Source organism: Parus major, chromosome 1A (assembly GCF_001522545.3).
Source record: "Parus major isolate Abel chromosome 1A, Parus_major1.1, whole genome shotgun sequence".
Classification (NCBI taxonomy): domain Eukaryota; kingdom Metazoa; phylum Chordata; class Aves; order Passeriformes; family Paridae; genus Parus; species Parus major.
In genome coordinates, this window is record NC_031773.1 from 17,422,024 (window position 1) to 17,566,202 (window position 144,179).

Sequence of the window (144,179 nt, forward strand, 5' to 3'; positions counted from 1 at the left end):
TTTCTGCTGGCTAACATACTCTTCCTCATACATCTATGTTTATTTCAAACTGAGAAACAGAGAGCCATGTAATATTCCAGCTGCAGATGACAGAATATTAGTTGCTGAGTTTTAGCTATGAAGAAGGCTGGTACTGAAGCTAAGCATTTTGGATATGGTATGTGAATAAATATTTCATATTCTAATGCTCAAGATAGTCACTAAGAACTGTCTTACTGGTATTTTCTAATTATGCATTATTTTCAAATAAATGCATTTAGAGTTTTCATTAAAATTATTCATTAAAATGAATTTTAAAAATTCATAAAATGAATTATTATCCTTAGTTATTCTATTATTTAATTGAATTTTTCTCAGTCATTGATATTTCTTAATTAGAGGGGTTATTTATTCCCTTAATAGGTGTTTCAAGAAGTAAAATTTATTTCCCATTTCAGCCAAAATATTTTCTTATTAACTATACCATTGATTCTAATTTCAGTGTCTCAGCATCTGTTTTTTCTGACAATATGTTTAAAAAGCCTTGCAGTATCCAGAAATTTTTAGAAATAAGTATAAAGTTAGATGAGTAAATAAATGTAACAGTGACTGATGATTTTCTCATCTGTAGTTAAATACTGTGGCAATAGACATTGTATAAAAAATCTAGTCATTATTCCCTTGAATAAACAGAAACACCTGTTCCTATAAACAAAGAAAATCCAGCTATTTTTAGTAGTTGCATTTATTTATCCTTTACTACTGGACTGTGCCAGTTCCTAGAATTTGAGTCTCACCACCATATTCTATACTTTTTAAAAGGGTTTCCATTTATTTTCAAGTTTCATATAAACTCTGTCCAGGAATGCTTTTTTGACACTTCACGTGTTCTTTCCAAAGATACAACAAAGCCACAGAAGAGGAATTATAAAAGAAAAAAACCCAAATAAACCAAACAAATTTTTTAAAAGCCCCACAACTCCCAAACCCCCAAAATTCAAAAGTTATTTGGGAGAATATTTATTTCTGAGTTGTACTCACTATGGGTTCTATGCCAACATTCACTATCTTATTTACTAAAGGTTAAGGTGCCATCCAAATGAAAGTTGTAATATGTAACATATTTTGTGTGCCTTAGCTTCGTGATAATTGAATAGATTATTAAAAATGTCACTTTAAAAAGAGGTTTTTTTCTGTAGCCTTTTTCTTTGGCCACTAAAAAGCTGCATAATTTCTCTTTTCTAGACAGAAGAATGTACATGTAAAACATTGCATTTTGGTGAAACAACCTGACATAAAAAGTACCAAAGATCTGTCTGTTTTATGACCAACACTCCATATTTGCAGTTAATCTTTTTTGGTAGGTTTTAATCTCCTCTTTTTTCCTGGTGCTGAAACAGGACCTTCCTCACAGCATCACTCTTGTCTGTGATAGGGAGGCACTTAAGCTATGAAGTAAACCCAAGATGCACAAGGTGGAACAACATGGTCCATGTGCCCACGAAAACACATCATAGTCACAGAAAAATCTAACTTTGAAAGGCAGAAGGGCTGCTGTCTAAACTAGACCAGACTGTGTGGGCATTGTCCAACCAGTTCTTTCAGCTTCACACTGTACATGTTCTGTGCCTCTGTCTTGGTAAACCTCTGCTGTGCTCTTTTCAGTTTATCCATGCCTCTCTTCTACTAATACAATGATTTAAGAAGGTACCAAGTAAGATGCCACACAGAGCATACATAATCCTACCTCTTCCATAAACATATGCATAGCTTTTTGCTTTTCAGTTATCCTTCATGCACTGCTCTCTCAGATGTAAGCAATTCTGGCTGAAAGTAATCATTATATAAAATTACCTTTCACATTTCATATGAGCAGATGTAAGTGTTTACTTTGTGCCCTGCATATTGTTGCCCTTTAGGTGTTACATAATTTGACATTCACACAGACACAAATGTTATGTTTTCACAAACAAGCTTTTGGTGAGAAGGTAGGTCAGGATGACAAAATGTATCCCCCAGTACATGGTAAACAGTTTCAACAACAGCAGTGGATGGTATTCTTGTAGGTGGATTAGTGTTCAAAGTGTCTGTGTACAATGCACTTGGGCAGTTTTGTCTTAAGATTTTGTTATTCCCACTTCCATGACTCCTCAATAAATACTTATTCTGTTGGTTTTGGCTGAGGTAGAGTTAATTATCTTCATAGTAGCCAGTATGGGGATGTATTTCAGATTTGTGCTGATAACGGAAGTTGTAATACAGGGATATTCTTGCTGTTGCTGAACAGAGCTTACAGAGACAAGGCCTTTTCCGCTTCTTATATTGCCCCACCAGTGAATAGTCTGGGGATGTGCAAGAATTTGAGAGGGGACACAGCCAGGACAGCTGACCCCAGCTGACTCAAGGGATATTCCAGACCATATGGCATCATGTTCAGTATATAAAGCTGAGGGAAGAAGAGAGAAGGATGTTCAGAGTGATGGTGCTTGTCTTCCCAAGTAACTGTGATGGAGCCCTGCCCTCCTGGGGATGGCTGAACACCTGCCTGCCCATGGGAAGTGGTGAATGAAGTCCTTGTTCTTCTTTATCTACTAAACTCTCTTTTTCTCAACCCACAAGTTCTCTCAGATTTTACTCTTCTGATTCTCTCCCACATCCCACACAGGGATAGTGACCAAATGGCTGCTTGATACTTCATTTCTGGCTGGAGTTAAAGAATGACATCTATATAGCCAATGCCTTAGTTTCATTTATCAGGCACACGATAGAACCATTTCTCATCTCTGACTTCTCCGGGGCACTCACGGGGTCTGATATAGGTTTTTGCACTGAGCTGAATTATCTCTCTGCTACACATCCCCAAATCAGCTTTTAAACAAATCTTTCTCATACAGCAGTAGATGACAGGTATCCAGGAAGACTTACCAAAGACCCTAAAAATTCAAGTCAAAGGGTGGCAGTAACAATGCGTTTCCACTGCTCTGTGTTCAGGCTCAAACCTCAGCTGCCGGATGAAGGGCAGGGGTTTAATCCGCCGGGCTGTCAGAGGGTGGCAATGTAAGAACACAAAATCAGCCCAGGGCCAATTAGCGGCAGCAGCACGGTGCCGGGAGTGCCGGCTCTCCCGACACCGCCACACTCGTCCCTTTGTTCGGCACCGGCACACGCGGCGTGCCGCCAGCGCCCCGCGCAACCGGGGTGGTCCCAAGGAAACACCGCGCTCCACGTGGGGCTGCCTCCTGTGCAGAAACCCTTCCAGACACACGAACACGCTCCTCTCAGTCACAGTTCAGCCGTGCCTTGAGGCAGTGTGGGTTCCTTCCAGACACGCCTGAGGAAATGGAGCCGGCGGTCCCGGGAGGCGCGGCCGGAGCCGCTCGGCTGCCCCGCTCTGCGTCCTCGGAGCCGTCTCTGTTCGGAGCTGCTTTATGGCTCTGCGGAGAGCTGCGGGGCTTGCAGCTAGGTGTCTATTGTAACAAAACAAGGCAGAAACTCTCCAAGAGTGCCGGTGACTCCTTTTAATGTCACCCTTTCTTCCTTTGCTCATAACTAATCAACTCTCCGCTAACTACCTGTGCAGTCATGAATGGTCCCGATGCTCTCAGCCTCCAGGTGTTTCCCAAGAAATAGCTTTCTCCTGACCCTCCGGGACTTAGGTACCTTCTTTCTTGTTTTCAACAAAATATTCCCGTGGTGTGCAGTGTGACAACTTAGGTGACAAGGACTTAAATAATCTGCTTTGTGCTAATTTGGCTGGGAGGATTAAACTACATTTTACTTTATCATGACAAGGAATGCCTAAGAAAATAAGTGCTTTCTGTTGTCCATTATTACAGGTGTCCAAGATACTAACAGTGTACAGGCTGGACAGTCAAAACTGCCCTTTTCCCCATCAAATCATTTTAATGGGGAAAAAAATAGATTTGCTTTTCAAAGTAAAAATTATTTTCCCTTGTCCTGACTTCTGCTAGTAGAGTTTGCATCAGTAGATGTTGCTGAGGTGCTGGGATGGCTGAGGGGAGCATCAGCAAGGAGCACCTGTAGGGCTGAAATAGGTTTTCTGTCAGACCCCTGTGCCATGGTGCACAGGGAGGATGCTCTTTCACAGACTAAAGCAAGAGAAATGTTCACTTATGCCTTTAGAATACCTATAATTGTGTAAAAATATTTGTTTCAGACTTGTAGCATTATTATTCTTATTCTTCTCCCACTAGGGCCAAAGTTCAGTGCCTAGTGAGATGAGTCATTATTCATTTTAGTTATCCATCTCTTTTGGTGCATAAGAAAAATTGTGTTGACAAAATGCCACAGGACCTTCTTCTGAACCAGTTCTGTCCTTTCTGCACTTGCAGAAGAGCTTGCAAGAGGAATAAGTCTAGTCCCATTTTGACCATAGCACCTTATCTTTTGTCTTTGAATAGTATATGTTGGACAAAGAGGATACAAAGGGAATTTTTCACAAAATCTTTCAATAAATTCATATATTAAAATGTATTCCTTCCTCAGTCATTTTACTGTCGTCATTCCACATGCCACATGTAATTTGTAGGGTGAGATCTCTTGGAACAGTGACTCATCTTTTCCTTATAAAACATCATGCATGCAGAACTGTTTTAATAAAGGAATAATGATGGGATCTGCTCATCTCTTAGAGACTGGGGAAGAGATAACTGATTCTGTGTCAGATGCCAATAAGGTTGCAGTATAGTTCATGTTGTATTTTGGATAAAGCTGGGGACTGATAATGCAAGTACTATAAGGTATGGAGGCCCATGGATGAGGACTCAAAGCAATTGGGTCTTAAAATAGAAATCAAGAGTCAGAACCCCAGAGAAGATGCACCATCAGTGCAAGCAGTTTGCATTATATTCAGCTGAGATTCTCAATATGACTGGCAAGCAGTCATGGCCTAAAACATGGTAGATCTCATGAGATAATGGAATAATTCTATTCCACTCAATAAGGAGACCACATAAAAACAGTTGTCTGTCAAATAAATTAATTTCACTTCTGAATGTGGAAATGAATTTCTTTGCTACTGACAGACAATTCTACATAAATAGTTAACCTTGGATAAAATGCGGTAAGTTTGCAATTCTTATTTCCTGAACCTTCTGCTGATTATTTGAGGCATGGAGTTATAAATTTAATGAGAAGGGTGTGGGAAAGACACAGTCTGGTGCTTCTCAACAATAAAACAGAGTTTGAATACTAACTGTAAGCTGCTTAAACCACAGTCTCTGCCTACTCTTACATATACACTACTACAGTATGGTGCTATTGGCACAGTATGTCAGTCCTTAATGTTTGAAGCAATAAATACAGAGTGCTTTTAAATAATTGATATGAACAGATTCCAGACAAACTAGTTCACACATTTTCATTCTTCAGCAATGTAATCCTTAGCAGATGTTCATAATTAGGGATATAGGTATTTAAAAAATACAGTAAAATACTTATATTCATTCTCAGATCTATCATAATAACATAATTATCTGCTTTAGTTTAGGGTGATCCTGAAAAACTTCACTGTTTCTTTAGCTAATATCAGATACTTATAGCTTAAGCAAAATAGAAAATGACAGAAGACTGGACAAGCTGTTTATATTGACTAAAGAAATAATTAGCAGATTATTCATGGCACTGTAAAGAGTAGGAAGGATAAAGCCAGCCGTTGTAATGTGATCAGCTAATGTTAGTTAAGCGTTGCAGAGACAGAAAGAACTCTGCAAAGGTTAAGCATTATTATTATCACTGTTAATTCAAAGTGATGGAAGGCACAGTGAAACCTCTTACCATGTGCTGTGTAAAGCTTGCAGAACCCAAAATTTAGAACTGAGGGATGGGATAAAGAGCATTACCAGCTGCTGAGATCTTTCTGTTTGTTCCTTGCTGAGGTTTGAGTAGCTGGTCACCTGAAAAGACACCTCATAGGCAGTGACAAAGACACAGAATCCATCACTGCAGGAGAGGCCGATGTGGGTCAAGCTGCATGCCTGCCTGACTCCTCCAGCTTCCCTGTGGGCTGTCAAGTGCCCTACAAACAGCAGCAACCCTGATAGCTGCAGGTTACCACTCACAGCACTCCTTGGTCCTGGTAGGCTTTTGGACATAATCCATACAGGCATAACCATCCTGGAAACATTAATTTTCTTTGGCTGCAGCCTTGTATTTCTGAGCAATTTTGCATTTATGTCATAGATTGTTGCCTTAGGCAAGATTTCTTCTATTTTGCATAAAACAAAGGTGCTTCCATAGCATGTTTGTTCCACCAATCTTCTTTTTTTTTTTTTTTTTTTTTTTTTTTTTTTTTTTATGTAGAACTAGTTGAAAATAAGTATATTTTTAATCCTAAAATAAATTCTGGTGTTCTAAAAGTAATATTGTTCCATCTTGGAAACTGAAAAAGCCAAAGACTCTTGATATACTGAGTACTAATTAATCACTTCACATTATTGATATATTTTTCTGTTCAGATTTAAAAATGTAATTGAGATAAAATTATTTGACACAATGACTATAGGAAGAATGTATAATTTGTTAGAAATTAATTCTGTCAAGTATTTAATCTAGTTTTTCCATGCTAAGTGTCTCTCTTATGAACAGCATGGACAGAGGTCCAGTCTTTCAGAAAAATCAATTAAGAAATTAATGCTGATTAATGAAGACAGTTAGGAATCAGAGATGATCCTAAAAGATGAGTGCAAGTTCAGATGAAAATGCTTCTTGACCAGTTTCTATTCAACTGGTAAACTTCTATATTTTAATGTTTCTGAGATGTATTTTCAAAGAGCCTGAAGGCGCCTGGTCCAGCTGGGATTTGAGACTACATTTGCTCTTCAGACTTATTGCAGCATCTGTGCTAAAGCAGGCATTTATAGTGTTTTGCATTTTCATTAACCAGAGAAATTTGCCATCCCAAAGTATTATGAATCTGACATATTGGGAGGAGAAGCAAAGAGATGAGGTCACAGAGGGAGGAGAAAGCAATAAAAAGAGGACTGTTGGAAATCTGATTTACCATGTGATATTTGGAGCCTGTTCCAGCTATTGGTGAATGTTACCACTGAGACCTTTCAGACCTTTTGGTTCACTGAGAGCTGACATTCAGAATAACAGTATTATAATGGCTCTTAAAATATCTCTGAGAGAAAATCTGAAGTGATTCAGAGGATGATTCACTTATATTGATAGCAAAACACTAGCAGTAGCTAAACATGACAGATGCAATGTGTTCAGGGACAGCCAAGACAAGTTTAAATTGGAGTTTTGAGCATACATTTGTGATTTAGTCATCTAAATAATAGGATAACAGGATACGAGCTGTGAGAAACCAGTCTTAAATAAAGGGCATTGCATTATCTCCACTGTGCATATTCCCAAAGGTACAAGATGTTTGTCCTCTTAAAATTAACTGCTGTCAGTTTTGGGGTGTGATTCAGACTAATATTTAAAAGATTATTCAGATTAATATTTAAAAGATTATCTATGTCATTGTTTTCAGCTAATTTGTTTTATGAGGAAATTAATTTAATTTAACTCAAGCTTCCTCTGTGTTACAGAATTTGGCACATACTTCTGCTGATTCATCACCTGCAATAACGAAATTGAGCTGCAAGAGCACCACAGGTCAAGGAGTCTGTACGAGCACTGCATGTCCTCCCGTTTTGCACTGTTGCTGGTAAAAGCCCATGTAGGTCTTCTGTCATCTTTTGAAGCAATGCACTACAGGATGTGAAGTAATATATCACAAGGAAAGCAGGTCACACCACAGGCACAGTGGGTAGAGTTTTCAGTTTTTCTATGTGGAACAAATGAGGAATTTGTAACATAAAACATGGGGGAAATTGTGAGAAATGGACGATCTCCTTCCCAGCGTGTCATTCTGACACATTCTGTTCTCTTTTTGTCACATCTCTGGGTCGAAGTATCCCCAGTCTGTGTCAACGGACATGCCACTAGCTTGGATTTCAAAGAGCTGCCCAGTGAAAGAATATCCATCCTGGTGGTGAACCATGCCGTCAGTTTTTAGTTATGCCCTGGTGTGCTGAAGTAATGAAACTTACAGAGGAGGAATTGCCTGACAAGGAAGAGAAAGGATTCTGCAAGAAAGATCTAAGATTTGAAGTCATTTGTGAAGCTGTTCATTTACCACCTGAACTTTATTAACTGATATGGCACATCTGAAGAAATTTCCATGTATTTGTGGGTCTAAAGCAAACAACAAGCGCAAAATCTTCCCGTGTGAAAGGCAACTTTTCTAAGTAAGGACAAAAAGACAATAAGAATGCTCCCAGTCAGCCACCACGACAATTCCCATCAGACTCCATGATTTTGAACAGTGGTTGAAGGGGTGGTTGTGGTAGGGGGAAAGCAGGAGAACAGCAGGGTCCTAAGTGACAGTGGGATAATGGGAGGTGGAAGAATTGTCCACCAGCTTTGAAAACTCAACATTGGACCACAAGTAGAGTTTATTGTGATGTTGGGTAATGGTGGAGTGCATTTCCAGTAAAATATCAAAACCACAAAATTCCTGATCACAGGGACCTTGGTGTGTTGGGATGCTTATGTTTCTTGCATATTTAGATAGGCATAACCATTTTAGTAAGTCCATTTATTTCTTAATTAGAAATTATTTAGAAGTGTTCTAGAATACTATGAATCTTGAGAGTCTAGACAAATAAAACAATTAGATGGAATGAGAGAGGCAAGACTGTGTTATTAAAACACAGAATCCAAACTGTTGTTAAGATATGGACAGGCCATTCATTGATCATATGTTGCCTTTTCTTTACAGGAGCATCCATCTATCCCAGGATGCAGATAGGTCTCTGCATTATCTCTGCCACTGAAAGCTTTACAAGGCCACCTTAACAGGGAACAAGAAAAACAATCAGTGGGAGCACATACGTCTGATATAACTTGTATTTTTTATTAATAAGTTACTACTGAAAAAATGAGGTGAAGACCAGTCTGCTGACTGGAAGAGGAACTTACTAATGAACATCTGGCATGGCATGTTAAATAAGCCTGCTTCTTCATTGCAATGTAGAGGGGAGCTTGGGGAGGCACTCAGGACCCTCAGAAGGAAAGACTACATGAATAAAATGATAAATTCTGATGTTCTTAGACTCTGCAGCTAGAGTAAACAGAATATATAGCAATATATAACATTCTTAAAATAAATATCTTGCTAGAAAACCTCCATGCCCAGAGAGCCTACTGTTTGGTAGAGGTGCCATCCCAGGGATCATAGTACAGCAAGATGCAGAGGAGCAAATTCCTGTATTTGGAACTTCTCTTTAAACTGTTTACTCTGCTGGGGAGATACTACCAAAGGGTACAGAAACCTCTGAAGATTGTTTCCACTGCTATTTCCTCTGTGTAGTTATGGCAGGATGATTTTTTTGACAAAAACTTGTCCTTCTTTATTGCTCTGTAAGAGTGGGTTAAGTTGTCCTCCTCACATGAAGCTTTTCCTGAATCCTTTTCTCTTCTGTGGTCTTTATCTCTCTGTTTTGCACTGTGCTCTCAGTAAAAGAACCCCTCTGATACAAAAGACAGCTTCTCTGTTCTTTGGTTTGGGGATTTTCCTACTGTGTGTGTGTGTGCCTCCCCAGAGGAAAACAGGTTTTCCATTGGGCATTCTCTTTAGTTCAAGCACTGTTCATCCACCGCTAATGACATTTTTGTTTCTGCTGTAACATTTTCCAAAAGGGTGGGGAGAGGTGTTGGAAAATCATCTGATGGCTAGCCATGCATTGAAATGTTTAATGACACAGCAATTTCATAACAAGGATTGGGATTATTTACATTACCTAACAAACTCCCCAAAACACCAGGCTACACTCTCATTGCCTAGTCCTGGTTTAAAGAGCAGCTCTTCACTCTGTGTTCACCAAAATGTTCTTTCATTGTGTAAATTTGAAAATTTTAGCTATCTTGTTTCAAACAAATATGCTCAAGTGGCATTTCATTGGGAAATATTGAACCAGTACATCTTGGGTTTGCCATGTTCTTCAGCAGGGGTCTATAGGAGCAGCTTCTGTTAGAAGATTCCAGAAGTTTCCCATTTCTCCAATGAGGCCAATGTCAGCCAGAAACAAGACAGACCCGCTGCTGGCCGAAGCTGAGCTCTTCCACTGGAGAGGAAGAGGTGGAGAAATTGAGAATTAATTTGAGCTCAGGAAGAAGGGAAGCACAGAGGAAGATTTTTAAGATTTATTTCTCATTCTCATTACATTGTTCTGATTTGATTGTTAATAAATTAAGCGAATTTCCCCAAGGCGGGTTTGTTTTGCCCATGATAGTAACTGTGGGATCTCTCCCTGTCCTCATTTTGACTCATGAGCTGCTTTTCTCTTCTCTACCCAGCTGAGGAAGGGAGTGACATAATTGTTTTGGTGGACACCTGGTATCTAGTCAAGGTCAACACACCACACTGTAGCACAAAGAATACCAGCAGAATTGCTTCTACTGGCTAACAGATGGCTTCCACAAGTATGAATGAATTATTCTCTTTCATATGAAGTAAGAAATTTCTTGTACAAATTGATTTCCCACAAATGAGTATCTTGATGCTGATACAGAAGTCTGATGGGCAATCAGATAAATAAGCATTTTTATTTAGTACAGACACGATGTTACAGCATTTGAGTAATAATCTTAATGAACAAGCATGTGTGCTTTTGCAAGAAAATGTGATAAAAAGTCTCAAATGTCATATTAAACTAACTAATTCTAAATTATGTAATTAAATCCTGGGTCTTCATCTTCTTTCATCTTCTGTGAAAAAAATATGAGTGGCCCAGGTTAGGAATATGAGCAAAAATACAGAACTTGTGTTCTCAGGATTTCTTCCCCACCCATATTGAATGAATTCCACACTACTCATCAGCTCTCTTTCCATTTCCTTTATGTGAAGAGTGCCTTTACAGCAGCTGGATCCAGCTCTAATCCTCTGAGGTTCTCTGAGCTGGAACCACTGCTGTGCAGCAGTACACATGCAGTGAGCTGCCAGTGTGGGGTCTGCAGACTCTGAAGCAAAGCATGTGTGGAACTCCTTGTACTGCTTACATACATTATTTGTTTGACTAACCCATAATGTTGAGTAAGTTTAATTTAAATGCAGCAGTTTGGTTTAGGGCCTGTGGGTTTCTTTTCCTCCTTGAATGATTTATTATTGAAATCAGTGGTTTACATTCAGTTTAAAAACATACAGTGGAATAGGTCACAATCTCTTTTCCACATAGCAGTTTTACAGACCTTTTTCACTATATAAGGAAAATAGTCTTAGTGATCATTTCCAGGAGGAAGGTGGATAAATGTTTTACTTCCAGCCCAATCTCAATTTCTTCTTTGCAAAGTATGATATAAAGTAAATAATGAAGGGTAGTAAGTTTTTGCCTGTCTCTGGCAGAACAGTCAATGATTAATGCAAAATAATTTTAAATGTTGCTGAGTGTACTGCAACAGTTGACTCAGTACCTCATAATTTTTGGTTGTTTCTAAAACATAAAAACAAACCAGTTTAAAAAACCCCTCATAAAGTCACTTTTAGCATGCTGATAATGGATTCATGCTCTTTAGAGCAAGAATCTGTTAAAACTCTAAATTAGTTGAAATTCACAAAGCACATCATGATGTACTTTTTCAGCCTAGAAAGCTGATGAACAGGTAAAATAATTATACATTACACAGAGATTTTATAGGAATGAAGATTAAATATGTAGAAGGCAGGAAATCTGAAAAGCCTTGCTGGTAAGGCAATGGACTAAAATGCTCCACATCTAAAATTCTTCATTTTTAAAATAATTTATATTGGTTTGTGCATTTCTGTATTTTTTAATTCCAAAATATCTCCCAAAGGATTCACATTAAAAACCTTTTAAAAGCAATAATAATAATCCAAATATTAAGGTTGAGGCAATACAGGAAAAATAATGCAAAGGTGACAGTTAAGATGTCTCACAGATTCATGCCATCTTCAGATCATTTTCTCCAGCACTTCAGAGAAGTAAAACAGAAGCCCAAATGCAGTGACAAAAAACAAACAACAGTAAGATGGTCTATTTGTACTTGCAGATCTGTTCTGCAATAGGTCATTTCCAGGTTTAACTTTGCTCCAATAAGATGGGAAATAAGAAAAATAAATAGGATTCAGCTTTCTGTGCAGAATTACAGCATTTAGGCACTGGCCTGCATGGGTTCACACCTTCCCTTGAGAGCCCCAGTAATCTGCCTCCTGTGACTTATTCTCATACTCAGGCTTTCAGGAGGAAATATTCCTCCCCTGTCCTCCTGTACTCTGGCCCACAGCTGAGGGTCCCTGCAGTTGTATCAGAGACCATTAGTAGCAAGACACTCATTTTTTGATGGATACAAATAGTTTTTAGAAGTTCATTGTTTCCTCATGGGGACTGAAATATCCCAGAGAACAGATTATGCACTGTTTGTTATAAAGCTTTTAAGGAAAACAGAGGAAGTCTTGAAAGGCTCTAATTGCAAAAATTCAAACAATTTTACTGAAATTCAAGTAGCAAAATCTCTGTGCTTTGCTTTGAAGTTGTACTGGAATTACAGATATATTCTCATCTGTGGTAGACATGAATCTATGTTAAATCTTACTACACTTCTTAATTTTTTAGTGTATTATTTCCCTCGTTTGTATGATGGCAACTTAAGCAAAGAGTTTTCATAGGCTGTGTATCAGTTGGCTCTGTAAATACAATTTGCATTGAGATGCTAAGATGGACTCACACTGCACAATCAGCATCATGGTTAAGAAGGTTACTCTAGTGTGCTTATTGCCTGTGTGAAAACCTGACTGCCAAGGAATTCTGCTGGGAGAAGCCATTACTGTGCTCAGAAAAATGATCAAGACTTGTAAGAGCTCTGAAAGCTGATGAAAACACGGCTTTATAAACAGTTGTCTCTTAAACTGTGGGTGGCAGCAGTGTCCAGGCAGTGGGAATTTTTGGAAGCCTCCCCCCGGGCTTTGACCTCCACTGAGTGTTTCAGGAAGAGGCAGCATTAATTGCTGCCTCAAGACCGTGAGGCTGAGCTCACAATAGGCAAACACATTACTTTGTAAATGAAGGATTAAGTCAGAAAACCTTGCTAATAACCTACTTCAGAAACTCCATAATCACCGTGGTGTGATGGTGAGTAATTTGCAGTGTTTGTAAGCATGGGTTCAGTGGCCCTAATTGACTCCATTTCCTACTCTGGATAGCTGTGCTGATACTTGGAATCGTTCTGTAAGATGATCTTTAAGTACTGCTCCATGTCTCACGGCACATGCAGCATTCCTGACTTCCACTTCTAGCTTTCCTCATTTGGACGATTTATGGGCTAGTGTAGATCAGTCTCGAATGTAAGTGGGAGTCTGTCCTTTGCTGATTCACACTCCCTCCATTGTAAGCAAAGTTATGCCCTCGGACAGTCTCCATTATTCACAGGCTTTGCCTGCCTTGAATTTGAATATGGAGGGAAGAGTGTGGTTTTGCAGGGATTTCTAGCACCAGCCAATACTTTTATATTTTGTCTGCCTGAAAAGCAAGCTGAATATTTTATGAATAAGCAGGTGTACAAAGCACAGCTTCTGGAGCAGAATCAGCATTCCCACTTGTCCTCCTGGTAAATAATTGCAGAACAACTGGGGAAAGTTGAAATGAGATGAAAGTGAAGATGTCCCTGATTCACCCACTCCAATACAACATATGCAAAAACACTTGAAGGTCACCTTTAAAGATTCAAGCTCTGTTTAACTGTGCTTTCACATGCTGGTTTCTAATAATTATTAAAACACATTGACAGTGACATTTTTGCAAGGGCACTATGAAAGGACAAGGCAGTATATAAAACAAGTATTTTATAGTGAAAACCAAATTCCTGCACTTGTAATGAACACTGCATGCAATGAACGATCCACAGAGTACTCTACTCTTTCTAGATATAAAATGCAAATAGATCTTTTAAAAGTGTTTGAGGTTTTCAAACTCATTGAGGGGATTTCCCTCATTAGCTTTGGAAATCTCAACCACTGTGCTTGAAACATGTAGTTTAATCCAAAGTCATGCTTCATAACATTTCTCCTCAGACTCAGTGGAGCTGGCTTTGACACAGGAGGATAAGATGGTTTAGTCATGGTTTTTCATTGAATCAACTCCTCTCTCATACTGGAACTTTGACCTTTTACTTCTAAGACTTGCTGAAATCACCAGACCTTCTCAGAAGAGCACAAGAATGAATAATAGCGTAGAATCAGCTTAACGAACTTGAGTAACAGGAACAGTTTGCAAAACACTGTTACCTAAAAATGAGAAACCTAATGTCAACTGCAAACTAGGTTGTGAAAGTTTCTTTCTTCCTCTGCTGGAAGCAATTAAAGTGAACAGGACAGGGAAAAGGAACAGTCTAAACTGGACTTACTGCTCCTCATGTATGGAGGGTTGGGAGTTTTCAGAAATGTGTCATATGAATCATTCTCTTCTCACGAAGAGTTCAATGTAAAATGCCCATTGACAGCAGTGGGAACAGTGTGAAATTCTACACTACAATTTATTGATATGATCTCCCTGCAAAGAACAGAACAAAGACCCAGCTCCCATGCTAGACAATTCGCAGCCTTAGCACAGAAAATGAAGGGTGAGGGTTGCAAAGGATAATGATGAGGCAGTGCAAAAACTGTAGTAGCAAAATATTAGTGTCCCACTTGTGTTGTATTCACACATTGTGAGGTTTCCAAGTGTTTTGATTTTCATTTCATTTTGCCTGTTTACCCTGGATGGGTACAGTTTTGCATCATTATTTTGAAAAAAATTCTAGTTTCTATATAGTAAAATAATTTGAGTTAATATTTGATTAATGGGGAATTCAGCCGTGAATTAACAATGCATCTCAAATCCCATATTCCCTCCTCTAACCTTATTCTATGGAAGAGTGAATTTTGAAGCATAGTACCTGCACTTCATAATTTATCCAGAAGTCCTTGCTAATGTCTTGCAAAACAGAAGTTGGGAAGCAACAATCAGGCACATGTGAAGATATATGGTAAATGTCTTCCCACTTAGGAGTCAGTCAATGAGCCCAAAACACCTCTTCAAAGGAGATGCTGTAATTCAGAACTTCCTATCATCCTATCCTATCCTATCCTATCCTATCCTATCCTATCCTATCCTATCCTATCCTATCCTATCCTATCCTATCCTATCCTATCCTATCCTATCNCCTATCCTATCCTATCCTATCCTATCCTATCCTATCCTATCCTATCCTATCCTATCCTATCCTAGCCATATGCCACTTTAGGGGAGGCTCTGGGTAGCTCTTGACAGCTCTTTGCAGAACTGTATGTGAACATCTGTTTTAGGCCATTTAGAGCTGATTTAGTTTGGCTCTTCAGCTGTGCTCTTCAGAGGTCAAATGTTTAATTGTGTTCAGAGAGTTAGCTTCATTCATTTTCATGAATGTAAGGTGCCTCACATTAACTTAGAACTGGGCCTGACCATGGGGTTCCAAAACAGCTCTTAACATCTTGGTATAGAAGTGGTAATAAAATCCTTACAAGAAAATGCCTAAGAGCAATTCTATTGCCCCAGCTACAAGCCATAGCAGGCTTAAATTTGTCACAGAGAGACAACTAAAGCCTTGACAAGGGAGACTCTCCAGTAAACAGAGTCTGATGGTTATGGTACTATGTTTCTATTTTTCTATTCTGAAAACAGGACAGTCGTTTTTACCTACATCCAGAAAAATCTGATAAATAACAAGTTAAACTGGAATTTTCTGTCAGTTATGAAGACATGTAGATTAGTCTTAACCCAACTCAAAACTTAAAAATGTATGATGGAAACATGATGTTAATTTTTTTGCTTGCTTTAAGAGATTTGCAATATCTATGGTGATAGAAGGTAAGAGAAGAAAAGACTGTTAATTGATAGTTTTGTCAATAGAATGATTAACAATAACCTGTGAGCCAGATGCAAGCTAACCAGGAGAGAAATTTTGAAAAATATTTCCGCCTTTTTTATTTGTTTTTGAAATGGCAAATGAAGAAAGTAATTTCTCACTATATTTCTCTCTCCCTCAATATATTTTTTTCCTCATTACACTCTTGTTGTGGACAATTCTTGTGAGCAGCCTAAACAAACCTGCAGTTGTCTTTTTTCTTGTGCCTAAATAAAAAGTGTAATGTGTAAATATCTGTATTATTGGGTGCCTCTGGTCTGTGAAGAGTTACATGTGTGGGAGTGCAGTGTTTAAAGGGCTTGCCAACATCTCATCATTCCCAATTAGTCAGAAAAATTGGCATAACTATGGCTCAATTAAATTTATGAACCAAAGAAACTTCCTCATGTCTTTACTTCTGCTCTTTGTGGAAGCAAAATGCCGGTTTAAGGATAGTTACTAAAACAAATTTGTAAAAAGTAGCCTTTTTTATTTTCTATTTTCTATATGCTTCATCACCTTCAAGCTAAGCTCTAATCATAAATATTAAGAGATGTAGTAGAAGAGATGACCAGAAGTCTGCACTCTTGCTACAGTCACCTGATACTGGCCGTAGGGACATGCCCTCCTCATAGAGCAAATGATGTCTGACACAGTGTGCCCAAGAAAGACAACAAGAATATTTAGATCTCATACAACATGTTTGAGGAGTTGGGCAAGAATGCCTTCCTGACCACAGATTTGGCAATCATTTCACTTTGTATATGTGAGTAAAGAATTGCTATATTTACGAGCAACTCTTTTATACCCCAAGGTACTTCTTGTGTCCTGGTAATTTTCTTTTACAATTTTCCCCTTTTTAGTTAATTTTAGTGATTCACTCCATTTGCTTCCATTGGCACAGAATTTGAAGCCTAGTCTTTAAGGTCTTGATATCCTTAAGCACTCAGGCAGTAGCATTTGCAGGTGGGACTTGGGTCTCCTAAGCATAGCCATTTAAAAAGGAGACCTTGCCACAAACTCAGATTATTCTCAGTGAAGAATATCTTAAAAAAAGAAAAAGAAAAAAAGAAAAAGAAAAAAAGAAAAAGGAAAAAAAATTTAAAAAAAATATGACTCCAAAGGGAAACTCACTCCTTTCTAAGATTTTAGGGGAGCTATAGCAACCTCCCCTGCTGAAGATCCTCACTTCTGGCTGTATTGCAGTTACTTATAAGAGCAGATGCTTGATATCCTGATGGCTAATGATGTCTGGATGAGCCCCATCCTCTTTTATATATTCTTAGTGTTGGTGGAGTCAATGTGCCTAATCAGAGTGACCGATGAGCTGTTCTGACTGAGTAGTGAGTTAACATATTTACTCATTTCTCTCTCATGCGACACAGAAATTATTAAACATTCAAATACCAGCCTGTGGAAAACAGTGCCTGATATTCAGAAAAGACAGCAGCTGATGCAAAGATAAAACTGATCTTTGAATGGAGCAAATTCTCTTCCTTGGTACCCTAGTGTAAACCCAGAATAACTACATTAACAGCAGTGTAAACCAGAAAGGACTTTGGATCAATGTGCCGGTACTTTGCTGATATTGTTTACATTGCCAGGAGTGACCATATTTTACTGTTCTTTGTTTATTTGTCATACAATAAAACACTTTTTGCTTCCTAAGTCTTCATTTTTTCCAATGTAGGTAAGGGAATGAAAGGCCTATATTTATTCAGATGGATTTTTAGAAAAATAAATTATGAAGAACAAAGCCATCATGAAGAATACAAAGAATTGGTGTATTTCTCCTCAATGACTTAAAGTATCCTTTCTATAAGAAAGTGGGAGCATTCTATCAATTTATAGGTAATTGCATGTTAAAATTTTGTTTACACTAATAAAACCTACAGTTCTGGCTTTTTGTCACCATCTAGCTTTCATTTCTTGCATGTATTGTTTTTAAAGGGTCCCACTGTGTTCTCAGGAAAGTATGTGTTAAGCTTTTTAGCTTTCAGAAAACCAGAGAATTAAAAGTACCGTCCACATAAGAAAAATTCTTCCACCCTCATCTGAGCAGACTTAAATTATGCTGCTGATGGTATTTACAAAATATCTGTGGCAAGTACAGTGTGTCTGTGCTAAAGTCAATGAAGCATACAATGAACAGGACATAGTCACATGAGGCTTGAATTCATTCCAGTTTGTACTCTGGCTTTTTCTTTTTTTTTTTAACTCAGATGATTGCAGTGACCAACATGTGATTTGGAGCAAGGATCACTGGGGTCAGGCCTGCAGAAGCAAGTGGCAGAATGCCTGAAAGCAGTTCAGAACAGGAGAGTTTGTGTGTGGTAGCTCAGAGGGCATCACAGGAAGATAGATACAATTTTTGAGAGAGTGCCAGCGCAGCACGGTGCAGCAGTTTCATGCTGACATTCTAACAAGGGGTCCCGTTGAGTGGTAAGCACCCCAAGATAAGACCTGAAATCTAGTTACCCTTTGTCACTGAGCAGGGGGGGAACTGTTCTCTTCTCTCAGCTGTTGCAGGAGCATTGTCCTGGGTGTGGGTCTGTCCTGTGCATCTCTCAGGACAGAGCCCAGTTTCAGAACAATCAGTCAATTTGCACAGAATTTCTTCATACTATTTAAATACATTATGTGGGTACACGTGTTTACAAATGCATTATACTAATGTCATAACTATTTAAATAAACTACATAGCTTAAAATAGAGTCACAATGCTGCAACAATTATGGAAAGAGAGGTTGTTAGGATCTCTGCTGTTAGACTCTGTGCATACATTAGACCACAGCTGACTTTAAGCCCTGTTCCCTGTGTATGTGAGTTGCTTTAGGTTTTGTTCGGCACTGCTAATCCACTGCTCTGTCATTTCATGTCTTGCTCAGACCACTGCAGCCTTAACACAGCCTTCTAGGGAAGAGTTGAAGTAGCTGAAGTGTTTATCAGAGAGAAGTCGCTGATCGTGTCTCCAGACACACAGAAACTGCAGAACGGTAATACAGTAATCTAGGAACAGCTTTGGTGTTTGGATGCTCCCAGCTGAATTGGCAATAGAGATGTCTTAAACTACTTCTGTCTTTCTGACTCATCTTGTCCAAACTATTCTGGGTGCTTCCTGAAAACAAATAAAATTTGAAAGCCATTGAAACTATTTCTCTAGCAACCAGAAATCTTCCTTTTCCTTTCTTTTTGGAGGCAAAATCTTCTCTCCCATCAAATGTCAACAGTGAAGAATCCTCACCCACATATATGGTAGAAAGGGCACTCAAGTCTAACATTTAGTATAATTATGTAATAGCTCCCCCACATTAGTCAGACCTCGGATATAGGAAGATTGTTAAATTAAGGAAGATTTAAAATTATATTGCAGCATCCTTGTCATTAAGTTGTCCTTCTGAAAAAGCATACACTGGAGGTATGGAACATATAAACAAACATAATTTAAGCTGGAGTATTTAGGGAAATGGAACTAAAGCACAGGTGTACTGACGCCTTCCCCTTTCCATCAAAAACTTGTAGAAAATAAGTAGTCATAGGCAAAGGCCATGGTAATACAAAGGTAAAGGCAGATCCTTGAGCCCTGCAAAAGTGTTAAGTGCAGTAACACTGCAAGTCAGGTGGCAAGCAGGCAGACTATCTGTCAGATGGGCTGCCTGCTCCTGCTGAGGTGCAGGAGAGAACAGAGCCATGGCGCCTATAAATGATGGTATAAGCAATGAACACTGGCTGTTATTAATTATATGGGACTAAATTTATAGAAACCTAAAATCATTTGTCAAGTAGTTCCAGCAAATAGCAGCCTGCCTTTTTGTGAGGCTGACAGACATGTCTGACAGTACACTCCACAGAGCCACAGAATGGGTAAGGCTGAAAGGGACCACCTTAGTGGGTCATTTTGTCCAACTTCCCTACTCAAGCAGGGGTCACCTCAAAGCACACGGCACAGGATTGTGTCCAGACTGTTCTTGAATATTTCCAGTGAGATAGACTCCACAACCTCTATGGGCAATCTGTTCCAGTGTGCAGTCACTCAAACCGTAAGGAAGTTCTTCCTCATATTTAGGTGGAGAATAACTTACTTAAGTAACATTAATAACTTACTTAAGTAAGTTATTGTTTATAGTGACCCTTATGTGCAGTGCTACTCCATTTAGGCAACTCATGTACTGGGATGATCTTGTGACTAAGAGCTAAGTACTCTGGTTTAGGGGATAGGTCACTTTTGGAAGTCTGGCATCAGACTCTAATATTGTGCTGCAACTTTTCTCTCCCAGAATTCACTTTCAACTCATGCAATGAAAGAGAGATGAACTCTGTGATGTGCATTCAGGTTCCACAGAAATACTAAGGGCTTAGATTCTTCTACTTAAAATAAAAGTTGGAAAAGGAATATTTTGTTCTAATAGAAATTCAATGTCACCTATTTCTGTTGTTATCTAGCTAAGTGCAGCATTCTTCATGAAGAAATGTGAACAATTCTAAGCTTTCATTGAATATTGAGGCAAATAAGGCTTAAAAAAACTAAAATAGAAAAAAATATGATATACTGCATCAGTTCTGCAGTGTGGCATATCAACTCTATGATGCTGTTTCTGGACACCACAGTTAGCAGAAGGGAAGAAATTAATTGACAATATACTACAGTAACTGTGTTTGTACTGCATTCACAGGGTTATTTTCACTCTAGTGTCTAATTTACTAAGAACAGGTTTTTTTAATGAAGAATATAGTGTAACTCATTAGCCATAGTTATTGAGCCAAACATTTCCACCACTTCATGGTCATGAAAAAGTAAAAGGGTGCAGAAACAGGACAACACGACTCTTTGAATGGTGGTGATAAAAATATTTTTGCCACCAAGGTGAAAAAATTATTTTCTAGACTTTATTAAGCAGGAAGTTCTGATAGGAGTTATTCTTGCAACTGTTTATTCCAGAACAGTAAGTAGGTGAAAAATAAATCCACCAGCTTGAGCTCATACATTTTTATAAGATGTTCATTTGTAGCATTTGGCATGTAGAAGGAAAATTTAATTTTAAGGTAACTGAGATTCATACTTTCAGTTGTTGGTTATACTTATGTGTATATTTATCCTAGTTTTGGAGGGGAGTTAGAGACTTCCATATGGAAACCCCATGTTCACTGCATTGTACACATATTTGCCTGGCTTATACTGACAGCTGCTGCTTTGAAAGGCTTGTTTAAGAGGAGTGAAGAAAATAAAGTTGTTCCTGAATTTGTTTATTTGTTTATTATTATTTATTATTTGATCTAATCCTGGCATAGATATTCATACTGTCCTGTTAACATTTTGTACTGTTGTCTTCAATCAGAGTTCAATACTACCATTATGGATAATGATAGCTAGTCCATCACAGGGCATTATTCTTATTTGGACTCGTATGTTTAGATGTCTTTAGAGAAGTCCAAGGGTCTGGAAAATGTTTTGACAGAATGCTAGGCAAAAAAAAAAAAAAAAAAATCTGTCTGTTCATGGTAAAAAGTACCTACAGCTGATTTAACCAGAACTTTTCTCAGGCCTTTAGCAGATACCACTGGAGACCCACAAGTCTAGAGATGATAGTCACAGTGCCTGAGTGCTCCAAGGTAAGTGGAAATAACATTGTTCCAAACCCAGCGTTTACTGTAATGGTGCTCTTAATTTGTCAGATATCTAGCCAGGTGTGAATCAGGTTTTTATTTTGCAACAAAAGGGTCTAGGAATGTCATTTTAGACTGCATTTTGGCAAGTTTAAATTAAGATTTCATTACTCTTTCATCTGACATCTTAGTTGCGATTAAATGTACAACTTACAAAGCTGAGGGCTACATTTAAACTGTGCACCTGAACTCCATTTAATAGGTCTGCAGTTTCGGAGTCCGATTAAACTCATACTGAATGGGCTGCCTAACATACACCAAATCAATCAATGTAGAATTTGAATGTAGAATGTTATAGTTCATTTGGTACAAATATCTCAGACATTGCTATTATAGAGAAAATATACTTTAAAAACAAAACAAAACCCAACCCAAACCAAACCAACAAAAAAATGTATTACCATGGTTCTCAATTACAGTTTCCCTCTGGAGGAATAACATTTACAAGGTGAAGTTTTAGAGAACAGGGAATCACAGTTAAGATCTGGACATTGACGAAGTTGTGCTTTTTTTCTTATAGATAAAACAATGGGTACATGAACTTGTATATATTTTTCTCCATTATACCCACCATTATACCCACTTCAAAGAGAAGGTGTTGCCCCTTCCCAAAAACCTGGAATAACCACAATTGCAGTCAAACTAAGTCATTTCTCCATTTTCCAAGACATGAGCATCCCAGAGGATGTGCTGGATACTCATGACAGAATTTGACATATTTGGAAATTTACAAACTTACAATAAGTAAAATCTTGCAATCACAGGTCATCCTGATTTTTTTTTCCTAAATAAGAGTAATGAAGACATACAGAGAAAATGCTGCAGTTTTCTGATGATCAGGGGAGAATTGTTAAACTGCACAAATCATTGCTTTTGTTGTGTCTACTGATCAACAGCTAAATTCTGATCAAAATGCCTAAATGCCAGCTCTGATGTGTATTATCCTGAAGGCAAAGCTGGGCTGGACAAAGTTTTCCTCCAGGAAGAGAGTTGTCTCATTTGGTTGATTTCAATTAACAACTTCCTTGAAATATTGTTGACCTTTCTGGCATAGTAGTACACTTTCAAGTAAAATGCAGGATGCCAGTCTAATCCACTTAGCTCCAGAACAGTTTAACCAATACCCGTAGGGCACACATCCTGTGACTTGATTTAATCTTATGATCAGGGGAGTGTCACTTGATGTGTTAGGTATTGAAGACTTAAGAGGCCCTTGACCTTTTCTAGAACTGTAAGATTTCCTTGTTTTCAGAACAAAAAAAAGTGATGATGAAAAGTGTTAACTTTTGTATTTTCTTTCATTCCATGAACAGAAAGCAGATGAAGGCTAGCAATGATAGGATTAATAGAAAAAAATCCTATATTTTAAAATTGAGGATTTTAAGGAGTCTCTTTTCAAAATTAACTCAATTATGTTCCAGAAACATACAGTTACTAATCACTGCAGAATTTCATTCAAGTAGCCATAGTGGCAAAGTGAACTGAATATTTCCACAACTAAGATAGAGAGTTGTGGAAATTGACGATAGAAATTGTCACAATTTCTGTTATTCAAAGCAGCTCACTGCTCTCCAGGAGTAATGTTTTCTCTGAGATTACTTCAAATTATGATATTTATAGGGAATGCAATTAGCTTTTATTTCATTTAGGCAAATTAACGGGTGAATTTATTGCAAATTTCCAAGTCTTTTGTTTGACATGTCTGGTAACATAAAAGTAATATGACCTTTGTGATGATTAAGGTCTCACAATCTATGTGATTCTGAAGAATGTTGTGTAAGCATAAATCTGCCTATTGCTCTGCACAAGTCCCTCCACATAAATGAAATGTTTCAGCCATTGTTCAGAGATTGATCCTAAATCTGGAAACTCTTCACACCATTGACTTCCCTCAACATAACACTTGCTCTGCCTTCTGGAAATTTTACAGCTACCGGGGGGAAAAAAAAACCCCAACATTAAAAATTCCTTCGTCGTTTGTTGTGGTTTCTTCTTCTAGAACTCAAAGTAGGTAGCACTGTAGTATGGACTGTTCCTGAAGTCAGTGAGAGTTTGACTTAGAAATGTAGACTTTCTCCATGGCTGGAACACACAGACCTCTGAGTGTCAAAAGCAGAGACTGAGGATTAGGGCTCTTTGCTTCATGTATTTGCAAATATCAGGGTTGTTTGTGTCTGTACAAATCTTTAGTCTGTTTCAGTCTCAATACTTCTTCTGGGTGGTGCATATTTAGCATAAGAAATTCCGTTTATGGGATTGCAACACTAAAGAATGTATTGTCCATTTTCAGTTAATTTCAAGAGTCAGGTAATGTCTCAAAGACCATAATTGCTATTAGAGACTTGAGCAATGTATGACCCATGGCAAAGGCACAGATAATACAAAACTGGAAAAACCCATGCAGAAAGGTTGAGTTACACAACTCTGGTATGGCAAGGCGAGAAATAAAGTCTGAATTACCTGCTTCACTTTAATGGAGATTTTTAATTACAAAGCTGACGTACTCAGATGTCTTAACTGTCAAAACTTTAATTTTGATGAAATCATTTCAAATTTATTTTAAGGGTCAAGATTTTGGTTTTTCCCTCATTTATTTACAGACCGTATTTCCCTGCTGATAAAAACATTGAATGATCTGTCTTTGTTAAGTAATCTTATATATAAAAGTAAGCATTCTTGAGAAAAGCTTCCCATACTGCTGTACATACTGTGAATACACACTGTACTGCTGCTTTTTTGCTTTAAATGTAATCAGGTACATAAGAAATCTTAGACTGTTTCCAGGCTTCATTATAACACTAACTCTGCTTGTAATAGACCTTGTAATGATTTACTCATTCACTCACTCACTCATTCATTCATTCATTCAACCATTCATCTACTGTGACGACAGTAATCATGTGGCTTGGACCACACTTGTTCTACCAGCAGCGTATAATCTACCTCATTAAAGAAAGTTATTCAGATTTCTTGGGCACCTTTTGTGAAGTCTTTGAATTTCTATATTATTTTCAGATTTATATCTGCAATCTGGACTCTCACTGACGTTAGGATGCACTCAGTACTGGAAAAAAAATTAAATTCTAGACTATTATTTTATATATCCTCAAAAGGTCAGTCCTATTTCTCCCAAAGGCCAATTTCAAATTTTACATGGGTTGACCTAGGAAATAATGATCTTTCCTGAATACATAAGAAGGTTTTCTTACATCTGATAGGCCAAGGTATAGATGTACCCTGCACTGATGTTTCTTTGTCTGCTAATACAAGTGTTATACTTTTGATGCTATTTTTGACAGTGTCTAGCTATGTCTGGTTAGCACCATGTAGAGACTTGACATGAGTGAATCTCAGAAAAGCTGCATCAGTATAATTTTATGGCCAGCAGAATTTTTGTGGTGCTACATTTACATGACTTCCAATTTGAGACCCCACTTGTGCGGCACTACCTGGAGTATCTTCTCATGTCGTGGCATAGTGCAATACAAATATAACCCTCTCACTTTTGATAGCTCTTTACTTAGGCTCAGCAGAAACACTTTACTTAAACCATCTTAAAAATAACAAAATTATTAAAAATGTCTTATTCAGAAAGTGGACATTAGGATACAACTCTATGCCAGAATGTAGCTCACTCATGCAATCCCTTGGCAAGTGTGAATGGTGCTCTGTATTTCATTTAGCAATCACCATAATTTCATAAGGTCTTTGCCCTGCTCATTTGCTGACAAATAGAAACATGGGGCATTTGAGGGAACAGAGAGTGGTCATTGTAATCAAAATCTTCAGAGAATTCTTCTCTTAGTTTTCAAGGCTCTGTTGAATGGAGATTTTATAATTACACAATACATATTAGATTAGGAGTGTCAGTTTATTGGATAGGAAAAGGTATGTTCTCCCAAATGTTATCACGCTATACTTAGGACTCTGCTCAGAGATATGGCCTTTCAGTAAGGAGGCATAAACAATTTTTAAAGATAAGCAGACATTTTTCCATTTTTCTCTATTTTCTTGGATTTGAAATAGATGAAAAATATAAGCTGAAAAAACTAATCTGAAAACTTTTCCTAGTAATTTTGGGAAAATTATTGAAGATAAGTCTGTGAAAGCAGAGTGTATAAACCTTTGGGGAATCTTATTAACTCAAACAAGTACATCATGGAATCATGTTTATTTGATCATGAAGATGTAGAATTCCTGTTTTGTTTAAATGCTATCATAGGAAGTTTAACTATGCTATTCAGAAATATTCAAGTTATATATAGGGTTGTAAAGAAATCTTCCCAGTTTGTTGCTGTTTCTGATATGTTTTGTGCAATAACACTTTTTTTTTCCATTCAGATTTGAAGGAACAAGCTATTTTATATGGCAGTTTCTTAGTTGTTTCCTCTCTCCCTACTGAGCGTTTGTTTGCTGCTATTGCAGGATTGCAACAAAATTGGGTTGCAACATCTGGAATTTGACCTTTGTCACACAGCTGCCCATTTACTTTGAGGCATGCATTTAGTACATTTGGGGGGTAGAGAAGGTCAGAGGTTCTTGTCTGGCTTGCTTTTTTTTTTTTTTTTAATTTTGCTATGGTGACTGCATTTGATCTTTATAGTAGGGACTCTCAGACCTTTGCTGGCCAGAGCCCAAAGTTCCTGGTCTAGCACAGAGGGCACCTGCCAGGCTGCTCGTGGAAAGGAAATGACATGCTCCCGCTGCCACCTGTTCCCAAAGGGCTACACTAGCAGCCAGGTTGCTCATTCACCAGGTCACCTTGTTGTAGCGAGGCCAGATCATGCTGGCTGCTGAGTTCATTGGCTTTCCAGCACCCTGGGTGCCTTGGGCAGAGACTGCCTCAGGCTGGCCAAACAATTGACAGTGTCTGTAGGAAGTGTGATGCAATCTGTTAAGAACAGTAGTTTGGAAATGTCAGAAACAGTTTTTTACTGTTTTATATGTAGATGTCAGTAATAAAAAAGGGAAAGAGGTCAGTGATGCCAAGGAGAGTGTCAAGAAGTTGTCCTGAACTACAAATTGATTTCAATAAGCAGAATACAGTTTTTGCTTATACAACAACAGTTTTTAAGACTGAGCTTTATTGTATGAGTTCAAAACAACTTTTTATCATAAGTACATCAAAGTGAAGCTGTCAGCACAGATAGTGGGCAGTCTCTAAGGCATCTGAATGGTGTGCTAGGAATGCCATATGTACATTAGGCTTAATTTGCCAGACCTCCTTTCCATGAAGTTGGGAGCAAGCTCTGGCTCTTGTGCTCATCTCTTGTTATAGCCATATCAGAAAATCAGCTGATGAAGAAGGAATGGGCCCTGATTGGTAGTTTTAACATTAAATCTGTTCTGATAACATAAAGTAAAACAAATTCTCTTTGAGTGGCTTTGAGAAATTTGTCATTCTGGAGTTATGCTTATCTAGAAGTAGATGTATTTAGAGTAGATGTATTTAGATATATAGGGCAGAGTAAATACAATGTATGAGGAAAAAAAGATGGGCTGTGCAGTGGCTCTTCTACTTTGAAATTTGGCTCACATATAGGATCACATGGTGGAAAACTCTGAAGGCCTTGAGGTAAATTTGCTCTTGGTCTCCTCTACACTGAGGAGAGATATCCCAAAGTGTTGCAGTGACACTGCAGCAACATACAGTGCTGGTGGGATGCAGCTGGTGGAGCAGAAGAGCTTCCCCTGTGGTGACAGCTACACTTCACACCTCCTCTAGCCCCGTGTGAGGCCCAGCCATCCAGATCTTCTTGCAATGACAGTAGCTGCTCTTATTTGCAATATACACTTATGGACACTTTTGCTGGTACTATTTGGTCAGAGCTTGTAGCCCTGCAGAAATAGGAGAGCTCCTCAAAACTCTCAGAAAGCAAGCCATTTGACCTTGAGAGTTCCATCCAAATGAAGCATTTTGCACTAAAGCAGAACAAAACAACATTGCTTGCACATTGCTGGCTTTCCCCCTCCACAACATAAACACAGACAGAGTTTTTGACTCAGCAACCATGCTGACAAAGATCCATTATCTGTGCAGCTCTAGAATTTAGACCGAGATCCACAAAGGACTCGGGGTACATCCATGCATGCACTGCAGGCAGACACAAGCAACCTCTGTCCGCACTCTAAGCTCACAAAAAGCCCACATGACCAGAGTTTAGTGAGTCACTGAACCTCAGCTAACGTGCTCTGCCCAGATGAACAAACATATATTCTAACTGCAGGGCAAAATATTTAAAAATGTGTTTACTGCTGTCACATTTTTTTGATATCCAAACAAATGTTTATCAGTACCATTTTGTGCAGCAACCAGAGTCCCCCGGCTCCTGCTATGTTAGGTTGAAAACAAAAATATGAGAAAGACATGGTGCCTACACTTCACAGTTTATCTTCTAGCAAAAGAAAGCCAGCAGGTAGAATGTTATATAGACCATTGATGTGGCTAGAGAAAGGAAATTAAGGAAAACACTCCCTTTTTGGCTTTGGTAATTAAAACTTATATTAATTTTAACATAACCTTAGTGGAATTGGAAGGTAAAATTTAATTTGTACATTTACTTTTGCAACAGTAGAGTAGACTGCAGAAAATGCATCATCAAACTTCTGAAGCAGAGCCAGCCTTTTCCCTTTACACCTTAGTCTCTTGTTACACATTACATTACCTATTGACTGGATATATGGGGGGTTGTGGAAAGCTGCTGTCCTCTGGGTTAAAAGAATGGCTGTTTGTGGGAGAAGATGCCTGAAGCTCCTCATAGAGGGCATTACTGTCCAGTAAGAGTATTATTTGTCAAATTGATGGGTATTCTTATGTGTACAAACTAAATTCTCTTTGCAAATAAGGTGAATAGTGTTTTTGGATGTATAGCTCTCAACAAATAGAAAGGGATGGATGGGCAATTCCAAATTCCCAGTGCTCAATACTTTCTTGAAATGAGATCTTTGAAAAAGTCCCAGGCAATCAAGATAATTTTTAAAAATCCATTCCTGATTGAATATACATTTTATTACATCATTTAGAATAAAGGCTGCATTTAATGATCATATGTTCCAAAATTACTTGGATGTTATAGGAATAAGCTCCTGCATACTTATCACCAACACTTGCTTCTCCAGTGCCCTCTAATCCCAAGTAGATATTTATTTTATTGCTCTCTTTTCTGGGCTCATGGCTTCATGGCAGAACTGCTCCATTTGTCTTCCAGGAAGGTTGATACTTGTTGGCAAGTGACTGTCACTGGGGAAAGTATTCCTGAGTAATGACTCCAGGATGGAGTTTGAGGGAAATCCTTGCTGATAAGTAAATCTGAACAGTCTTCAGTTCTGTACCTATCTTGTTCATTTTCCCTTGATAAAGACTATTACATTCCTTTTAGATGATTCAGTTTTATGCTGTGTGGGTTTTCAGGAACAGAAGATAAAAATGGTTTGAAGCAAAAAGTTTGTTTTGTTTCATGGAGGTGGATGGTGAATAAGCTTATTCTTCTTCATTTTTACACTTTTATTTACTTTGAAATGGAAACTTCACAAAAAGAGTTATCATGCACTGGAACATCTTGTCTGAAGAGGCTGTCTCATCCTTGGGATTTCTTTTAAAAAGAACATAACTGGACATAACTCTGAGAAACTTGTTTAAAGCTTTGAAATTGTTTTGAGAAGGACTGGGAATAGATAGCCTCCAGAGATCTTTCCCAACAAAATGTATTCAGTGATCTTCTGATACTACCATTTGGGCCAGGAACTTCTTGCAAATCTTCAGGTATGTTTACACATTGCTGTGGATATAGAGCAGAGGTCTAAAATGAAAACAAAAGCTGACCTTTGCCGGTAAATCTGTATGTCACGGAGCATCACCTCACAGACGTACTGAATCCAGTCTCACAGCATTATGATCCAGAGCATTATGATCTGCCCTGATCACTCAAGGCTCCTTTAAGAAGTTACTGTACAGGTTATTTAAGGCATGGTGCTCCTCTCTAGGCCTCCAGGAACCAGGGAGAAACCACTGCAGTAAATACAGCCCAGGTTTCTCTTCCTCTGCACCTCTTGTCTGGTGTTGCTAATGCTACCCACTCTGTTCAGTCACTTTGCAGTGTAAGATTTGACTTTAGCATGATTCACTCTGCTCTCAGACTAAGGAAAATCTCCACTTTGAAAGATGAAGCTCTCACAGTAGTTGAGGAGCTTGAGGATAATCACCTGATATCAGTATTAGCTGAGGATACCTGTTAACAGAGTTACAAAGGGCAATCAGAAGGATGGTTTTCTTTTTTAGCTTACTGTGAAAGGCAAAGCATTTAATCAAGAGGTTTTGAGCTAATAGTATTTAGTATCATCATAGTATGAGTAATATAAGATATCATAAAGCTACTGGCCAAAGGGCTTTTGGAGAAATAAAAGCTTAGTCATGACAGTTCTTTGCAATCTCTAAAAAAGGAAACTTCATCCTACAATTCCCCATCTCTCATGTCGCTACATCCTGGATGAGGATGCTGAACCGATCACCCAGTTGTACTCTGCTAAAGACAACAGGAACTAAAGACACTCAGCACTTCACTTGTAGGGCCTTATATTACATCATACATTGCATTACTTCACTGCCAGGAAGAACATAATTTAAACTGTTTTCAAAGACTATGTATTTACAACTGGCAAACAAAGATACATGAACGATTTGAATAGACTGGTTAATTTTCTCACAACTAAGAAAAGATCTCATAATACAGATTCATAAAGAACCTTATCTATTTGCAACATGTATTTGCTGCTGGTATTTGGTTATTACTGCTAATATTTTCATATTATTTTACACATAATTTACGAGGGGCTTTTGTTTACTGGATTTTTATAGGAATTGAGCAAAGTTAGCAGGCTGCAACTTGCTGGTTTTAGCTAGGATCACAGACACTAGGGCTCTAGCAGGCGACCAGCACAAGAAACAGAATTTATCCCCCCTAAATTTCACCATCCAGAAGTCAGGTATATCCTCTGTGTTAACCACTAAGGCTTCCTCCAGAGTCTGTGAGAAGAAGGAATCTCAACTAGGCACAATATTTGTCTGCAGGTACCTTATTCTCTCCCCTGACTACAGAGAAAGCATTGATTATCTGAGATCAACATCTAATGATTAATTCAGTAGAAAATCACTTAAGTTTGTATATGCATTATTTGAATGTGCTCAGATGAAAAAAATGCAAAATAAGTTAAAGAAGATTTGAACACTTAAATGGATTTATTTTTTGGTTTATTAAAATATTGAACTTTTTGCATTAATCTGAGGTGAATGTCTACACATTTGTTAATATGCAGTAGAAAATATCACTGCGGTTTCCAGAATTATTGCTATTTTAGGAGACAGTGAGTGCTGAGTGTCCTCAATAACTCTCAAGATAAGTCCTTTAAAGTAGTTATTTAAGACATAAGGTTCATGAGGTTTCTATGGTGATGACTCTTTTTGTGTAGGTGTATCAAAATAAGCATTTGCATCAAAGGAGTGTTCTGGAAAATGGTTGTTACAAATTCTGTGTTTTCAATCCGCAGCTTGTCACGGCATATAATACATTATCCCTGATCTAAATATTGAAGCCAAAAAGAGTAGCAGGATTCCACCACCTACGCAAATCAGATCATACAGAATAAATCCAATCTTATCAAATCCTGCCTTACTACAGAAATTTAATAAGTAGAGCCTTTGCTCTACTTATGCCCTAGATGACAATCCACAGGACAGCTGCTGGCTCTTCTCTACCTTGATCTGAGGTGTTTCCCTCCTGTTTTCCACAGTTTCCTTTCACACGTACCACACAGCACTTGAACTTGCTCAAAACTGATCAGCTTGGTGGGACCAGCACTCCTGTCCAGTGACAATTTCCCTAATTCCTGGTAAATTCTCTAAGTCTTGCCTATCATGGAAAACCTTCTAGTATTGATGGGACTTTGGAACTGAGTCAAATATCTAGTGGTGCCTGACACTCCATGCCTACATATTGGGGTGAGAGCATGGATGTCTCTTGGCATCCCCCACAGCTTGCAGGACCCCAGACTTTCAGTATCCATTTCCCTGATATGAGCCCCAGTTACAAAAATACAGGGAGGACTGCTTGGGCACATGTCCCACTTTGCTGGTCAGCTGTCACAGAGCTGAGGAAGAGTGGGACACCCTAACAGGGCTGCAGTGCCTGGTGGACACTGCAGTGTGGCCACATGCCCTCCAGCCCCAGGCAAGGCTGAGGGTGGAGCTCAGAGAGATGCCTTTGTCTCCATTAGCAGTGAGTTCAGATTCTTCTCTCTCCCTTCCAGAGATCCTCTGTGCTTTTTCTGACTACTTTTTTGTCTCTTTTGCTTTGCTTCTCAAAGATCCTCTGCTCCTTTTCCCACTTTGGAGCTCACATCTCTGCTAAAGCCTAACTTGAAAATTTCCTCTGCTTCTGAATGCCTGCAAGAATCTTTGTTTGGGATGGTGTAACATGGATGGGGGCACACTTGGGATTGAGGCATCTACTGGTTAAGCTCTCAGAGTCCATTCAGAAACTTAAATATTTGAACAACTATCTTCATTAAGGGCAAGGGGTAACACCCCTCTGTTTTCCAGAAAAGAAAATGTTTTCAGTCTGAGCTGTTTTTCTAAGCCCTATTAACCATGGTTCCTAGTGAAGTTAGATAGCCTGCAGACTAAAGTTCAAGAATGTGTATTTGTTGAATCCATGAATATATGAACATACCCTAGGGTATTGATTTGCTGTCATCAGATACTGAAAACCAAAACGCATTTTACTTTAAAAAAACCATGTTTTTAGAAACTTGCTATACCTTTAGACCTCCTCCCTCAGCTAAAAATTAACCACTGTAGTTAACAAATCTTTATCAGCTAGCAGCAAGTTCACTTTGCTGATTCTCCAAATATTCAAATAGGATGACATTTGATCCACAGCAATTTCAGCTCATGTGATTGCAGACATCTACCAGATCAGATAGGTTCAGCTTTCACTGTTCACTGCCACTTGGCTAAGACTTACCCTTGACCCACATTTTTCATGTGCTCAGATGGAAAAGAAATGGGCAGATTATAGTAGAAATACAAATGAGTATTATGTACCTAGGGTTCAATGCATACATAAGACTTTGCAACTCAATAAAAGGTGAAAAATCCACATATTAACACCAGATATGAAGAATTTAAAGCAATAGTCTAAGTATTTCACAGATACGCAGATGCCATAGTAAACGTACTCCAAAAGGCACTAAAGGAAGTAGTCAATGAAATGTTCAATGAGAACATCTTGTACATTTTACTGAAGAATAAATTGAAGGAATTATTAATACTATCACTGGATTCTGTGAAGAATAATTGCAGGAGTCTAATTTTATTAACTTTAAATGGTATGCACAGTATCAAAACTGTATGAAAGTGTATGAAAATAATGCTATACCTGTGCAGAAAAAATTAATAATGAACAGTCAATATATATATTATAATGTATAAGAAGCGCTTGAAATCACTTTGTGTTTTGATAGAAAAGTTTCTTTGGATTTTACAGTAACTATTAAATGAATTTACACAGCAATATATGGAGTCCCTGTTTCTTCCATATACCAAATCAGACCTGTAGAGATTATTGCAATAGCTATAACATGTTTTCCAGTGTGAAATAAATAAGCTTTATGAGTCACAATATTTCATCTCTCTATGTGGGGATTTATGCACATCCTTCCCAGCACCATTAAAAGAGATAAGGCTTATGTATGCAAATCCTAAGATAGCACAGGGAGACAAACTCGATAAATTTTGCAGAACAGCTATTAGCCTGAAATTATAGGGAAAACACAAAAGGCACTCTCCTGTAAAAAATAAAGTATTCTGATCTTGATCTTTATGCTCAGAGTACAACTGAAGAAAAAAAAAGTATAAATTGTAAGATAAAGATGTAAATAGTACACCTATTAAAACAGAGAATGTTTCCTCCTGTACTCTCTGTCAGGGGCAGGCGGTGACAGAGTGCGCTGCGGATATGAACTGAGAACACGTAAATCTGAAGGTGTGCTAAGAGTGGGAACAAAGAGCTATATTCAGATGATGTGTCATAGGTACCTGATGTAGGACTTGGAATTGCTCTGAGATTTAAGGTCAGGAGGGTGACAAGTGATCCAAGCCCAGGCTGGCATATCCCAGTGTCCTGCAGGAGCCATGTGTGGGCACAAGTATAGGAACATTAGGTAGCTCTGTCCCTCCTTATAAACTGCAGGATATGGTTTTGGTCTGTGAAGAGCAAAGTTTTAGAAAAATTGAGAGTTATAGAGATACATGTGTTAAGCACTCACATCCCTGTAGAGCCCTTTCCCTGTAGAGCAGTTCAGGAAGCTCAGGACTCCTACTATCATGTGGGGTTTGGGGCACATGTTGCTTTATTTTACATGTTGCTTTGCCAATTCTGATTTATGGGTGACCAGTTAGCAGAGGTCTTCCATTACCTCTTTTTTCTTCTTTTTCCCCTTCTGGGGTTGAGCAGGTACTGAGATCCTATACCTCATTTTTATTTTTAGACTAGCTTTATGTCCAAAATCTCACCTTGCCTGTGACTCAAACTGTGCATGCTGTATCTTTTTGTGTGTGCCTTAGGTACTTTCCAAAAGATGATGTGACACGTGGAACTGTTACACAAGGCTGGATAGATATTGCATGTGTCTTTCTGGATCACAAGTTAGTAGCTGATGCCAGAAAGCATCTCTGACACCTTCTGCTGTATTAGTCATGGTTTAATGCAATTAATGTAAATAATGTTGATATTTGTACATCATGTAATTACAGTACATTTTTAATCATCCCATCTGGAGAGCTATTGAATATGAAAAAACATATGGTGACGTTGTTTTGTTGATCAACCAAATAATTTTAAAAAATATATAGTGTTTAGAAAACCTGTGGTTTAGGGAGGATCTAGTGGTTTCATTGAAGTTCCTGTTCTGTTATGATGATGAAAACTCGGGAAACACAATAGCCCTACTAGATTTTCTGTCATTACACTGGTAAAATAATCATTCTTACAGTAGGCTACAGGGCCCATCAACAGGTACTAGAGCTCAGTTGTACTGGGAATGGTACAAATAGGTGCTGAAAGTACTTATTCCTGACAACCTACATATATTTCCTGATATGAACACAGCCATGTGGAGTAACTAACAGTTTTGGCAACTCCTCATCCTTCTAGTATATAAAATCAATTAATATTTATTTTAAAAATAATAATAGTACTTTGCAAGAGATCATGAACTTTCCAGTTTTCTTTTAGCAAGAATAATTTCCAAGTTCAGATAATGTCTGCTTCCCTGCTGCTTGTGCTAATGGAGAAAGCTCCTTCTGTCATTTTGAGCTATGAAATTTAATTGCCCAGAGTGGCTGGTACTTATTTTCAACAACTGCTGAACAAACTCTTTAAAATGCTATAATTGCATGGACAAGAATCCTTAATTTAATGTACACCTTGTGGAATTAAAATGTGAGCTTATGTGAGGGAGATAAAGAGCTCTCTGGCCTCCTGAAGCATCTTCTGGGGAGGGGCACACCATTTGCTCTCACTTATATTTATTATAGACAGAAGTAAAGCACACAATTTAAATGAACTTTTTCTCTTTTGCATAGGTAGCAGTGAGAGGCTTTCAGAGCTCCCTTTCATGAGTGACTTTTTCAGTGTACCTGAGAATGTCACATCTCATCTTTGGGAGTCACTGTGTAGTAGTGCTTGTTTGTGTGACAAGCACAGCATGCTTTCTCCCCAAAAATATTTTTATCTCATAATTTTTAGTTCATATACAAACTTTTTCCTCTGAAAGAAAAGACCTTTGGATGAGGGTGGAAATGAGTTGGAGGTAGGTAAATATAGAATTAGAAAGATGGTCTTTACTCTATAATGCTTCAGTTAAGGAAGTTTTACTGAGCTGAAAATCAAATATTTTGGTTTTCAACTCTGCCATTGCCACCTACAAAATATATTTTTGTCCTTCACAACCACTTCTGCTTAAATGAGCTCTCTTATCCTACATGAGGAAAAGATTATCCTATGACCTATGTCATAACTAAGATAACTAAGGCTCTGCTTAAAGCACCCTGTCAAAACAGGGAAGAGATCCATCAGCATTGCTTTGCTTTTCAGTGGTCTGATGAGTGTGCACATTCTGCTGGTTAAGCTCCACTTGAAATTTGGGAAGGTATCTCCTCAAAATATGGTAACTAAGTTGTTTGTGGTCATGTAAATATTTCTTCATAGGCCCTAGACTTTATTAAATTTGTTGGGTTTGAATTTTTAAAAGAATTGACCCAGAATAAAACATCTAGAGCTGTCTAATTATCTGAAGGAATGTAGAAAGCATTTGTGCCAGCATCTGACATCTCTGTTCTTCTAAACAACTGGGTTCTCAAGTGCTTTTACTCACACTGGGAACAAACATATTTCCACTATGATTTGTCATCTCCTCAGAGCATCTTGTAATGTTCAGAGGACATCCCTAGAAAGCTTTTTCCTTAATTAGAAAAGGAAACAGAAATTCAGGGTTACTGAACATGCAAAGCTTGTACCCACTTGTGGTAGAGAACAGATTACAGGATGTTTTTTCAGGTTTAAACTTGGCTCAATTTTCATGCAATTCTTTAATGCAATTTTATAGATTTTGTATGGGTTTCTAACAATTTTTGTTTGATTTTTTTTACTTTAATTTTCTCTACACTTTATTAAGTGCTGGTTACTCATGATTCCCCTAACCTCATCTTTGAAAGGTCAAGGTAAATTTCAGGTGGATATTATTGTAATCGAACGATTAAGGCTGGATAAGAGCTGGAATATAATTGAAACAAAATACTGCATGTGTTATAAAACTTCAAAGATTTTTCAGCTTGAAATTCAAACATGGTTCCAGGTCTTATTTAGAAAATCACCTCTAGCAAAAGTAAGGGCAAAGCCAACCTCTCCTTTTTGCCTGAAGTCTTCCTGGTAAGAAGGAATTTCCTTTCTTTTGTCCTGGAACCAGCAGCTTCATTTGTTTTCTCTGGCAAATCACTCCAAAAGTACAAATATATTGGCAATTTCTGCAGTGTTACAGAAGTCATTCTGCTTTTCTTTATTCCCTGCCTGCAGGATAGCTGAGGGAGCAAGTTGGGGGAGATGAGAGATGCCACACAAGACACCTTGAGTGTCTGGAGTCTGTGGGCAGCAGTGCCCAGGCTGGAGGCATCAGGACCATTAAACTGCCCATAGCCTCATGCCTTACAGAGACCTAGTTTATGCCTGGCAGGATTTCTACCTGCTTTCAGGCAACATATTTTGTAGGAGTTCTGCAGCCGTGAGATGGCAGCAGCTTTCAGTGGTCACTCCTGGCCTAGTTTGTCTTCCAAACACGGGGTAAAAAGAGAGGTTAAAGACTGCACAACTCTTCAGTTCCTACATAAATCCCATTTTGCAATACAACTAAAGCCATAGCACAAAAGATAAGTTTGGCTTATTTACACTGTAAGGTGTGAGACTGAGGTCCCCTCTAGGGGCTCATTCCAAGCTCTGAGTTCTGGGCAGCTGAGTTTATTGTATAACTATGTCATCATCAGCTGAGTTTTGGTATTTTGTTTTCCAGAATTACTTGTGCAATAATAATGAGCCCAGTAGTAATCTTTTCAAAATCCCTTCTCATTGCCTACTATATTGAAGTAGAATGAAAACAGATTGGCAACAGACATCTAGAAAATTAGATATTAACTTTCAAAAGTTCATGCTAGTTTGCCCTGTAATAGCTGGGAAGCAAGAACATTATGTTTCAGCACTGAACTTTTTGTGGAATCAAAATATTCTCTCACTATAGCCTGGTTCACATCTGCTGTGGGCTTTAATGTTGTTAACAATACTTGTGATTGCAGTAATAGACATGTAGTCAGGGAAAAGAAAGGGAAAAACCCTCTTATTTGTATTCAGATCTCTAAGTCTAACAATGCAGTTAATCCTACCGCAATTACTGGAGAAAAAAGAAAGGAACAAATCTGAGAAAAGAAATTAATGTGTAAAAAACCACTCCTCTGCATTTAATTAATATTAAGGATGTGAAATAAGCCCACGTAAGGAAAAAAAAGTGCACAACTGTGACAGAAAATTTGGATCAAAATCAGGATCTTGATAAAGACTGTTATTATAGAAATAATGTAGCTGACCAAAGAGAAAGACAAAGGGAAAAATTGATCCCTTTGACTATAAGGAGTTTTAGGGCAAATCAGATAGCTGAGGCTGTTATTAAAGTGTCTATGGGTTACAGGTTAGAGGTAGCAGTGTTACTGAAAGGGAAGTTGCATAATATCAGAGTTGCTACTCTGCCCCATGCCTGGAAATTCAGATATTTTACTGAGCAATGCTGATGGGGCAGAGGACCTCCAACCTCTTTGTTTTCTTCTTTCCTACAAAACTTACAGAAGAGCATCAACCATTTCCCTTGAAAGGAGGGATAATAAAATAGAAAGTATGCCCAGTCTCCCTGTTTTCAGCAAAGGGATACTTTATCCCATTTTTTTCATGTCACATTTTTCTTTAAGCATTTTGTTAGGCTCCTCATTTCCTTTCATTCACTGCTGCCTGACATGAAACTTCATTGGCCATTTTCTGCTTTTGTCATCTGTGGCTTGAACTCCTCATTTCAGGAACTTAAATATAAAATTTCTTTCCTAGATTCGTTCCCTCCTGTAACTCTTGTCATGAGAAAATCCATCCATCCTGCTTTCTGGATAATAAGTCTCTTATTATTCATGATATCCCTTTTTATCCTGGCTGCTGGTGTCACCAGGCTTCCTGAATAGGTTTCATCTCCCTTAAGTTATTTGCACATTAGAATGCTGAAGCTGAATTGCTGACCAAGGCTTCTTTTGGCAACTGTTCACAGGAATAGGCACTCATCTGACTGATACCATGACTCATCTGACTCATTTTACATCTCTTCATTGGGATGAGATTCATTCTGGAAAGGCCCATATGTCTAACTGAAAATAACAGGAAGTTATACAAGTAGATTAGGTGAACTTGTTGACATTGTAGCTGTGTAAAATGAGGTGAGATTCCTCTTGAGAAGGAAAGGTAGAGAAAATATATAATGTCAATTTATTTGAAACTTCTTATAACTAAATCTAAAGTCAATTTCTCTGAGTTATTAAAGAACACAAAACACTTTACACCGTACCTGATTTTTATTGCAAAAATAAGTGTACTATTATCAGACTACTAAATAATACCAGGAATGATTCAAAAGCATGTTTTTCCTATATTGTTGTTTTGTTTCCTACTGACTATAAAATATATGTTTTTAATCATGACTGAGAAAAATTGTGATTTAGGAGTACATTTATGGTATATTGTTAAAAGACCATGTAGATACAGGAAGTTAATCCATAAATTATGACACTATCTCCAGTGCTGTGAAATAGGATATTTAAATTATGAGCTGTCTGAAAACTACCTTTCAATATTCTTTTTGATATGTACAAGTGTTTTGCAACACATCTTTTTGATTGTTAAGTTACGGTCTTTTTTAATAAGAGTATAAGGTTTTAAATCAGTCACCTGAATCAAATATGTCAAAACATCGGGCTACATCATTGCTCACTACACACCAGGACACAGAATAATGGATTTTACCTGACACATTGATGTTTTACTGTTTCTCAAATCACTGCAGTATAACACTGCTTACTTTATAGTTATGTTGGTGATCTGAGTTTTGGGTGGTTCTGCAAATGCTGGGCTGCACAGTCAATAGACTATAAACACATCTCCCCGCCTTTTCCAATGAACCACTGCCCTGCCACTGGGGGTTCTTTGGTCTTCCTCACCAGTGAGGCCACACTGAGATCCCTCTGCTTTACCCCAGTTCACCTCACTGAAAAGATCATTGTCTGGCTCATCCATTTGACTCAACTCCCTTTTATTTCTCTCAGTGGCTTATGCTTCACTGGTGCATCAAATCAGTGTCTCGCCTTGAGGTCTCCACAGAGTTCATCCCTTTCCTATGTGACCATTCTTTTCTTCTGCTCCATCGTTCTTATCCCTGGTGCTGCACCAGTGATTCCATATCCAGTTTTCTCTTCATTAATTTTCCTGTCTTCTGTTTGCACTGTCTCCCAAGCAAATCGCTTCACCTGGGATTCCTCTCCTGATGTGGCCTTCAGCTTCTATCTTCTGAAAATTGCTTCTCAGGACAAAATTTTGTCAATATGGCTACAAATTCAACCAAAATTCAACCAATTAAAAATTAAAAATTGTATAGAAGTGTAAATAAGGGTATATCTCACTTTTACAATATGGGGAAAAAAACCCAAAATCTGAAATATAGCTCAGATATTTTTGCCTTTCTTCCCCATCATACTATATTTTTTCCTCTGTAATGACAAGTATTTGCAAAATGTATTTATAAAGCCTATCACAACTTGTATGTCACATTAACAAAATGTTAAAGGTAAAAACTGTAAACATTAATGCTGATTATTGCACAATATTTGCTACAGCACTATATAAAGATGTTTTTGAAGGGTGTTGTCTTTATATCTTTCTATCTTGAGTGCTTCTATGAATCTTGTTATCATTGCATCCCTCAGTTATAATTCATAAATTATAGAATATTTGTCTTCCTAATTTCAATTCAGCACAAATGTGTACTATTCTTTCCATTTAAAAGATAGAGAACTAGAGAAGAGAGAAGCCAAGACACGATAAAAAATATTGAAATCCAAAGCAGAGCACAATTAAGAAGTCTAAAAACTTAAATGAACATTCGATAAACTTTATTCACAATAAACCCCATTATAACTATATGAACATTGCAACTCTAAGTAAAAAAAAAAAAAAAAGGATTATTTCTAGATTTATATCTCAGAATTTAATGCACAATATCTGATCAAACATTAGAGCTACCCAAGAGCCACCATGCAACATGGGACACAAAATATTCAAATTTCATATCCTTGTAGGTGGGAAAAAAATACAGTAACAATGATCAACAAACATACCAAAAAAATTCTCATCATACTCTTGTGATGTGTACCACCAAAGAATAACATTGTGTTAAATGGAGAAAAGAAGTTAAAAGGAATATTCTAGCTAAAAGACTAAAATACTAATGGGTTTACACCACTTAGGAGCTGGAAAAATATGCACTACTCATCAAAAACACTTCTAAAAGCACACTGTTCTTCAACTTTTCTTCCCTAAACTAGTGAATGAGCAGCAGAAGACAGGGGATTATAAGAAGAACATAAAAAGCCTTCCCTCAGAAATGGAATAAAGATTTTCCCAAAAAGAAAGAAGAAGAAGAAGAAATAAAAAAGGAGCAGGGGGGGATGGAGAGGAAGAATTTAAAACAATTTAGAAGAAAAGGAGTCTGCTGAAGAAAGGGTTCATTAGTGAATAAGCCTCTGTTAAAGACAGACTAGAAGAAGCCTATACACTGTACATTATTTTTTTTCCCTTGTTTTATGGCCATTATAGGAAAGATTAAGGAACTGCCTGTCCTGCAGATTTTCTCTGTAGGTAAAAATCTGAGCTCGATATCATGGTGAACTGGAAAGGGTTCATGGGACAGATACTTTGCTACTTGACACCAAAATAATCTAAAGTGACAAATGAGCAATCAGCCATCAAAAAGGGCTCTTTCTTGCTCTAGCAGGTCAGTAGGTCAGATATGATTATCAGAAAAACTGGTAGAAATTATGATTACATATAATTGGTAGACAAAAGGGTAATTAAAATGTATTGAACTAGAATCAGAACAACTTTTGTAAAAAAAGAACATACTCTACAAAACTATGACAATTCTCTGAAGAAGCCAAGGATTATTTGGATAATGTTGATTCAAATTTATAAAACTGAATTTTCAGAAATATATAAACAATATTAATGAGGTGGAATTGTTGTAGGGTAAAGGGGTAAACATTCTTCTAAATTACTGGGTGAAAAGACAGGAATCAAAGGGTAGGGAGAACTGTAATTTTTCACAGCAAGGAACCATCAGCACTCTAGGGATTTGGACACAAAAAAGTTGTGGAAAGGTAGTGAGCTGAAAGGTAATTTTATGTGTAATGATACAGAATTAATCAGGATAGTAAAAGTTGCATGTGAGGAGTGATAGACCAGTCTCATGATACTGAGCAATGAAATGACAGATTAAATCAATGTCAATAAATGGAAAGTTGTGCACTGAGAAAAAATAACCTTCACTGTTCATTCACAGTGATGGACTCTCAATTAGCTATTGCTGCTCTTGGAGGCAATGTCAAAGTCTCTGGAAACATCAGGGAAATGTTTAGTTGCTGAGCCTTCAGCAAGAAAAAAGTGACAAAGTAGGAATTATTGGGAAAACAATGAGGATTCAAGAGTCTCAATATTTAAAGCAACCACAGACCTATATCTATCACATACAAAGCTGGCAGATCACTTGGAGAGAATCTCTAGGTAGCAGATCACTTCTCACTTCCCAGCTGTAGCTGCAAAGTCAATGTGGACTGAGGAGCAGACACACAGCTTGCCTGGGCTCATGCTGTCCATTGCTCTGGACAAAATTTTCTGGAGGCTGTTGTCTCTCCAGCCCTCCTTATAACTGCCCAGATATCACCTACCTCTAAGTGCTATTTCTCCAGTAAGAATTTCTTTAGGTTTTTTTTTTTTCATGAGCCCACTTCTCTGATTCTAGTTTTGATTATGGCATTATTATGAGACATAAAAAAAGTCAAAAAAATATATTTTAAATATAGATTAGTTGCATCTTTCACTGGAATCGGATGATTTCATTGATGCTTAATTGTTCTCAAAAAACCCAACTAAACCAGGACAAGAAGCTCCTTCTTTAAAAAAAAAATAGTACAAAGGTTCTAACCTTCAACTATATGTTTCTTTTTCTGGAAAACAAGAACATTGTTAAAATTATGTTGATGCAAGTGATTTGTCGGGAACTGGTCGTATAATGAAGATATACTAGCAATTGAAATGAAATTTAAAAAATATCAGATGTGAAATTATAATCATGACAGAAGTGGGATTATAATCATGAATATTTAGATAATTGTGTAACAATAAACAACTGAATTAATTCTGAAAGCAATCATCTGAGTACATATTGAACTGAAAAAGAACCACTCCCCATAAGAAATTATTAAGAGGTTTTAATTATAACATAAATTAAAATGTGGCACAAAGTGTTTGGGTATGCTTTCAGCAGAGAGGAGACAAACTGAGATAAGAAAAGAATCAGAAGAATTTTGTCTAAGGACAAGAAGGATTATTCTCAGACCCTAATGTTATAGATGTGATTAGGGCTACGTTGTTAAAATAACATAAAGTGTTTCACAAGTCTACATTGTGGTATTGCTGTTACATAAATTATATCCATGGCTCCAGGGAAATCTAAGTGTTTGACCTTGAAACTTAACACAGGTATGCTCCATTGATATAATTAATACCTCTAATGAAGTAAATTCATTTTTAGTTAAACATTGCATCCTCATCCATGCTCAGGAAGGTTTATCTGTTATTCAGTAAAGCCCATGTGATCCCCACATGCACAAGTGTGGCTCTGACACAGAAGTGAGTGTTTTCCTGAGGCTTACTCCAGCTTCAAGGGTCTGGGGCTCAGTCCAAGCTGTGTGCCTTCTCAAAACAGTATGGAAGTGATTTGTCTTGGATATGTACATTGGTAAAAGAAATAAAAATAAGTACCTTCTATTTTTTTTCTATTTTTTATATTTTTTTTGCCATTGTCTTGAATTTGGGATTTACTGTGAATAGTCCGTATTTGAATTATGTTGCTTGGCCAAGTCAGGCTTATAAAGCACATCATACTACTTCTAATTCAACATTGTGTGAGGTGTTTTCAGAACAAAGAATCATTGTTACTTAATTGTTCCTTTTCCTCAAATGTGTGGGAAAAAGCTCATTTCCAGTAGGAAAGGTAGCCTCACAAGGTAACCTCAGTATTGCTATTAACATGTCTGAAAAAATTTTTTTTAAAAAAATCAAGCATCTCTTCACCAAAAGTCTGCATGGATATGTAACTATTCAGCACCCCTGAACAGATACAGTGAAGACTTGACAGGCATTTAGCAGAGACTGCTCAGTTGAGTTTTAAATCTGGTGGTCTAGGAGGATGATGGGTGTGATAGTGTGGTCCAGTTACTGTGACTCATTCCTGGGAATCTAAGTGCTCAGGTAGCTAATCTCAGCTGTGTCCCTTGTGGCAGCTATCACTCCTACACAGGTCACTTAAACTGGTTTAGTTGACAAAAGTATAGATGCCTTAGTGGCAGGACACTATAAATGTTATATACACCCCACAGAAAATTATGACAAGTGCTCACCACTTGTCTTCTGCTTATCTGCTTATCATCTGCTTATAGAGAAAACTATACTCATGAAATGTTTCCTAAAGAATCCTCAAGTGCATGTCCACACCAAGCTCTGTCTGAAACCAGAAACTGTGAGAGCAATATAAGAGATTCCAGAGGAAAGGGACAACAATGACCAGGTCACTGAGTAAAGGACCCTGACATGGAAAGATGATAACTTGTGCTTACTCTAGGGAAAAAATGGTGGGAGGTCGTCATCCTCAAATATGTAAAAATCTGTTGTAAAAAATCTGTTGTAGAAAATCAAGGGATAAATTCAAAAACAAATACTGCCAAGTCTGACACATCTAGGTCAAGAAATTACATTCTTAAGCTGTAGCAATGTTTAGTATATTAAGAACAGTTCACTGGTATAGAAGGCTCTCAGAAAAGGCATGGGATGTCCATCACAGGGGACAGACTAGAAAGAATAGAATAACTATTCAGATAGAGCTTGTTCTGCCTTTGGGTAGAGAGATGAGATGGATGACCTTTAAGGTCCTTTCTGATCTTATTTTCCTTGATCTTATGACCATGGCAGTCCACTCAGACTGGTGCATTTGGGTGCAAGATCTTTCTAATGTTACTGTGATGCAATTCAAAGGTGAAATTTTTCCTTCAATGAATTAATGAACCACTTAGTGGTAGCTTGGGGTTACCCATACCAGAGTCCAATATGGCCTGAAGATCTGCTGTTTTGCTTCAAATAACTGCCTTAGACACCCAAAAGATACACAGTGGGAAGGCTGGGTACAGCTTTTATCCAGAGCACCTTTGTGCTCAGGGGTCAGCTGGGGAGACACCTCTGTTAACTCCTGTCAAACACTGACTGTGGGGAAGTCACACAAAGTGACACTTCTCTGTCCCAGGCGTCTCACATTCTTTCCACAGCTCAGTGCATGTGACCACTTGGTTCCATCTGTGACAGCCAGCAGTGCAGGGGGGTGCAAACAGCTGCCATAGCTCTCCTCAGACTCTCTCTTTTCAGCTCCTTCTCTTTGGGCTTGTGCTGTAGGGGCTGCACACCTATGTGCTGAGTGCTGGTGACACATGACACTCTGCTTGCAGACCACAATCTGCTGTTCTCTATTATAGAAGTCAGCTTTCCAACCTCGTCACTTTTCCTTTGATAAGCAACTAGCATTGCTGTGCTATTTCTGATCTACAGGGAATTCCTAGGAAATACTGCAAATGCTGTGGTGATATTGCCTAGTGTCAGCTGAAGTGTATGAGTGAGTTCAGTTGCCTTGCTGGGGAGAAAAAATTGGGTCATGTTAAATCCAGAAGGTATGTCAGCCATTCTTAATTTGGTATAACTGCAGAAATCCAGTGATGGATGAAACACATGCTACATGCACAGCTAGCGTACAAGAAAAGCTGTGGATTTGGGAGCTTCCTGAGATCCTGAAACCTGAATCTCTGGGGAGTAGAGAGATCTGCAGGGCCCCCACTTCCTCAAATTCCCACCTGTGAGACATAGTGATTGGATTGTAAGTGTCCCGCTGGCCTTTGAACTGCATCCTTGTGAGCACTTCAGCCACAGCTTCTGTGCTCCCAGGGTAGCCTGCAGGGCAGACATCCTTGCCCAAGGACAGTTGGGTGATTTTTAAAGGTACCTTCCAACCCAAAATATTGCATGATTATTTAAATCCCCAACCGTTATAAGAAAGAGCTCAGCGAAGTTTTCTGCTGCAGCAAAGATGACAGGTTTTCTTGAGATCTGACAGCAGAGCTAGTGGTGTCCAACCTTGCTCTGCAGTGTTTGGACTACAATGAGAATTTAGGAGAAAGAAACTTGGTTTATTTTATTTTATTATTGTCTAACTTATCAAAAGAGGAAATGTGGGCAAGAGAGAAATGTAGCATGGGAATTTCAAAGCACTATGTAATGCAGAGCCAGTGCTGCCCTAGAGGACTACTCCTGCAAGGAGAGAGTATTTCTGGTGTTCTTCTGATTAGACAAGGGACCTTGAATCATGAGACACCTTGAATCCCTTAGGAAAGACAAGAAGACCCATGTATGAGTCTCTTAAACCTTTCAACAGAGCTCTAATAGTGTAGTAGTGAAACGACATTCAGATATTACAAGGAATTTCACAAAGCAAATCTTTTGTCTTCTGTCTGTAGTTCATTTAAAACTACTGAGTTGTGATTTATTGAAGGGTTGGCTATTTTTACTTTTTAAAAGACTAAAGTGACTAAAAGTGACACATGAGCTTCTTCCTTCTTCTGGAATTCAATTAACCTGAGTACAGGGCTTTAAGATCACATATTCTCATCCTTGTTCTGAAGTTACTTTTGTTTTCACAGCTCCCTAATGATACTGGCAAATGCCAGTTCAGGTTTTCATGACAGAGTGTACGCTTTTACGTTCTCTGCTCTACAGTTTTTTTACAGATCCTAATACACGTATGCATCAAACACAAGCCTGTGTGAGGCTGTGTAAAAGAGTTAAAAAATCAAATAAAGAATAGAAAATAGCATGAATTGTGAAAAGTGAAAATAGATTAATATGTTCTTAAAATATGATTATCCTCCAAAGTGTACAGACACAAATTTTCAATCATTTTTGATTTCTACTTTCAGTTACTAAATGGGTTTTCTCCAAAATATGCCACTATGCTCCTGGCTGATGCTTTTCTGTGATGCTCAGCTGGCCTACCTTAACGATGATGAGACAGATTGACAGTAATCTTTTGCTGGTATCAACCAGATAGCAAGTCTGCAGAGCAGTGAGCTTTCATATATGATTGCAGTGATTTCCAGAGGAACTCTGTATATTTGAGTCTGGCTTTTATTTCTGAGAAATATGTTGGTCACAATGAAATGTCCTCCCTCTTAGAGGACTTTTTATTTTCTTCAAGGTTTTAGTAAGACATTTATATTATGTTCTCTTAAAAAATTAATATCTTTATAAAATAACTTCTATTTAATATTTTTTAGAAAAGGTATAATATTTTTGATCTCTAATAAAGGTAAGCATTATTTCTGTTTCCTTATTTTTTTTAAGTTAATCTACTTCATATGTTGATCACATGATGTTCACTCCCCTTTTGTTTCCCTGTGTGAGCTTTTTTGTAAGAAACACATTGTTTTGCCTGTAGACAAACAGGCTGGCTAGCCCTGTATCTGTGCAGCAACAGTGCTGAAAAGTACAGATAATAAACACAGGCATTTTGCTTTGTCTTGTATTTAGACAATATAGAGGTCACCACAGACAACACCTGCACAGATTATCAACAAACTCCAAGTCCATGTGATGAGGTTTTGGGTTTGTCTTTGGTCTAATTTTGATTTAAGAGAAAACAAAAGTGCAGGCTAATTCCCCACCTGGTATAAACCCATGCAGCTCCTCTGAATTTGGTTGACACCAGCTGAGAATGTAATCTTGTGTTTGCTGACTGGAAACTAGATCAGATATCTTATCCAGGCTAAGTAGGGTTAAAATGATTGCATCCATTCTGACCTGAACAGCTGAAGGTGTCTCTTTCAGCTACAGAAGATTTTGACTAAATCAAGGATGAAGCAATGTGTGTTCCATTTCATACCTGAGGTGCTGTGGCCTGGCTGCAATTTGTTCATCACTGGATCAGCAGCTGGTCAAAACCTTGGGATGAATTCAATATAATCTAGGAAGCTCTGTTTCTCTTGTTTGAAAGCAAGTTGAACAAATCTCATGTAACTTTTTCATTTGATTAATGGTAAGAAATTTAAATCTGTGCTAACTGAAAACCAGTTTCTGTAGCATAAATACAGAGCCCACCTTAGAAAGACCAAATGTTGCCTGATATGAAGGTTGCCTGTTTACACTCATTGGATCTGAATATTGGAAAATACAAAAACTCCCTAAAGAACTGCAGTATTACAGTTTCATATAAAAGACAAAAAAAAAGAGAATTATTCTGAAATAGGTTTAAAAATTAACCCACCACTCACCACCCCCCCACCATTTTCTATTTGTTTCCATGATATAGTATTTTTTATCAGTCAAGGTTTAATTTAATTGCTATAAGTTGCTCTTACTACCTGTAACAGACTTGGAACTGAGCCTGAATATAGCAGTAATCAGAGGAGTCCCTGAATATCCTCTGTGGCATTAATCTCCAATGCTACTTGCTACTGTTATTAAATCTGGTTGGTGATTAGAAAGAGAATTTTTCCCAAACATCATAATTTTCTTACAGGTATCCAGAAATGAGTTATATATGAGAAGGTTTTTCTGCTGCTTTACAGACACATGTCCTAACCCTTTTTATCTGGACACAATATTCTTTCACAGTGAATATTTCTTTCATTGGAGCATGTGGTATAGAGAGAGGTAAGAGGGAAGTTGATAGATAGGTTAAAGACGTGACCATCCTAATTTCACAGAGGGCAGCCAGAAACTCTCATTAGGCTCCAGACTTTGTACTAAAACATGCAGTGGGTATCCACACTGCAGAAGCTATAATATCTTTAATATTTTAAATGGATTATTGGTACTCATAGGTAACCAATATACAATCTCTTCTGGAGAATCTAGAAATAAAGGGTTTGCCACATATATTGCCAGTATCTGACATATAATGAATGAATCACTTTAATTTCTCACTATTATAATACAATTTTCATCAGCAGAAGAGCTGACATTAGATACTGTTTCATTTTCTGTTATTTTCTTAAAGGCTTATTGCACATCCTTAATAAAGCAAAGGCAGCTTTGAAAGAGTTTCAATGGATACCATGGTACCCATGTGATTTTTACACAAAGTCAAAATCAGGTTTGTTATTTATCCCTTGGAATATAGGAATAACTTGGGAAGTTGATTGTTTATTGGCTTTGCATTTATTGCTGCTCCTTACTTTTAAGAAAAAAAATAAAGTTAAGATTGTAAAGAAGAGGCAACACTTTATATTTTTTAATTTATGTTAGATCAGAATAAGAGCTTCTTTGTTTTTGGCATTGTAAAAAGTGAGACCAAAATGTAAACTTTAATGCTAGAATTAAAAGAAAATTAACTTCTCTGATACCCCTGGTTGCACAAAATCTATATTATTGGTTATTTTATGAGCAAGTACTGCATTTATCATAGCAAATTGAAGTTTGCCAACATATTCTTATTCAGTTTTATAAAGTAACATTTTTGCAAACATTTTTATCCACTGGGCACCCCTGCTTGGGATTATTTGTCCATTAGGTAACACATTGGCTCCTGCCAGCCTACAGGCTTGCCTGGAACCAGTCGTGTTTGTTAACCCTGGGCCTTTGGTTGTTTAAAATCTCCTTAGCTTTGTGTTGTTTGGGAGTTCAGCATGAACTGACCTCCTATTCTAAATCAGCTAAGCAAACAGAAACAAATTTGACACTTCCCTTAAGAAAAAGAATTAACAACAAAGCCAAAAGCCAACTACTAGATATTATACTGTTATGTAATATGCAGCTATTACGTAAATACGAATCTCAACCTTTGATATTTCTGTGAGGTAATACCTTATAGAGCCCACAGTCCTATTCACCACCTTAGAACCATGCTGAGGCACAATGTGTGCAGCATAAACAGAGCTATAAGGACTCACACATATTGCCAGCTGCCAAAAGTTACAGAACCAGAATTAAAAATTTTTTTACACTTTGATAATATATGATATAACCTTATTGTTTAATAGTCACATGCAAAGAAAAATCAATCCAAATTCTCAGTGCATGTTACACCGTACATTACAGAGCATCAGCAACTATGTTGTATAATATTTTATATAAATATCATAAGCTGCAGACCCTCTCAAGATAATTTGCAGTCCATAATAATAATAATGAATGTAGTAGAAAGCACTTCATTTTCTCACCTGGGTAATACATAAGATCTTTGAGAGATTTTTGGACTCTCTCTGTTCCATCCAAATAGCTGTTTACTTTTCTCTCATTCCTTTTATCTGCAAATAGCTTCCCTTTCCTTTCCTGATACCATGCATTGGCCACAACATTCATCTTGCCTCCCTCTGCTACAGTTCCCACTGCCTACATTGCTCATTTCTAATTGTTCTTAATATCAATGCCCTCATTTCTTGCCTTTCCATTGCCTGGAAACAGCCCCCTACTTTTACCACTGTTGATCTAATTACTTTTTCTAGATTGGCATTTAGTGGAAATATTCATGTCTTTAGCAGGATCGATTACCTGCACACCTCAGAGAGCAGTGCCACTGCTTGAGGGGAGAATAATTAGTAGCTTATATAAATAGACAACTTCTGAAGTGATTAAAGTGATATGTAAAAGTGCAACACTAAGTGAATGCTCTAAAGACCTTTGTTTCAAAAGAAGAAAAGAAAAAGGAAAACTAAAAGGAAAAAGAAACCAAACAAACAAATTAAAAAAAAAAAAAACCAAAACCATAGCAAAACAGGCCAAAGCCTCAGCAGAAAGCACTGTATTTAGCAAAAGTGATATTGAAACTCAAGAACTAAGCAGATTTACTATTTGATAGTAACTCTATATTGTTGTTTTTTGTTGTTTTTTTTTTTTCTTTCTTATTTATGCTATTGAATGAGTAGAATGTCCTTTTCATGATGATTTGGAGTGGAACAATTCAGAGGAAATCCCCAAGTGAGACAATGATTCATCAGTGGTGAGTCAGTCAGGATTTGTCCCTTCAAGTCAGCACTAGGCCTGTGCCAGGCAGATGGTTTGTGTGGTAAAAAGCCAAGCTGCAGTCCCAAACTCTTCAATCAATTAAAGAAGCCAAAGCCATTTTTTTAAGAACAATGATTTCACTATTTCACTCCAGTCATGCTTTATCATTGTCATATTTCCATGTTTTTTCACAATCCTCAATTCAATAAAACATAGGTTTTTGTGAAGGACAAAATTATTAAGAGATTTTTAAATATTGTTTTCATCTAAGCTGGATGCAAACATCTGAAAAGCACAGTGATACTTGGTGGCTGAGCTAGATGTCAAGGATTCTCGTTTGGGCTTGGTTGTCACTGTCAGAGGCTTCCATGGATGAAGCAGCATCAATCTAGTATGTTAGAGAGGATCTGCAAACAGAGACTATAACAGCAAAATACATCAGTCCCTGTGACAGGAATTACATTGAGGTGGTGAGGCATTTGCATGGGGAAAATAGGTCACTGCAGCATATCTTGATAAAAAATCTCACAGTTTGTGGAACAATGTCTGCACAGTTTCCAGTGAGTTCAGTAGAAATGGAAGACCTTCTTCCCCCATTAATCTGGATAATCCAATTTGGTATTCAAAACGTGGGGCTTTCTCTGTGAAGAAAATTCATACTTCAGAGAAAATATATCTGTTTATTTCTTGCATGCCAATTCATCACAGATAATTAAAATTATCTTTAATTTTACTCCTTCAAAAGTGCAAGAGACAAAATTTCCCAGCATCTTGTTCCCAAAAGATGAATTAAATTTCTTGGATCTGGTTCTCTGTGATAGGAAAGCAGTCATATATATGGCATGTAATGAATTCATATTTAGACCACTGAATAACTAAACAACATCAGTAACATCTGTCCTCTCTTTCATCTCCTTAAGTTTAGGTGGTTTTTTCATCCTCTAATTGCAAAAATATTTGGAATGCATATGTATATAGCTAAGAAGAAATGTAAGCCAAAGCTTGTAGGTGAATTGTTCAGCTAGGCTCTCCCCTTTGTTAAAACAACAGAAGCTGTATGTGAAGTCCTAGCCAGGACTTGCAAACCTTTATCACACTGCTGAACTATGGGGCTTTCACACACTAGGCTATATTTTCTTTGGTTGTTTCCAGCTCGGACCAAGCTGTAATAAGAGAGCAGGAGATATGAGACACCAGTAAATATCAATGCTAATCTCATTCAGTGAGGCAGGTACTTCTAGCCCTAGCCAGTGCTCATCCAAGCAGTCAGCTAGCCTATACCATCGCTATTTGTGGTGGGAACAGTGAGCTTGCTTGGGGAAGAGATGGCAGGAATAGACAATCCTGTGTGCAGAGAGCTGGGTAAACACTGAGGCTGGGGAACAGTGAGCCATATTTCCAATTTGCTCTGTAGGAAATGTTTTTGTCCGACAATTTGAGGGAAAACAAACCCTTAGCAATATGAAGACAAGTGTCCCTTAGAGGAACAATAAGTTCCTACCAGTTCTGGCAAATTAGGCCAAGAATCACATTAACAGTAATAATTTTGTTCCATAAAATTGTTTTTAAGAATTATTTTTTTCAGGGACATAAGGGTCCAGATTCTGCATCCAAGTGCCCTGCTAAATGTTGATCAGGAGGTTACTTCCAAAGGATATTTAAAGGTCAGTCTCCTATTGGCATGTTGCTCCCAGCTCTGCTTTCTGGATGGTTACGCCTGTGCCACTCTGATTTATTTTGAAGGACATGAAGTGGAGGCCAAGGTGAATGTGCCACAGGAGCCCTGAAGTCACTTGAAGCTGCTCATAACCACTTGTCTAGCTCCATAGGAGCCCTAACATGGGTACAGTTATCCACAGGCTAATTGCAGTCTCCTTGGGGCTGTGAAGTGCTGGCCTAGCCTCTGTCGCACGCACCAGTTTAAATATATTCTGAAGTCCTCTCCTACAACACAGAAGGTTTTTATGGCATTGTCATCTTGTCTTGTTTATCCCTCCATGTGCCTGATGCATCTGTTTGTAAATCAGGGTGTTAAATTTTAAGGATAAAAAGTTTATTTCTATTTTGTGGTCAAAAGAAACTGTGAAGAAATCCTATTCCTTCTACGGATTTAGATAATTGAATAACATATGCTTTTAAATAATTGGAGTAATTTAATTCCTGTTATGAAATCCAGGTCAGGCCTGTGTCACTACAGTTCCCTTTTCATGATTTGTTATAATAGTGCTTTATTTCCTTCTGTGCTATAATGAAGCTTATAAAAATGTAAAGGATTTGCTGAATTGGTTGCAAGCACGATAGATGGAAAAAAAAACAAACCACAAATTCATGGATTGCTGTTTATCTATGTATTTCAATGCTTGATGTTAGTCCATGAGTGCTGAATGTGAAATTATGAAAAAAAAATACTTATATGAGAGTTTAAAGTGAAACAAGTAACAGTTTTTAATTTAAATATTGGAAAGCAGAGAAAAGTTTATTATAAAAAGGAAACTGCAGTCCCAAATCTGATACATTTCCATGTTCCAAACCCTACTATTTCCCCACATAATTTTTGCTGCTGAGTTTGTTGTATATTTTAGTCATGCTGTTACCTACCACTGTATATGACCAGAGCTTGAGAAGCTCTATATACCTGTTTATCTTCTTCAGGGTGTGACTGCAATGGAGTTCAAAGGGATATCCTCACTTCTTGTGAGGATACATAAGTTGATTTAGAATGGTTTAGGTCAAGATAAGTGAGTAGTATAAATGACCTGGATAAATGACACGGTTACTGTTCTGAGCTGCTGTTGGAAAGATACAGTCAGCATCTTATCTGAATAGTGTAATGCAGAGGTAGAGAAATTTTCCTGTTACAGGACTAAATTGATTTCCCAACAACCTTTATATACCATAAAATACTATGCATCTTAAAATCATGAGGCAGCAGATTATATCAAGTGCAATCATAAGTTTTACCAGTTCCCAGCCTGGAAGTGCCCTCCAGCTTTGATGTTTCCTGCTTAAAAATACCTTCTTGCTAAAAGCATTGACTCAATGTATGAATAAATGCTACAGACCAAAATCAACACCTCCTGGAAAGACAAAGGTGAGAAAGAAAAAAAGTAAATACAAAAGTGATATATACAATATTACAGTGATATCAGTATCTGATATATGTATTTATATGATATATGTACATGTTACTGTATATTGTAATGATTTCAACTTGTTAACAAAGTCAGGCACTAAACTCAGGTACTCTGAATTTTATACCTGCTGCCTGTGTGTGCAGGAAAGGAATTTAATGATAGCTGTGAGGAAGTTCTCTAGAGTGTTTTATGAATAGAGTTTGAGATAAGTACCCCAAGGTATAGTTTTAGTTCTTCTGAACTGAAACGGAACATAAGGTATCTAGCTAGTGAACAAACACAGTACAAATGGGGGAAGTTTGTAACTAAAGATCAAGAGTCAAAGGTGTATGTTGGCCTCCCAAAGCTCTGTTGAGTTATCTTGACAAGTGTGCTTGTGTGACTCTGCCAGTCCATGTGCACAAGTCTCCATGAGCACTCTCACAGAGCATTCCAAAATGCACCACGGTGGCTGTGGAATGTGGCTGTTATCCTGGCAGTCTCCACATACTTTCCTGGAACAGATGTGTATCTGCACTGTTTGTCCTCCCTCTTCATTCCCACCACTACTTCAAAGGACGCTGAGCTTCTCAAGTGCCTCTGCTGTGCCCCTGTGTCCTTGTGCAGCTCCCAGAGGGTGCTGTGGCAGTGGGTGCTGCTGCCCTGCACGTGGCCAGATGGGCTTCAGGTGCAAGGGTGGGGTGTCTCCATACAGAAACATGGCCACTGCCAGGTGGGAATGGGTTTCACCATGAGAAGGAGCTAAACTGTCCTGTCAACTCATCACTTATCAGCAGACTTTGTGTTACTACTGTTTCCTCTCCTTTTTTGCTCACTTTCACAGGTGAGCTGCCTTCTTTTTGTGTATTTTAACTTGGTTTTCACAAACATGAGTTATTCAGGGTTTGCATACACAAACTATTCTGCACAAATCTCAGGATGCTCCTTGCTTGACAGGTAGTGTGATACTTCAGGAGGGACAGTGCAAATAAATGTGTTAGCAGAGAGAGAGCACCTCAAGAAAATGAAAATACAAGCTGTTAGGACCACTTGATATGAAATTAAGTTGATCAAAAGAACTGGTTTGACATACTGACTGGACTCTGGTGAAGTGGTGCAATCTCACACAAAACCCAACATTCACCTTCCAGACAGGAATTTGATCATCTCCTTGTAGGTATAGGGGCTAGACATGGCCTTCACTTTCCAAATTTAGAAATTTGGATTTCATAAGAAAAACCTTTTTAAAGAGAGCTAACAGGTTTTTTGTTAAAGTATGTAAATGATGATGAAATTAAATCTTGAAATAAAAAAAAACCAGAAAAAAATATTATATTCTCTGTCTCTTTTAGTCCTTTTTCATCTTTTTCCTGATTGTTTTTTCAAACATAAAAGGTATAAAACCCCACAAAAGCATTAAGCAAAATGGTTTTGATTCATGCTTCGGTCATAAGATCCACATTGAAACATTTTCAAAATTTCATTTTGTGAAATAGTTCAAAAATTGTAGCTTTTTAATATCAATTTTAGTTTTTAGCTTCCAACTGATTTTAAGGAGACCAGTTTCAATTTTAAAATTTATTATTAATTAATTACCTTTTCTCCATTTTTGGTCCAAGGAGTAAATATATGTGGCTGAGGCAATGTGCAGAGAATTTGCTTCGTTACCCAGATTTTGAGTATGAAATGATTTTTCTATTATCCCTGCACTGAATTCGAAGGCAAAACCAGCTAAGGAAATTCTTATAGTTCAACTCTTTATCAACATACTTTACATTAATGTTTTGTGTCATTTGTTGCTGCTTTAGGAGGACCAAACAGGCCTGGACTGTGAGATCCAGACCGTCATCTGTTTTGTTCATGATCTGTCCCAAGCCAACAGCTCTCAAACATTTCCCTAGAGCTCCTTCCCCATCCTGCCTTCCCAGCAAACTCCTGGCATCTGCTCCCATAAGGTGCTATGGGAAGGGACTGACAAGGGTGAATCAGTAGTTGAGGTGAGGAAAAGGAGTATGGCACCTCAAGAAAAAAGTATAAAGCTTTCCCCAGCTTGAATTTATGATGGAGGACAGGGGAAGCCTACAATTCCTAGGACCTCCTAGACATCCCCTACCAAACACATCTCCACCTTTTTTCCCAACAGTTTTGTGCCTATGCACTTCCACCCAAAAATCCCTGAATTTTCTTTGAGGCTTTTTGCAAAGCTCATGGTCTGCTCCTCTGAGCTGAGGTGATGACAAAAGCAATTTTCACAAGTGGCTAACATGTAAGTAAGTGAGCAGGGCAAGAATAGAAATTTTGCAAGATGTGTATTGCTGAAATATAAAACTATTCATAAAGGCATGTTATGTCTTAAAAAAAAACCCAAAAAAACCCCAAAAAAACCCAACAAAAACTCAGGAAGCCACGAAGGCATAAGTGCTGTATCATAGCCTGTATTCAAGGTACACTTGCGAGCTAACACTCACATAAGCACAGAGTGTGTGTATATGCATATATGTGCATATCATCAGGATCTACTTCTCAGTTGTGCCTATCAAAATGGTGTCTGTGGTGGAAGTGAACCATCTGCTTCACAGCACTTCTATTTATAAGATCTGCAGCCTGGCAGTGTAGCACATGCAATGTCACTTCAAGCCCTACTCCCCCAGATGAACTCCAATATGTCACTGGGTCGTCCCATCAGCTCCACGCTGATTCTGTAAACAGAAACCCTATCTCCCTGCAGTCTGAGTCAGCAGCTGTACTGGAGCAGGACCTATCTTTAAGACTTTCAGAATGTGTAATCTGATGTCAAAAGAACCACAGAAGGGTATTTGCCACCTGACTCTGGAATGGACAGCAGCTCTTTAATAGGAGTTTCTGTGTCTGTCTTCATGAGCATAGATTAAACTTCTGTGGCATTTGCTTGACTTTTCCAAGGGTATAAGAAGCTCTTCCACTTTAAACTATTGTTCTGGGACTTCTGTCTCTCAACTTCTTACCTGACTTCATGCCATTTTAGGACTGAAGTGTTATGTGCTTATCAGTTTTGCATATTAGGTATGCATTTGTGCATATAATATTTACCTTTAATTTTGGGATTTTGACCTAAATCTCCCACAAAGATGCCTTTGCTACATAAATGTAGCAACAGAAATCTGTCTGAGAAGTCCAGTTGTACAAAAACCTGACAGAAGAATAAACAGAAGAAGCATTATAAAACAGCATGTTGACATACAGCTGCTTGTATTATGCATGCCATTAGAACTTCTACACACATTTTAGTGCCCTCCTGCCAGCACAGCTTATATGAATTCCCCTCCAGCATTATCATTAAACATATTCAAGAAATAGCCCACAGCTTATGGTAGATAATGGTTCTTGTTGACACTACAGGAGGGCAAAGATGTTTGTGCTAGAAACTGTAATATTTTCCAGAGGTGGGACATGTAATGACTGTACCTGGGTCAACTGACTCTTTTTTCCTGTTGCATTTTGATAGCAAGGATGAATTTCTTGCTTTCTTTGACCTCAATCCCTGATGGAATGGAAATCTATTTAATGAGATCACAAGTTTTCTGTGGCTATGTATTATTGACAACAGTCTATAATCATAAGAAGGTGGAACAAGTTCATCACAGTATTTTTTGTCTTTTATTGTCTTGAAGGGGTTAAAGTCACATCAACTTCTGACTTCTCCAGGAAAAAAACAAAAAACAACCACACAATACTTCGCCACAAGTTATGTTGTGTGGGAGACCAGACGAAATGGAATTAGCAATGTTCTCCACATCAACAGGGCACAGCATGATCTTGTTAGAGAATTATACTGCTTCATAATCCTCAAACAAATAACATTATGGTATAATGGATTGTTTTTTACTTCCTAAGCCGAAGATGGTAGGTTTGTTTTTCCTATTAAGCTTAATTTTCATTTCAGACACAAGATAAATGGTACATTGATGCATTTACTTATCTCTTTCTTGAAGTTTACAGCTGCAAAGAGGAAACTTATTTTTCGGATCTGTTGGTGTCAACAAAACTTACTCTCCTGATCCATAATTTATCTTTTTTTTCCTTTTCTATTGCTTTGAATCTGAGTATTGATGGAAGAAAACGTAATCAAATACACTTGCCATTCTGGACAGCAAACAAGTTGCTAGATACATAATTGTTTTCATCTTGATTTCATAAATGGATGAAAAGTAATCCTAGATCAAAATAATCATGATTAAAAGAAATCCCCATTTCTTGCTTTCCTGTGCTGCAGCTCTTTGGAGCAAGACGGACTGGGAAAGAGGTCCCAATTGAAGTTTAGTGCATTACTCTGCAGAACCTCTCCTTAAAACATAACCCATAATAGCACTATGAGCGTGGCATCAGGTCAATTAAAATTTTATATTTCCGCTTTATTAATCTTCTTGTTTGATGCTTCAGTCTTCAAATGAACATTTCCAAACAGAAAAATAAAATGTATCTCACAAAAAAACATTGGAACTGTGCATTCCAGATTTAAAAGAAAATGAATACTTTTTGAGGCAAAATTGTTTAACAAATGCTGACAAATACTTCTAAATAATGTTGATTTACTTTAGAATTATTTAGGCATAAATTCAAAAGTCTGAAAAACATTATGCCAAGTACTTAAAATTCTTTAAGTTAAAAAACTTTGTGCCCCTGGGTATTAGCCACTCATAACTGCTCTTCTGCATAGGATTGAGAATGGAATCTTCCTGAAAATTAAAATATCTTTAAAACAAATATGTAAAACTTATTCTATTCCTGAATTTTCAGGGTTTATTCCATTTTCTTGTCAGTCCTCAGTTTTCATTTTGCCATGACAATGTTTCCTGTAAAATTTTAAAAAAAAAAAAAAAAAATAAAAAAAAATTGATAATTTTTTTTTGCAGTAGCAAAGATCTTTTGGTCATTTCTCTTTTTTAGCATTGTGCCTTCTTTACAGTAGCTCAGTAAAATGCGATGTCCCCAAACCCTCTTTAGCAGCTGGTTTGGAACAAAGCTCAGTCTCAAAAATTATTAAACATACCAAAAACCCCAGTATGTCCAAAAAATTTGAAGGATGGTCTTGTCTTTCATAGGAGATCCCAATGTGATATTTTTTAATTAATTATAATGTGTGCACATATGTGTATGGCTTTCCAACCAGCTTTCCTGAGAAGTGATGGAGACAATAACTCTGTGTTCAGGAAAGACCATTGTACTTCAAATTGCCCTAAGGTGTTGGTGAATTTAGTCCTTTCTTTTTTGAGTCTTTTGCTGAAGTTTATAAATTTTGCAGGAGATTCAAGTATTCCAGAAGTTTTCCAGAAAGTGCAGATGACCATGAAGACAGAAGAGTTTCTGTCCACCTGCTTATCAACACACACGGTAAAAAATAGGCCAGATTCCAAATTTGACTGTATCCCTCATTTCCTTAAAATAAAAAGGCTCTCCCACAGACTTTCATGTGGATCAGGTAGATGAAGACTGAATACACTGGATAAATTCGCTAGTTTTCAGTCTCAGCTCTGTCCTTGAATAAGCAGCATGTAGAGCCTCCCCCTCACTCTTGTATCTCCAGAGTGTCATTTTTTCATGGATGAGCAGACCTGGCAAGGGTGGAGGGACAACTTCCCCTCATGGAACTGCCATAATCCAGTACCAAGATACCAAGAGGAGGTGGGATCATATATACCTAACAGACACATGCCTCCTGGGAACTCTGTGATGTATTTACACAACCACCCAAAATATTTCCCAAACACTAGAATGGTGTAAGTAGATCAGTAACAAACATCAGAAGGAAGAATATTTTTGCAAAAGAGGTAGGTCAGTGAAGGAGATAGGGAAAAGACAGGTAAAAATAGAGCCAAGCAAAAGCCCCAGATAAAATAAAGTTATATTTTCAGATGACAATTAATTCTCATTATAAGAGACAAAAAAGGGAATCAGTCTGATGGCTCACAGGAGCTGGAAAAATGCATTTATTGTGATGATGTGGATTTCTCTGCTGAAGGGGAAACTCCAGTTAGAAGAGGTAAACTTCACCAACACACGTTGTCTCTTGCCACCAATACACATGTTGCCCTGGGGTTTTGGCTTGCAGGTGGGGGGAACTCCCTCATTATCTTTGTGCCACAAAGATAGTGTGCCATCTGCACACTCTCTTCTTAGGGGCTGCTGGATGTCAGCAATGCACAGAGCAGAATGAAGACAGGTGAAACTAAAGCCAGCGTAAAGCTCCCTTACTGTTCTAATGTTTTTTCCTGCTGTTCCTAGTGACTGCTTCATAGTGTTCTCTGCAAGTTTAGGCCCAGTGAAAGACAGGATTGCACTGACCTTGAATGCTAAGGCAGCTAGTATTTTAGGAGTTGGGTCAAGAAGGTGACCCAGACCCAGTTAAGGACACCAGAGTTCTGGAATGAATGCAGTAGTCAGGGGAGGCACCTCAGAATGACATTCACTCGAAGGTAGAATTTGCTTACAGCTATCAAATAGAGAAAGCTGATCCCTCTCTTGAAACAGAGCTCTTCATTCAGAGATACAGGAAATCATGACTGTCTCTTCCTATCACACCCTTTCTAGACAGCGGGCATGAGGGCTGTTTCAAAGAACTGGGCAGGAATTGCTCTCAAGAAAATGTATACCTTTATAGATGGACACAGTGCTTTTTGCAAGGGACAGTTTCAGGGTGGGAGCACTTAGTCAGGACTGGAAGACATCGACCAGGTCTAGGCCACAAAGCAAAGCAAGGCATGGGACTGCTATCTCTCTCTGCTTGTACAGACTTATCGTGTCCATGTAACAGGCTGCTTGACTCTTCATCACTTTTTGTCCAACAGTGGTATTATTAAAGCCCTTTATGGACTCTTTTCTTATGAAGTTCACTTATTTCTCACTAAAACTGCCTGAATAAATGGGGAAATTGTGATCCAACCCATCAGAGCAATGCCTATATATAGCATGAGACGAAGGATGTGGTCAGATGTGGTCTAATCTGCACAAAAGTTGAGCCAGGCTATGCTAATAGGCAAGCAGTGAGGGTGACTAGCAGTGTCATGCATGAGTATGCTCTGTGTGACATTATGAGCTCATATTAGTATTCTAGGTCTTCCTACATTTCCTTTCTCTCAGGACAATCTCAGTCATGAACAAAAGCAGAAGGAGGATAGCTTCCAACTGTGAAGTGGGAGTGCAGGATATTGTAAGGACGAAGAGTGGAAGGCTGGTCAGATTTAAGCATCTGCCCTGACGAAAGGGTGCCTGGGGTCCCTGTCCATCCCTCTGGGCTTACATATCTTACAGTGAACAGCCCTGGGTAGAATGCAGAACTGCACAACTAGCTCCCTGCCTGCCTGAGGAAAGAATTTGCCTTACATCTGCTGACAGATCTCCAACCGCTTGGCAGACTTTTAGGAAAGATAAATAGAGAGTCTGTCCCCATGTACATATGTATGAGCATGTGCATGTGTTGGAGGGGGCTGTCCCAACACCCACTCTTTCAAAGTGATACTGCTTAAGGATGCATTTTCTGAGGGTCTTAATATGAGTATGTTTGAAGCCCACTCACTAGGTTGACACTCCACCCTCCTTGAAAATGTTAACAAAATAATAACTGCTAGCTATATCCCAGCATTAGAGACCAAGCTGCTCTGGCTGGTGCAGTCTGCACATATGCAGAAAGAACCCTTTAAAAGTCAAACACAAAGTTTAGAAGTCAAACACAGATATTTACAGAAAACAAAAGTCTTCTAGGGTGAGAAGGTGAATGATTTTTAAAATTATTTTTAATTTTGCCCTCATTTTTATCTCTGATAATTTCCATGTCTTTTATTATATGTTTTTCTGGCTTGGCCTGATTCTTGCATGTTGGTGCTGAAACAGGATAACTTTAGGTCTAAAAGCCAGGAAAGAGGAAGATTACTTTCCTCACTGATCTGGTATAGAATCTGGAACTGATTTTTCAATTCTCTGCTCTATTTAATAAACACTTCATCCTTTCTGGAAGTGGTGTGGTTCAGGATTATTTGAAGACTGACCTTTGAATATGGATCCCCTTTTCCTCTGATTAATTCTGTTATGTCAATATTTATATTATACTCAAAAGAATGTCTTTATTTGTGTTTGGGAACTTATCCAAAATTTGATTGTCTGGGAGAAAATGGTCTGTTTTGTGCATGTAAAAGCTGTTTTAGGTCAGGCAGAAAAGAAGTAGGTCAAATTTTATATGCTCACATTTTGATCTAAGGTCTGGGAAAACAAAAATATGAAAGCATCACATGATAATGCTTATGCTTTGAGACTCTTTTTCTACTAGAGTTACTCTGAGGACACTCACACAAATCTGCATACGCAGATACTAGGGCAGTGGCTAATAAACAAGCTCAGTTATGTGAAATGGGGCACATCAAGTTCATTAACAGCTGTATGGTCCAGGTAGCCATTTAGTCTCATTCCCTGTTGTCTTGGAACTGCAGCACAGGTGAGGACAGTAAAAGGCAGAAAAATAAGTTTGTTGTACATTCAGCTGATATTGCATGAAGTTAATATCTGCACACAGAAAAATATTCTCCACTCATTATTATGTTAATCAGTCCTAGGTCAAGCAGTACATTTGCTGTTATTTTTTTTAAATGGTCTAATATAGTTTAAAATAAATTAGCTTAAAGCTTTAATCACAAATTATGTAGCTGAAGACTTTCAAATCCTTTTTACTTAATAAGTTACTGCTTCTGAAATATGATTGTGCATTTCTAGGTAAGTATTTTAAGAGCAATAGCAGTGGCAATAATGTCCTGGACCTTTAAGTGCCAGGTGTCTGTAAACTGGTTCTTCTCTGGGGAGCAAAAAAGAATGCAAAGAGAAGCATTAACTGCCTTGGCTGGCAGCCTAACCTGCAGTGCTTTTGCCTGTACTGTGGGAAAACTTACTGCAGTGTCACAGCCCTGCTACTATCAATTAGTGTCAATATGAACAAAGAACACCAGATATAAGGCCAATGTTCTGGAAATATAACAAGCAAAATGATGTTTTATAGCAAAGCTGAAATTCCACTTTGTATGTGAAAGAGGATCCAGGAAAGGGAAAACAAAAGCAGATTAGTCATACATCTAAATTTAGGGTTTTTTCCATACATGCTACTGTTTCAGATCAGTCATGGAAATTAATGAGTTCAGTGTTATGAGATGAAAAGAATCTCATAGTGACCTGATATGAACTCATGGAAGCCTGATAGGAGGATTTGGCAGGGAATGTAGGGAACCTTTTTATATCATCCAATGGCTCCTTTTAACAGCAACTACTATCATGTTGTCAGTTGAGCAAATAAAATTGGCCCACATCTCAGGCCTCCCCTTCAGTATGTTCTAATATCAGAGAGCTGGCTTGATTTTCTGACTCTGCTTGAAGGCTGCACATGACTCTTCCCAGAGGGAAAGGGGATCTGTTGACCAGGAGAATTGTTGCCTCAGACTTCATATGGACCTCTGTCTCAAAGGAGTGAAGGACAGCATGACAGGCACCGGCTCGCAGTGCAAGCAGCCTAGTCTTTGTGCTCAGTGCAGACAAAGTTTGGAAATAAGAACAGTTAACCTCTGGTTATTCACTTTTCTTTGTAATCTCTGCTCTGTGTCTCTCTGTGCTGTGCAGTTCTGTACTTGTACAGTAAAAGTGAACATAAAGGCCTATAGAAACCGAACCTCGTGGTATACAACTATTCTAATTTACATGTTTGACACTATTAAGTGCACCCCATGGTTGGAGGGACAACACTGATATGGCCTTACTGTCAGTGTGTACTTGCTAAGACCAGAACAGAGATTGCAAATTGGAGAAGTTTGGTTAATAGTCATAATCAATGATTTAGCATCTAAATTAATCAAAATGACTAAACAGCTGGAGCCCAGCTTAAAAACCAACCAAGACCTTTGCTCCACTCTCGCTCTGGTATACACTATATTTATTTATTTACATTTCTTTTGTTCACTTTTTTATGTAAAAATTACCTTGTAATGTGATTTCAGTAGGGTTTGGAAATAAATTTTTGCCCTAAGAACATATTGGTCAGGTGTCCAGTGTGTGTAAATCAGAATCAGCCTGTAATTAATCATAATTTTGTATGCCTGCTTAAAAAATAATAATGTCAAAAGTGTTTTTATTGTTTCCCTGTGCATTGTTCTAGATAATGCACAGTTTAAAGAACACACATGTGCTCTCCTCCTCTTATAAAAGGGGAGTGACTCCTTGCTAGTGGTAGAAATAATGCAATATTGTGCACAGTTGCCTGAGCCAACACTAAACAATCCATCTCAGACACTGGAAACAGTTCAGATTTGTAGAGACTTCTGACTGGGTTACATTAATGGTCCATAAAACTGCTGGGTCCTGAGCAAATTCCTTGGAGTCATCATCAGCATCTCCCCAGGACCACTGCAGGACCATCTCGGCAAACTTTGAGGCCCAGGGACTTCAGTCATTGCTGGGCAGCAAACACAGATCTTTTGAGAACCTAGAGCTTGAAATTAACTCCTAGGTGAAGTGTCTGAAAACAGGGCAGTCCCTGATGGACAGCTGAGCTGCATGATTGTGTAAACCTGAGGATCCTCTCCAGGCCATTGGTTTTGGTACCTCAATCCTGGAAAGCAATAAAAGAAACCTGGGATGACTCAATCAGAATTTCTTATGATTAAAACAGTTGCAATATGATTCCCTATACAATCATCACTCTCTTCAATTTGCTTGAATCTTTGGCAGAAAAGTTGCCAATGTGATTATGCAAGAGAAAGAGAAGTTCAGGAAAGTCACTCTCTAGTAAAACCTAGAGAGTTTTTTTATTTTCTTTTTCTTTTTCTTTTTTTACTTAGTTTACAGAAGTATTCTCCTAATCTGAGTACAGCCATTGGAGCTACCCATGAACCAGCAGCTTTTTCTTTCAGATATTTTGTTGTATAAATAAAATAGTTATAATAAATAGGAAAAGTTTTGGGTTTTTTTATTAAGGTGGCCATACCATCTTGAATAGAAATAAAGTATTTCAAGGAACAAAAAAAAAAGGCACTGACCTACTTAAACTTGGGTCCTCATGATTCTGGTACATAGTAAAACATTTTCATAACTTCATAGTATTTTTCAAGCATTGTTTGGTCTTCAATTCCCAGATATTAGCACTTGTGATGTAGATCAAAATTCTTGCTTACTTGTCTACCTTTGTCTCCAATCTATTTTTTTAAAAGAGGATCTGCACTTTTCAAGGTTTTATCAGTTTTCCTTGATATGGCATTAGGTTTCCCAAAGCAATAAGGCAATGTTCCATTCCAAATTGTCAAACTGTATCCCATGTCATTTAAACTTCTTTCTCATTTATGTTCTCTCCTTCAGAATTTGGAGGTCTGAATATCCTGTTTTAAATAATTCTGTTACCTGTCTCACACATGATACATGCAGCATGACTGGACAAGAAGAAGAAGATGAAGCCTTAGATTCAGCAGGTCAAACAACGCCAGAATGATCCTAGACAGAACTGATGTAATCGCACTAGAGAACACTTCAGAAAATCACTCAATCAGTGTCCCTGCCCAAGAAAGGATAGGTTCTGTCTATGGGACTCCTGACATCTTACTTAATTTATACTGAAAAACCTTCAAAGGAGATTTCATGATCATCCCACACAACTGATTTCAGTGTTTCACTATTTCATTGTTAGGAACCTCTTCTTGATGTCTTAAATTAAGTTCCCTTGCTGAAATGTAAAACCGTTGCATTTGGTTGTAAAAACCTGTGAAATTTGTGGTCTGGACACACAGACTTTAAAGTAACTCACCACAGATTTTAACACCTTTCCTAGAGTTAAACTTATTTACCACTTCCTGTCTTATCTAGATTATTTTACTGTGCTGTGACTTTGTTCTTGTTCTGATAGGGACAACATTTTTTTTTCCCATGTCATTTCTTCAAATAATTAACACTATTTTGAATTCTGGTCCTATCTTTAAAAATGTTTTCAATCCTTTGAAACTTAATCTTTTTTTCTATCATTCAGGATTATTCGTGAAAATATCAAGTGTCAGGGCAAAGATATACATCCCATAAGCTTCACTAAATACATCTGTAATGCTTGAACTTGAGGGAACAATCTGTGATAATTTGTAAATTGAGCCAATTTACTTCCCTCCACACTGAAACAAGAGGAAAAACAGTGATCAGGCTATGAATCAGGTGCAACTCAGCTTCTCATGTTCTCTTGGGGCACTGTGATCAGCTGCTATGCTAGATATGTAATAGTAGTGTCCAGCATAAGTCTTTCCACGGAAGGAACAAAATTTATGCTCTGGAATATTAAGTAGAGCTTTTCATACAGTGGCAAGGAAAATGAAGAAATCAATCATTAGAATATTAAATTAAAGAATGTGAAGGATATCACAAGGCTCCTTGAGTGAGCGTAAGAGGAAGATTTCCATATTAAATTTGGAGCAATTATGACTTCAGTCTGGGTTTGAAGTAAGAATAAATGCTGAATGTTGGGCAGAGATACTTTCACAGAGAACAGAAAAGAGAGCAATGACAGATACAAGGTTCAAGGAATGATCATCCAGTGAAGTGGTTTACCTGCATAAAATTATTTACTTTGTGAATAAAAAATAATTAATAATTAATAAGCAGCTATTTAATCCCTCTGTAACTTGATCCAGACCCACTGACACCACTGAAAAACTTAGATAACTTCATGGGATTTGGAGTAGATCCCTTAGAGTGTGTCATTGAAACATTACAGGATAAATTATTACCTGGTGTAGTTTTATTAAAGTAAATCAAATTTATCCTAGGAGCCTGTTATGTCAAATAAACATTCCATCTTTCCTTTACTAGTCCTTTCATTCATTCATTCATTCATTCATTCATTCATTTGAGATCTTAGTGTGCTGTAATAAGTATGCTTACTGGAAAAAGACAGGAAATGAGCACTGTGAACATTAGCTAACAAGAATTATGGTTTCAAAAATTATTTGCTCCAGCACATATTTTTAAATACTTCTCATAATTATGAAACTTAAAAAAAAAAAAAAAGCCACAAAAATCCCGCATACACCATCGGGGGACACTCCTCATATTCCATTAGATTTGTGGTTCCTATCTGATAAAAACAGCACTGAGCTGGAACAAACAATGCGTCAAGGATGATTATGCAACATGAGATGAAGAAATATTTCTCAACCCAGTGCCAGGAAAGCTACAGGCAATTCTGGAAGTCACATGCTTTCTGGTGGTATTTTTTTGCATTTTTGTTTTTGTGTCTTGTACAAAAAGATAGTGCTATTTCGGAAGTCAAGTTGCAGGAGGAAACAGCAGTAGAGAGGATCTTTTCTGTATTTGTGAATTCCGGTTGAACCACAATGAGCACATTCTTCCTTCTCTCTTTTGTGTGTATGTTTAGAGTTTTGTTCTTTTAGTAGTGAAAGTTTAATGGATAGAAAGGGATCAATGGGGGCATTGTTGAACTGGCCTCTGGTGACCATCAGAAAACGAATGAGGGCCAGCAGATGGACACTGCTCTAGCTAGCCATATCTGCAGTCTATGACAGCTATTTTCAGCTGAATTATTGTATACTGGATTCTATACGGTCATGTTTTGCTCATAGTGTTAGAAAGACTAAATGCCTGTGGGAGATTGAACACTATATTCTAAGAAAATAGCAGATAAATGTCTAGGGAAAGAACAAAACAAAGCAAAGCAAAACAAAACAAACCAGGGATTTTGCACAGTAGCATATAATATGTCTGAAAAGCAGTGATAAAATGATAAACAGAGCTATGAAAAATTTAAATACAAATCAAAACAGATTATTGTGATTTCTGTGTTTCAGCTGTCCCAAGTTAGCAAAAACATGTCTGGGTGAGGTAGACAGGGGCTGAACAAACCCAAAACCTCAGTGGAGATTTTGATCAGGCCACAGATGGGTTGGTTACACAAGGCTGGCAAACTATCACCCTAAGCAGTTTTGTCTAACCCCATAGTCTGGAGACAGTCCCAACTTCATCTGTATAAGCTGTTGCTATAATATGGAGCAAAACTACTAGAATTGCTTTTTAAACTGGAATCCTTTTATACCAGCATGCACACACTAATTTTTGTCTTGATAAATTCAAAATTTTGCATAAGTGTTACTAACTCCAGTCTGTGAAATGCTTAATTCAGTTGCCTCAAAATTCTGTTGTATGCATATTGTCTGAGACTTCAGTGTTTAGGTAGTCAGTGAGGGCTGGATGTGACAGAGGAATAATGACAGACAATCTTCTAAAAAGGACAGCCTGATGCAAGAGTAGCAATACAGAATTACAGAGTCATAAAATCACAGAATGGATCAGGTTGGAAGAGATCACTGTGGGTCATCTGGGCCAACCTCCCTGCTCAAGCAGGATCATCCCAGGGCACAAGGCACAGAGTTGTATCCAGACAGTTCTTGAATGTCTCCAGTGAGAGAGACACCACAGCTTCCCTGGGCAACCTGTTCCATTGCTTGGTCACCCACACAGTAAATAAGTTCTTCCTTCTGTTTACGTGGAACTTTCTGTGCTTCAGTTTCTGCCCATTGCCTCCTGTTCTACTGCCTGGCAGCTCTGAGCAGAGCCTGGTCCTTCTGACACTTCCCTGCAGATGCTGACAGACATTGATAAGGTCACCTCTCAGTCTCTTTTCAAGGCTGGACAGGCCCAGCTTCCTCAGTCTTTCTTCATAAGACAGATTCTCTAGTTCCTTAATCATCTTTCCTGTCCTCCCCTGCACCCTCCCCAGGGGCTCCATGTCTCTCTTGTGCTGAGGAGCTCAGAGCTGGACCCAGCACTGCAGGTGCAGCCTCACTGAAGCAGACTAGAGGGGCAGGGTCCCCTCCCTCAGCCCGCTGGCTGTGCTCTCCACAGTGCAGCCAGCCTTGGCTGCAATGCAACCATTGGCCTTCCTGGCCCCCAGGACTCACTGCTGGCTCATGGGCAGCTTGGTGTCCACCAGGACCACCAGGGCCTTCACATGGCTGCTAGCCAGCAGGTCAGCCCCAGCCTGTGCTGGTGTGTGGGGTTGTTCCCCTCCAGGTGCAGGAGCCTGCATTTGCCTCTCTTGGATTTAGGAAGGCTTTTCTCTGTTCATCTCTCCAAACTGCTGGGGCCCTTCTGAAGGGCTGCACAGCACTCTGGGCAATCAGCCACTCCTCTCAGCTTTGTCCCATCAGTGAACTAAAACACCATACATTCATGCTCTGGTAGCTGAATCCCACCCTAAGCACAGAACTCAAATCACAAAGGAAAGCTGCATTTAGGAATCTAGACATGAGGGATGGCACCTGGATGGCTAAATTTGGTTTGTCAGTCTTGATTTTTCATAGGCAGTAGTAAACAAATCTCAATTATTTACAAGTCCAGTTTAGAAACATTTTAAATGCCTGTATAACTATATTTTAGTATCTTCATTTGGGGGCTAAATCTTACCTAAAGGTTCGTATACTGCTAGTATTCGTCATTTTATATAACATATATTGCACCCTAGCCACCAAAATGACATATTCCTAAAGAAGTGGATAACTATTGTTGAAATCAGGGTTATAGTGAGTAAAAACTTAGGGGCAATACTTTAAACAAGCCTATTATCTATTTGTCTCAGGGGAACTACTTAGTTGCTATGAAATAGACACTAAATATTAGAAATCAGAGAGCTATTTCACATTTGCACCTTCACCCAGATTTATTTGCCAATTAGGTAAACAAGATTAATTAGTTGGAGGATTATGTTTTGTGTTGTGGAAGTGAAAAAAAAATGTTTAATCATGTGAATCACTGGTAGTATCTAACAAAAGCTTACTCATTCCTGTGGGTAAATCAGGTGATCAAGAGAAACAAAGACTGCTAAGGGACAGGCAGAGTCACAGCTTCCTGCCTCTTGAATCAGGAGGCTACTATGGGTACAGCAGGGTTTTGCTTCTTTATTTTCCATAATGTCACTTTCTCTTCTGAGAAAAGGAGAAGCAACCTTCCCTTCCCATATCCCCAGTAGAAAAGAAAAAAAAAAGAAAAGGAAAAAGAGATGTGGTTATGCACATCTTTCCTATTTTCCTTCTTTCTTTTCATTGTTCTATGTTCCATTCTATGGAATGATTTTGATGAAAACAAAAAACAATACTAAAACAATCCTTTTACTCTCTTCTATTGAACTCTAGACCAGATGACGTTCTGATTAATGAGGAAACTGATATGAAGATAAATATATATTTTCTCTTCTCACTTGAAATTTAAATATGCATAACCACAGCCTGGCACCAATCCCACAAACAACCTAAAATATATGATTCAGATATACTATGCATCTCTCTATTTTGAAAATTCTTCAAACAGCTTTTATATGTCATTTTTTTTCTTCCACAGCAGATGATCCAGTAGCTTGGAGAAGGCTGACAGCCATACAGAGTGAATTTCCTAACTTCACAGACATCTTAAAAACATCTGACAATGCCAAGAAAAAGAATAATTTAAAAAAATGACAGAAGGATGCATTAAACAATCTTGATTGATGAATAGATTAAGGTGGTGCTCTTTTATCTAAATCTGAGCGTATTTGTGTTCTGAGGACTTCAAGGCTATAAACACTGTCCCAAAAATCAGATGAAACAGGTCAGATTATTCTCTCAGTTATACTGTTATACAGGAACTCTGTATTGGATTCAGTACGGTTTTGAACCCAAATAGAATCTTCACCACAGAATATTAAAACCCTAGATTAATTGTTCTTAGCCTATTTTGAGTGCCTGTGCATATTAGCAAATATAATATGTACTTAATGTTATTTCTTTTTATATCCATTTCACTTGTACTGTTTGATGCTTGGTATAATAAGTTAATTTCAGCAATGAGAATTGCTCCCTAACAGGAATAAGCATCTAGAAAACCTTCAAAAATTATGTCTGCCTTTCTTGAGCCTTTTGGGGCTTTTGCCAGCAATGAACAAACATTCTGGGAAGAAAAAAGAACAGGGATGGAATATAACTTAAATATGTGCTATATATTTGCTGCTGTTCTGAGCTTTCACATAAAAGGTGATTGAGATCAATCACGTGTTTAAAAGGCACTGTGGTAGAGTTCTGGGAGCCCAGCCACACTGTACTCAGAGCACAGGATTGTGTGTCAAAATCAAATGTGGTAACAGTGTTAACAAGTCAATGACTTTTTTTTCCTCCTGTTTCACCTTATACGCAGATCATCTGAAAGAGTCTAAATACATACTATGGTGTATTACCCCATTTCTTCAGGAAAATCTATTGAGAGGAGCCAGCAGATAATAAACAAAACCATTGTTGCTATGCATGTGCTGACATGGACTGCAGCTGAGTCCTGGTCTAGTGGTTTTTTCATATGCTTGAGGGAAAAATCTTGTTTTCCATTCTCAATAATTCAGGTTAACAGAAGTAAGAAATCGTCATTTCACAGAGAGGAAACAAAGTAACTGCTGAAGAAAATTTTCACTGCAGTCAGTTAAGTCCAGACAACATACATGAAATAAAAGTCCTCACAACAAGTCATCTTCCAATCAGAAAAAAACAATGTGCTTCCACAGAGTACATCCTGCCAAGTGACATTAAGCACGACCTGATATCCGCTTCAAAGATAAATATGTGAATTTGTCGCTTATGTTGTTAATACAGGCAATGAAATCATAGAATCAGAGGATATGCTGCGTGGGAAGCATATCTGGAATATCAGAGCTGGAAGGGACCCACCAGGATCATCTAGTCCAACTCCTGGCCATGTGCAGGAGCCCCAAGAGTCACCCCATGTGCTTTCCCCTGTACTTCCCCTGTAGAAATTGCAGGATATGCCAGGTAGAAGGTATATATGATTTAGTCTACTCCATCTCTTCCTGTGCATTAGCTTTCAATATATCTCAGATGGACAGTATTCTAGACTTGCAACAGATTAATTAATGTAATTCTCCTGTACTGCTTCTATTTAGTGTGCAATATACACCAGTGTTCCCTCTTCTGGACCCAAATATGGTATGTCCTCAAGTTACCCTGACCAAAAGCAGCACACCCAGGATGAACAAAAATCAAATGAAAGTTAATAAACATAATGGTTTAATCACTATAATTTCCTGAATTCTATGGGTGGCCTATATTTTCTCAAAGGTCATTCAGATTTGAGGTTTCAGAGTGAATACTTTTCAGTGCCTTCATACTGGAATTTAGTGGAATTTCCAATCTAGTTTTACATTCCTAGGTGTATGAAGAGAGTTCATCACCTGAAAAACTAGTGGTCTGGAAAGGGTTTTAATCATTATTTGAATACTGTCCTTGCCTTGATCTCACAGCAGGGAAGAACAGCAAAACTTTTCATTGATTTTCCATTGTATGTTTGAAATTGTACTCTAAAGCTTACTTTTATTTGTTCACAATTCTAAATGCATTGGTGAAATTTTTTATATTATCAGTGAGCTGATGTTTCTGACTTTTAGTGAATTTTAAGTTCTAATTGTCATCCTCAAGTGATTAATATTTTATGTGAAAAAATAAAACTCCAGTATGATTTAGATATTTTTTTTAACTTGCCAATGTATCAAAACCAGAGACATTGAAAGCCTTCATTTCTACCTCCTCTATTGATCACCCTGAAACAGTTAAAATGGAATTCAGATTTCTCCCTAAGGAAGTACAAATGCACTAAAAATCTCTTACTCCAGCTAATAGTTTGCTATGCCAGAGTAAAATCAGAAAACAGTGAATTTATTTTCCCTTTCAAGGACATATTCCTGCACACCGTGTGATCTGTGACCTGTAGTAAATAAAGTATGCATAACTGTGAACTAACCTACTGCTTTTGTATGGTGCCTCCCCCCCATTAAACAGATGTATGGTTTCTCTCAGCAATGACTGTCAGGATTGTCTATCAACCAGGGGGTGCTATCCTTTTTCCTTTAGCTTGAAACTTCCCCCTCCCCCAGAACTTATACTCCTATCCTAAGTAAAATACATTTTTGCTGTATTTTCTCTTTACTTTAAATACTTTTTTACTTTAATTTCTGCTTTCTAATTGCACTAAGTCCCAACATTCATTTAATCCTGCTTTACTTTCTATAGATTTTAACGATGATACGTTGCACCCCAAAGCTCCAAAGCATGTAAAAAACTCTATTCTGCATCTTCAGAAGAGAATGGGGGGGGGGGCAGGAAGAGAGAAAACTGCATCTAAAATTTGATGAGCAGAATTTGGGACTAGGAAATAAAAGATTTATCCAGGAACCTTAACAGACTTAAATGTCAGGCACATTTTTCACAAGTACTGCTTGCATGTTTGAAGGCCACTGTGTTCAAATCTTGTTCTTATTTATACAGTACTGGAGTGTATGAACCCTGGATGTATTAGTTCAAGGCCAAAAAAGCTCTCAGTGGTTTATATTTGAATTTGATTTATGTATACAAGAAAAAGTTTATTTCTTCTCTAAAAACATGTGAGTGGTTTCTCAGGGTTTTCCAAGACCAGGGTACTCTAGGCCACTCTGGCAACATCTGTAAACACCTGCACTGCAGATGCTGGCTTCAGTCACATGCACTTGTGCAAAAATAAAACATTTGTTTGGTCCAGAAGAAACTTTAAAAAGTTCTCTAAAATAGTGGAAAATGACTGTGGAATCTGGTGAGTGGATGGAACACATAAGATGATGATTAATATCAGTAGTATTATTATTGAAGATGAACAATAATTAACAAGATGGGATGGATTTAATTCAGTTGAATTGCTTCCTCAACACCTATGAAAAAAAGAGACAACTTATTTTACTACCTTTAGTAGTCCTGTTGAGTGAGACAAGGAGATCTGACACTGGCAGTGCCAGAGCCTAGGTTAAAGGGCTCCCTTTTGTCTCCAAATCCCCTCCCACTTGCTCAGTGGAAGCAGCAATTTGGAGCTTTTCCAGGCTGCTTCTGTTTTCTGGCCTTCCTCACATAAGCAAAGTTATTATTAGCCTCTAAGGAAAGAAGCAGAATATGCCTCACATTGATCCAGGACTCTGAGCCTCCTGTGCAGACTCCTGGGGCTGTGCTCTTCCCTTTGTCCCTCAGGAAAGACAGGGGCACTAGACACCTGTCCCTGAGGCTGCAGGTTGCTAATGGGGCTATGATGAATAGGGTAAAAGTCATCTTAGCATGGAGAAACACTGCACTCCTTCCACAGACCTGCAAGACTGAAGGGAAAAGTAGGCATAAATTGAGTTATTATGGCAGGTGTTGGAAAAATAGGATCTGTGTCCAGAGAAATGGACAAGCCTTAAAAAGGCTTGGCAATGTAAAGGAGAGAGGAGGAATGCCTGCTCCTCTGCACTTTTTCCAGAATTAAGGGGTGAAAGAAAATTAGGGTCAGGAGATGAGCTGAGGAAAGAAAAAGAGTGATTCCTTCAAACTCAGCTCTACAACTGGCATCAGGCCCAAAACCTGTGAGGCTCCTTGTTTTTCTAGGTCTTGCCATCTTGCTGGCAAGTGAAGGGCAGCCAGAGCTGCCACGTGCCACAAAAAACACATGGCACCTGAGCATCTGTCATGCCTCCAGGTAGAAGGTCACTCGCTGTACTCCCACGGAGCACTACTTGTCTCACAGGAACATGCTGCAGGCCGAAAGTCAGGCAATCACAGGCTCCAGACACAGTGGACTCTTGTTAATAATTCCTTGTAGTTCACAACCTTTCTAACCAGCCTGGGCTTCATTTCCCTTAGAAACTCGTCAGGCAGCTATCTGGAGATGTGCAAAAACAGACATAAACTGAATGCATTATTAAACAAATAGGAAATTTGTTTAATAATGTCCACTTAGGAAATGTGGACCTTTCAAGCTTTAAAAGGAACATGTTCAGGCTCACCCTGCACTTCAGGACCTCGTGCAGTCCTGTCTGGTGTGAGGGGTGTGGGGAGCACAGCATACTGGAGCCCCTCCAGCCTCACCCAGAGTTCTGTAGCTGTCAGCTGAGCACAGAAAAAGAGCATATCCAGAGTGGCTTCTCAGAATAAATTGATCCATACAGGTGAAGCAATCCTGGGAAGATAGCCTTAGCCATCAATAAAACTGAAAATCCTAGAAACCAAGAAAATGCTGTGGTAATCTGTGACCCATTAGTTGAGTGAACAAATCCTTTGGGATTTGTCCTAAAGAACACCATGAAACTCTTTCTCTTCTTAAGAGCCTGTAATCTCTTGAGGGTAAAAAAGCCAGGAACAATAAAAACCAAGTTGCTCCCGTTGGGTCAACCTGATTGCTATCTCTGCTCTTTCTGTTTTCAGTGAGGTGTGGTATAGCTGAAACCACAGGGCAATAGAATAGAATGAATATATTAATAGCTAAACCATATTAAGAGTTTAAGTAAGTGATAAGTGTGGAATTTTCCTTAATGGCTTATTTAATAGATTTACAGTAATGTTTTGAATTATGTACTGAACTTTTAGATCTGTCATAAGACTTACTTTGCCTGGAGACATATAACGTGTCAGCCTGCTGCCGTGAGCTGTTTTGCTGTGCATTGCTGGGGATATGTTCACTCTCACGCAAATCAGCACAGACCAAATTGCATTTACAGAACAATTTTGTTTTCAGTAAGCATGAATGAAAGTTTCAGGAAACAAACTCAGATTTCCTAAGATGAGAATAATTTTGCCCTGTGAAATCTTCTCAGTGCCAATGAAAGGCTTAATTTTCCTGTTCCTTAAAAAGAACAAAGATGAATTATGAGATTTGTGGTAAGAGTTGCAATAGTACTAGTGAAGTAGAATCTGTGAAGACATAAGGACAAGGTGTATAGAAAGCTGATATATTTATAAAATACAGACAAGCTCCTTTTCAGAAAAAGGAACATTCTGGAGTTTTTTATGGTGAGATGTATTTGCTGAATGCTAACACAGGAAGTGATAGAATACAGTGACATTTCTCTGAAAGCTTTTGCAGACTAGCAAGAATTACACAGAAGTTGTTATTGTCCCAGTCAACTGTCTGGTGGGAGTTTGACTATGGCAGAGATAGGGAAATGCATGTGTGACAGCTTTTTTGAGCTTTAAATATTTGCTTTGCCCCAGTGTAACTTTTGTATAGTGACCTACATCTTTGGGGCTTCAGTAGAGGTTACAGAAGGGCTTTAGTCAAATAGTAATGCAAGGGTGGCACAGCAACTTCAGCAAGAACAGCTCATTAACCAACTGAAGTCACCCTGCTCCTCTGCGCTGGTAACCAAATAGTCACAGATAGTTTGAAAGCCTCATTGTACAGCTACGTTTAGGGAAACTTGAGTTGTCACAGGGGGTGAAGTGCAAGTGTGTTGAGGCATGATAACTATTCAGCTCTATGAGTGGGTATCATACCTGATAGTGTGCAGCCTTAATTTAGTAGTGACAGACATAGTAATTCACCCCAAAACATTTACTAGGTTGACTGCAAAATTAAAGTATCTAGAGTAAAGAGAAGTCTCAAAAGAAAAAAGCTCACTGAAGGAACTGTGCCCTTCCCTTGTAAACTGTTTCTTCAACAAATGTCAAGCTGTTGCATTAAAACAGAGTTTGTTTCATAAAAAAAAGACCTGCTGGCTAGCTAGGGTAAAAGTAATCTAACCTAACTATAAATGTCTAAAACTTGGTAATTTCAGTCTGAGATGGTCACTTTAGCTTTTCCATATAGCAAGAAGTGAGCAACCAGATGATGCATGTGACCTGTCTTTCCATCACTATCTGAGATGAATTGTCTCTATTTCTTCTCAGTGACTGTAAAAAGTTTAAGGAAAATAGTTCAGGCTTAGATGTTTACATTTTAGATGTGTAAGTTAATGTAGACTAAATCTTATCCTAATATTATTGTGCAATAGGACCTCTAAAAGTTTAAATTATCAACCCATGCACTAGGTAATGATTGGAAAAATACATAATAGTAATTAAGCTTTCTTAGTTACTATTATAATGCAGTAGTAGTTTGTTAATTTTCTCACCCCATTCTTTGACCCTTGGCTTTAGTATGTGGAGGCTTGTTCTGAGCATGAAAGAGGAGCTTGGTTCTCCTGCTTGTTGAATATTTGAGTATAATATTTTCTTTGAACTAAAAGCCCAGGCAGTGGCTACTTTGGAAGCAAATTGCATAAAACATGAGCAAGGGAATATGCATAGCAAATAAAATAATTCAATTTGACACAGGCCACTATGATCTAGAAAATCATTACTAGAGAAATTGTTTCAAAATTTCCCATTAGCAACACTTACCAGTCTGCCTGTCTTGTGGTCTTATTTTACAAATCAAAGTAACACAAAACAGTACAGAGCATTGAACTTCATCAAGCATATTTTTGCCTCTGTTTTTACTGCTATCTTAACATAAAAGCCCAAAATGCATAGTCAGAAATGTAAATAGCATTCTTCAGTTTGACTGATTTTGCTTTTTTGGCAATTATGTTAATATACTGTATGTGAAACGTATTTATAATATGCTTGAACTGTATAACTTTCCACATTTCTGTAGAACATGTGTTACTGTAATTTGTTAATGACACAGTAATTGTGTTTTTCTGAGCTGGATTGTCACAGCCTGTCTGAGCTCTATGGAAAGGGTGGCTAATATTGGCTCCCACTGGGAAAACAAAGGAAAAAAGATAAAAGAAAACCAAATTACAACAATGGAAAATTATGACTATCATTCCAAAATTACTTATAATCCATGAGAACCAATAGAAAGGCAGATGAAAATTTTACATTTTCTATAGGGAATTTTTTGTTCATTTTCTTGTTCCGTTCCTACTCTGTTTAGCACTGTTTTCAACAAAAACTTCTGCAGGGTTTAAACAGGATACTGGAGTTTTCTCTTGGATGTATTAATCTAGAAAGCAATTAAAAGGTAGCTCATTTAATTCTGTAAGAAAACTGCTGAGAAAACTGCAGCCAGCTGAGAAATCTGCAGAGTTCTGCAGTGTGTTCTCACCAGCTCTGTGCTGGACAGAAGATGCAGGCTCTGCTTCATAGAAAAATCTGGGGTTTGGAATTTTCAGGTTAAAACAAAATATTTGGAACATATATTCTCAAAATGTAGTTGTACCAAAACATAGGTCAAAATTTTGTTATTCAAAAATCTCACTGAAAATATCTTCAAAAGCTGTTCAGTCCCATTAATGATTCAGCTTAAATGAAAGAACACAAATTCAAGAAAAATTAATTTTGTCAAAAACTGCCTGACCAACTCTGCCCTGTGTTTACAAAAGCCATGTAAAAATAGCTATAAATGTATTTTTAGAATTGCACATTAGGGGAAATCTATTTACTTGAGAAGTATGGATCTATAAATAATGCTGAATTTCTATCTTCATCTAGAAACAACTGATATTTCTGACAAGTTGTAATTACTATTCAAGGACAAAAGTTACATGTGACTGTTCAGGACAAACCCTTCAATTCCTGCTCAGAACTCAGTAAACTGTCTGTTACTGACTTCTGCTACAGAGCTATCTGTCCTTTGTTGTCTTTTTTCAAATGCCTGACCTTCTGTAAAAAAAAAAACATAATAATCCTAACAAACAAGAAACATACTACAAACAGAATATCTTATAGATCTGCCCATAAAACATCTCTCTGCTACCAGTTTGTGCCTCTGCTCTTTATTTTTAGTGTCCTTGTTCTCCTCTGCTTACCATCATTTGTGATAATTAGGTTGGTAACAATTCCAGAAAAATTCTCCTCTGGACAATATCTTTGCAGTTTTATATATCTGAAGACTGTCTTGGTCACAGAGGAGGTTTGACACACTCACCAGGATTTCAAACTGGCTTTGCAGTGAAATGGAGATTGTCTCTGAGGCAAATTTACAATGAGTAAAATATTTTTAAATTCAGAGATGATTTAGATTCTTTTGTGAAACCCCTATATTCAGAAAAGGGGTTGAAGAGTAAATGAAGAGAGAGACATTTCTCACTCTTACAGTATTAACCAGGCAGCTCTAGTCTATACATAGTGCTCATTAGGTCACTTGAAAAAAACAGAACCATAAATACCTCTAACAACATTGTAAATGTTTCATACTAAGCCATTCTATCACAGTTTAAGGTAGATCAGACAAAAGAAATTATGGAAAACCTTTTTAAATATAAGCAATCAGAATATGAAGGTACAGTGCTAAGGAATTCTCTCTAATGTCTGTGAAGATCATGGAAAAAGAGAATGAGAAGCTCATGTAAGGCTGGAGCTAAATTGGTCCACTCTATGAACATTCCTTTAAGGTTTCAATACCTGTTTCTTAGCCACAATTAAATAAGATTTCAATTTTTTGCAAGAAAGTAAGTAAGCAATAAGTACTTGTGAAAGATGGTGAAAAAGGCTGATTTTAAGAAATTCACTGTGGTGGGTTAAATAGCTTCATCTGAAATTAATTCCAGATTCAGAATAATAGGAGTTGAATAGACTATCTTCTCAGCCAGTGTATGTTTGAATTTAAGCCTAAAGCACCTTTTGCCATGCTATTATCAGACCTTAAAAATGTTAAAATTATAAAATCCTTCAGATGATATTTTCCCTGTTAAACGGTTTCTTGTTCTGAGGTAGCTGGAAACAGGTGTGGTTTTCACCCATTGTCTGTTCAGTCCTCTGTGAAAAACAGACCAGGGTGGTGTTCTATGTGTTACCATCTCCTGAGGAGAAGAGCAGGCCATGAGGAAGGGTCCTTAGGTCTGCTTTCACAAGCAAATCCCAAGGGAAAGGGCCTTGCAGATACACAGCACAACAGCCATTGGGCTGCCGTGGGATTGATGGTGCCTCCAACACAGGACACCTGAGCACAGGAAAGAGGGATCAGTAATTCAGACAATACCAATTTGGAAGTGCTGGCAAGTCTCATTTGTAAGGTATTTTTGATGTTTTGGACCTGACCAACACTTTGGTTTCTGCTAAATTTTCAATATATTTTAATTAGGACTATCATCTACTGCTAGGTGATAACTCAAGAGATATTGAGGGAAGGAGCTCATTGTTTGACCTGGACTTATTAATTCAACTGACAACATAGAAGTAATTTTAAAAAATAATAAATCTACTTTCTCTGACAGACAAGTTCCTACCTCATCACTTTTTTGTGCAGCCTATGCATGAGATTGCAGATGGAAAGTTTTGTGTTCTACCATAGATGTAATTTTCTGAAAGAAAACAAGAGCAACATATGCAAACACAAGGAAGAAAAATCTATATTACAGATAAGTGTACATCATATTTTTCTTTACTTCAGTCTCAGAATCTTTAAAAGCACTTTAGAGTGCTTAATATTTTGTCTCCACCGGCCTGTGTTGAGTTGCTCAAGATTTATGATCAAGTATAGCCTTTTTCAGAATCAATAGTCTGCTGGTCAGAAAGGATTTCCTCGAGCATGTACGGTTGTGTGGCTGGCTAGCTGAAGATTCTGAACACTTTCCTTCCCTGCAGCAAAGGGCCATGGCAGATTTTATCATAAGGTCAATTACTTACAGGTGGATGCAGCTTTCAGGTCTTTTGCACAGTTACTTTGCTCTTCTTTTTCTCTTATCAGGGAGAAACAGAAAATCCAAATGTCTCAGCAATCTTATTCAATGTAGGGGTCAAATTCCTGTTATAAATTGTTGTAACTCAGTTTGCTTCAAGAAAGCAGTGGTGATTTACCTCAGATGAGTATACACAGGTAGCTGTTTTCTGTTTCCTAGCTCTTGCTTGCCAGATACCATGTTGTAACAAAACATTTTATATTATCTTTTGAATTTATTGTGGAGTTTAGTATGCATTGAAATATTTATTGTTTGTCTGTATAGTTATTTGCTTACTGATATTCTTCTGCCAATTGATATTCCTTTGCCAAATAAGATTCAGCCAATGGTCAGAACTGCAGGGATGGGGTGCCAGGAGGTTTTCAGGTACAGAGAGCAAGACAGCAGCAGTGCAACAATGTGAGAGCAATCCTGTCCTCCAAATCCGAATGCTGACCAGAGAGAAGTAGCAATTGGCTTGGAGAACCACAGTTAATGGTCTCTACTGCCTTCATTGGCATGAAACAGTTTTCCAGTGACTTGGTCAGGTAAAGAGCACTTAACACCAGCAGTCTATCAGCAATCTGTGATTTCTGAGATTTTCCAGAGCTGTTGAGCACTTAACTTCTGTTGAAATCATGTTGCATGTTAGTGCTTTTATATTCATTCCTCTCAGTAGATACCTCACTATGTAAAGGACACTATCTCCAAACAGAATCTTTTAGAAATCCAGTAAAGCTTTCCATACATCTCCATAGATATACTAACACAGCTGTACTGAGGGAGTGATGAAATACCTACCAGAAGGAAATAAACCATTAGGACAAACAATAAAAGGGATAAGCAATGCCTAAAGCTAGAGAAAGAGAAAGCAAATTGAAATCCAGACAATAAGAAAAACATATCACTTAATCATTTGATTCAATGAGAATACAATTGGCAAATGAACTTTTTATTGTTTCCTGAGATAGTGTAAGGCATTCTGAGTAGGCCTCCTTCAAAGGTAACAAAATGCATTTCTTGCTTTTTATGGAGCAAAGCACGGCAGTGACTGTCTGCTTTCCCAGACATAGATACTAATGTATCCACAAAAAGCAGCATTTGTCTGGCTCAGCCATTTTCAAAGTCTACAACTAGATGAAAATAGTGCAGTATTGATGTCCAACAAAGGCTTTAACAGGAAATTCACATATAGGGCAGAGATTTAGGATTCTTTGAATAAAATACCCTACTGCAATCAGAAGTGGGTGAGTGTTGGATAGTGTCTTGTTTTCATGAGAAGCAGAAGGAAGAAAGAAATGTGCTCCTTCACCTAGTAACTCTGTCTTATCTTCTCTCATATTTGTCACTTTTTTCACTTAATGACTGGTCTAATTACCACTCTTAACGGATCTTTTCTAAGGCTCGACTTTGTCTCTTTGTTGAAGAGAGTATTGTAGGACCATTTAGATTTGGTAGGCAACATTTTTCTTCTGCCTTCACTGAACAAGGTGAGATGGTGGACTATCTTCCAGTCATTGTTACTTACTACTGAATAAGACTGCAGACTTTCACATATATATTAGGATCTGGCATTGGCTATCTTTCTCTTTAATGTTTTTGCACTTACTAATTTTTCAATACTCAGCTGTTCATGTATGTTCTCCATGATCTGCTTTGTTATGTAAGAAAGTACACTATAATATCAGCCTTAAACAAAATAGATTAAATTTATTTAATTTTTAATCACCTCATGTTTCTTCAGTTGAGTTTGTCTTACACACCCTGAATTCCCACTACAGTCAAAACTGGGGTATAATGAAAGAAAGATTGATCATTGCTAATTATCTCAAATTGGGCTTTGTGCAACAAACCTCTGAATATTACTGAAAATAACTATTCTACTCTGGATTAAATTTTTTCAGTTAATGAATAGTTTCTGGTCTTCTCAGGATTGCTTATTTCTCTAATTTGCAATTCTGTAGAGAGGTCTGTGATGCTGCATCATTTCACAATTCTTGTATTTCTTGTTCATCTGTGCTTTTCTGTGTTGTTTAGTGTGCTAGTAAAACCTTCCTTAGTACCTGCCTTCAGGAAACATCTTTGCATTTAGAAAAGGGAAAACAAAGAGGGGTGGAGAGTCTCCTTTCCAGGCTGGGATGTTTTGGGTTTTTTCCAGTGCTCCCTATTCCCTGTTGTGAAAATCACATTTTCCCCTCACCAGATGGTCTTCTGAATTGTGTGTCATCTGCATCACATTTACAGGTGCAAACTATCATGTACTGAGTTCCCAGGTAGCTGCCAGTTCCATAAAAAAGCTTTAAGAGTTATTAACAAGTTTAATTAACAACACGTGAATCATGTACTCACGTCTTCTAATTATGACCAGTTATCTGAAATCTTTAGCTATGTAACAAACTAACAGCACTCAAGAGAACACACTATGTCAAAACAGTTCTGATTTGAAAAAGAAAAAACCTTTCCAGAGCTATAATTAAATATTGGTGAGATATGTTTCCATCATCGGCTAACAACTAGTGTGCTGTCCATTCAATCAAAAAGGCACCCATTTACATGAAAGACAGTCCTACAGTTTATTTACATGGATGCTGATGTAGTTCAAATATGTGCTGAACTGAACTCTTGTAAACTGTTTCTGCTGAACAAGCACAAGCAACTTAGCTGTAAAACATAGAGATGAAGCGTAGTGATGTTATTTTCCCTAAAGGAAAAACCATTAATGATATCACTACAATATTTTCTGGAATGTCGGACTATAAGTATCTTTTATATCCTATTGTATTCTCTTGTATAAGCTCTTTTTATATTTTTTTTTCCAAAAATCCTTTTACTGGGATTAATAAAATAAATCTGATATTTGTATGTTACAGACTCCAGGAAATCTTTGAATATTACCCAAAGGTATATTACCTCTCCTCCAATAACTTATTTGTACTATGTTAAAAGCAAATAGTAGAACTAAAGGTAATACAGATAATAAATAAATGAAATCCTTGTTGCTCAAGTATCTATTTGGGGAACAGAAATATTCTAGAAAACTTTGAGTGTTGCCTCTGTTGATGTACATGATTAAGTGCCCTCCAAAGGTGCATGAAATTGAGCAGCTGATGATATGAAATCTCCATGCCTTTTTGTGGGAAGCTCTGTGAGGAAGGCTCTGGGAGCCTGGGGATTGAAGCTTTCTCCAGTTTCTCCTGTTGGTTGTCTCTGATGGGAAGAGGGCTCTGCTGGGTTGAGAACGGCTTCCCCCAGCCCTGCTGACCTGGCTGCTCCAGGGAAGGTTAAGCCTGAGCTGTGCAATGGTTTTTCCTGTGTTTTTCCTGAGACTTCTCTTTTGCCCCAATTTCATATGCTTTATCTTTTCTCCAGAGAGACATTCCTTCCTCTTTCTGGGCCTGATCCCAGACGCACCAGGATGACAAGAAATTGTGGAAGAGAGTTGCGCTAATTTTAGTAAGCTTGGGAACACTTTCTGTGCAAATCAGAGACAAAAAGCCACCAAAATACCTGAAGAAAATGATGAAAGAGCTATTGATGAAGTCCTATTCCTCATTGAACTGAACAGGAATATTTAATATTAATGTAATTTACTTCAAACATGTTATGATTTAACTTTTTATATTGTAAAGTGTTTCTAGCAGCCAATGAAATATTTTAGTACACAGGAAGCATTTTGATTACTTCACCATAAGACATTTTCAAATCTTTTGTAGAGTTATATTTTTGTCTTTATTCTCCTTCAAGGAATTCAGTAGAGAAAAAAAATTATTACTGGGATGTATTAGGATCCAAGCATTATATGATGTTTGTTTAATATTTTCCTTTCCTAGTCTTTGGGTTTTACTTTTCCTGGAAGAAATGAATAATTTGATTCCCTGAATAATTGTCATATACTTACTAATAATTCAAAAAGGAAAAATGTATCAGAATAATCTGTTCAATAAGACAGCTTGTGTTACAGTATAAATATAAAAAGAGATTTAAGTAACTAAAAAGTTAAAATCACAACAATGATGACCTGTTCTTTTCTTGTCTCAAATGGCACACTCACACATATTCATATGTACACATATTTATGTATTTTTTTTTTCAAATTTGTACCCAAAATGGCTTTGTTATTTGTAGATCACAAAAATGACTTTTCTGGGTATGAAGATCTTACTGAAGTTAAATAGGCTTGCATAAATTGATTTTACTTCTTGCAGTGGATGTTCCTCTCATGGCCAAACTTCCACACCCAGCAAGCCACATAGTTAAGATTTCCCTTAGCACAGAGTTGTACCTCATCATTTGGTGGGTCAGAGGGTGGAGGTGATTATCCATCAGTCCATTTCACTGTGCTTGGTCAGGTACAGCAACCAGCACAGTTTGCCAGTGCCTGTCACAGCTGATATTCCCAGTCCTGTTGTGCCTGTACTGAAACAAAGCTGCTTTCTACCATCCACACGTGTTCCACCTGAGGTACTCAGAGGGGACATCTCCAAAAAGTCCTGCTGTAGGGACTTCTTCTATCCCCTGGAGCTGAGGAGTTCCTCGTGGTGGTGACAATGCATTGAATTTGTATCTGGTTTATTGGTTGGTGAGAAGACCAAAATGATTCTCTGCCCAGTAGGTTGTGGTGTAGAGGGTTGAGACAAAGGCTGATGTTTTCACAGTAACATCTATGGCTGAGCAGATGGGCTGTTGTGTTTTACACTAGTTGGAGCTGTTTCTGAGTGTGTAGTCTTCATTTCTATGCTTCAAAACACTTCCAGTATTTTATTTGTCCATTTATTGCAACTGGAAGAAAATAAATTATGTGTAAATGTTCAATAAATATTTGGAAGTCTCTTTGTGCCAGACCAATCCAATCCAGCTTGGTGGAATACCTGCCCACCAAGGTTTTTTTATTTGGCAGTGGCAGATCTCACCTGGCTTTGCTGATGATACTGATCCCTCTGAAATAGAATACCTGCCACCATAAACACCAACATTATCTTCTATTTTCTCTCCTCCTCTTGCACTCCATTATGAAAGAGAAATGGGGACCCAGAAACAAAAAGCTGTAACATCTGAATTTGTGATTATCTCTCCTCCTGAGAGAAATGTTTGCTATTATAGTCGCAGAAGCAGTTTAAACATAGGACAGGTTAAGGTGGGAGTTGTAACCCCACCAGAGAAGAATGAGTGAGACCTGTGGAGACCTGGGTATCTGAGAGAACAGATCTGTTAAAGAAACCAGATTTGGTCAGAATATAGAGATTTCCCCAAATTAAATCCTGTCACAGGAAAATTCAGCTTCAGACAGAAAGTGGAGAGGAGGAAGAGGAGGGCAGAGTTCCTTGTCAGACAGGGAAGACCCACTCCAGAATTGTGCTTGTGGCTACCTGTCCAGTCAGCAGGAGAGTGAGAAAACACAGGCTTGAATTTTTATCTCTTGTACCCCAGAGAAATGCCCTTATCATAGACATGCTTCCCATGCTGAAATGCTTTGAAATGTTTTGGTTTCCTAGTGATATGGAAACGGAACATTTTTGTCATGTCAAAATATTTCATAGGTCAGACAGTTCACTCTTAGCTTAGCCCTGTTGTGCCTGTGTTTTATTCAGGCTCTGTCCACAAAAATAATTAATCCAGAAATAATGTTCATAGAAAGAGCCAGCAAGCACTATCAGTAATAAGGCAAAAAAGCTAACTGCTTTGTCAAATGATCACTTTATTATTCTGCTAACAGTGTATATATAAACCTTATCTCTATAACTTAATGTACCATCTTTTGTCTTTAGATATGAAACATTTTGTAAGCAGTAAACTCAAATCCAAGACGTCATTTAAGCACATGTTTAAACTGTTCTTTTGAAAAAGGCCTAACTGAATTTTTGTTTAAGTGCTTTTCCAATTAGGGGTTAACTAATGAAACTGCCTGAATTTCCTGTGAAGGGATATTTTTCAGATAGAAAAATGGAAGCCAGACAAGTTGTCTTGCCAAGGACTGCACAGAGAGTTACAAGATGTGAGCACCTATCACCCCTCTCCAGACAGTGCTGTTTTCCCAAAGATCCATGCAGTCTTATTTCAAGCAATTGTACTGCAGTCGCAGGCTAACTGGTGCACCACGGACTTTGAAGTCAGGAAGTGTGGTAGACTACAAGGATACAAGCTGACAACTTTTGAAACATTCTCTTACCTGTCTTTATGGGTCAGGTCATAGCAGAATAAATGAGAATCTGGGTACTATTTTATTGAAACCTTTTCTTTGTAATTCTCGGACCCTATAAATCACTCAAAAAAAAAAAAAAAATCCACTTTTCTGCAAATCAGACAAAGAGAAAGGGAGAAGCATTTTATTTGACAGAGAAGGTCAAGGATGTTTTCTGCTTTCTTCTACTATTCTGGCAGCCAAGGGAAATCCAGATTCATGAACAAGGAAAATTGCTCTTATTGTCAATTAATCTATTGCTTTAATTCCCTTCAGAGTGATTGCTGTGATCCTCAGGTGTTTTTACCCAGATCCTGGTCTGCCTGTCTTGGTCATTGGTGACAGTCTGACAAATTCCTTATGGACAAGTGCTCACTCATACACATGTTAATGCATTGGCCACACAGCAAAGTATTGTTAGGTTAACCAAAAGCCTCCATATTAACTCTGTGTAAAGGCTAATGCTATAATTCTGTACACACAGCTGGGTCGTGTTGTAGCTGTGTTTGAAGAAAATTATACCTTAAAATATATTCTTAGAAATATTTAATTTCAAGCTTACTTCTGTCTTTGACAACAGCAACCTTTCTGAACAAAGCAGGGAATACTGCAATAAATTTATAGGAACATTTGTCAAAACCTAGCAACACCCCACTACTAATTTGGGATTCAGAACTTTACTAAATGTGTTGGAGAGTAACAGCAGGAGGTGTTCCCAATTTGTGAATGAATTCAGTGCTCGGAGAAGTGAATGAGCCAAGAACAGCCTGGGCAGAGGGAGGTGTGTGGTTCCTCACCTCTTCTCCACATGACAGTTCTTGCTCAAAATTGGACCCATGAATCTTGAAAGTTGGTTCCATAAATGAGCCACTTTCTGAGCAAAAATAACTTACATGAAATTAGAATCTGAAATGGTTACACTCAAAGGAACACTGGTTTTATTCAAGTACATTTGATTAAATAGCGTCCAGCTGAATATCTAGGGTTTGAAAACTCCTGGATCTGCCTTCTTACATGGTTTGAGTAATCTTTTTGATTTTGTCCTTTTCTCATCATCAGAGACAGTAAACTAATCTTTTCCACTCACTGGCACATTTCCTAGTTCTGTTCTCTCCCAGCTGCTCACCAAGCTTCTTATTTCACCCTTGTACTGCTGTAGCTTTTGTGCTCAGCTTTTCCTTACGTTTCCACATGCTTTCTCTCAAGTCCTTCTCTTTCAAAGGACAGTCTCTCTTCTGTTTGTTTTATATTTTACCTTAAATCCACTTTTTAATCCTTCCCTTACTGCAAGTTAGGTTGTTTGATTGCTTGCTTGCTTGCTTTTTTGTTTTTGTTGTTGTCTAGTTTTTTGCTTTTCTTAAAGAGATATACTGAATGGTTACAAATAGTAACATTTTTTAAAAATCACCTTTAATTAAAAATCACCTTTAATTAAAACAATGCCTCTTACCTGGGGTTTACAAGAGAGCTGTTTGAACACAGTCTCCAACAGGGCCAGCTCAGGCCTTCTGCTTTTCATTTTTATCCTGATCTCTCTTTTTTTTCCTGTTTCTTTCTTTCTACTCATTTTCACTTCAGCTCCAAAAGAGATGAAAACTTGTGGATCTAATCCATACACATAAATTTATAAAATAAAGAACAGGAGGGAGTATTTTTCTTGAAATTGTTTTTGCTTATGCAGATATTAGCTGATATTGAACCACAGATAGTAACCACAGAGAGATTACTATCACACATGCTTTCCTTCCTTCCCAGGAGTCCTGTTAATCAAACCCTCCCTGCATTAAATGGTACAGTTCTGTTAAATCAAAAGCAATTCACTGATTTACTACAGCTCAAATATCTCCCGAAAATATTACCCTTCTCAGGTTGTGTTCTTTGCATTCTCTAGTAGGCATATTACATCAGCAAATCCATAAAATGAATTGCCACACAATAAAGCAGCATGGCAGTAGATCTGTTTCTCACCTGTGCATTGAAGTGTGGTTCTTCTGCAGTGGAAATGGAGCCAACATGTTTGTCACTGACACATAGAGAAAAGCTCATGTGCTGACAGAAAAACTCTTTTGATGACAGAGTAATGCAGGGCTGAGAAATCTATCAAGAAAAATACATGGAGAAGTTGTTCTGCTGAGCAGAAATGTAAATAATCCACATGTGTTGTGCTTCTGGATCACCATCTCATCTACTTGCTTGGATTTGTACATAGAATACATTTAAATTCTTATGCAGGTATCCAAAACTATACCTTTAATTTTACCCACCTTCTTAAGTCTGCTTCTCTGACAGTTATAAACATCACAGGTTTTACTTCACTTAGCTTTGGCCTTCTAACAGTTAATCATCTCTTTTAAGCTAATTGATCACATCTCCTCCAAGGCTGATGGGAAGAGATTCATTCCACCCAAACCTCTCCATATATGTTTCCATGGTTTACTACCCAAGCTAGATAAGCTTGCACACTGAAATTATAAATAGCTGGTACTGAGTGAGAACATTCTCACCATTTGTGGCTGAATCTTGTATAGCACAGTTCTTGTGTGGAGCCAAGCATTTTGAGTTGAGAAAGGAAACATCACAAATCAGAGCTAGGATGTTTATGCAATCCACAGATGTCTAACAACACACTTTCATGGGTACAGACATGTTAATATATAGGTATCTGAAAGTCACAGAAATTGCTGCTACATCTATTAAATATTAATAATTTAACATATTATTTATATATGTTATTAATATTAATAATATTTTAGTCTGTCTATTAAATATTTCATTGAGTTGTTTTCATTTTAATGGCCTGACTTCTTAATGTTTCTTCCTTCATTTTCCCAGTGAATGGAGGACAATCTCATCCCAGGCACTCTACAAACCCACTCAAATCCCACCTAAAAACTGAATTTGCTTGTCATTCGATGGGTAGTAGGAAACACACTCTGAGATCAGTGAATTGAAACTGATTGACATTAGTTGACTCTTTATTCTTTTCCTGAATCTAAATCTCTAATTCATTATATTAAAAAGTATTTTCACTTTTTAATGCAATGAATTAGATGGAATTTTTTACTTTGTTTAATTTTATGCGGTATTTTCAATACCCTATAAATATACCAGTCATAGTGAGGGGCATGCTTATATGCAAAAAAAAAGTACTAAGTTGGGTTTAAATACCAAGGGTTTATATGTACATAGGATTTACTTCCATTATAGTCTGAAGTTGGTTTTCAATGCTCAGGTAGAAAAGACACATTTATTCTTGCAGATCTGGCCACACAGATAAAACATTGGGAGTCCCATCTCAGACTTGATTGGCATTTTTAGCGAGTGGTAGATATGTCTAATGGACTTGGGTAATCACAGCAGGAATAACACGGTGTAGAAGCACTGGACTCATGTACAGATTACCTTTGCCTTGCAGTATTAAGAACATTTTCCCATATTTTTGAAAATCTAGAAACCTGAACTGCTGAGTAGCTGTAAATCCAGGGAAGCCCTAGCCAAAATGGTAAGATTAATTTCTATGGAAAGAGGCAAAGTGCCACACATAGGGATGAAAAAGAAATAACTGAATGAATAAGGGAAGAGGTATCAGTTCATAAAGAGAGAATCTGGAGATACAGGTGATTCAATGAGATTTTCAGGCAATGTTGCCCTACTTTTGCAAAAATGTGAAACTTGCTCTATATTAGGTGATCATCAAGTCATATAAAATAATCTTTATATACCAATGAACATTTGTAAAGTCTCAGATAGATTATAGCACATGGATTGGGTTGTAACAGCTCCAAAATAATGGAAAGTAATTGAGGAAAATTTACCAGAAGCCACAATAAATGGTAGAAGATTTAGCACTCTTTTTGCACAGAACACAGAAAATGGAATGTGAAAACACATTTCATTTGCTGCAAGGTGGACATGTGTGTTCCCTGTGGTGTTCATTACAGGAGGAGAAATGGTGGCTTGCATTTCAAAGTATGGAAATACCAAGGAAGGAGCTTTAATGGCAGGGCTCAAGAGACACAGGAATTTTTGGGCAGCAAGATGGAGAGTCTGGGATTTTTCAAACAAGTTCAAAAGACATTTCTTATGAATGACTGTGGAGATAGAACTGGTTGGGTATCAACTTAAGACCGTGGGATGATAGCAAGCCTGTTCATATAAGGTTATGCTTCCAGAATGTTCTAAGTTCTCTCCCCTGTTTGGTTGTTTGCTGCATTATTTTTAATACTCCTAATCTCAGTTTGTGATTGGAGCCCTGCCTTCAGATCCACCCTCAGATTTCCATGTATATGCTGCTGTACCCACCCTTTTTCCACCTTTTGTAGTTGACCCTATACTGTGTGTTGGGTTTCTGCCATCTGTTATTTTGCCATTAAAGCAGTTTTACTTTTTGGGTCACCCAAATGAGCCCATCCTGTTTGTTCTCCACACCACTCCCAGCTGGCCTGGGTCTGGGGTCACAAAGCTGAAATGTGACAAATGACACAGTTCATTTGCTCCTATCTTGAGGATGGCCCTTGTGGCCCATGCAGCCCCCTCCATAGCGGGGCTTCTCTAAATGTGTGCTGAAGGTGCACTCAGTCACCAAAAGCAGCAGGGCCAGCATGTACCTCAAACCCTGCCTGGCTTCAGCTGAAGCAATGCTCATGCAGAGTCAGAGACTAGTGTCAAAATGAATATGGAATCAAGCTAAAAATACCCAAAGTACCCCATTAATCCCCATTAATCTTTGCCCCTCTGCCCCGATACGGGTGGGAGGGCTGGATCTCGGGTCACAGGTTGCTGCCAGACTCTGCCACCACACAGCTCCTCAGTTCTGCCCTCACTGCAGTGTTTCCAGCACAGAACTGCAGTCCCACCAAACCCCTCTTCTACCAAGTCCCTTTTTCCTTCCATATGGACAGATCCGCTGCAGACTGTCCCACACTAGGTGCAGGTAGAAGTGCCAAGGGTGGCAGAGGACAAAGTGGGTGGCATTTGCTGGTAACAAAGAATACAGAAGGCTTCTGAGGAAATATTATACAAAGTAAACTGCTCTTATGGTTTTTTTAGAAGCCATACCTAAAAACCTTAACAGACTCTAGAGCTGGCCTCAATAAATGCTTTTTATTTTAAAGGCTACAGTGGATAATGTGGCATACACCTCTAATTAGAGACCACAGGAAATAAAAAGTAAATTAAAAGGCCTGCTCTTCTGGGATCTCTTTTTTTCTTTTTTTTTTTTGTCATGTGAATGTTTGTGCCCCATTTAACCATTCCAGAGGTATGAATAAAATAATAACATTTGAGTTGGTTGGAATTTATTTTTCACATGTAGAAAAAAATTTAATTTCTACCTCCTTTAAATAAGAGATAATAAAGCACAAAGAATTTGGAAAAATGTACCTTTCCCCAATAAAATAAATGATGTGACAAGTATAATTGCCTACAGAGGAATATAAAATGTCCTTGAATCATTTTGAGTAGCAGCAAACAAAATTTATTCCTCATGACCTAGTACTTTTGTCCAGAAGCAATAGCCATTAAAAGCATTCACAACTTTTAAATGATACAAAATCAGTACAGGTGAGAGATTTTGGGCATGTGGTAGGGCACACACTTCAGGGAAGCTTTCATTACAAACAATAGTTTCATTCATACAAAAATATCAACAGAGATGTCTCTTACTATCTGAGTCTTTGAGTCAAACCTTGTCCTTCCTGAAACTACTATTGATTCTTGTGGAAACAAGATGTGCCTCTATATTTTTTAATACTTAAAAAAGACCTGCTACCATGAATGTCTTTCATGTAACATGAGCAACATGATATGAAAAATTTTTCCCTACTTGCTTTTCATTTGTGTCTTCATACCAGGCTAAGCACAGCCCCGGCTGAGTGTACATGATGCATTTGATGTTAAGGGTGCTGGATGGATAAGGAACGTGACTGACAAGTCCTTAAAAAAGATTTGTCACATGTACTTTAAGCTAAAAAAAGCTTTATGAGAAATACAATTCATCCTCATTGTTAAGCTTGCTAATATTTTTCCAGCAGCAAGTGGAAATAGAGAATTATATAAAACATAGATGATCGCAGAACGAGAACATTTTTATCTAATTAACTTGACTGGATCTGACGTGATTAACTTATGAGCATCAGGGCAGTTTCTATCAGTATTTTGAGGTTATCTCAGATCTTGTTCTGGTATAATGGACTCACTTCTTGAGACACAGGATGGACTTTCTATCTCTGAGTGGAAGAAAATGGTTTCTCATCGGCATGTGACACATAAGTCCTTAGTTCAAGAGGTTCTTAATTTTCCTTCTCTTTCTTTTCTTAGAAAAAAGGAAAATGTTACCATGAAGCAAGTGAACTGAAGGACTGGCTTGACACGCAGCACTTGAAGATAGCTGGTCTGTATTTCTGTATAAAATGTTCTGCCATGCTGCTTCTGCCATGCAGGACCCTTAACATCAACAGTGTGTGCTGTACGACAAAGCAAGCAGGACAGCTGAAGTAACACACAAAAAGGATTCAGCTAAAAAAGCTAAACTGACTTCTATACCCTTCAGTAGAATTCCACTGTGGATAGGAATTAAGAAGGAATAACTTTGGGCAGCTTGGGGCAGTTGCAAATTTCTGCTGTTTGCAAAATGTGCCAGAGAGCAGTTGGCACATTTTTTTCCCCACAGATACCTGCCCAACAGAATTTTTTACTTTGGCCCCCCTGCCAGTATCTTGTCTCCTTAAGGCTTATCTGTATTCAAAAGGGATAGCTGCACAGCTAGAGCTAATGCTATCCCTCCTCCTCCCAGCACAGAAACAGCTCATACAAGAGAAGGAGCTCCCTGCCGGTACTACTCTCAGAATAAGCTGCACAGAAAAAAAACCTGTTTTCTTGTTAAATGGAACCTTTTATGGTTAGGGTTTGAGGGTTTTTTTCATATTTATGTTGGTTAAAACCCTGGTGTCTTTGCTCTTTATAGACTTAGTTGTGCCTACAAAGATGCAAAACTGTCTTGGGAGTGTAATTCAATGGAGTGTAATTCAATGGCTAATTCAGCAATAGCAAGAAAAGTTCTGTGCACCTTTGTCTTCTGCTTAACACCTGGAAATTCTCAGTGAAAGTACTATACTGTATTAACAGAAAAATTATCAAATGGGTTATTCCTTAATTCTATGCAGCCTGCAGCCACAGTTTTTTGTTGGTTTGTTGGTTTTTCTGGTGTTATTCTTGAGTAAAGATTTGAATCACCAAAGGTATACATGAAGCCTCCTTGGCCCTCAGCATTGAAATGGCTTCTTTCACCTATTCTAGCCAGCACAATTACGTTAATTTTGTGCACTATTAAGAACATTTTACATCTGGCTTTGAAAGGTCAGATAGGTTCAGAGCACTAATTTCAGGGGAAGTCAGACACAGAATAACCTTTAAGGATGAGCCTCTGCTGTACGTCCACCAACACCATGAGCTGACATAAAGCTCCTCTGGTGCATGTTGTACTCTGGCAGCTCACAGATCACAGCTGCTTCCCCTCCTGCCCACAAACACTATCATCCCTTTCAGTTACATAAGAATTTGTGCAACTGTATAGTGAACTGGAGCAAGAAAGTCATCAGGGTAAAACTTACTTGCTATGAAAGTGGTTAATTTGAATCTGAATTAACTCCTTTACAGAGGTGACCCTGTGGCCTGCCAGCACTAAGTGTGGCTATGACAGCAGGGGAATAAGGCTCCTGTGAGGTGACTTCTGGCAGAGGTCCTCACCTGTGCCAGCAGTGTAGACATGAGTACATGCCTCTCGTTCTCCTCCACAATGAGGAGAAACCAGTTCTTTCTCACATCTTATTGATGCTGCAAAGACAAAATTGTACAGACTCTGATCTTTAGTTTTAACTGAATCTTCAGTTAAAACCGATCTTCAGTTTTAACAGGTGTTATAACATGTCTTACATAGGTAAGTGAAAGTGGTAACTCAAAGCAAAACATATATCTGAATATCTTCAGAAATACAACAGGAACACATCTGTAGAATTTCAACCCTTTCAGTCACTTAACAACTGGAGAATAATTCAGGCACCATGTGCCTGATCCCGTGCCATGCACAAGCATCTCAGCAGTCTCAGTATAAGCAAAGCCCTTGGATTTGAATAGGAGAACTCATATTTTCCTGCATTCGTTGTATCAGTTTGAATAACTCCACTGATAGAAATCCCAGTTGTAGTGGTTACTTATGAGAATAATTCACAATTATGTTAAAAGAAACTAATATTGATTTTATAAGAAAAAAAAATGTGTCTTCTAGAACATTCTCTTTTCTGAAATACCTGAATCTTTGTGAAGTCTAATGTAAAATACCCTTTGAGCAATTGGACAGTCACTGCTTATAAATATCAATAAGAGGCTTCTGTAGATCCATGCTGTAAAGTGGGTCCTCCAAAACTGATATGGTAAAAAATACTGCTTTCTAATATTTTAAAAGATTTTGGAATGGTTCTCAAGAGATACTGCAAATATGCATTTCTGTTAAACACTTATCAGGCTAATATAGAGTTACCCACAACTTAAATATGTGATTATCAGAAATATCCTATTTCTCATTAGGTGTAGAGGCAGCACAGGTTTAAAATCAACCCGGTGGATCTCTGAATTCTCTGAGGCTATTCCATCAATAATGAGCACCAGCTGTTCCACCCTGCTGGTCAAGATCCCAGAGGGTAGAGCATGTATTGGGCATCTGAAAGAACATTTAACAGCACTTACCAAGATGCTCAGCTTTTCAGAGATAACACAATTATTCTTACAAACTTCTTCATGAAAGCCTTTCACAATTAGACTCTGTCAAGAGACAGTCAAATATTTCTCAATTGTATATACCCAGATAATGCAAATTTTAGTGATTTATTTTACCTGAAGAGCAAGTGTATGTTATTCGTTGTGTTCCTAATAGCACTGAAGGTTATTTGCAGTTTTGGAGAAGGCAGTAACCATTATTTCAGTTCTGATAGGAAATGATAAAGAACTTGGAATATTTCAGTACAGTTGAAATTTTAATCTCAGCACTCTATCATAGCTGAGTCTCCCTTGTTTTGGGGAAAAAGAAAATGGATTTTTCTTCTAAACATGCATAATGTTTCAATGAATGGCTACATCAACTAGGGAAATCCTCTATTCCTCAGCAGTAAGAAAAAGTGTGAAAAATGTTATGAAAGGAAGAAAATTGGGACTACCTTTTATGTAGATTTAAGTTCATGGTCTATCAGGATATTGCTTCTGCACTGAGGTTGGTTTATTGTGAGTCAGATTCAGAGAAGTATCAGGCATTCATTTGCTGTGAAATCAAGCCAACTGAACCCATACCAATGAAATTATTAAAAAGTTTTCTTGTTAAATATATTGTCAGATATCTGTACACTGATGAATTCACTGCATTATAATGCAGATTGCATATTTTATGAACATTCTCAGAATCTACTGAAGTGCTTGTGTGATAAGAGAAAGGATGCTCAAAAATTCTCTTTCCACCTTTTTCTTCTTTAAAATAATGAAGAAATGCGAGTTCATCTGAAGCAATCTTCCATTTCATGTTTTTAGTAAGGCTTCATTACAAGTCAGCCAAAATAGATAGAAAGGCTGCTACTTACCTGAAAAGTTTTGGATAAGTCATTTGTGTAATAGAATTTCACTTCTATGAAGTCCTTGCCCTCATCTGCAGTCTAGAGCTGAATTTTTAGAAACCCTTGAGACAGCTGGATGAAGAAATAATGTTAAATGGTAAAACCCAAAAAATAATAATAAGGAATAGATCCATCATCTTGATCTGAATGAGGCTGAAATAGACTAGACAACAAACAGTTTTCCTTTCTACAGGAAACTATAATTTGAGAAAATCTGGATGGTGAAGAAATAGCTAATGAGTTACTAATCTAATGAGTCATTAATCTCATGATTAATGAATAATATCTAATTTTGTGTCCATGAGGGAACATCTAATAAAAAGTGTTTGGCTGATGATTTAGTGATGGAAGCATATAAACAGATAGATAATTTTGTACCTTCCCATGATCTTCCTGTCAAACACTCTCTTTTAGATTGTTTCTATTAAGCTATCTGCAAACACTGTCAGAAGATCATTTTCTGAAGGAGCTGTAGATAATCCAGAAATCTTCAATGGCTATGCTGTCATCTTTGAGTTACTGCTTTCTTGAAATATTTATTTGCGTGTGTGTCTAGACTGATTTCCACAAGGCTGGTAGTTGTCTTTGGAGGTGAAAACGTGATATTTAAATGATTTATTATTTCTTGAGGATTGACCTATAAAAATATTGGATTTGTTTTCTTATGTTGCTTCTTATGGAATACACTATAAAAATTTGATTCCGTAACATTACTCAATAATCTGAGAAGGAACAGATTCTGGTTTCATGCTACTTTATTATTAGTTCCATGGAAATGAAAAATGTGGATATTGTGAACCTGGAATGGGTCAAGATCTAATCCTATAGTCTTCTCTTGCCATTGCAGGATGTTGAATTCAGAAATTGAAATTATAGGGATTTTTTTGCTTTTTTTTTTTTTTTTTTGGTCAAGTAAGTGTTTCATTATTTCTGTAGCATATAAAATACACCTCCAAACCACAGGGAAAAGAAATATTAAGCTTCATAATAAATATATATTTCAGTTTTTCACTCTCTGCTTCATACCAGCTAATATGTTTTTAATTTATCACTCAAAATTAATTTCAGAATTCAAACCCAACATTGAAGTCAGCAGTCAATGTATTAAACTTATAGCATCATGTAATATCAATCCCTATGTTTGTACTTCTAAAAATCTGTATTACATATTATTGAAGATCTTTAATACACATACATACACGAAAGCTCTGTGCTTACTACTGACATGGACTCTAGGGTTTTAAATGATGTTGCACATTATATGAAACATACTATAACTCATCTTTCCAGAGATCAGTATCTGGTTATGTATTTGTATTTTGATATTGGCTACAATTTTAGGAGGTATTTACTTTAAAAAATGTGTTCCAGTCCAAATATTTTTTTTCAAATGAATTGATTTTCTTTTCTAACAGCTCATATATCCTTACGAACAACTTGAATTTGATACATGTATTTTGTTCCAAATGATAAAATAAAATAGTCATTAGAGTTTCTGTGAGAAAATGACATGTGTATTAGGAGTTGAAAATCCTGTTCATTTGATTAGAGAACACTGATACATCCTCTCCCTCCCCAAAACACGTATTTGTTCATCATGGACGATGAAGCCAATTATACAGGATTTTCTTGCATGCTGACTGAAGCTGGTTTGCATGTTAATGTGGAGAAGAAACAGCATTAAGACTGTCAGTGCTGGACATGCTTCAATGTTGCCTTTTAATTAAAAGTTCAAATTTCTGAGAGAATAGCTGGAAAAGAATGTACCGGAATCTTACACAAGAGCTCGACTTACAAAACACAGCAGTCACATGGGTTTGTTTCCTGTCACACACTGTTAGCATCAATGACACTGCTGCTGCCAAGTTCACTTGATCTATGCATAAAAGAGATGCTTACTTTTCAAGAGTTATTTGCCCAGCAATAATGAAAACATCCCAAATTCCTTCATAGTTAACATGCCCCCGCCCCCAGACATTATTAATATGCGGCCATACCGATCAAGAAAAACAAAGTATTGAATTGCTGACCTCAGGAGTTTTCCTGTGGGGTGGGGGTTACTTTGATTTGGGGTGGTTTAAATTTTCTCGTCAGGAGCAGAGTTTTCTTTTAATGGCTGTTGCATGAAAGCACATTTTCTCTACTTACCAGCTTATCTGTAATGTTTTGCATGGATTTCTAGATTGAAATTCCTCTCTTTAATGAAAATTGAGATAGCTGGCAATTCTCTCAAAGCTAGGTTTATGTCCTGAAAGTGTAGCAGCCCAAGGAAAATAATGCACCAAGTTTGTGATTTAAATCATTCATTCCTAACAGTAACTGAATATCATATTTTCAAAGATAACATGTCAAAGTTTCCCAGAGATATTCATTCCAATGGCTCACATCTGATTATCTGTTGTGCTGAGGTAAACACAGAGTAATTTTCCTTGCACAAAAAAATCAGCTCTGTCATCATACAGCTATAAATTGAAACACAACTGGCCCACCCTTTTTTGATTTTGAAGTGTAATGGCTCAGCTCAGAACAGCAGTAGAAAAATATTTGTATATTTGGTCCATTTTACAGTCAAATACCATTACTTAAATGATAACTGGAATACTTCCTTTAGTAAAGGCAGTATAAACAATACATACATGAATTAATCATCTTTTCTTATGAACTTTACAGTTCAATGCAGAAAATAATTTAGCCAATGAGCAGCTACTTGGTCAGAATAATATACCTAAAGTTGCATTTGATAAATGAAGAAAATCCTTTCAGTGAAAAGGGGATCCACCTTGGTGCAGTCTTGTAATATTTTTCCAAGTTAAACTCTATTTGATTGTTTCAAAAGTAATTTTTTTAAGGAAACAAATGTCAGATCAGAGGAAAAAGCAGTCTAAACCAATGTCCTCTCTCTATGAGTGAAAGAGGATGCCTAATTAAGCAAAATCATATGGATGTGTATATTATTCTCTCCATCTGCTGTTCTAAGTTCTTGTGCTTCTTATGTTCTGTGACAGGGCTTTCCCAGTGGATCTTGAAAACAGAGGAGGCACTTGAGACATCATGTTTCTCTTAGCCATTCAAAATTTTTCTCTGTTTGCTTAATTTTTCTTTTTTTTTTTCCCCAAAACAATTCCATAATTTTTACCTTTTCCCTTTTTCTGAACTTCAGAATGTGTGTACACATTTTCATTGTACTATGAATACATGACATTTCCTGATCACATGAAAAAGAAGCATAAGCCAAAGTCACCTTTGGCCTGCTTACCTTTCTAAGATTTTGATCCTGATTCCTTTTCAAGAACACTTATTCTAGACATCTAGGTCAGCTCAGAGGTGAGATCCTCCTTGTAAAAGAGACTCCAAATGCTAACATTTTCTGTTGCTTCATTTTTGACAGCTATCACAAAATTGCACTAGCTAGCCAAGGAATGAAATAGGAGACAACTAAGTCCTCACAGTTTCTCAGGTGTTGCTTTCAAGCCAGGACACTGCCCTCCATGCATGTGTTTGAACCTTCTCATTGTGAAGCTTGGATGCTGTGGGCTCTCAAGACATCCATTTCAGAGGGAGAGGCAACCCACAACTGCAGCTCAGATCTTGGGTGAACCAAGTCACTTCCAAGGGGCAAAGCTGTCTGTACTGACTAGTCAGAACAGATGCTCCAGCTGTGGACACATCTTGTTCAGGTGTCTGAATCTGGATAAGTCCAGGCAGCATAGCTGAAAGACAAGTAATGTTGAACAGTTTAACCAGTATATGATAATGAATTTTATTGAAATTTTTTTGTGGATTATTTATAGTTTTGGGTTTGTTTTTTTTTTCATTTTCTACACTAGTTTCAGTAGACTATTTAAGTTGAAATACACAGTTTTGAAAAGCAGTTTTCAAAGCTTCATGCCCACAGAACACTGGAACATATTTTACCTGTGCAAATGGGAGAGTCATTACCACACACTTTCCCATGCCCAGACAAACATCAGAGAAAATGATCCCACCTGAGTGATGTGAGTAACCATGTCTACACAACACAGCCAGAATTTCAATGTCCATGAATGATTATAGCATTAAACCTTTCAAAAAAGCTATTACTGGAAAAGTTGAATAATTGATTGTTTTCTCAAAACTGAATTCCCTACATAGATATTTGACACAATTAAGATCCTAAATTTATCAAATAAAGCTTTTGTTGTGAATTAGTCACTCCATGACAGCTACAAGCACAAGAAGATGTAAACACACATCAAGTATTGCTTTGTGAAATTTGTCACAATTGACAGCCTTCTGTTAAGGTCTCTGACAGAATGTAAATGGGGGTCTGTATTATTTGAATAATGTAAAAAAAAGGAATATGTCAAGTCTATTGAATTTATTTTGACTTTATCACTCTAGGGCCTTCAGTTATACTAAAGCAGCCAAGTGTTTGCTGCAAACATTTTGCCAGAGACAATATTTTTCCTTTATTTAGCAAAATCAATTAATAATCTTTAAAAATCTGAAATAATTTTAACTTTCTTCTAATCTGTTTGTTTTTAAAACCCCAAAACAGAGGTAAAAGATACACTTAAACTGTATTCAGAACATAGCAAAGAAAGATTAGCCAAAAGAATTCTCTTTACCCAAAAACAGAGAAACAATTTCCCTTTATTTATTTATCTGTTTATTCATGTTCTCCAAAAAACATGCCAGAGAATTAATAATGTATTTTGTAAATAAGTTATGATCTAAGACATCAGTCTGAGAAACCACATATGCACATGCCTGATCAGGGAAGTACTTAGCCATATGCCCAGCATCAGTAGGACTCAAGCATATTCAATGGGATCCTTTCCAAAATTAGGGCCTGAGGCAGTGAGATATTAAAGGAGAACATTATCACAAAAAGTCATGGAATCATAGAATTATTTAGGTTGTAAAAGACCTCTAAGATCATTGAGTCTGATCATTAACCCTCTGCCAAATCCACCAGTTCCAGATCCAAGTTGCACTGGACTAACTTTTCTTGCAAGGTTGGACTGACTAATAAATGTACAGAGGTAAAAAATAGACTATTTTTTAAAGGAAATATTTTGAGGATTTTGTTTGCAGCACAGGCCCCAGGAAGCCATGGTTGCATGACCAGGTTGTTGATATGCCATGGGAAAAAGGTGAGTGGTGTGGGAAGACTGAAAGCTAGTTCTGGTGCTGAAAGATGAAGATGAAACCACCACCCCCACTGCCATCACTTGGCTGGAGCCTTACACATTCTCCCCAAGATGTGGATGTAGTGAGTGACCTTTCAGAACTTCCACGTTCAGATACTCTTTGCCTTGATTTGTGTTAATTTTGCATGCTCATTCATTCTTTGGTTTTCTGGATTTTTTTTGGTTCTTAGGTTTGATTCTCATTCCTGCACTTACATTCTCCATTTATGTTGATTTAAGGAGTATTACATGCTCATGATACTGTTTTTAGAAGCATCAAGCTTTGTTTTTATTAGACAAATGTTTGGTCGCTCATAATTAAACTTTCAACTTATCAGTCATAAAATTTTGCTTCAAACCTACTCCTTTCTTTAGTGCAATGGCATTTATATGGATCCATCTTTCCTTCCATTTTTTTGTCACCAAGTGTTTTCCTGTGAGAGCTACTTGTTACAATGGTTGACTCTGAAACCCTTTTTTGAAGCTACTAAAGATACTGGCTCCATTACTGATTTGTATTAAAAATAAGCCCAGAAAGAAATAAAATCAAGTGTGGAAAGAAAATTCCAAGATTTTTGAATTTTGAAGTCAAGCTCAGCATCGTCCTTACAGCAGAATGTGTCACGTGGGGAAATAGCATTTAGGATTCTTGGCTCAATTCTTCCCTTCTTCTCTCAGCATATGCCAAAAACTGAAGAAGCACATTAGCAGCCAGACACTCCCTGTCCTCAGGGGTCTCGCTCCTCAAGTATACTTAGTACACTTAGGCACCAAATGCAGACCATTTTTTTGGTCCTCAGAGGAAAATGCTGTGATTTAGGTATTTGACAATGTGGTGCTGACAAGTTTGAAAGTGAAAGAGGAAAGCTGGCGATCTTGATGCTTGATTCTTTTTGAAATCTATCTGTGAACTCCTGTGAACAAGACAAACCTTCCAATTTCTTGAAATTCCCTAATATATTTCCAGTGTGAGATGTTCCTTTGTGAAAGTTTTTTTTAAAAAGCTACTAAGTCTGTCATTTGACCCACATTTGTTTCAACTGTAATGCAGCACAAACAACCTGTACTACTACTTCATACCTCAGGTTACTCATTCCCACTCTTCCATCATGCCCTCATGTTGTCAGTACAACCATTTGCAGGGCTTTGAAGAGAACTTGATTAGATAAGTGATCTGGGTTAATCATAAATCTTTCACATTCACTCATTTACAGAGTTATTTTTCAGCCATATCAGCTCCTGATCCAGATGACCACATGAGCCCTAGTCTGACGTAGATGTGAGGTGGGGGAAGAAAGACATCAGGTGCCTGTCAATGCAGTTGGCACTGTGAATGGCTTAAACAAATTGTGAAAATACATCAAGCCGTCTGCTCTTCTTCTCCATGGCTGTCAAACATGGACCTTTTCTGCCCTCCAAAAGAGTTGTCTTTAATTTGGTCTGCTCTTCATTCTGTCTCATGATGTTGCAGCTGGAGAGGCTGAGATGGACAGCATGTGGGACTGTGTTTGAATGATCAGGCAGGATCCTCTATGTTGGGCAGGCCCCAGGGCCTGAGCTGGGTGAGCTCCTACAAGTGAAGGATATACATAAAGATCTTACACCTATGGCACAATGTGGGGTCTGGTGGTGAGATTAGGATGGAAAAGCAGAGTCAGGGATGTGAAAAAAATAAACGTCAGTTTATTTGATTTTTGAGCTGACCATTCTTTATACAAGAGCATGAAACCAGGTTAAGGCATATAATTCTAGCTGGATTATCTACATTGAAGCTCACTGAAGTTTAGCTCCCCCATTCAAATTTCACATGTTTTGGTTAATTTATCTCACTTGTCTTGAGAGAGCATTAAAACAAATCCCAGGAGGTTCCAGGAGGAACTCTTTGCTTTGGTCTTTTGCACACCATGTGATTTCAGTGCCAGATTTGTATTACCAGTCTTAGTTTATGCACTGGTCTTCTCCCTTTTGGCAGGCCAGTGCCCCATTGCTGTGAACCAGCTGCCCAGACAAATGCACTGAGAAGCAGGAGAGACACCGCGGTGGTGAGGCAGCCCTGGGCCGTGTGCTGGTTGCTGGGGCAGACTCAGAGCAGAGCCTCTGGAAGCCGTGATGTCCTGCTGCAGCCCCAAGACATGGAGGTGACACTCTCTTCTCCAGGAGGTCCCCAAGGGGTCTCCATGGTGACGCCCTTAACTCAAATGTACCCTTCTCTGGCCCCCCATCTCTGGTTTCACAGTGCAAGGCAAAACCACAATAACAAGAATTTTAGTCCTGGATGGAAGCTGGTAGGTGAGGAACTCACACAACAGTTACCCAGGAAAATATATTACATATTTTTGAGGAAAATTGAGCCGTGAGCTCTCAAATTTCTATTGGAAATTCTTGTTAGATATGAAAACCATGGTTTGAATTTACACTAGTTTCATCAAGGATATTCACTCATCATCCACTGACATTTTTTCTCCCAGGATAACATTTACCACACAAGATTTCTTGGGCTTGCTCAACACTTTAAGAAAAATTTTCATTATTTTCAGTTTAATTCAGTTATGTCTAGTTTAATTAATTTAATAAATAATTAATTTCAAGATTTTTGAGCCTTTTTTAAATCATCAGCCCATAAATTTACTTACTACATGGGATTTTCAAAACTTCAAAACTCTTAGGGTTCTAATTAAATCACAAAGCCTGTTTGGACATGATCATCACAAGTGTTAAATTAACTTCTTGAGAGCCATTAATGAGACATGATAATGTCAGGTGTTTTTCAAGTGACAGAAGAAATTCAGCTGCTGTGAGCTTGAGCTTAAAAAAACTAAACTGAAATAATTGCAGTTAAAGGTTCATTTCTTTAACCTTTTGTTCGATAAAAACTCAGAACCAGTTAACAGCTGAGAACATATTTAATCTTGATTGCTTCATTCTAGCATTACTTAATTTAATTCTTTTATCTTTATCCTTAGCTTTGAAATCTTACCAGCTCTTTCCAAGCCACTGTGATTGATAGTCATATTACTCTCATGTGAATTGGTAGTGAAGGTGATGTTTCTCTGCTTTGAAAGCAATGCCACAATGAAATTGAAAACCATACTTTTAAAAAGAGAAAGAGTACTTATGATTTGGGCAAAATTATCAACCTTGGTGCCAATACAAAAATTGAAGTATAAGACTAGCCTCATTTACTCATATCCTACATTTAATTTGCATTTTATATCACCCCTTAAGTGCCAATTTTAATGCTAAATGGGCTGTTACTTTGGAAATAGATTATCTGGTTTGATGGAGTGCCAGAAGGTTTGACATCTAGTTCAGCACAAGAATAGCTGAAGAAAGCCATCTTACATGCAACAATTTTCAAGGACAATGGGAAATATTGCTCTATTCAGGAAACTCTGTATGCTAGACACATGTTATTTGCAGTTTATATGGACTGAAAGTGGTAAAGCACTCCACAAGCATTTACCCAGTGTTTCCATTACTCAGACAGCCTCTATATCAGCTTGTCCTAGCATGTGGATCTTTTAAGTTCTTCCAGCTCAACTGATTCAGAGATCTAGTTTCACTGTGATACATTCACAGCAAGAATAGCAAAGAAACTGGTAGTCCACACCAAAGTTCAGGTTACTAATTTTCTGTCAAGGCTGGCAATAGGACAGCACTGCTGTCTCAGCTGAAGTCAGAGAGCAGTCTGGGTGGCTTCTGTGGAAGTACCTGCAATCAGTTCACTTGGAGCTCCAAGTCCACCTACTGCCTGCCTGGGCACATCCCAGTATGTGCATTTGGGCACCTGCCTTCTGGCTAAGCAGTTCAGAGATGTCTAGGGAAGTCTCCTAACTTTCCTAGGTGAGCCATCAGGCATGTTCAGAATGTGTCTGACACACTGGACCAGGAAGATATAAAAGCTATTATTTTTGTTCAGAAACAATTATTCACCATCCCTGTGGGAGCCAACCAGTTTGATCACCATCCCCATCATCCCAGATACTCTGCATCTTGAAAAGAGTGAGTCTATAGCTCCGAGCAGCAAGTCACTGTGGTGGACACCAGCCATGAGGTGGCTTTCCACCACAGCTCGACTACTTCACAAAGGAAAGGGAAGGATTTGTGCTACCACAGGGAAAACAAAGGAGGGAAATACACCTCTATCTGCCAACACAAAGGGTGATTACCCATAAAGTCGTAAGCTCTCCTTTGCTTCCACAAATGCTTGTAGATTTATTCAGTGATTAACTTTTTAATGTGACATTCCTAGATTAAAGACTACAAAGGAAGTAATACTTCTTTACATAATTTGTATTTCATTAGCATCTAGAGTCCCTAACAAGGTTGATCTCTAATATTCTAGCCAAGATATTAATTTGTTGAGGGACAGCCCCTAACAGTTTACAATTTAATAAAGTCAGGGAAGGATGGAGGTCTTATGATGTATATGTGTTTAGACCATTATGGGCCCTTTTCCATTTGTGTGAATTTCGATTAAATTTGTATAGTTTTGGCTTTCCTATTTTTGTGGTGAACTGAAAGGCTCTGTACACACCAAAACATCCAAAATGTTTCTAATATGTGCCATCATGCAGGTATTATTTCTGAAGGGCATTAGAATGACATTCATGACATACTGAAGCTATTCTTTGTATCAATATAAACAGACTCTAAATGAGGTGCATAAACTGAGCCATTCTGCATTTGAAAGATTTACAGGGCGCTAAGCATGCAAAGTGTCCTAGATCTGCAAAGAGCAGTAAAATATATCCCTTCAAACTGAAAGCACTAACACTTCTGGGAGCTTAAGTTTGATTAATTATATCAATGGATGTAAACATTTGGTTTTCAGATTTTGACCTTAAACAATGCATGAGCCACTGAAGAACCAGCACTCATCACATGTAATTTACAGCCCTGTCTTTTTCTGCTCTGTCTTTTCAATAATGCTCAAAGCTTTGTAAGATTTAGACCTACCCACCTTTTTTCTCTCTTTTTTTTTTTTAATAAGGCTTTGTAACAAGAAGAGTTAACAACTTCTTAACCTTGGGAGAAGGGGTCACAATAGGCAAAGTGTGAACTGAGGCTTGTTCTGCTTTTAGAGGCACAGGGACAGGTTTTCGCATTAATAGACATTCTACCTACACTGTGCAAGCTATGCTGGTTTGAATTCAGTCAAACTACATGAAGCCAAATAAGTGTGCTGCATGTACTGCCCTTGAGATTCACTTGGAATAAAAAAATCTGTATCGACCTGTGCACCTGTCTTCCTCATTCGCTTCCTTTATTCTTTGTGCATACCTCAAACCCTATGGAAAAATCTTTTGAAAAGTGGGCAATCTGTCCCTTTGGTTGTATGTACCTCTCTGGACCCAGGTTCAAGGATCTTTAGAAGAAGGTGAAATTTTACTATCAGTGATGCAAAGACTCCTCATATTATTACGTTGTCTGAAATACTCCCTCTATATATAATTTTTTTTTAAGAAAAGACTAAAGAAACTCACTAGTTCAACTAAAGATCTTTGTGGGTGAACTGGAGGGAAAGTGTCATGTCTCCTCTGTGATGCCCAGAACCCCACAGAGGATACAAAGTGAGGCTGCACCAACACTGAATACAGAAGCATAACTACTGCTTTTCACCAGCAGTTTATGCTGTACTTGATGCACCCCAGGATGGGGTTTGTTTTCTTGGCTGCCAAAGCAAATGTTGCATATTTGCATATGTTTTATTGCATTGTATTTGTATTAAAGCCTTATAGTTCTTCAAGGACCCAAGAAAACTACTATACAGAAGACCGCTAAGTAAAAACTAGATTGTCCCTGAATCATGCTGAAAAAAGGAATATGTGGTAACAGATATCAACACAAGATTTTGCAGATATTAACTGGATGTCACAGTAGGCAATGCCAAGTTTCTTGCTATTTTTCAGAAGTTTTATATATTATTAATTCAAATTTTTTGCCTGACACTGGATGTAGCAGAGCCCAGGATAGGTTAAGATTTTTAGAAATTAAAATATGAAGATGGGGAAGATAGATTTGTGGAGTATTTTCTAGGAGTGATATGTAGAGAAGGATCCTCATGGGAGAGGACAAGGATGCTGGGCCATATCCCTGCCTTTCAGCCCCTGCCCTCCCTCCTTCTGCCTGTGCAGGGGGCTGCCAGGAGCAGGGCTACTGCTCCTGCTTTGCTCATACCTCTGCACCTCCAGGCACTTCTCCATCCACCTCTACCCAGCCTATAGAAATGGTTTTCAAACTATAGGTAAGCAGAAATGTGCCACAGTTGTGAGGGAAAAGGCCATGAGAAGGAAAAAATAATTTAGGATGAGGAGATGAGAACTTCTCCCTTCTTTATAGTTTGCAGACTGCTTTAATTCTTGTCTGTGAGTAGCTCCCACAGAGCAACTAAAATTACAGTGAACTATGACATAATTGAGGAAAAAAACAGGATTTTGTTTGATGATGACCATATACTCCTGTCTGCCAATAAAATTACACACTCACATGTATTTCTGCTTTCACTGTAACCACTCATCCCACTTTTATGCTGTTTTGTTTTTAAAAGTTTAAAGAGTCTGAAATAGGACATTATCTAGTCAGATTTTTATATGTACTTCAACACTGAAGGTACAAAAGGACTGTTTTGACAATTTGCTGAAAATGCTGTTACAGTTTCTAGCTGTGAAGCTGAACTTACATTACCTCAACTGACCGGAGCCGTAGCAGACTCTCAGATGGAATGTATGCATCACTCTTTGCCAACTCAGGGTTATTTAATACGGTATGTCTGGAACCAGCCTTTTTGTTGAAATTGTTTTGGCTAAGAAACTATCCAGATGAGTCTATTGCAAAACTATGTGCTTTGACTGGGATTTTCAAAGTTGGTCTGGAATCGCTCTGCTCAAAACCAGCAGTGTTAGAGATTATTTCTTTTGGAGAATATCTCTGAAACCAAAGGTTTGGTTTGGTTTTGCTCATTTTTATTTTGTTTATATATAGGATCTGTGTAACTCATGTATGCATATATCATTGTATATAAAATAACTTTACCTTTTCCACTGTCTGTGCTAAAAATATTCAATATAACATCAGCAGAGATAGGCTGATAAAGATAAGGAGGTCTATTAATTTAGTCATGTGAATGGAAGATATAATTTTTCAATATACTGTTTAGCCATGAATCATATTACCCAGAAATGGTTAGTTACTGTGTTAATGGGAATAGCTGATGTATTGCAGTAAGTGCTGGCATTTTTCTTCTGTGATGGTTTTCTATTCACACTAATGAGCATTTTTCTTTTAAATTGGTTGCACTGTTTAATTCACTGTGATACCTCTTTGACACTCCAGAAAAAAATTTTTCTCTCAATCATACTAGTGCAAATCTAGGATCGGCTATCTCTTTTCATCAGTGATAGACCTTGATTTGTTCAGTGTTTTAAACAAGATTTTAGGCATATTTCCATCACACAATGATAGCTGAGAAGAATCTGAAGGGCTGGGCTAGCTTTTATTTCTTTATGTTGGTGAAAGAAAGAGACTTTAGTCTTATGTAATTAGCTGTACTATTTCATACCTGAGTGTATAGTTATGTACATCACAGGCTGTAATAAGTAATGAGTCTGAGCTATCCTCAAAGCCAGCAAAGATCGTGAGTAAAATATTAAACCCAAGTCAATAGTCATTGCTGAGAAAGCAGAGCTTGTTAACCTGGGCATGACAGCCCCACTGCTGCTGCTGCTGCTGCTGCTGTTTGAAAGGTGACTGAAAGGCTGCCTACTCTGGCAGGAGGGAGTGGATGAATTTGGCAGAGATGAGCTCAGGTACAGCCTCACCTGCCCCACAGCTGGGACACAGTGAGAGATAGCACCTGTGGAAGGGGCAGAAAAAACGAGTGTGTCAGCTCCTCCCACAGCCACTGGAGTTCACAATCTGCCCTATTAATTTCAGCTGCTTTTCTTGGACGAGATTTGTCTGGATGATTTTTCAAGTCCTGAGAGGTAGATTGAATTCAATTTTTCATCTTACTCATCATTAAGTGTGTAATGGGCAGTTTCAGGCTTGTAATGAAACTAGGTCAAACAGTAGCTGGCTTGTATAAGCTCCAAATGTCTGGTTCACTAGAGTCTGGTGTGTTTTAAATGAGAATAGATGGTATTTTGATGTACCTTAAAAGGCATAAAAGGATAAACGCACATTAGCCATGAATAGATTTTTTCTGATAAAATATGCTGGAAATCAATTACCTCCCAAGTCCAGCATTTCCCTCTTCAGGCCTTTAGGATGTGGTCACAAGCGCAGTTTCAATGTCCAAAATTAAAGTTATATAGTTTAAATCCAGTTATATAGTTTAAATCCTACCAGCTGTCACTGCACTAATTCTAATCAACATCACAGAAAAGATACTTTGAAGTCCAGAATTTAAGTCTAGATGAGAATATAATGCAAAGTAGCATAAAATCTTTATATAGCCCCACACACACTTATGCAGTGTTTCAAGTATTTTTTCCAGCTTGTGATGCAATAGATAACATACTATGCAACTATTTTTAGCAAAGTTAATACAAATAAAGAAACAGCCAAACCAAAACATTTCACTATTCTCATTCTTGACATTTTAAACAGGTGTTTTGGGACCACAGGTAAAGAAAAACATACAAATTATGATTGTAAAACTTGTGAATGCACATCTTTATACAATGTTCATAACAAAGGAAATAGAAATGAAGAAATTTATGCTAGACACTGAAATACCAGTGCAAAGCACAGTCTTGGGGTTCTCATGTCAGCATTCCTGCTGAGCCTGCAGCAAGCCACCTAGCCAGGCTCCATCATTTCTCTTCTCACCTTTTATTTCTTCTGAGCTTATCTGGGGCAAATCTGCTTTTTTGCCCCCCGTGCTTATAAGATTAGCTGATTTAATCAAGAACTAGAAAATAAATTATGATAATGACACCTGGTTGTAATAGATAACAGGCTATAATAGATAACAGCACACTCAGTCAGCAAAGGGTCGAAAACCATGTAGGTATCAAGAGTGGCCATGATATTTACAAGTTCTCAGAGAATACGAATGAAGAAAGTTTTCAGAAAGTGCTGGTTCCCCATCTTCAGAGGCCTAGAGTCCTGTAATGCAGCCCACTCTTTGAATCAAAATTTATGCTATTAAAAATGAAGACACTCTACTTTTCTGGTACTAAATCACCACCCGGATCAGTCTTGCTCCAGTGCCCTAAGTCTCACTTTTCCTTCTGCTCAGCATCACACCTTTGGTATTTCCAGTGATAGGGATTAGTCTTCAGCTCTTCCACAGCCTTGCAGTAAGAACACCTTCTTAAAAACGGGATCTGCAGATTCAAAACTACCACAGGCCAAAGAGTCACAAGTGTGGCTTTCCCATGTTGTAAATGTTAGTCTATTCTGTTAGGCTATTGTGTGCAAGTCAGTGCATGGCCTGAGCGTGTGTAACGGCCCAGGAGTCTCTAAGAAGTTAGGGTAAGTTTAGCTGCCTCGTGTCTTTTATCAGCTTGCACTGGAGTGTAGAAGCTTTATACCCTCAGCCAATGCTGAGTAAATGATATGCCAGTCTTTGGGATCTTTGTGCATTTAAATAGAGGAACAAATTAATTTTAAGTACCTTCAAGGCTTTGACAAGACCTGAACATCAGCATTCTGAGAACTGTGGACATGGTACTGGAGACAGTGTGTGAACAAAACCTCATCAGGGAGGCAAGCAACTGGTCCCTGGGCTTGGCTAGCAGTTGAAATTAATACCTGCACTAGCCATTCTCATTCTTGCCTATTTTGTAATGAAAAAAAAATCAGTGTATTTTTTTTTCTACCCTGACCCCACTTATTATTTGATCTGAGTGAATATTTCACACTATATATATTTCCTGACAAACAGAGCTGATTTTTTAATTCTTGGGCATGAAACCATCTGCCTGTAGCTATGAATAGATTGCAGTTTCCTCATGTTTCTCTTTCTAAAAAATGCAATGATTTTCACCTCCTCCACTTTCATCTCCCCCCTCCCAGCATAATTATCTATATGGAGTGATCCTGACCTGACCTCTGAACTGTTCTCTGGACACAGAAGAAGTCATCAGGGTAGTGTCTTTCAGCCACAGGTATAGAGAGCTCATGTATGTTGCTATTTGCTATTGTTTAATCTTATTTTGTTTGTTCTGATAGATAATATCAAGAAGAACAAGATGTTATGATGAACAATTTCACAGATTTCTAATCTATTCAATATATTAAAACCTGGGGGAAGATACAAAAACAGGTGCAGCATAAAATAAAATTGAAAAAGGTTGGTTAATAGAATAAGCATTTTTCTGAGTAATTTCTAGACCTAAATCTGACATGGAAATTTGAAGTCAAACATGCTTGAAACCTTATAAATATTATTTTGAATTTACATTTTGCTATTCTTCATTGTAGTAACATTCTCTGACAAGCAAGTGCAGCAGTGGCAGGTTGCAGGTTGAATGAACCATAACAATATGCATATATTAAAAACTCACAAGTATTTTTGGAAGAACTTGTGTTTTATTTGGGATGTACTTTGCTATAGTCATTCCAGCCTTTTTTTATGCTTGATTAATCATTGCTAATTTGTGAACTGACTAAGAAAAGGGTTACATCTTACTGCAAGCATGTGAGTCATCCTGGTGGATTCAAGGCATGTCACTCTCTGTCTGCTGTAAAATTATATTTTTCTGTCTTTCTCGAAGCCTGTTGTCTAATTCAGCCCTGCAGCTGGATCAACAAAACAGCACTGAGTGAATCATTTGCTGTCATCCCTGTAAGCAAGGTTCTTGTACTAACTCTGAGTCAAGTCTGGAACTAATGCCAAATTTAAAACATGGCCCCATCTAAGCTGTTTCTTTGCAAGCAAATATAATACCTCTAGTTATCCTAAAGATTTATTTTTATTCTCTGGAAACAAATCTGGGAAAAGAGAAGGGAGAGACTTGCTACTGCACTGGAATCACGTGAGCCTCAAACAGAAAGGCTGATACTAACATATATTACAAGCCTTTATATCCTTAAAGTGCTGGACTCCTCTAAGTATATTGACTGCCTTTGGCTCACTGATCTCAATGGCAGTTTAAAGCATTTGCTGTAGCAGGAGGTAAGAGCCATTTTACAAGGTGGAATGTACCAATATGTGAAAGACTCTGATGTTAACTATAGCATCTTGGGTTTCACATAGAACCTTAATACTTATTTAGTTTACTTTACTTAAGTGTACCAGTCACTGGCTGTCAAGAAATGGATCAAGGTATTCAGAAATGGCTATTTAATTTCTCAGATTTACATTAGACACTTAAGCATGAAATGAATCCTGAGTTTTCAATTACTTCAGCTGGATGCACAACTCTTTTTTTTATCTTTTTTTACCTTTTTTTGTCAAAATTATTGTTCCTTTTTTTACAAAACATCTAAAAAATTAAATAATTTGATAAAAATTTCAGTAATAGTTGCTTTCACTCTAGATGCTTGAAAACATTTCAGTTGTTTTCTGGTTTTCTGCATTTTAATTAGAAGTTATGTTTGTTATAAATTATCACAATTTATAAGATATTTTCTGATTACCTAATCTAGCATTATGGTCAGGAAATTTATCAGAAATTGTATTGACTAGTATTTCTTGGGGATTATTCCAGCACAACATGATCAGGTCTGAAAGGATGAAGATGAGGTAATATACCTGAAGCCCTGTGTACTGCAGCAAAATTAGAGAGAGCAACTTGTCATTTCCTATTTATTAGCTGAGTGTATTCCTGATCTATTCTTGTGACAGTTATCTCATGGCCTGTACCTTTCTTCCTGTATAGGAAAAATGGCATGGGATCCAAATTGTGATGCAGTCTAGACAGATTTACTGCATTACTTATTTTGAACAGCTGAATTGTCTATATTTGCTAATATTAAGGCACAGTTTTGGTGGTTAGGTTGTCTGGTTTCAGAACTCGTTGGGACTTTTTCCCTGTTTCTGCCTATGAGGGCAATATGCTTTCACTTCTCCTGTGTCTGTGACAATTTTAAGTTTTGCTTAGTCCCTTCTTTTTTACTTCTAATTTTTTGTACCCTGATATTAGTATCATGTCAGTAAAGACTTCTTTGTCCTCATTTCAGCATAACATTGGTCCAGTGCAGTGAAAAGTCCATTCCAAAGCACACAGATTCTAAGAAACAGCCATTTGAGTCACTCTGGAATCAGGGTCATAACCCCTTTACCAAATGTAAGTCGCCTTGACTCTGCAGAAAGACTCGCAGTAGCTCATGTCCTCATCCCCTTTATCAGAGTTTGGCAACAGGTTTCTTACACCAAGATCACAGAGTAATGTGGACATATAAGAAACCTCTTGTATTTTATTTTAATTGTATGTACTCAAATCCTTTTTGATATCAAGTCAAGGAGAGCATTTACTGACCTTGCACCTTGACTTAATGAGATCCAATACCATAGCAATTCAGAAGTTAAAAATCCACCAGCTGCTCTAACAGATGTAATTAAGGAGTCAATTGTCAAATACCAGGGTAAAAGTCTGAAGCCAAGACAGACCATTTTGGGAAAAGCAGACTAAGTGGTGGAGTGGAAAAATATTCATAGGAACATGAAAACTTTAAAACAGAGATTCTAAGTAGAGGACACTCCAAACGTACAAGTAGGATTTCTACAGCTGCCTGGTTCAGAGTCTCTAGGTTAAAGACAGAGGAAATTTTTGGACTAAATGTCTGGATGTAAATTCTCTCTATGCTTTCATTTTATTTGAAATCTTTGTGAGAGGAACAGTCAAACGCCTTACAGAGAAGGGACATGAGGTGACAGAAAATTTCTAAGCTGCTTTGTTAGCTGGGAGACTTTGACTCATTTTGTGACCTGAGATATTTGGTTGCCTCTTCATAAAACATTTCAGCACCTATGCTTCCCTGTTTGGAAATTTAATGGCTACTACCTGTCAGCAGAAGAATCCTCCTTTCTTTCTCACCTAAAAGTCTACTGTATATATGGTGACATATAACTGTGTAGGAACTGACATACTTTTTCCAGGAGAATCTAGTAATTTTTCAAACTTAGACAAACATAGCCATTTATGTGTATGTCTTTGTTTTTGTTTTTATTTTTGCTTTTCACAGAAGATTAAAGTAAAATATATATTTGAACTATGAAATGACACTATAGTTCTGCTGTGTTATCAAAGGCACAGATCCATCAAATCAAACTAAATGATCACAGTCCTTATTTCTTAATTATTTATCAGCATAAGGCCTGAAGGACGCTTTGTATAGGAAAACTGTTGCTCATGAGAAATTTTTTGTCTGAGGAAAGCGTTATAATTTTTTAGATTTGCAGACATGTAGTCATGCTTAAGAATTTTCATTAATTTGGGGACATTTATTTATTTGTTAAGAGCAGAATTAACTAAACATGTAACATGTTTAGAATAAACTAAACACATAACTCACCACCCCAGCATTCAGCAAGAATGGTCTTTCCACTTCTTTGACAAGATATCTGTAAATGTTTATTGGTAAAAGAACTGTTCTACATGCGGCTAGAGTGTGAAAAAACTTCAATAAAAATGCTCCCTTAACATTTGATAAGCAAAAAATGTGATAAAACAAAAGAAATAGATTTATCAAAGAGCTTTCCTTTGGCCTTCTGTTGCAGAATTAAAAAGGGTAATTTCAAAGAGATTATGAAATAGATTCCCTCACAATAATAATTTCTATACAAATGACATCTTAAGTGAAATATATTTAGTGGGGTGAAAAAATATTTAAAAATAAATTATAATCAATATTGTGAATACAGTTAGGTCAATGGTGGGAATGGTGGGAACTCTAAAGCATGATCCTTTATCCTAATCTCCTCTTGAGAAGATGTCAATATGGGCATCACATTAAAGAAATTTTAGCAATATAATCTTCAGCAGATGCAAGGAAATACATCCTTACCCAGTTTAATGGAATCATATCTTTATAAGTTTAAGAAGTGATTAAAAGTTTAGGTTACTAGGATAGAATATTGTAACATTTTCAATTTTACAATTTAAATTTGTACAGAAATACAATTTTTAATTGTAATAGAAAATATCTGTGCAGAGTAAGGTGAGATTGCAGTCATTTTACATGTCTAAATAAGAAAATTATTTTTACGCTAAAATCACAAGAAACTATATGGTGTAATAGTTTAAAAAATTCTCTTGTGTTTTAGGGTTTTTTTTATTATTCACTTATATTATTATTATTTTATTCACTTTATGTTTTTATACCCTTGTTTTTAAGCAACCTTGCAATACTTATATAATTCAGCCTAATTTTCTGTTTTATAGAAATATCATGGTCTCTATCTAGATCACATATTTAAACATGGATATCAAATTAAAAACAGAAAATTATATATCCATGTGATGTAGGAAGAAATGTACAGGCTTAGTATAGTACTCCCTGTTAGAATACCAGAATGTCTGGAGGAATTATTAACACATACTTCTAATGGACTTTAATTAGTTCATGTGTAATTTGTACTAAAAAATTCCTTGAAAGAGAAACTTCCTGAATGGGGAACCAAGGGACAACTGAATGAGACAAGAAACAAATGAGATATCCAGAAACAAACTTTTCTATGCCTATGCCTATAAATGGCCAAATGCTGCATTAGTCAGTGAGGGGGAAGAATAAGGAAAAATGGAAAAGAAATTATCTTTTTGTGGCAGCTTTTTTGTCTGCAATTCTGACAATTCAATGACAGATGTAATTCAAATTTGTCTCCTGTTGAGGCTGAAAACAAATACTTCATTTCTGAAAACTATACTCTTTTCTCAGCCTCTTGAGAGATTTTGAAGAGTATATTGAGGAAACTTTGGGAAGGGTGCTCTGGATTCAAGGGCGATGGGAATATTTAAGAGATGTTGATAGGCATCTTTTACCTCATGCAGAGGATGTTAGCTTGTGGAATTGTAGTACAGAATTTAAAATATTTCTTCACATAAAAATGAAGTTTTAAAGCATTCTGAAATACAGTAATAGATAAAAAAATGTCTTTTCTTCCTTTAGCTAGGTCTAGATCAATTAAAAGCTTACATTTTAAGAGGTTCTCTCGTAAGAGATCATATCCTGATTGAAACCTAAGAGGAAAAAGCAAAAACTCAACCTACCAGAAGTCCCAAAATAATTCTCTATCAAAGCAAGAGATTCACCAAAGCCCAATCTGTACATCAGTCTACTTTCAACTCAAAGTTCAAAAGAAATAACTGCTCTGTGGTTAAGCAATGATTGAAGAGGTTAGTAACAGATCAAAGCAAAGGATAGGAGAGAGATGGGTGAGCATCGGGGAGGGAAAATGGAAAGCATTTTTCTTGGTCTGTTCTGAGAAAAAAATGAGAATATGAGGGAAAGAAAAATAAAGTCAAACTTCTAAGGAGAAATACTTTTGCTAGAATGAATGATGAAAATTTCCAGAGAAAAACTTGAAAGATGTTACTGCTGTACTTTAATCTGTCAAAATTATTTCTGCTACTAGTTGCTCATTTGAAGCCTCTTACTTTGTTTCAAGACTCGTTACTCAATTAAAAAGCCCCAAAACTCCAAGCCAGAGTTATTTTTCCTCCTTGGTGCTCTGCTGTGTTGCACTATATTATGAAGAGAATTTTTGTTCCGTTTTTTTTCCTGGGGTTTTCCTCTGGAAATGAAAGCATTTTCTATATTAGTCTTATATAATAGGTCTCTATTTGCACAGCATTCATATAAATTAAGGATATATAGATCACTGCTTTTTGTTAATATTTGAAAATAATTTTGCTCCCAATTTAAAGTCAGAAGGCAAAAATAATACTTGCTGTTTACTACATTAATTTGTCTACAGGTCTATAGCATTATTCACTACTAAAAAGTAAATTTCTGAAAATAGTGAAGTTTAATTTCAGAAAGAAACTAATTCTATATATCCCACGTCTTTGCAAAACAACTTTGGTTTTGGGGTTAAGGTATATATGTTTTTGTACTACAGTAAATACCTCTGCAATATTAGAGTCTTGGTCTAATTCCATCTTTCTGTTTTATATAGTAGACTTTTATTTATATCCTCAGTTCCTTTTGTTGATGGTGTTCCTGACCTACACATGATAATTGTTTGCTGTTTTCTTTGGAAGAAATTCACACCTCTTCTGTGTCTGTCAGTAGGGCTGTTTGTGATTTAACAGTGTTTAAAACGTTGATCTGTCTACTACAGATTGGAATCAAACTTAAAGAAAATTAATTTGACTCTTAAAACATGAGGTATTGTTTATACCTTATTAGCAGACTACAGGGTCTTTATAAAGGCAAATGCTCTGGGTGGAACAGGGAATATGCTACAGATGCATAATTACTGAAGGTTAACCTGTGGCCCCATACTATCCCTAGGAATTTCTCAGGCCCTTTGATAACGGATAAGATACTCATCATTTCTGTAGAAATATTGTACTTGAGTATTTTTAGGGAATGAGGTACTTTTTTCATAGGATCAGGACTCTCATCTAATGAAACTCTGAAATTTTTTGGATCAGTTAAAAAACCCCATGTATCTTCTATTGCATTTTGTACCCAGCCCAATTCCATGGTTATGACAGGTCTTTGGAGATAATTTCTCAGTCAGAGCATATGCCCCCAGGGTTGGCAGCAGTTGAGCAAAGAGTTTTGAAAGTCACAATTTTGGACTTAAGCAGAATTTAAGCACTAATTTGTAGGATTTGGAAGTTTTCACAAGATCAGAAGCTGTGGTGTAGCGCGGAATAAAATCCAGTTATCTCGTGTTGCAGCCCATAAATACTGGACTCTAGATAGGACTGTGAAATAATTTGGCTGCTAAAACACTGGTTTAATGGAAAATAAAAAGAGATGGTGGGCGTACATATTTAAAGATCTAGTTGCCAGGTTTTTCTTTTTATATACTGATAAAATAGATGATATTGTGACAGTGAATATTTTAAGCTATTGAGGTAACTCTGGGGGGGGGGCGGGATTACTCTAGTCTCTGTGACAGACCTATCAATGCCTTTTCATAGCTATTATTTAAAAATGCATTTTGTAATTAAACAGATGAGAGAAAAGAATTCAGAAGAACAACTTCTTAAAGCTAAGTTTGTGGGAAAGAGATGAGAGTAATAGTTTTTTAGAATTCTCTGCTACTTTGTTAAGATGTAAAGCAAGAATTCATTGAGTTTGGGAAGGTGGAAAAAATTGTACTGAATGGATATTTGCAAAAAATTCTGCTCAGCAAAAAGAAAGAGCCGGTGCAGGGGGTGTCTCTGACATAGGTACCCTAAATTCCCACTCAAGTGCATTGTTATTGCAGAATGAGCTAAATTCTCATTGTGCCTTGCTGCTTAGTCATCACATTCATCATGGTTAGAAATGTTATTTGCTGGGAAGGAAGACATGGCTTGGTAAATCACTCTACATATAAATTACGTAAGGGAAAAGACCCTTATGTTGACTTCAGTAAGGAGAAAGATAGGATGTCAGATTTTTAATAACAGGCAATTATTCAGCATGTGTGAAACTCTCTCCTATAATCCTTTTTATTATCTGCAAGGCTGTATAATCAGGAACCTTATCAGTCTCTCTAAAGGGAGAATAATTGCATCTTCAGAAGTCACATAGTGGAGACATTACTATTTTGATTAAAAACAAATGCTCACCTTTCCCCTAGTGAGGGATCTTCACATGTGAAAGTGTTTAACCAACATAAAAACATATTCCACAGTTAAAGCAAATTGGAAGAACTTAAATAATCAGTGGCAGGTTTGAAGTGTGTCTCATACTGACTGATGGAGCCAGACTACATTTGTACTTAGCAAAATGTAGTTTAATGTCAGTGAGGGGAACAGACTATTATACCTATTTTTTCCTATTGCCTCTCTATAGTGGTTGGCCCTGTGATGGTTTGATATTTCTAAAACAAATTCCTCATTTTGATAAGCACAGGAAAATATATTTTAATATTAAGTGGCTGCAGTTCCAGTTTATCTGGAAGACCAAAGGGTTAATAAAATCTCTCCTTTTCAAGCCTAAAGGCCAAGACTTTTCACTGCTTTCATTTGTAAGAAGAGCTTGATTGAATTTACTTCTGTTTCACTTTTAAAACTTCCTGGCTTTTCATTCACAAATCACACATTTGTCTTCTCCCGGAAAAGCATTGCTTTTGTTTTTGTGACCTACATTTGTAGGGCCCCTAATTAGCAGGCAGCACTGGGATCTGCTGTCCCTCAATAGCTCTGTTTTGGGATTCTAAACTAAAAAGAAAACCTGTTGCTGACATTTCAATGAAAGTAACGATCCTACTATAGGTCAGTACCTTTATGTGCACTGTATAAAAAAATGCATCATAACTGAAAAATTTCCCCTGTATTGCATTTATGTCCTAATCTGGTAGCTGCTGGAGTTAATATCAGAAGGATTAAGCATAAATGTGGGGTGTTTTCATTGTCCTTAAAATAAAAATGTACCAGCATTTTGTTTGGCAAAAAATTCTTCCCTGAACTGGTCTTTTCAATTACTTCCTTGTTTTTCTCTGTTTTTGGGTTTTTTCAGGTTTTTTTTTTGGCTTTGTTTTTGTTTTGGTTTTGTTTTGTTTTTAATTCCTTTTTTTTTTTTTCTTTTCGCTTCTGCAGATAAGCTGACCATTATTTTTACTTTTGTGCTCAAATGAACATTCTGGCTTGTGAGAAAGTGGCACAACATCTAATTTAAATAGCATTAGACCACACAAGAACTATGTCTTCTCTCCTTCAATTTGCAAAGTAAATAGGAGATTGCCTGGACCTGGAATGCAGCATTTGACTCTGCTTTTTGTATTAAAAAACTTGTTACATACTGTGGTGGAACTGATATGAATTGCTATATTCAAATACATCAAACATCCAACTCCTCCTATCAGGAGGATCTTGTCACTTGCTAGACAGCATTTACAGACTCCTGCTATGTCTGTCCTCAACAGTGTCACATCCTCAACAGTGAGCTGGTCACCCTGGCATTTTGTCCTGCCGAATAAGTAATGGCATTACCATTAGAACAAACAAAGTTTCATTTTCTTTGGATTTACCTTCTGCTTGGCTGCATACTCCGAGTTTGCTGTGTTTAAAGGCACTCCTTTTCTCTTAGAAACTTGCATATGATGAAGACTTTTCCTAAATCTCACCAATTGTAACATATTTCAAAATTTACGGGAATGTTAGTTCTGTGGCCATTACTTCTCAAAATCAAGCTAAGCTGAAATTTGACAGCATATTCAAAAGCTGTAGGGAGAAACAAGTGATGACACAGTGACTGCTGCTGGTTTGAGAATTCAGACTAGAAAGCCTTGTACCTGAAAATATATACGATTTATTCTACAGTAATGTCTGTGCAATGCAAACCAGACATTTCCAAGCTAGAACCACAAGGGCAGGAGAGCAGTATGGAGACACCTATATTCTAGTCAGCCTCCTGGAACATGAGATGTTCAGTCTTTCCCTGTTCCAAGATTATCTAATAGCACAGCAGAAAATCTGCCTTAGTGACAAGAACAGCTTGTTTACAGAAACTATTTTGGTTGGGGGGGGTTTGTCTACTTTACCCATACTCCATCATCTGTCACAAGAGTAGAAGGAATGTTATATATCAGGTAGCCATTCTATATTTATGCTGCTGCGCTAGCACTTTCTGGGAAACTTTAGAATTAATTGTATATGCTCTTTAAATACAGAACTTTTTGCAAAATCTCTAGTCTTCTGTGTCTATCTGGGAGCTCCTTCTTGTCTTGAATTGGAAACTTTCTCTATCTGCTCAGTAGATCTGGAATACCTACAGGCTGTATGACATATGGCGCAGGGTCAGAAGCAGAGAGGCTGCTGTGTACAGCCCTCTCCCAAGGCTTGTGAGGAGAGACATTTGCAGCCTGGATGCATGGATGTGTGCACTGACTCATCAGTCACAAAGGTTGCACAGTGGAGACTGAGGGGAATTGATGTTCATGCTGAGGAACCTCTACTGTGCCAAGAGAGACTTGGCCTAGATATCACTCCCAGGGAAAAAGGGAGGAAATGCTCCTCTTTGTCCTGGTTTAAGGCAAGTTTGGGGGAGAACCTCTGAATGGGGTCCCTCAAGAAAGCAAATTTAAGCAGATCTTCCCCCAGATGGTTTGAGAAAAAGATTTCCTTGGAGAAAAGCGGAAAAAACTCTTTATTTAACAGAAATTGAATAATATTAAACAATAAAAACTCTCGCTGTTCGATGAGATGGCAAATCCAGAAGAGTCCTTTTCATGTGGTGTAGCTCAGCTCACTCAGTCCCTTATCAGTCCCTCTGGCACTGGAAAGTGCCAAGGCCCAGGTCCTGGTGGGCCACAGGCGTGAGCTCTCGGGGTCTGGTTTCCAGTCCAGAGCAGGCTTGAACAGACACAGGGAAAAGGAAAAAAAAGCAGCCCAGGGAACTTCTCTGCCTCAGCTAGCTAAAAACTAACTGAAAGCAAAGGAGAGCTCTGTCCTGCTGTCCGTCCCTGCTGCAGACAACACAATCCAGGAGCAGGATGTGGGGCAGTGAGGGCTCTTTCTCAACACAAACTGCAGCTTCTTCTCCCCTCTTCACTCTCACAGACAATCTTAGAGGTGCAGAACTTAATATGTAACACAAACCAGGTGACTAGGGATACAAGCATCATAAAGTCACCTCGGGACACTCTCAGTCAGTAGTCAGATGGTTTCAAGAAGGGGAAATGAAGTTTCATCTTTGTTTAAGTGGATATTTTAGTGTCTTTAGCAATGCAGTAAAATGTCAGTAGCAGAAAACTGAGTATGTTCTCTTAGGAAGCAGTTTTCTCATTCAGATGGACAGTTCAGTACATGAATATAAGTCACCCTTTCTGTTGTGCTTTCTAGCTCTGGGGATTTTGGCTATAATAATATGATTAGGTGAATACTGGATTCTCCTGCTCTGCATTCCTCAGTACTTTATATGTACTCCTGCTTGCACAGGAAAATCATCTCCCAGAGTGGCTGTGGTTGAATTGGCTGCTCAGAACTTTTTGACTTTAGACTTTTCTGTGCCCACTTTCTGGCAGAAACACAGATCACGCTTATAAGTCACAGAGGAGTTAAAGGTCTCCAAATGGACGTGCCTGTATTGTGCCTTGTGGTGCCAGGCAGAAACACAAAACCGAGGTTGAGAGAAGCAGCGTAGTGTTACGGTGGCACTGCCGTCACACTGGTGCACCCTTCTAGAAGGAAAGGCTGACTGGCTCAGACCCAGCAGTGCTGAAGTCAGTAAACTGCTTCGGTTTCTTTAAAAGACTCGGGTCACCACCAGCTCCAGGCTTTTTGTGCTGTATTTAATTTACATAAGCATGTGCTTGTTTGCACTTTTACAGTCACTTAGGGCCCTTGGACTTTACTGATATTCATCACAAAGCACTTTGCCAGTGCCTGAAAGATTTTTTAGCAAATGCTGACTGCTGAAAGAGAGCTTCTTGAACTTTGCTTGTTCTGTCAGCCCCACAGAGCATCCGTGTGATACACATCTTGGATACCATTTGTTTCTCTGTCTGCAAAGCAGGCAAGCTCTCTAGTCAATGGAAATAGAGTCGGGGGAGTACAAGGAAGTAGTCAGCTGACCAGTTATAGATATTTATTTTAAGTGATCAGATTTGACTCTCCATGTAGGACTCTTAAAATGCCAGCCTGCAAGTTGTGCCTTCATGCCAACCTGTTCTCTGAGAGCCAAAGTGACAGGTGTCACAGGAGCAATGCAGATATGTGGTTACAAGAATTTCCACTGCACAGAAATGATGCCTTGATGCTGGTGGTTTGCCTTGAAATTATTCTTTACCCTGAAATCACCTTTCATTCAATCCACATTACAGCAAGAGCAAGCAATACTTATCTGTGAAGTCTGAAAAAGCATTTGCAGATATTTAGAAAACCTGATGTGTGATAGATATGAAATGATCCTTACCAAACTCTTTCCTTATGAGTGTCCAGCAGATGAATTTTGGATGTTCTGTTTATCAGACTCCATTCTATGGACTTTTGTACATGAATGTTAGTTTGTATTTTCCTTCTTCTGATGATTCACCTATAGATTCAACTGAAATATTGTCTTCTCCTTTCACATGAATTGTTATTGGACCTTTTTAACAGGAGGAAAATATAAGCCTTTTTCTTGTTTTCTGTTTATTGACAATTACCAGCACTACAGAAATCGTAACGTCTCAGTGGAAAAGCGAAGATCCCGGTATCCTCTCTCATATAATCCAGGGGGTTCAAAGCTCTTCATTGCTTTCCTCACTTCCCTCCTCTAAGAATATCAAACAATTCTCATGGGACATTTTCTAACCCTAAATGTTATTTTGACAACCACACAAAATCTAATGCATAAATGGAGTTCTTTGCCATGCAGTCTATTAGTGATTCTTCACTGACATTAGAGTGAACTGGAAACCTCCACTCTGGAATGATAACTGACCTGGCATGGCTCTACCCCAAGCTTATTCTCTATAATAGCATGTCAGCTTCTTAGATGATGACTACAGATTTTAAGCCCTAGAGGCCCCCCAAGCTGAGGTAGCTGCCATTTTAGCAGTGGGACTGAGTGCCCAAATGCATTGAATAAGTTCTGTCCTTTGATGTTAGAGTGAGAGCAGCTGTGGATTCATCTGAACTGCATGCACTTCTTTCCTCACACATTTTTTTATCCCATAGTGAACACAACTGATAACCGTGCAGCAAATAAATGCACCCTTTTAAACTCTGAAAATAAAGTTTCTCTCTTCCTCTCATCAAGATATTAGTAGACACATATATGTGCACACTTGAATGCAATGCTAACTGCAATAACAAGCAGGCATGTTTAAAAGACTCCCAAAATCAGAAATTTACTACTGAGTTAGAACTTACAGGTTGATTTCTCTTGTACCACATACACTTTTGATTCAGGAGCTAGCTTGTACTCAGACAGTCCCATCTCTAAATTACCTTCTGGAAACAATCACATACAGTAAATGTTCCTGTTCCCTTCTGTCCTCTGGTCCAACTCACAGCACCTACTTGGCAGTGAATGTCGGCTCTCCTAAAACACTGCCTTGCATAACCAGAGAAAATTATCTCTATTTTTTTTGCTCTTGTTTAAATAAAAAAACCCAATCTTCATGCATTTGGAGGCAGGTCTATTTCCCATTTTCTATCAAAAATCTTGCTGATAGCCTTTACTCAAGAGGTTTTCTGTGCAACCCAACCAGCCACACAGAGAGCTTAACTACAGGATAAGGGGCAGTTTATGTAAGACTGGTATTGGCATTGATGAAACCACAGTAGGTACTGAAGCATACATGTTAATAAACATATTGAGTGATCTTTTTCTTCAGGGTTTTCATTTTGAAGTTAAAGAATTTGAGAAAACCTGAAATTAAAGCCTGTGATTGCTTCATACATATAGCAGTAATGAAGTGCACAACAAAACTTGCCTAATACCTCACAAATGCTCCTACTACAGCAGTAGCAAATGTGTTGTTAGGTAAATAGACACTTAGTAAAAATCTGAGTCCATCTTAGGATTTGCAAAATCAGCCTTTAAGTATTTTATGTAGAAGTTTGACAGTTATGTGACTCAAAATACACAGAATTGGTTCTTTGACTTGAATGTTCCATTTTGGTTTTATGATTATTATATCCATGTTTGTTGATCATTTTATCATCAAGTGTCTTCATCAGTTTTTAAAACATAAAGTGCATACAGTTTTCTTATGCTGAAATGTCATGGTGAAAGAATACTGATTTATCCTTACAGCATGATGAATGAAGGTTGGATTTGGTAAAATCACATGTTTCTTTTCCATTTTTAAAAACTCTACCATTTGGTTTGGTTTGAAGAGAGAGGAGAGGGTGAAGGGTACAGGGACTGTGAAAAGAACATCTTTTTTCCAAGTACTCTAGATTTTGTCCTTTCTTTTTACTCCAGAAACACTATTGTTTAGGTCAGTATTGTAGTAAGCATGTTGATATATCTCTTGTAGGATGATAACTAGCTCATACTTGCATTCCTAATCCAAAAAAGGGTATACCCTCTACTGAGTCTCTCACTTATGTAACCATTGTGCTCTATCTTATCAGGTAAGGAGTTTAGTATTGTTAATAATATAAAACTACTATTAAATTGTGTAAATAATCTGACTGGAAAGAAAAAAGAAAAAAAAAAAAAACCAAAAAACCCACAAAAAACCAAACCAAACAATTTTGGGCTTTGCCTCCTCTTGAATACTTGTCTTGCCAGAAGCCTGGCACTGACAGCAACACTTTTCTTAGTATGAAGCTAAGGTGACCAATACCCAGTCATTCAGCATATCTGAGCTGTCAGGGAAATGAAATGGATCCACAAAACACCACCAAACCACTGGAGGGTATCTGTTGTGTGGCCTGGAGCTGCTCTGTCCTGCTGATGGAGTGTGTCTCACTGCTCTGGTGACAGACGTTTTGCTGCACAGCCTGAATTCCTCAAGTGGCCTCTGCAGCACGTGTCAGACTGAAACAGATTTATGTTGTCATCCATGTTGATGATATATGATCAGATTGATTGAAGTATGGTGAGGCAGAGACTGAAGAATCAAGCCTTTGAATGCCTATATGAAAGGATTATGTGAACTACCACAGCCAAATGTAGGCTCAAATGTACAAGGACTTCCAGGGTTAAGGCTATGATAATGTTTATATACAACAAAGAAGTTTTGCCAAAATGTTGGAGCACTGTTTCCAACATGTCATAGAAATTATTTTCTTCTATAGACAGGTTTTATTGTTTACTCTGTGTATGGGACCGAATGCTCACCTGATAGTAAGGTGATTTGGGATGGCTGACACCACCTGTGAATCTGATCTTTAGTTTGTTCTGAAGCTGCACTAAGGAAGTCAGCTGGGTTTGGTCTCCTTATCCCCTTATGTGCAGCCTTTGTTTCTACAGTGCTTTGGCTTTGTAAGAGAATGAGAAGGTTTTACTACCTAACAAAGAAAGCTTTGACTGGGGCCAAGCTAGGAGAGTCCAAAATTAATGTTCTCAACAATGATGCTTTGTTCTCAGAATCTTTTACTTTTTCAGATGGAAGAAAACTAAATAAAACCTGGATAGGGCTATTCTAAAGAACTACATGCCAATATTTGATTAACTACATTTTTGCTTGGTTTTTTTTTGTGGAACATGATTTACGCAATCACTCTCTGAAAGTCTGCGCTCAGCCTCTTGGCTAATTTCAACAGAGCTTGATAGGGGAAAAACATTTAGAGATAACTACCTTTTTATAAGTTTTGTTCAAATAGGCAATTGCGTAAAGGAAATGGCTTCTGAAAGTGTTTGAAGTGAACATAAGATCACAGAATAGTTTGGACTGGACCAGAGCTCATGAAACCAACAGATCTAATTCCCTGCTCAGAGCACACCTAACCAAGTCAACTTGCCTAGTTGAGTCTTGAACAGTTGCAAAGGTGGGGATGCCATAATGTCTCTGCGTGGTCTGTCCCTGTATTTGTCTATACCAGTGATGAAAAAAAAAAATAATCTTAATATACAAATGAAAATTCCAGTGCTTTAACTAGTGTCCTTCACCTTTTGTACTGTTGCTGCACCTTCAAGAAGAGTCTGGCTCTGTCTTCTCTGTATCCTCTGACCAGCTTGCTATGAAATCACTGAGTCATTTAGGATGGAAAATATCTTTACAATGAAGTCTAGTCATTAACTTAACACAGCCAAGTCCATCACTGGACTACATACCTGAGCACCACATTTGCATGTCTTTTAAATACCTCCAGGAATAATGATTCCACCACTTTCCTGGAAAGCCTGTCCAATGCTTCAAGAAACTTTTTCTAGTATCCAATCTAAATCTCTCCTGGTATAACTTAAGGCCATTTTCCACCATCCTATCCCTTGCTTAGGAGGAGAGACCAACTCCCGTTTCAGCACACCCTCCTTTCAGGTACTTGTAGAGAGTGATAAGGTCTTCCCTGAACTTCCTTTCCTCCAGACTCAACACTCCCAGCTCCCTCAGCTGCTCCTCACAGGACTTGTACTCCAGACCTTTCACCAGCCCCACTGCTCTTAGAACACTGCAGTGTAAATTATTTTTTTATATACAATTTGTATTTTTTCATATACAACTTTTTCTCCTATACAATTCAGTGTTAGCACATACTGAGAACTGTTTGAGAAATATAGTAATTTACAAATAAAATCTCTGATATAAATAGTTTTGTTTAGCAGCACGTGTTAAAGGTTTTAAATAGTAGAACTAACAGATTCTTCAGATTTGTGCTCATGCGTCCAGAAATTAAAATTAATTTTAACACAAATGTAAAAATATTTATCTAGAATATTTGCCTTTTTTTTTTCCCCAAGAGGCTCATGACCTGTAAACATTTGAAGACTATGAACCAACAAACACCAATCATGTACCACAAATGGAGATAATTGAAATAAAAAATTCATTGTTAATCAAATATGTGACAGTTGAAATTCAATGTATGAATTGTTGCCAGTTTAGAAGGGATTAAGAACTGATTTTTGAACATACACTTTTCAGAACTGAGTGAAAAGATGCAAATGGTGTGGCCAAAAGACTGAAATGGACAAATAACACTTAGGAAAGGAAGAGATAAACAAATTTATCAGCTGTGGTAAATCATTTGGGGAAACCTGAGTAAGATATTTTTACTATGGTAAATCCCAGGATTCTTCATGGATCTTGGATGAGTTCTGCTTGAGCTGCACAAGTACAGTACATAAGAATCTGAACCATGTATTTTAAACAGACTTTAGAGAGTGTTTCAAAATGGCCAAAATAAACAACTCCTCCCTCTAAATGGAATTAATTTTCTTGTAGAAGCAACACTGTCAATAATACAACTCATTTTAAAGAGATAAGGTAGAACAGGAAAAGGAAACAGTTCATTACTCATAAGGAAAGTGTCATTAGTATAAACAGTTCAGCAGGCTTTTCTATCTTCTTTTATTGTAGTTATTGTATTGTAATATGATCCTGCTGTTGCTGAAATACAGCTCAACAGGTACAATGCATGTAAGTTCTCAAATTTTAAGTCTTTGGGTAAGGTCATGAAGAGGCAAAGACATTTTATGAGTAGTTCAGGAGAAACTTCTTTGTTCAGTTTTGTGTTTCTATTTTAATGATGCTTGCAATAGAAATGAGCAAATGTCTGCAGTGGATGTTTCCATACTATGCTGGAGCACTAGAAAATCATTCTCATCCATATGATATATGATATAATGATTCTCAAATAATTGCCTTTGCAAAATAACTGTTGTCATTTTTACTGCAGGTGATATTTTCATTTCACTGTTACTTTGTTTATTTTACTTTTGGCATCCTATTTATTTGGCCGTGAATTTTCCTGAAATTGTGCACGAAGTGCAATTTAGACTCTCACAGTAGAATCTGACATAGTAAGAGTTCAACAACATATGCGATTTTTTGTTCCTAATTCAATACAGGAGTTAATAGCCAAGGTCCAAGTATGCCGAATTCCATAAGTGAAACAAAAGAAGCTGGTGCAATATTTAGACAATTATTGCTACTTGCTGTCATGTTTAGATACTCCCCTGTGGCTTACAAAATAAAGTTTCACAATAGAGTTATATTTCTCTGCCTTTGATTAGCCAAACAAAAGACAAGGAATGAAGAGCTAATGTTTTACTTCAGACCTTATCAAGATTTAATTGCCAAACCTGACTGCATTAACTTGACTTCCAGTCATCACTACTGAACACAATGCAAAACAATATTTTCTGAGCTCTCTTTATCATGACTCTAAGATTTTCTGTGGGAATGAAAGGCTCATAAAACATATCATAACGAAGGGCCTGGAAGCCTCTTCTCAATCTCAGTATTCATATTACTTCATTATTTCCACACCTTGCAAAGAGAGTAATCACTGAGAACTCTGCAGGAGCCTTTTCAATCCCTGAAATGCCTTTTGACATTGTAATCAAAATAAAATTTCTGAGACAAACTTGAGAATAACCTGTACACTTTTCTTTAATATGTTAATGCTATTTTTAAGCAGAAAGAGGAGTTAAATTTATATATTACAGAGATAAAAGTCTTAACTAATGCTTGGATAAATCCCACTCCTGTCCACATAAAGGGAAATTTCTTGAAGTCATGACCATTCTCAATTTAAAGACCAGCCATGCAAGGAGCTCAAGGCCTTCAAGTCTTCACAGAGAAGTAAATAAGGAACATGGTTAATATTTTACATTTTATATAAGGAATGTACGGAATAGTTTGGATTATATTTTTTTTTTTTTTATTTTTTTTTTTATTTTGAGCCAGCTCAAAATAAAGATCTGGATAAAGAGACGAGAGAGGAGCAAGCTGAAGCTGAAGATGCATCTCCGTACTCCTGAAGCATAATGGCTTTGGGAAATTCTAGAAGATGAGTTTTCTGCCACAGAAAACTTGTCCTACTAACAATTTTGGAAATGCTATGGAATTTCTCTACTTCAAGTTGGTCTTCAAGCTCTAATCCAGTCAATTTTAACATCGCAACATTCATCATCAAAGGTGGATTTTTCTTGAAAACAGGGAGACTAAGGAGTGAGTTACCAGATTTTGTGCCTCATTAACTTAAGCAAATAAATTTTGTAATGTATTTTGTAAACCATATTATTAAACAAATGTCTTTTGTCTTCAGGAGGCCTTTAGAAAATTGTATAGAATCTCACTTCTCTGAAAACTAAAAAACTTTAATTTGAAGTCTAAATATCCAATTGGATTGTTTCCAGTAGTTGTTAAAAAAAATAATTTAATTTAGAAATTTTGACCCACTTGCAGTAAATTTCACAAGTGTATACAAAGAAATCACGTCAGCTTATCTGCATTTAAGATAAAAAGCCCAAAATGTTTTCGCTCCTTTCATAAGAAAGGATTTCCACTCTTATCATCATGAACGGCATTCATCATACATCTTTCATTCTGAATTTGTCTTTTCTGACTGGTGAGATTTTTGTGCAGTACTCCTCAAGCTGGGCAAATCCTGATAATGTCAGCAGCTCTTCTGAACCTTGCTGCCAATGCTCATGCAGATTATGGACTCTGCTGTCATCTGTTTTCCAGTTGCACAAAGCCAGCAACTCCCAGTGATTCCCTGGTCAACTAATAGTCACAAGTTTTAAACATTCATTTTCAAATTTCAAATTCATGGATCATAGCAGAAACTCCAACTTAGTAGTGGCAAGAGTCCAAATTCAGCCTGCCTCACAATAAACACCTGCCATCAAAGAGAACCCAGGAGAGTAGCTGTCCTTGTTTAATCAAAAATAAACATTAACTCAAGCCACTTTAAAAGATGGTGTAAAGGGAATTTTTCAATATATTTTTTATGACAAGAAAACTTTAAATCATATTTCAGTCTACCTTCTAGTCTGATGTACTCATAGATCTGTTTATCAGAGAGACTGAACATATCTAGAAATTGTTAAAAATTGTTCTCCTTCTCTTCTTACTTTATTTTTATTCCACATAAACTTTTTCTTTGATTTTTTTCACCACAAGATCTCAAAGTAAGAAGTTCATTAATATGTTTTGAGCTCTTTCTCATGCTACAGTCTTTTAAATTCTCAACTAAATCTCACTAATTTCCATGACATTAATTAGGTTGCACTTATTCCATTATTTTATAATGTGACAATTGTATTTTTTTTATTTTCAGCGATGTTTTATGTTAATCAGTGTCTAATAGATGATGACATTTCGATATCTTTGAAATTCTTACAGTCTGATGCTGTTGAAGAAATCTGTGGACTGGACTCAAATTTTCTTTTAAAGAAGGTAGAAAGGTTTCTTTTAAACATTTGAATTCTTACCAGGCAAGAAGGATCTGTATTGTTTTATATAATGGAGTATACTCTTTTTTGCATTAGGAATGCAAGTATGAGCTAGTTATCATCCTACAAGACTTATATCAACACGCTTAATACAATACTGAACTAAACAATAATGTTTCTGGAGTAAAGAGAAAAGACAAAACCTCAGGTACTTGGGAAAAAAATGTTCTTTTCACAGTCCCTGTGCCCTTCACACTCTCCTCCCTCTTCAAACCAAACACAATGGTAGAGTTCTTAAAGACGGAAAAGAAATGTGTGATTTTGTATAAACGTGTTTTGTATAATGTGTTGTAGTCTTTGTATAAACTTTATCCCCTTTGAAGGCAAGGGCAGTGCAGACCCAGGCTGCAGCACAACCTCTTGCAGGATCACCCTGCCCTACTGCCTCCTCCTTGCTGCTTCCCTCACACCGACATCATGAGCAACACAGAAAGGAAAGAGGGGATGGTGCAATGATATATTTGAGGTATTTGTTCAAATATTTAAAGTGGAATGGGAGGGAATAGTGAGAATCTGTGTTTCTTTTAAGAGAAAGATCCTGGAGGGAAATTGGGAACTACTGAAGAAACTCTCTGGAATATATTTGGAGATCATATGTGCTTTGAAGAGAAAAACAAAGAAACAAAAAAATAAAACAGAAAAAACTTATAGTTTAGAGAAAGGAGTTCTTAATGTTGCTGGTCACTGATAAAAGTCTGCTTCAGAGTTTTAAAATATTGTCATACTCGGCACCGTTCGATAGCTCTAATTTGGCCATTAAATTCCTGTCACCTTTGCCCTCTCCTAATGATTGTGACAAAATGCTGTCTGCAATCAGAAAGACTCAATCGCTGTGGGAATGATTTGAATAAACAATCAAGTCTGCATCTCATCCATCACCTTGACTGATTTCTCTATTCCCTGTTCACCTCTTCATGACATTTGGCAGGTCACTTGATATAAAATATGCAAACAGTGAACTGAAATAGCCCAAGTCTCCTGAAACAGGCTGACTGAACCAGTCTTAAAGTAGCCATGACTCTTTGCATGGCAAGCACAGATATTTTCTGTAGGTTTTTTCCCTTGCCAAGTAGGCTGGTGCAGTATTTGTCACCTTTACATTCACAGCACTTGTACTTACAAACCAAGCTCATATGAAGATGGATATTATCTGTTAAATCTCTTGGATAGGGGGAAAAATAATTTACAAAAAGGAAGGAACGGTTAGCAGGAAGAAAGGTGGTAATCAAAGTACTGATGAAAGCAAGTAAAGGAATGAGGTGGGTAATTAGGCCAACAGAAAAATTATATGTAGAATTTCTCTTCTGCTTTAATGAAATTAGTAAAGATATTTTTAATAGGGTTGAATAAGCCTAAAATTAAGTTATATCAAGGTACCTCCAGATGGAATCATCTGAGTATTCCCAGGGCTCTTTGGGTACTTATTGATACCCTGCCATCCACCTGTCTCTGCCAGTCCCACTGAGCTGGCTGTACCTGTCAGCAGCAGCACACACCAGCTCCCCTACAGCTGCTGCACAGCTCAGCCTGGTGTGCAAGCACAAGCCTAAAGCTGTCAGTTCTAAGTGGTCTGAGCTGCAAAGGACGGTGCTGATGCCTGGGCATATGGTTCTTTCTGCCAGCTGTGCTATGTGTGGCAAGAGGCTCCCCAAGAAGAGCAATAGGAAAAGAGCTGGCAATAGGAATCTCCAAAACAGAGCTCACCTGGAGACTCCTTAAGATTAGTGTCTCAGCACACCTAAAATCATTTGAATATCTCCTGGGTGATCTACAGAAAAGCATTGTTTGGGTTTTTTCACTCCATTCTCCCATCTTCCCTTTCCATGGTCTCCATTTTCCTGCACCAGCATGTTTGCACACCTTTGTGTTTCTCACGTGCCTATGAAAGAAAAAGAGCCAAAAGAAAACATCAGGATGTCTTAGTACTTAATTAAGCTCAGCATCAAATCACTCCTAACTTGGGCTTTTTTCCTTTAGCTTCTGTAGGGAAATATACATAATTAGAGGCAAATTAACCTTACTGTGGAATTGGGAATGATTCTTGGTATGCAGGGGTGCTAGAATATATCAGTGATCACCTGTAAAATACCTGTGTGACTGAAGTTCAAGAACCAGTCTTACCTGTTTTCTATAAGAAGTCCTGATTCCAGAATTTAAAGTTTGAAGTACAAAGCCAGGCTGGTTTTGGGAGGAATTAATTCTAGTTTACATATCTGAATGTAACTCAAATCAACTTTTTCTCTTAATAGCACAGCTCAAAACTGACCCTACCTGCTGATTTCTGCCTTTCCTGCCTGTGTTGATAGGCTCTGTTTGAGATAGTTGCATTATAAACAAAATATTTTAAAACAAAGGAGTTTAAAATAACCCCAACAAAGGAAGGGTGCTTGGAAAGTCTTTTTCAGAGGTCATTTCATCTATCAGCCCAGACTCAGCTATGCCATCAAAGGCGATACTCATGGAGCTGCATCTCCAGTCACAGAAAGAGTGGGACACAGAGCTGCCTCAGCAGTGGGGATGCCTCATCCACACATCAGCTCAGCTCCTCATTCCTGTCCTATGGTTGCAACCTGCACTTCCAACACATGGCAAAACAAAAGGATATTAAATATTTTACAGCAGAAAAAATATATATAAATCCGCCACCCTTACTTTTCCAGGACACTTTCAGCCAGGCAGATTAAAGCCCATCCTGTGGCTTCACAACCATCTGCATGTGAATGAATTGGGAAGAATTTCTAAACCTATGAAGAAGTGACCCAAACTGAAAAGTGGGATGAGCTACCCCAACAATGGCTATATCGTTATCAGGAGTCACCAATGACAGCAAATCTGCTTTGTCTGGCTAGATTGTACTGCAGGTACAGCCATGAACAGTATGTGAAGTTGTTTATTAAGTCAATAAAGAAAGATTATATGCCCCTTTTGAATTATTTGACTTTTATTGTTGGATAATAAACCTGAACAAATTTTCATATATCAAAAATATGTAAATATATGAACCAGAAATATTATCCAATCATTTTATACATTATTTAACATAAACCTGCTGTTAATCTTCAAAGTTTTCATCTCTAGGTATTTCATGACGAATTGCAATAAAAAAATATTAAAAAAAGGAGAAAATAAATCTACTTTTTTTGTAAAGATGTGTTCACAAAAGCAAAATAATAAGCTAGTGAAGTGTGATATATCATGGAAGAACTTATATCTTCATAAAAATGACATTCATTTTTATTTGACAAATATTTTATTGCATGTCTCACAGCTATTAAATAATTCCCAGTTTAATTTTTGTTGTGTCCTAAACAGTCAATAGTAAATACCATATTCCCTTGGCCTCTTATATTTTCATCTATATTCACAAAGAAAACTTCCACTTTTTCTCTTGTTTTCCTTTTCATCTTATATGCAGAACCCAGTAACTTTTTACCCCAGGGCTCAGTTCTTAGGATATATGGTGACAAACTTGCAAGCAATCAGATACAACCCTGCATATTTCACCCTCTCTTCCAGGCTAGATAACTGGAATGCATGAGAATATGGAAGCTCAGTGTGTACACTTAAGAGCTCATTTTCTGTCTCTGCTTGCCATGATGTATGGGATCCTTAACCCAGTTCTGGTTCTTATCAGCTTCATCTGGAATTAAACATTATTCCTGTAAAGACAGCGAAACGTGAAGACTTACCTTAGCATGTCACAGGTGGATTAGTCAGACATCAGACTGGGGCACTGGGGAACCTGTCCTGCCATGGCAAAACACAAATTACCTGGGAGACAGAGGATGCTGTAAGCCTTAGTGGTCATTATTACCACTTGACATTGCACTGCTCCTGAGGCACTCCTTTGTTGTATGGAAGGGGAATAACCCTTTGCAGATGATATTTGCAATTTTGTGAGTTTTGCACCAGACAAGAGACGATCCTGTTGATGTGTTCCTGGTGTGCCTGGCTGTGCAGCCACGGCTGCCTGTGGTCAGTGTGCCAGGGCTGCTTTGAACTCAGGAGCCCCCAGCTGGGAACCTGCATGCCTCTCTGCTGCATTTATGGACCCTGATCAGATGCAGGCAAGAAATAGAAACACAGCTGCTTACTACAGAGTCATCCCAGGCATCTACAAAGCATTTGGAGAACTTTGAGGTCAAATTAGGATGTCTCTTAGTATGGTGATTGAGCAAGGACTTTCCAGACTACAGTGACTTCTGTTCTGGCCAGATTTTTCAACATATTATAAATGCATGTGACTAAACAGAAATAAAAGAACACTGCTGAGGCAAAGGACTCGATTCACTTGATCTCAACAGAGATAAAATGAGATCCTAAGCTAGTAACTGAATAGCACAAAACTTGGAAGTGACCTTTGTCTTCAGTGAATTATAAACAGTGGCAAAATGCATGTGGCAAGAAACTGGGTCCTTTTTTGTTTCATTTTAATATGGCTCTGTAACCTTTCCTGACCTGACCTGACCACCTTTCTCTGATGTGACATGGCTGAATATCTATTAGATCCATCTGATGACCAGATTAATGTATTACTACATCACTTCATTGTATAGGAATAGACTAAAATAAGCTGTGCAATTACATTAAACAAAAGATGTAATATGTCATTTATACTTAAAAATGGAGAATACCTGATGCAGCAAAGAGTCAGTCTGTCTGAAATTCAGGATGAAGTCTGAATTGCTAGACTAATATACTAAATCAGAGTTGTAGTGTGGTCATAGTGTTTGCAATCTTGTATTGGAATGCCTTACACTGGACTTTTCACACCAAGCTTCATTGTTTTCCTTGGAGAGAAATAAATGTAGGAATGAAGGATTTTATTTTGTAAAGGGAGCAAAAAAATGTAATGTCAGGAAGCATCACAAGAACAGCCAGCAATTTATTCTATAGTTTATGTGTTTGAAGTCTTTCAGCATCAGTTTGTAGCTCTGTCATCTTTAATATTTTAGAGCTCAGTCAGGTGCAGCTGGCTGGATACCAGTATCTTTAAATGTTTGTTTTCATCGACTATAATGACGCAGTCTTGAAAGAAGAGAAACCAAAAAGAAGGGTTGCAGTTGTCCTAAAAACAGATGGTAGTACATATTCAGTGTTCATATATAATGTCAGTTAGCTAATTAATACTAACACAATTTCTGCTGATAGAGTCCTTTCATTACTCTTCCTCTCAATTTCTGTTACAAGACACCACAACCTTTGTCTTACAGATAGTGAAACTGAGTGTCAGAGAAGTTAAAATGACCAACCCAGTGATTCAGAATTACTGTCAAGCAGGAAAATGACACCTTTCAAGTTTCCATGGTAGGACATAGTCTACTACAAAACATTAGGAATCTGGTCAATATTGTATAACATGCTAAAATGCTTCATTTGGTATCTGTTCTACTTTCCAACACACAACTCCTGAGTAACCTTGCAAAGAAGTTATATCTTCAACAGACTTGTGTAGCAAAGTAGAGAAGTCATCTTTTCCCACCCAGCCAACAAACCAAGTACTCGGTGGACTGAATCTGTAGGGCCAGGTAGTCACGGATGTTAAAGCCATATGTATCTTCCCAGCATTTCAATATACAGGCTGTAGCTGAATATGAAATTTGAAGGTTAGCTTCAGGGAAAGGGGAAAACCTAAAGGAGTGTCACCCATAAATTTACTTTCAGTGGAGAGATTAGGAAGTTTAAATGCAACACCTATTTCCAATATCCACCAGAGATGTGCAGTTTCAGCACATCCACCCTGTGATTTCTCTTAAAAGTTTACATTAAAAAAGGACAAGCAAGGAAAAATGAAAATTGCAGCATATAATGTGATATTTGCTGGTTACAGTTCAGTTTTCTGTGTAGGAAAGGATACAGTAGATCGCAAGATATATTCATTGTCTGCAAAAGTTCACTGAAATTTTCGTTATCTTAAATAAACTAGTTGTTAAAAGGTAGTGCTGATAGGATTGTCAGCAAGAGGAAATTATTTTAGCTATGTCCCAGTATTGAATTGTTACAGATAGAAAGTACTATAACCTTGAAGACTGAGATGTTTCTTAAACCAGCAATAAAATTTATCAAAAGATGGCTTTGGGCAGCTTTTTAAACTGAGTTTTACATCTGAAGTTAATGTCTTTGTGTCTAAGGTGTAGATACTATGGAGATAGCAGCACCTTGATTATGACCATTAAAAATCTAAAGAACTAATGCTGTTCAGAAATAGATTAAACTAAAATGTTAAAGACTAGACTCAATCTCATATATCCAGATACTTCAGTTACTTTTTAAAAAATTATTATAAAGATTTAAAACTTAACTTTTGACAACCAAATATTATTATTTCTTTAAGACCAAAAAGACAATATTTAAAATTAAAGATGGGGCTAAACAAAATGCATAAACCTTATTATATAGAATGTTCTTCCTAAATTTTACATCAACTACTACTAAATTCAGAGTACCTTACAACCATGTCTGAGAAAAAATCTTTTCCTAGCTGTCTCTGTGTTTTTCATTAGTCTCACCCTTGTTATAAAAACTAAATTATCAAAAAAAAAAATATATGAAATGTATCACATATATATAAATATAAATGAATGTATTACATAAAGAAAATTTTTGGTTTTAATTTATCAACATATAGTGTTGTAGAACTAAAATGTATGACCTTAAGATTATTCTTATATGTCTATTGAGATACATGGTTTATATATATATGTATATGTGTATATATATACACACACACATGTATATGTATATGTATATGTATATGTATATGTATATGTATATGTATATGTATATGTATATGTATATGTATATGTATGTATGTATGTATGTATGTATAAAATAAAAGTATTTACTGAACTTTTGGCCTGTAATTCCCTGTCACTGTCAGTGCACACTGCCCATAGTATGATTTTTCCATTCTTTACTTTTATAGAAACTTGTAACATCTCTTGTTCAGCTTCCTCCTGATTTGTTTTGGCTCTCAGCCCCACTTCAGATGTACTCTCCTGATGCAGAAAAAGATGTGGAAAGGACATTCAGAGGTCATTTAGTCCAAGGTGGGACCTAGTAAACTGCGTCACTGCTGACATTCTTACAAATAATGGTGATTGTGTATCCTCCCTCACAATCTACTGGAGCAGTCAGTTGTCCCTGAGACTGAGTTTCTTCCCAGGGTCTGTATTAGATTTGTACTGCTGCAAACCCATGACCTAGAACTTTCTCAACATTGGGCAAGAAGAAAAAATTATCTATTGGCTCTTTTCAACGTCTTTTGATTTTTGAGGATTATCATCACATCCCCCTGAGCCTTTTTGAGCAGCCCTGTTTCTTTCAGTGTTCCCTGGCAGGCTGTACCTTGTAGTGAACCATGCTGCTCCCCTCTGAACTTGCCACAAATCCATCTCAACTACCTCAGACCAGCTACATTAACCCAACTTCTCCTAGCCAGGGCTAATCATGGTGGAAAGACTAATTCATGCTTCCCAGCCTCTACTCCTGCTTTTAAATTCCAGCATGAAATCTGAGTTTTTCACCATAGTACAATCTTACTAATTTGTGTTCAGCTTCTGATCCACCAACCTGTGTCTTTCCCTAAGGACTCAGCACTTCACCACCTGTTCTTTGTGTATTATTTGGCAGTTAACAGTTCTACCTCGTATTATTGCATATGGAATTGAAGATAGCAAACATTTCTGGATGAAGGAGACCCTTCTAAAGATCCCAGCTCAATAAGTGCATTTTCCTGTTAGACTGTAAATTAATGTCAACTAAAGTTGTGATTTTCTATCTTTTTTATTTTTTTGGCACCAGTCTATAGAATTTGCCTCCAGACCTGATTTCCCTAACTTGTTAATGATGATGTTGCATAAGAATGAAACTCTGTATTAGAGTCAAGATATATTACATCTTCTGCTTTCCTTCTCTCTACAAAATCTGTTACTTTCTCATGGAAGAAAATTAGATTGATTTGACAAAATTTGTACTTGACAAATTCCTGTTGGCTATTGTTCATCTCACTTGTTATCTTCAAGGTGCTTGCAGACAGTTTGATTATTTGTCCCAGTGTCTTTCCAGGAATTTAAGTTGAGCTGGATGGTCTGTAATTCTCTGTTTCTGTCTTTCACGTGCTCTATCTCCTTTTTCTGTGCCTCTCTTTTCCTCTACTTGCCTTCCTATTTATTAAACTAGGCATTATATTTACCCATTCTAGTATTTTGAGTCCTCATACCTTTCTCTGAGCTCCCAAAGAGAACAGAAAACAACTTGTTTTTCTGAGATGCAGTCTCTAATTTGCAGTCTCTTCAAAAGAATTAAATACTGAGATGTAAGGACTCAGAGCATTTATCTTCATACCCCAACCGTTTCCATTTCAGTTAACTAGATGCAAAGATTCATTTGCATTAAGATGTCAAACCATTAAGTGAAGCAGCTGAAGCTGCTTTTATTTTTGTTCCACTGTTCCTGCTGCAAGGACAGTGACCTGGAACAGAGGAAGGGACTGACAAGCAGAGGGATTGTTTTACACTGTTCCTGCACATCTGAGTACAGTGTTATGAGCCCTCAGTATCATTAAATCAGTGCTGCACGTTAGCAATTTACTGCAGCTAGAGCCTCAATGAAATGGAACAACAGAAAACTATTCTTGCCCTTCTGGTGACATCTGTGACTAGTTTCCTCCCACTTACTACTGGATCAGCTCTACACTAGATTTTTCACATGATAGTAATGTATTTACAGATGTTTTCTTTTTCCTCCCTGTGGTTTTTTCTTATTGTACCACACTTCACAGCTTGGCTTTTTAAATTTTGTCCATACATACTTACACTGTTCTTTTATCCTTGTGCCTGATATACTGACCTAGTTTCAATTTCTTCATGGTTCCTTTTTGTGTTTGAGGTTAATGAAGAGCAGAAGATTTAGTCAAGCTGATCTCTTGCATAAGAAGAGCTTGTGATTGTGATCTTAATAGTGTTTCTGTGAGGAACTGCCAAATTTCCTTTTTTCTTTAGCCTTGTTCCTCAGGAGAACTAACCTAATAATTCTCTGAGGGCAGAGCTTTACTCAGAAGCTTTTAACTCCATTTATTCTTCATTACTTTTATTTAAAACTATCTGTCCTGCTTCAGATGAGACAAATGGGACAAGCTGTCTAAATAAAAACAATCAGATCGAGTCCGTGAATAAAATTCAGCTGTTGCCTGTGGAATAAGTCTTCAACCTAAGTTTCTTCAGGTAGGCTCTGATTTTGAAATGTCAGAGTTTATTTCAAAAGTAAAATAAGAAATTGTACTCCTGATGGCTGAACTTCTCAGTTTCACAAGAAGAATGTACAAACACTAACTTTCCCTTTCAGCAAGTTTGGAGAAGTCACTACTACAAGAAAGAAAGTGAAATGTTTCCCTGCTACAGAAAATACCGAATGTGACTCTGCTATTTATGTTCTACATTAAGAAATCACTATACATTTTATTCTTCCTGAAATGTGTGAATTTCTTTGAGCTTTTGTGCCTTTACAGCAGCTCTAAGGCTCTAAAGGAGATCGCCTTTTAACATTAAACACCATTATGCATCTTGTAAGCTTCTTTGATGTAGGATGTAATTTCAAGTATCCATATGCAGACTCATAGCTCGCAGCAGTCAGCACTGCCACTTAGAAGTTATTATCATGGGGTTTACATTTCGAAAATTTCTTTTAATCTTTGAAGTCTCTCTAGGGAGGTCACTCATGTTTCTCAATGAAAAGTTGAAATAGTAACAATCTTCTGAAAATATTATATAGACAATTTCAGTATTTTTAATGACATTGATTACTTAAATATATTTCAAGTCCTAATATAAGAGTTTTGAGTTTACAGTAATGGGCTAATAGATTGCCCATAGCAATTAGTTTCTCAATGTGTAACTAACATTTTTTATTGCTGCTCTGAACCCATCCAAATTATAAGGAGAAGAAAAAATGAGAAAAAGCAGTTACTGCTTCTATACAGTCAAGACCCATCGTCACTCGCAGAAGGCTGCATAGCCACTCCTGCACTCAGGTGCAAGGCCTTATTTATTCATCCATCCATCAGCTTTAATAGTTGCTATAGTAAGTTGCAAATACCTAGAGTATTAAAATAAAATTTTGGAAATTCATGTTAAATTATTTAGGAATACTAGATAATCTAATAAAATTCTCATAATTCTAAATAATCTAAGATTACTTTTTGGAGGTGAATAAGAGAAAACATATCTGACATTGTGATCAATCAGAAAAGAGATTAAATTTATTTCCTTTGTTGTAAATCAGAATATTGCAACTGTGAACATTAAAGAGTGTTCTTGCAAAAATTTCTAGTGAGATCAAGCCTTAATCACTCGAATTGGAAGTGTGGAGCACCAAATATTTGGAAAAACTAATATAGGTAAACATGTGAATTAGTAAAAAGTGACTCTGTTACAAATATACTTTATTGTATAAGAGAGAACTTATCACTTTGATGAATATGTATTTCTATGAGTTGTGCACAAGTAAATAATCAGAGAACTACTTTTTGTGACATCTTTAAATTCTCTGTAAGACAAGCTATTGACCAAGAAAAACCTGAGGTCAATATTTTCTTCAAGGGGCAATAAGTGTCTGTGCTCACTGAAATATAGTTAACTAAATGTAAGACTACCACACGGTAAATGTAATAGGACAATCATTGGCTCTGGAACATAAAACTGCTTCATGGTGTGTTTTTTTCCTTTCAACTCTACTAACCTTTACAGATAAGGAACAAATTATAGTAATGAAAAGAAAAAATATGGAGAATTTTGTTTGTGGAGCACTAATGGACTTGCAAAATTGAATTTTAAAAAAAAATTATAGAATGTTAAACATCTTCTGTAATGGCAAAAAAGCTCTGACTTTATTTCTGAAATCAAGGCCTGTCTTCATTACTGGTCTCTGCTTGACACTCTGCTCTATCAGCTTTTGAGAGCACAAAATACGAAATTACTTTCCTTTAGTGTCTGCTAAAAACTGCAGTAGTTCAGGGTGAGCTTCCTCACATCCAGGCTGCTGGAGCCAAGCGTGCCCACTCACCATGGAAATATCCATGGGTGCCTCAAACTAAACAGTAAACATGTGGTGTCTCAAAGTTGGAGGGAAATTGCCATTGTGTTATTTTTTCTGCCTTTAAATGTGGATTTCATTTTTATAAAAATTTTTTACTCAAATGTGTGAGATTTTTATGAAAACCTTGGACTCTGATTTTGCTGATATTCAGAGTTTCCAGGTTGGTTCTTCAGGTTCTGAACTCCCATCAGAGGTGAGGTTTCTAGTCTGAACTCTTACTGGAGTTACCTAGAGTCACTGTGATGTATATCCATGCAAACAGTTAGCTTTGGTCCCACGAACTCCGTGACAAACACAGAAATATCCCAAATATTCCCATACTCTATATTTAGTCAGTCACTGTTTATGGATACATGTTGGTTGTGGAAAGATGAAGTTTGACATTTTTGAGGCAGCAAAATAAAAAATATATTCCTGTTTCCATCAGGTGGAAGGTCAAGTTTGCCGTGCTCTCTTGGTGAGAGAGTGAAGTTTCTAAAATAACTAAGGATATCTTCAAAGGAGTAATGCAGTGATGCTAATACAAATTAAACCAGTCCAATTTTCTATCTCTTAAGGTACTGTAGTAAAACTCTCCTTGAAATATCTCCTGCAATGAAATGATGAAAGATTTGGGAGGGAAATTTGAACTCAGTTATCATAAGCCATTCTGGGAATTACCATTTCATTAAATCAGTGGGGACATGGTTTTGAGAAAGGTAAAGCAGTGGAGCTGATGTCACAGAGGTATTCCCAGCTGCAGTTCTGTCTGTTTGGAATAGAACTTTTCACATTCCAGAAGTCAGTGCTGGGGCAGCAAATTCAGAATCCTTAGAAATGCACAGTGTTTACCCTTTCCTGTGAAAGCTGTATGCCTTACTAAAGTAGTTACATCATTGGCCTCCTCTAGAGAGTCCAGGGTAGCTGGTTTTTGTTATGATAATAAACAGACACAAAATATTTTGAAATCTACAGTAGCACCTTTGGAGGGGCAGTAAATGAAGATCTGAAAGCATCACAAGGGACATTGACATGTATATCTATACTAGACCAAATGGTAGGAGCCCCTGACCGTGGCAGAGTCTTTCATTGATGTTCAGAGTATTAATCTGAGCATGTCTTGCTGGGAGCAGGGCACAGGCTTCTCCTGCCTTCGTACCCAGGCCAGAAGGCTGCAAAGCTGGGTGTGTGCATTTGTCTTATGGACTACCTCCCTATGCAGGTGCTGTATTTTCCTCTGAAAAATCAGAAAAATTTCTGTTCTGGTCTTGATATAAGTCCCACAAGGTTAATTTATTGCTCAATTAAAGTGTTAAAAATACCAACTGTCTTCCAAAAGGTCTCAGTGGTCATCTACTAATTCTTAGCACAGTTACCAATTTTCATCTGCTTAAGAAAAACCTATAAATACATAAAAAAAACTGCTATGCTAGTTTATGGCAGTATGTGTATGTCTCACCAGGCACTGTTAAATTCCTTTTTCAACCACATGAATTCTTATTGTACATTTACTTTTTTATGTGTTCACAAGGGCATTTAAATCTGTAAACCCAAATTAACCCATAAAGATTTATAATGAGATTATTTCTCTCAAATTCAGCTTTTCAAAACTACAACATGTAGCAGGGTTGTCTAGACTTCCTCCTAATTAATAAAGACAGCTATCTTTGGATGATGCCCTTCTCATGTCATGCTATTGTGAATGCCTAAAATAGTTGAAATTATTTATCTTTTGAGGATATTCCCATTTACTGACTAGGCAATAGCATAACACCAACAAACTACATTTTGTCTTCAGTATGAAAACGGGCCTTAAAAGACCCTGTCTTTTAAAAGATGCCTGTCCACTCCAGGCACACAACTATTTCCATGTAAAATCGCCAGAGCTACAGAGATAAGAACTGCTCTGGGTCAAACATAGCTGTTCAATGGATGAAAAAAGGTATTGCTAATTTTTGTGCAGAGATATTACAGCAATACCAATAGCAGCAATTCT

The 144,179-nt window shown here is 37.5% G+C and overlaps 3 long non-coding RNA genes across 5 annotated transcripts; 2 read left to right on the forward strand and 1 right to left on the reverse strand.

Moving 5' to 3' along the window:
- Positions 1-12,987: 12,987 nt before the first annotated feature.
- Positions 12,988-19,342, forward strand: LOC117244468. Its single transcript, XR_004497637.1, has 3 exons — positions 12,988-13,142; positions 17,621-17,737; positions 18,848-19,342. It is a non-coding gene; the product is annotated as an uncharacterized LOC117244468 (long non-coding RNA).
- A 19,484-nt stretch (positions 19,343-38,826) lies between these two features.
- Positions 38,827-96,213, reverse strand: LOC107205228. Of its 3 annotated transcripts, none has more exons than XR_002001709.1 (4): positions 96,006-96,213; positions 95,125-95,199; positions 88,351-88,479; positions 38,827-39,827 (listed from the first exon to the last, which is right to left on the reverse strand). It is a non-coding gene; the product is annotated as an uncharacterized LOC107205228 (long non-coding RNA). The 3 variants fall into 3 exon arrangements; XR_001521891.1 differs by lacking the exon at positions 38,827-39,827 and adding an exon at positions 81,224-84,983; XR_001521892.1 differs by lacking the exons at positions 38,827-39,827; positions 95,125-95,199 and adding an exon at positions 81,224-84,983.
- LOC117244469 lies at positions 58,787-70,244 on the forward strand. Its single transcript, XR_004497638.1, has 2 exons — positions 58,787-59,074; positions 70,091-70,244. It is a non-coding gene; the product is annotated as an uncharacterized LOC117244469 (long non-coding RNA).
- Positions 96,214-144,179: the final 47,966 nt, after the last annotated feature.